The sequence below is a fragment of the Oncorhynchus clarkii genome, chromosome 26, assembly GCF_045791955.1.
Source record: "Oncorhynchus clarkii lewisi isolate Uvic-CL-2024 chromosome 26, UVic_Ocla_1.0, whole genome shotgun sequence".
Lineage (NCBI taxonomy): Eukaryota > Metazoa > Chordata > Actinopteri > Salmoniformes > Salmonidae > Oncorhynchus > Oncorhynchus clarkii.
In genome coordinates this window covers 38,734,445-38,864,509 of record NC_092172.1, presented here as the reverse complement: position 1 = coordinate 38,864,509, position 130,065 = coordinate 38,734,445, and the positions used below count along the sequence as shown (strand labels likewise).

The window sequence follows — 130,065 nt, the reverse complement described above, 5'->3', positions numbered from 1 at the left end:
GCCTACGCCTCCCTTCTAATATAGAAACGCAACGCCTCCCTTCTAATATAGAAACGCAACACCTCCCTTCTAATATAGAAACGCAACGCCTCCCTTCTAATATAGAAACGCAACGCCTCCCTTCTAATATAGAAACGCAACGCCTCCCTTCTAATATAGAAACGCAACGCCTCCCTTCTAATATAGAAACGCAACGCCTCCCTTCTAATATAGAAACGCAACGCCTCCCTTCTAATACAGAAACGCAACGCCTCCCTTCTAATACAGAAACGCAACGCCTCCCTTCTAATACAGAAACGCAACGCCTCCCTTCTAATACAGAAACGCAACGCCTCCCTTCTAATATAGAAACGCAACGCCTCCCTTCTAATATAGAAACGCAACGCCTCCCTTCTAATATAGAAACGCAACGCCTCCCTTCTAATATAGAAACGCAACGCCTCCCTTCTAATATAGAAACGCAACGCCTCCCTTCTAATATAGAAACGCAACGCCTCCCTTCTAATATAGAAACGCAACGCCTCCCTTCTAATATAGAAACGCAACGCCTCCCTTCTAATATAGAAACGCAACGCCTCCCTTCTAATATAGAAACGCAACGCCTCCCTTCTAATATAGAAACGCAACGCCTCCCTTCTAATATAGAAACGCAACGCCTCCCTTCTAATATAGAAACGCAACGCCTCCCTTCTAATATAGAAACGCAACGCCTCCCTTCTAATATAGAAACGCAACGCCTCCCTTCTAATATAGAAACGCAACGCCTCCCTTCTAATATAGAAACGCAACGCCTCCCTTCTAATATAGAAACGCAACGCCTCCCTTCTAATATAGAAACGCAACGCCTCCCTTCTAATATAGAAACGCAACGCCTCCCTTCTAATATAGAAACGCAACGCCTCCCTTCTAATATAGAAACGCAACGCCTCCCTTCTAATATAGAAACACAACGCCTCCCTTCTAATATAGAAACACAACGCCTCCCTTCTAATATAGAAACACAACGCCTCCCTTCTAATATAGAAACACAACGCCTCCCTTCTAATATAGAAACACAACGCCTCCCTTCTAATATAGAAACGCAACGCCTCCCTTCTAATATAGAAACGCAACGCCTCCCTTCTAATATAGAAACGCAACGCCTCCCTTCTAATATAGAAACACAACGCCTCCCTTCTAATATAGAAACACAACTCATAAAGAGGACATGACATCATCACGTCAAAATAAACCACTTATTGTTCCGTGAATTGCATTTATACGCCAAAGAGTTGCCTTTTGAACAAGAAATGTAAACAAATGAGTCCACTTGACATCTCCACTCTGACCAAGTCTGTTGTGGAGGAGTCTCTCAGTGGATGGGGAAAGCTTTGAGTTGGTCCCAGAGTGATTAGGCAGGGTTAAAGTAGGGACAGAGATGAAAGGAGACCCATGTTTAATGCATTATGCTCCAAGGGGCCTTCGCTAAATAACTTTTCCATGGATACCAGGGCGCATCGGGTAGAAACGCTCCTAAAACCTTACGGCTGAGCCCTCGGGTCCCTCTGGCTGTGACGACCTAATTAATGGAGTGATATATTCACCCCTTTATAAGATGCAAAGTTGCAGTTGAGGTGTGAGAGAGTGTGAGTCTCTCCTCGTCTATAGGAAATGGGTGAGAGAATAAGTAAGCTCCCTCCAGCTTCATACAGTACCACAAATGGATTCTGCTCAGCTCCTGACTGACCCATTTTCCGCCCCAGTGAAATGCAGCCCTCCATACCTGTGGTGCAGAACAGTGTTGGGTGAAGGTAGCAGCATTTACTACCCAGCTGGACCCAACAACAGGGTGCAGTTCAGCCATGCAACAAATCTAGAGTGACGCAGCAACAAATAAATCTGCAGGGGATTGACTTTTTCCATATACAACCTGCTACAGTAAATTCCTGTTCCTGAGACGATTGTTTCCGGTCAGTGGCTTATTTTTATCATTCAAAAGAAGTTACAAGGTTTCACATTTTAATGTTGGTCATTTGAATAATTACACCATCGTCAGGAGGTAGTGAGAGCACACCACAAACGTTTATCACTTCAGGCACATGTATATCCCTGCCCCCCCCCCGCTCTGTCTGGCTCCAACAGTCCCCCCCCCCTGCTCTGTCTGGCTCCAACAGTTCCCCCCCCCCCTCTGTCTGGCTCCAACAGTTCCCCCCCAGCTCTGTCTGGCTCCAAAAGTCCCCCCCCTGCTCTGTCTGGCTCCAAAAGTCCCCCCCCTGCTCTGTCTGGCTCCAACAGTCCCCCCCTGCTCTGTCTGGCTCCAACAGTTCCCCCCCCCCTGCTCTGTCTGGCTCCAACAGTCCCCCCCCCTGCTCTGTCTGGCTCCAACAGTCCCTCCCCCACCCCCCTGCTCTGTCTGGCTCCAACAGTCCCCCCCCTGCTCTGTCTGGCTCCAACAGTTCCCCCCCCTGCTCTGTCTGGCTCCAACAGTTCCCCCCCCCCTGCTCTGTCTGGCTCCAACAGTCCCCCCCTGCTCTGTCTGGCTCCAACAGTTCCCCCCTGCTCTGTCTGGCTCCAACAGTCCCCCCCCCTGCTCTGTCTGGCTCCAACAGTCCCCCCCCTGCTCTGTCTGGCTCCAACAGCCCCCCCCCCCTGCTCTGTCTGGCTCCAACAGTCCCCCCCCCTGCTCTGTCTGGCTCCAACAGTCCCCCCCCTGCTCTGTCTGGCTCCAACAGCCCCCCCCCCTGCTCTGTCTGGCTCCAACAGTCCCCCCCCCTGCTCTGTCTGGCTCCAACAGTCCCCCCCCCCTGCTCTGTCTGGCTCCAACAGTCCCCCCCCCACCCCCCTTCTCTGTCTGGCTCCAACAGTCCACCACCCCCCCCCTGCTCTGTCTGGCTCCAACAGTCCCCCCCCCCCCCTGCTCTGTCTGGCTCCAACAGTTCCCCCCCCCCCCTGCTCTGTCTGGCTCCAACAGTTCCCCCCCCTTCTCTGTCTGGCTCCAACAGTCCCCCCCTTGCTCTGTCTGGCTCCAACAGCCCCCCCCCCCCCCTCTGCTCTGTCTGGCTCCAACAGTTCCCCCCCCTGCTCTGTCTGGCTCCAACAGTTCCCCCCCTGCTCTGTCTGGCTCCAACAGTCCCCCCCCTGCTCTGTCTGGCTCCAACAGTCCCCCCCCCTGCTCTGTCTGGCTCCAACAGTCCCCCCCCTGCTCTGTCTGGCTCCAACAGTCCCCCCCCCTGCTCTGTCTGGCTCCAACAGTCCCCCCCCTGCTCTGTCTGGCTCCAACAGTCCCCCCCCCCCTGCTCTGTCTGGCTCCAACAGTCCCCCCCCCCCTGCTCTGTCTGGCTCCAACAGTCCCCCCCCCTGCTCTGTCTGGCTCCAACAGTCCCCCCCCCCCTGCTCTGTCTGGCTCCAACAGTCCCTCCCCCACCCCCCTTCTCTGTCTGGCTCCAACAGTCCACCCCCCCCCCCCCCCCCCTGCTCTGTCTGGCTCCAACAGTCCAGTCCCCCCCCCCTGCTCTGTCTGGCTCCAACAGTCCCCCCCCCCCTGCTCTGTCTGGCTCCAACAGTTCCCCCCCCCTGCCCTGTCTGGCTCCAACAGTCCCCCCCCCCCTGCTCTGTCTGGCTCCAACAGTCCCCCCCCCCCCTGCTCTGTCTGGCTCCAACAGTCCCCCCCCCCTGCTCTGTCTGGCTCCAACAGTCCCCCCCCCCTGCTCTGTCTGGCTCCAACAGTCCCTCCCCCACCCCCCTTCTCTGTCTGGCTCCAACAGTCCACCCCCCCCCCCCCCCCCCCCTGCTCTGTCTGGCTCCAACAGTCCCCCCCCCCCCGCTCTGTCTGGCTCCAACAGTTCCCCCCCCCCTGCTCTGTCTGGCTCCAACAGTTCCCCCCCCCCTGCTCTGTCTGGCTCCAACAGTTCCCCCCCTGCTCTGTCTGGCTCCAACAGTTCCCCCCCTGCTCTGTCTGGCTCCAACAGTCCCCCCCCTGCTCTGTCTGGCTCCAACAGTCCCCCCCCCTGCTCTGTCTGGCTCCAACAGTCCCCCCCCCCGCTCTGTCTGGCTCCAACAGTCCCCCCCCCCCCCTGCTCTGTCTGGCTCCAACACAATCAGTCTTGTTACTGTAGTGTTAAAGCTGCCACATATAACTTTTTGGTCGACCAAATTGACAGAGTCGAGTTATAGATCTGTCATTCTCACTGAAAGTTTAACGAGCGGTAAGTTTCTCCATCGTTTACTTTGGGTTTTGTACACCAGCTTCAAACAGCTGAAAATACTATATTTTTGGTTATTGAAAATATATTTCAAAGTGGATTAGATGGTACAATGATTCCCTACACATTGCTTGTTTAGTCACAGTGATGTGTGCATCACCTTTAAAGCAGGCCTTGTTGCTGTGTTCCAGGCTCCATCACATCCGGCCGTGATTGGGACTCCCATAGGGCGGCGCACAATTGGCCCAGCGTCGTCCGGGTTTGATGGGTAGGCCGTCATTGTAAATAAGAATTTGTTCTTAACTGACTTGCCTGGTTAAATAAGAGGTTCAATTAAATAATTAAGAAAGTACAGACAGGCTACATCTCTGCTGCATTTCCACCAGCACTACGACCACCTCCCTTATGCATTAGGATGCCAGTAAGACCCTACATGTTGACGAGGGGCTGTCAAAAAATAATGAATATCTATTAGACAACTTCCCTCAAGTATACAAGGCCACTTTACCAACTAGCATTGGGAAGGGTCCAGCATGATGATAATGTGGTTTGGAGCCAGAGCTTTCTGAAATGGGCTATTGATTTCTGGGGGCTTTCATTTTAACAAGAGGTGCCTATCAGTAATGACTTTAGTTAAGGCCAGACTCTCATTATAGCAGGATAGCTGGTCCAGTTCTCATTCTCTTAAAGCTAGCATCATTCGTTGTTGATTGCAACGCTAACAAGGCCTCCAAGCTAGAGTTCCAATGCCTTCTTAATTGGCTTTACGAACAAATCAAGTATGATTATGTTTGCAGTAAAAAAATAAAAATGCATTTAGGTGGAGGGGCAGGTGATGCACGTCTTACACGTCTTACGTCTTGCACGTTGGTAAATGGGATCTGTCTTGTTAATCAAGCCTGAAATCACATCAGCACAGAACAAACAAAAAAAAATTATATTTAGCCATCACACACACTGGATTCTCCTGATTTCCCTAAGAAAAGTCAGTTGTTATCAAGCCAAGTTAAAACAATGTGGAAGGGCAAAAAAACTCTGTTTATACCTGATTCATCTCAATGGCTCTTCATCATGATTTTCTGTTCTAGTCAAATCCACCTTCTGTTTCATTCATATTACAGGGTACTAAAATGGTACACTATCCATAGAGCACTAAATAGTATGTAATATGTTATTGTTATGTTATGTAATACATGTATCACTAGCCACTTTAACTATGCCACTTTGTTTACATACTCATCTCATATGTATATACTGTACTCGATACCATCTACTGTATCTGCCTATGCTGCTCTGTACCATCACTCATTCATATATCCTTATGTACATATTCTTTATCCCCTCACACTGTGTACAAGACAGTAGTTTTGGAATTGTTAGTTAGATTACTTGTTGGTTATTACTGCATTGTCGGAACTAGAAGCACAAGCATTTCGCTACACTCGCATTAACATCTGCTAACCATGTGTATGTGACAAATAAAATTTGATTTGATTTGATTTGATAGTACTGGTTAGGCAACAACACATGGCAGCTACCATGCAATGACCATAAATACCATGTAGAATAATATGACTGGTAGCATGACGCCTGCCTGTAATATGCATTTACGGTCAGAATTTGACTAAGCCAAGAAAGTAGAAGTGGCATATAATGAAATGAACACCTAGGGAGAGAGAGAGAGAGGAGAGTGAGAGGCATCAGAAAGGAGAGTAATAACAAGGAGAAATGGAAGGAACATGAGGAGAGATGTTCTCTCCTTCCACACTTAGCAGTATCGCTGTGACTTCCAGTAAGGAGAGAGCGAGAACAAGAGACAGCACAAGAACGAGAGAACGAGAGAGTGAGAGATGCAGAGGAGACGTACTGCTAGATGAGGAGGGGGGGAGAAACTGCTCACGCCATTGTGCTGTAGTCACGGCAGAACAAAAACCCAAGGCCATCCTTGGGGAGAATTTCTTGTTTAAACAGAGAAGATAAATGAAAGTGGACTGGCAGAGCAGTAAGGACAGGGACCAACACAGAGGTAGGGAGATGCTTGGTTACACTCCGGCTCAGTAAGTGGAGCACCGAGGACAAAGGCAGACAATGTGTGTGAGCTTCTGCGAGACTGTGCTCTTTTTAAGTCGTGTGTTATAGCCAACATATTCACACCTACCCACACACCAACACGAAGCATACTTCACAACCCACAAGATAGACAAATAGAACACACAAATCAAAATCAAATGTTATTGGTCACATATACATATTTATCAGATGTTATTAGTCACATACACATATTTATCAGATGTTATTGCGGGTGTAGTGAAAGGCTTGTGTTCCTAGGTACAGCAGTGCATTAATATCTAACAGTTCACAAAAATATACACAGATCTAAAAGTAAAAGAATGGAATTAAGAAATATATAAATATTAGGACGAGAAATGTCAGAGTGTGTGAGACACACACAAACTCAAGCACAAAAAGGAACGTCCCATTTTCAGAACCCTGTCTTTCAAAGATAATTCGTAAAAATAACTTCCCAGATCTTCACGTGTCAGGATTCACCTAGGGGTCATGATTTGGGGCTTTACAAATGTTTGATGTATGTTTGATGTATTAGAATAATTGATTATGCTTATGTTATAATAATAGAAGGGGAGGGTTTACCTTTATAGGGTCCTAGACTACAGATTAACAAAATATATATTCATTATAGATTTAGAATTGTTCCACAGTTGTTTGCTCTTTCTCTCTCTTATAATGTGTGACTGAGACAGAACTCTGCAGGGGAGTGTGGAAGATAAGAGACTACTCAGACATTCCACAATAAATCCACTTTGGGGAGGGGACATTTATTGCCTAGCTTTTAGATAAACACTGAAACTCTGTGTTTGTATAGCTATGGAAGCAGGGTTTTGGTCTCAGGAGTAAAAAGGTAATGATGCAGTCAGTGACATCACTAAGGCGGGACTTCGGTTTAATAAGACAACTTGAGACCTGGTGTTTGACCCAGAACTTACTCAGCAACATTTGTGCTATGTTGCTGTTTTTTAATGCAAATGCAGACAGAAATTGACAAAGGTTTTTGAATTATTTAATTAAAGATAGTCAAAATGCTAATTTCACCAATGATGATTGGAAAGGAACAAATCTAACAATTGTAAAGGGTATAAACACTTATCAATGCTTGTTCAATCAACCACAAATAATTAATAAACATGCACCTGTAGAACGGTCGTTAAGACACTAACAGCTTACTGACGGTAGGCAATTAAGGTAACAGTTATGAAAACTTAGGACACTAAAGAGCCTTTCTACTGACTCTGAAAAACACCAAAAGAAAGATGCCCAGGGTCCCTGCTCATCTGCGTGAACATGCCTTAGGCATGCTACAAGGAGGCATGAGGACTGCAGATGTGGGCAGGGAAATAAATTGCAATGTCCGTACTGTGAGACGCCGCAACAGAGACAGCGCAACAGAGAGACAGGACTGACAGCTGATCGTCCTCGCAGTGGCAGACCACATGCACAATCCCTCCATCAGTGCTCAGACTGTCCGCAATAGGCTGAGAGAGGCTGTACTGAGGGCTTGTAGGCCTATTGTAAGGAAGGTCCTCACCAGACATCACCGGCAACAACGTCGCCTATGGGTACAAACCCACCGTCGCTGGACCAGACAGGACTGGCAAAAAGTGCTCTTCACTGACAAGTCGCTGTTTTGTCTCACCAGGAGCGATGGTCGGATTCGCATTTATCGACAAAGGAATGAGCGTTACACCGAGGCCTGTACTCTGGAGCGGGATCGATTTGGAGGTGGAGGGTCCGTCATGGTCTGGGGCGGTGTGTCACAGCATCATCGGACTGAGTTTGCTGTCATTGCAGGAAATCAACGCTGCGCGTTACAGGGAAGACATCCTTCTTCCTCATGTGGTACCCTTCCTGCAGGCTCATCCTGACATTAACCTCAAGCACGACAATACTGCTCGTTATGTGTGTGATTTCCTGCAAGACAGGAATGTCAGTGTTCAGCCATGGCCAGTTTAGAGCCCGGATCTCAATCCCATTGAGCACGTATGGGACCTGTTGGATCTGCGGGTGAGGTCTAGGGCCATTCCCCCCAGAAATGTCTGGGAACTTGCAAGTGCCTTGGTGGAAGAGTGGGGTAACATCTCACAACAATAACTGGCAAATCTGGTTCAGTCCATGAGGAGGAGATGCACTGCAGTACTTAATGCAGCTGGTGATCACACCAGATACTGAATGTTGATTTTGAACTTAGAAATGTCCTTGTTTTTGAAAGAAAAGTACATTTTTTTGTCCATTAAAATACCACCAAATTGATCAGAAATACAGTGTAGACATTGTGGCATGTTGTGTTAGCTAATCCAACTTGATAATTTTAAAAAGGCTAATTGATAATTAGAAAACCCTTTTGCAATTATGTTAGCACCACTGAAAACTGTTGTGTTGATTAAAGAAGCAATAAAACTGGCCTTCTTCAGACTAGCTGAGAATCTGGAGCATCAGCATTTGTGGGTTCGATTACAGGCTCAAAAATGGCCAGACAAAGATCATTCTTCTGAAACTCGTCAGTCTATTCTTGTTCCAAGAAATGAAGGCTATTCCATGCGAGAAATTGCCAAGAAACTGAAGATCCCATACAACGCTGTGCACTACTCCCTTCACAGAACAGCGCCAACTGGCTCTAACTAGAATAGAAAGAGGAGTGGGAGGACCCGGTGCACAACTGAGCAAGAGTACATTAGTGTCTAGTTTGAGAAACAGACGCCTCACAAGTCCTCAACAAAACACCAGTCTCAACGTCAACAGTGAAGAGGCGACTCCAGGGTGATATATATATACAACAACAGTAGAATAGGATGGTATTGACTAGAATACAGTATAAACATATGAAATAGGGGTAAAACAGTATGTAAACAATATTAAAGTGACCAGTGATTCCATGTCTATGTACATAGGGCAGCAGTCTCTAAGGTGTAGGGTTGAGTAACCGGGTGGTAGCCGGCTAGTGAGTAAGTTCAGGGCAGGGTACTGGGTGGAGGCCGGCTTGTGATGGCTATTTAACAGTCTGATGGCCTTGAGATAGAAGCTGTTTTTCCAGTCTCCCGGTCCAAGCTTTGAGGCACCTGTACTGACATCGCTTTCTGGATGATAGTAGGGTGAATAGGCCGTGGCTCGGGTGGTTGATGTTGATTATCTTTTTGGCCTTCTTGTGACATCGGGTGCTGTAGTTGTCAAACACTCACATAGAAAATAAACAACATCCTCACCACACAGATATCTGATCAGAGATTAAAACCACGGGTACCCACACATGGAGACCCTCACACTCCATTGTCTACCAATAGTCCATCTCCACGTTGTGAAACAGGAGACCCCGGCGTATCGGTACAAGCACAAAATGGTGCTCCATTAAGTTGCCACAATCAGGTTTCGTGATCTGCCCGATCAAATCCCAGTTTCATTTGCTTAATGCAACTCAATTAATGGTGCATTATTCACAAGGGGCCAGGGGTGGATTACTCAAGCCTGGTTTCCTGGAAAATTCTCCTACGGACTGTGCAGCTAAATGGCTCTTAAACTCGTATGGACACTGTCCTTTAAGACGGGTCCGTTCAGACTGCTTGGCACACAACCACTAAGTGCTGGCCCTGACGTGCCATGTATAAACTAGTGTGTTATAGAGCTTTAGTGGTTCCTTTCCTGGTCCCTGTTTATGGAGTTGCAGGGACGGTTTATGTAGTTGAGGACAAAGGCAATGAATGTTGGGTTACTTTGCTTTTTTACATTTGACTATTCACCAAATTTTTCCAATCCTGGTCTTGTGGTGGGACCATTCACAGGGCCCTATAAAATCCACATTGCGGAGAATGAGGATGGAATCACGGAATCCAGATATTAAAAACGGAATTCAACAATATTCAAAAATGTATTGAACTTAGTAGAAAACACATTAATTTTCCCAAGACAAGAACAGAATGCATCAGTGATTCGTATTTTCCTGCAACTTTATGAAGCGGTGAGGAATGCCCGTGTCTGCGTGGCGAGGAATGCCCGTGTCTGCGGAGCGAGGAATGCCCGTGTCTGCGGAGCGAGGAATGCCCGTGTCTGCGGAGCGAGGAATGCCCGTGTCTGCGGAGCGAGGAATGCCCGTGTCTGCGGAGCGAGGAATGCCCGTGTCTGCAGAGCGAGGAATGCCCGTGTCTGCAGAGCGAGGAATGCCCGTGTCTGCGGAGCGAGGAATGCCCGTGTCTGCGGAGCGAGTGTATGCCTGCACATTGTGTAGCCGTTAGCGATGGTGCTAATTATAACCATCTTCTGTTAGATGGAAAGGCTTTCCCAAAAACCTTCCCATTTAAAATGTCTACCAAAGTAGCCTACCTGGCAGAATGAGATCATGACCATTTGCATCAATCCAGTGGCCATTTGCTTTGCAAACTCTCCAACCACAAGAGCGCTACACAAACATTGCTAACCAAACAGTCTCTTGTTGGTTCATACTACAACCCAAAATAAAATAAAAGATCAAATTTTGTTATTCTTCTATTTTTTTAAAAGTTTGGGAATTACAGAAACCTTGAAAAACCAAACGAAGAAAACTACATTTGGGGAAAAACAAATAAGATTTTATAAAGCCATACATTCATGATGGTATTGATCAATAAGTAGTAATTAAGACGATTAAAGGATTGATAGACTAGCTCTGATTTCCTGTGCGTCAGGTGAATCAAAATAACGGTTGTAATGTGGTTGGCTGCAATAAAATGCCTTTTCTCGTGGACAGTGTCACGGATCAATGTTGGCGCCTCAAGGGCTTCGACTCACCTTCCACTCCACTGATGCACTTGACGCGGTCGCGCACCTCCACGTTGTATGCCTCGAAGGACATGAAGACGCCGTCCGGGTGGTAGGGCTCGCGCTGCGCGTACACCTTGGAGTAGCTGTGCTGGAACTCAAAGCGCTCGTAACCGTCGTACTGCACCACCTTGCCGTACACCTCAAAGTACTTCTCCAGCCAGCTGAAAGGGAAGTACACTTCAGCACCGTCCCGACGACCCTTTATCGTGACGTCGTCGTTAATCAGGCAGTCCATCTCTTCGTACTTGATGCCGGCAGCTCCGCCTACTATGGGCGGCGGCTCCGGGGGCTGCGGGGGCTGCTGCTGGCTGCTAATGCTGGCGTCGCCCCCCTTGGCGCTGGGGGGTGGCGGCGGGGCCCGCGGGAGGAAGCGCAGGGCGGTATCGCTGGAGCAGCGGTTCCACAGAAGCATGGTGAGGAGGGTGAAGAGGGCGCAGATGACGATCAGGGTCTTGTAGTTGACCCGGGCCGCCAGGCAACGCATGGTCACAGCACACCTGCACAGGGGAAACAGAGACTTATTAATAGTATCCTTTGACAACATTAAGTATATGACACATACAGTGCCTTCGGAAATAACTTTTTCCACATTGTTACGTTACTGCCTTGTTACATTTTTGCAAATGTTATTACAAATTTTAAAAAACAGAAATATCAGATTTACATAAGTATTGTGGATGGGTCTGAAAACGTTCCGAAGGCACTGTAGATACAGGCAGCCTTCCTACTTCATTTGCCGCAGTGGAAGGAGTTTAATGGCTGTGATAGGAGAATACGGAGGATGGATCAACAAAAAGGAGGAAGTTGGTACAGAATACCAATACTCCAAAATATGCATCCTGTTTGCAACAAGGCACTAAAGTAATACTGCCAAAAAAATAACTTTGTCCGAAAGTGTTACGTTTGTGGAAAATACAACACATTACTGAGCGCCACTCTGCGTATTTTCATCATGTTATGGGTATGCTGTAATTGTTAAGGACAAGGGAGATTTTCAGGATAAAAAAAATATCAAAATGAATGGAGCTAAACAGGCAAAATCCTAGAGGAAAACCTTGTTCAGTCTGCTTTCCACCAGACACTGGGAAATTAATTAACAGTTCCTGAGTTATTGTTGAGACTTAAATTTACTTGGAAAATCCATCGCAAGACCTGAAAAATGGTTGACTAGCAATGATCAACAACCAAATTTGACAGAGCTTGAAGATTATATATATATTTTTTAATAATGGGCAAATGTTGCACAATCCAGGTGTGGAAAGTTCTTAAGAGACTTATCCAGAAAGTCTAATCTCTGCCAAAGGTATGTCATGACATTGGCCTGTAGGTGAGGTTTATACCTTTCCTCTCACTCTACTCTAGAGTGACTCCTGGATCAAGACCCTCGCTGGCTAATATTTGTTTTGTGCAGCAAACTGTGTAGCATTTTGAGTTACTTGTATAGTTCAGTAAGAAACTGTACAAAAATATTCACAACGCGATCATTAGCATTCTCTATGGGATTTTACATGTACTTGTTAGCATTGCTAATCCTCAGATTGCAGAGTATAAGTGGGGTTTGAAATCCACGGCCCTTGGGATCAGTGCCGAAGGTTGAAATGACTATCTGGATACCACACAAGCCAAGAAAGCATTGGCGTCAATATGGTCCAGCATCCATGTGGAACGCTTTCAACACCTTGTAGAGTCCATGCCCTGACAAATTGAAGATGTTCTGAGGGAAGGGGGCGCTCAATATTATGAAGGTGTTCTTAATATTTTGACAGGCTTGGGCTCCACAGCTCCCGGTTCTAAATAGAGCCGACAGGCTTGGGCTCCACAGCTCCCGGTTCTAAATAGAGCCGACAGGTCTGGGCTCCACAGCTCACGGTTCTAAATAGAGCCGAAAGGTCTGGGCTCCACAGCTCACGGTTCTAAATAGAGCCGACAGGTCTGGGCTCCACAGCTCCCGGTTCTAAATAGAGCCGACAGGCTTGGGCTCCACAGCTCCCGGTTCTAAATAGAGCCGACAGGCTTGGGCTCCACAGCTCCCGGTTCTAAATAGAGCCGACAGGCTTGGGCTCCACAGCTCCCGGTTCTAAATAGAGCCGACAGGCTTGGGCTCCACAGCTCCCGGTTCTAAATAGAGCCGACAGGCTTGGGCTCCACAGCTCCCGGTTCTAGACAGAGCCGACAGGCTTGGGCTCCACAGCTCCCGGTTCTAAATAGAGCCGACAGGCTTGGGCTCCACAGCTCCCGGTTCTAAATAGAGCCGACAGGCTTGGGCTCCACAGCTCCCGGTTCTAAATAGAGCCGACAGGCTTGGGCTCCACAGCTCCCGGTTCTAAATAGAGCCGACAGGCTTGGGCTCCACAGCTCCCGGTTCTAAATAGAGCCGACAGGCTTGGGCTCCACAGCTCCCGGTTCTAAATAGAGCCGACAGGCTTGGGCTCCACAGCTCACGGGTGATCAATTAAGGAATACACAAAGTAGACTAAACCGCTTAAGAAGATGCAAGGTGATTGAGGAGCATCTGCAGATGAGTTGATGAGAATCGAATGCAGATTAACTTGAGGAAAGAAACCAGCATGATGGTAAATGTGATGACGAGCAGCATTTGCAATTAGTTGTTTGTGTACGCCTTTTGCCTTTTGCAGCTGCTTCGGCTTGAGGGTTAGGAATGGAAAACATTAAACTACCACTTCAGAGGCTTGCATAGACCAATTCACATAACGCATGTCAGGCATTGGCAGTTTTTCCAAATAGTGGATCACAGACAGTCCCTCTTTGGTTGTGGGTAAACACTTAGTGGATCACAGACAGTCCCGCTTTGGTTGTGGGTAAACACTTAGTGGATCACAGACAGTCCCTCTTTGGTTGTGGGTAAACACTTAGTGGATCACAGACAGTCCCTCTTTGGTTGTGGGTAAACACTTAGTGGATCACAGACAGTCCCTCTTTGGTTGTGGGTAAACACTTAGTGGATCACAGACAGTCCCTCTTTGGTTGTGGGTAAACACTTAGTGGATCACAGACAGTCCCTCTTTGGTTGTGGGTAAACACTTAGTGGATCACAGACAGTCCCTCTTTGGTTGTGGGTAAACACTTAGTGGATCACAGACAGTCCCTCTTTGGTTGTGGGTAAACACTTAGTGGATCACAGACAGTCCCTCTTTGGTTGTGGGTAAACACTTAGTGGATCACAGACAGTCCCTCTTTGGTTGTGGGTAAACACTTAGTGGATCACAGACAGTCCCTCTTTGGTTGTGGGTAAACACTTAGTGGATCACAGACAGTCCCTCTTTGGTTGTGGGTAAACACTTAGTGGATCACAGACAGTCCCTCTTTGGTTGTGGGTAAACACTTAGTGGATCACAGACAGTCCCTCTTTGGTTGTGGGTAAACACTTAGTGGATCACAGACAGTCCCTCTTTGGTTGTGGGTAAACACTTAGTGGATCACAGACAGTCCCTCTTTGGTTGTGGGTAAACACTTAGTGGATCACAGACAGTCCCTCTTTGGTTGTGGGTAAACACTTAGTATGATCTTTGGTTGTGGGTAAACACTTTTGTCTACGAGAACGGTATTAAGAACTTGAGGGTCAAAACTAGATGAAAGGGCTGGAGTCGACGTCTACCAGGCCAACGAGACGTGTCAATTCATTCACCCGATTAACAGTGCCAATCAGCGCGGGTCCGAGACTCACGTCGTCTGCCATGTTGTTTCTGCCATTTCCATCGTCCTGAGAGAAATCAATAGGCAAACATCCCTCACTAATTACAGCTTACGGCGCTAGGAGTTGCAGATGCAGCAACGACAAAGACTCGGCCTTCCCACAATACAGGAGGAGAGAGAGAGGGTAGAAAATCATTACTTCCAACAGCATCTCAATGCTTCAGCTTAATCCAGCCACAGCTAAAGGTCAACACAATGAATGCGCATTAATTCCACAATGGGAGCAATCTATCTGCCCTAGCAACGCTGAGTCAAATTACAACGATAATGGTCTCTGGTCTCCTACAAAGTTAAACACCAAGGACAAGCATGTAGCCAGACAAGGACGCCTGGAGTTAGGAAGTTCCAGTTTTCTCTAATAAGCGTGTAGAGTAAAGGCATGATATGATACAGGATATGAGGCATGATATGATACAGGATATGAGGCATGATATGATACAGGATATGAGGCAGGATAGGCTACTCTCTTAAGAACAGCCTTGAGTGCTGGGTGATTTAAAATGTCAGTCAAATGATCAATAATATAATAATGCTCTTAGCAAAAAATGTTTTATTTTATTTACAATCTGTAGACACTATGAGAATAGAAAGGTTCACAACTTTTGTAAAACATCACAGCTGAAAAATATATACCAAATAGAAACCAAAACTGGATGGTGTTCAGAACTAAATGGGAGGGGTGGAGGGGAGCTGAAAGATGTATAAGCTGGAAGTAGAAGCCTAAGTGCTGTCGATTAGTTTACTCCAATTAGGGGAGGGGCGGTAGGGTTAGGCAGAAATAAAGGAAAACATATACAGAACCAGTCAAAAGTTTGGACACAGGGTTTTTATTTTTTTGTTCCCCCCCCCCCCTACATTGTAGAATAATAGTGAAGATATCAAAACTATGAAATAACACATGTAGTAGCCCCCCCCCCCAAAAAAAAGTGTTATATTGGAGATTCTTCAAAGTAGCCACCCTTTGCCTTGATGACAGCTTTGCACACTTAGCATTCTCAAACAGCTTCATGAGTTAGTCACCTGGAATGCATTTCAATTAACAGGTGTGCCTTGTTCAAAGTTAATTTGTGGAATTTCTTTCCTTCTTAATGCGTTTGAGCCAATCAGTTGTGTTGCGACAAGGTAAGGGGTGGTATACAGAAGATAGCTCTATTTGGTAAAAGACCAAGTCTATACTATGCTTATTTGAACTGTTCTTGGCAAAGGGAAACGACAGTCCATCATTACTTTAAGACATGAAGGTAAGTCAATACGGAACATTAAGAACTTTCTTCTAGTGCAGTCGCAAAAACCATCTGGCCACAGGAAAGAAAGACCCAGAGTTACCTCTGCTGAAGAGGATAAATTCATTAGTTACCAGCTTCAGAAATTGCAGCCCAAATAAATGCTTCAGAGTTCAAGTAACAGACATCTCAACATGACTGTGTGAATCAGGCCTTCATGGTTGAAATGCTGCAAAGAAACCACTACTAAAAGGACACCAATAAGAAGAGACTTTCTTGGGCCAAGAAAATAATATTTTTCCTTCCAAATCGCCATATCTTCATGAGATGTAGGTAAACGGATGATCTCCGTGGTGGTGATGTGATGGTGTGGGGTGCTTTGCTGTGACACTGTCAGTGATTTATTTACAATTCAAGGCACACTTAACCAGCATGGCTACCACAGCATCCTGCAGCGATACGCCATCCCATTTGGTTTGCGCTTAGTGGGACTATCGTTTGTTTTTCAACAGGACCATGACACAAAACACACCTCCAGATTGTGTAAGGGCTATTTGACCAAGAAGAAGATTGATGGAGTGCTGCACCAGATGACCTGGCCTGCAGCCAACAAGTGCTCAGCATGTGGGAGCTCCTTCAAGACTGTTGGAAAAGCATTCCAGGTGAAGCTGGTTGAGAGAATGCCAAGAGTGTGCAAAACTGTCGTCAAGGCAAAGGGTGGCCATCTCAAATATATTTTGATTTGTTGAACACTCTTTTGGTTACTCCATGATTCCATATGTGTTATTTCATAGTTTTGATGTCTTCACTATTATTTCTACAACGTAGAAAATAGTAAAAAATAAAGCAAAACCCTTGAGTAGGTGTGTCCAAACGTTTGACTGGTACTGTATACATTCAGCCTGGTGTTACTAACCCAGCTCACAATATAAACCCTGAAGATCACGTGTTAGTGATCATGTTCTAACAATAGCTGCTGCAAATACATGAGCTGTATGGGGTGGGTTAGAAACACACTTTCCAATAATAGCGAGCACTTCCATTTGGAAATAGGTCTACACATGGTTCTCTCCAAGTATCAACTGCTGGAGGGTAAAAGTGAACTCTGCACTTGCAGTTACCAACTTGAAGTGTCATGTCATGTGAAAAATCTGCTTTGGCAGACCTCTGCATATGTAAAAGATTGCTGTATGAATAAAAGTATCATTGATATTTGGAGAAAAGTCAGCATAGTGGAGAGATGAATGATTGGGCTGCTGGGAGCTCTGACAATGATGAGAACTCTGGGAGGAAGCCTGGGGACTGCACAGTGAAAGATAAGCAGACTGTCTCCATCTTGTCAGGGCCTGACTATAAATAATTGGATCTTATTAGGTGGTGTGCTGCCGGCAGAGCTCAGTCAGTGGCATGGCTACTGGCTATACCACTAGGCTTCACTGAGTCCAGCCAATCACAGCCTGCCTAAACCAGGACAAGACCATAGTGACTAGACAAGTGGGCAAGGATAAATCTAGAACTTATATCGCATTGCTTGTTATTCATTCACGTTCTCTCTCACCACCTTTCATGAATCTACATGTCTTGTAATTCATATGATCAGACTGTTAAAACGGATCTCCTCAAGGTTCTGGAGAAAGAGCCATTTCAATAAAAACCCTGTAGCATCTTTCAATTCACTTGTGGATGTCACCTATTTATTATGTACGACTTACCTACAGTTCAGACAACACAACTAGGCTCTATCTAGTGGACGAGACAGTAGCTGTGTTTTCATGGATCATTTCGGCCCAAATCCACTTAAGTGCATGAGATATGGATGGGCCTCTGTGTAATCCAAGGGCAATCAGCTTGACTACGGATGTGTTGCACAGATGTAATCCCTCTGGTAATATCCACGATTTGAACTACAGACTTAGAGGGGAAGTACTCCAAAACAACTGACACCAACCCGGATAGGGAGTACAAGGCTGTTGAGGATAAAAACCCTCCATCCCTGACAGATTGTGGTAAAGGGGGGGGGGGGGGGGGGGGGGTGGAGCTTTTCAGCTTAAATGCGCCAACGTCCTGCTTCGGAGAATTGAAAGATACGTAAAAATTTGACACTGCGGCATGGGACCTGCGTTTAAAATGAGCGCATCAATCTGTAGCCAGCGCACATGACCAGATGCCCTCTCAGTATGCTTGGAGTTCATCCGTCGCCACGGCGCTCTGGCCAGAGTTCACGCCCACTCCCCGTCCTCATCCTGGTGATGCATGGGTGCATGGGGGAGGGATGAGACACAGGAGGAAATGAAGGACTCCATTGAAATGCTGCTAAACATACTGCTGAGCTTAAAACAGCCTAGCCTTTAGCCTTGATAAATGTATTGGGGGGGGGTTATCCACTGAGCTTAAAACTACCCAGCCTTTAGCCTTGATAAGGGGGGGGGGGGGGGTTCTCAGTAATGTGAGAACATCGACTGCCCTTGGCCTCCACCCCAGCCTTGGCAACCTGGCCTCTGGGAGCATAGGGGCTACATTGTCTTTAGATGCTGTCCCGATAATGGCCATCAGGGGTGGGAGGAGGAAGGCTGGCCCTGGCACTAGGGACTGTGGAGTCTGAAAGGACTGCTTTCAGGTTTAGTGGCCTCTGCTCTGATTGGATGGTTTGGCTCCGGTCACCTTATGGTTGTCAGAACTCTTCCACTCAGAGTTTTTTTATAACACTGACTGGGCATCAACGATGAGACAAAATGAAGAGGGCAGCTGCTGCTGCTAGCATGCTGATGATGTAGGACTACATGTGGTGTTGTGTTGGCTTCCAAGGGGTTGGGACGACATGCCATATTGGGCCCAACCTGCCCATCCAGGTGGGGTTAGACGACTACGGCGAGCTTGACAGAACGGTCATCAGATATACCGTCCAACTTCAGGCCATTTAAGCCCCAGGAATAAATCAGAGGCAGGTGCATGCCAGGCTTGCCAAGACTTGAAAATCATCTCAGTCAAAAAGCTGGTTGAAATACAATGCATTGCTTCTAGGCAACATGAGCTTTGTCAAAACTTACAAACAGTCCTTGACGACCAACAGAGACATAATAGTATGTCTAACCTTGGACGGTTGGAGCAGAGGTCAATCGACATGTTGAAGGGGTCCATGTCTAACCTTGAAAAAGGTTAGACATGGACCTTGAAAAAGGGGCGGCAGCGTAGCCTAGTGGTTAGAGTGTTGGACTGGTTGCAAGTTCAAATCCCCAAGGTACAAATCTGTCGTTCTGCCCCTGAACAAGGCAGTTAACCCGCTGTTCATAGGCCATCATTGAAAATAAGAATTTGTTCTTAACTGACTTGCCTAGTTAAATAAAGGTAAAATAAATACCTCCCTTCTCATGTCTTCTGTGTTTACAGTCCCGAGACCTCGGATCACAAAGGTACTTCTCAACACGTAAACCCCTTCAACATATCGATTGACCTCTGCTCCAACCATCCAAGGTTAGACCCCTTTAACATGTCAATTGACCTCTGCTCCAACCATCCAAGGTTAGACATGGACCCCTTTAACATGTCAATTGACCTCTGCTTCAACCGTCCATGTCTAACCTTGGCTGGTTGGAGCAGAGGTCAATCGATATGTTGAAGGGGTTTACGTGTTGAGAAGTATCTTTGTGATTCGAGGTCTCGGGACTGTAAACACAGAAGACATGAGAAGGGAGGTCTCCGAGTTCCAAATGCTCACAGCTTCTCCGGTCATCTCTGACATCACTCATAGGCCAGCTCCGATGACAGGCGTTTGCTCATTGGGTGAATGCTGGCAGCTTCTCCAGTCATCTCTGACATCACTCATAGGCCAGCTCCGATGACAGGCGTTTTCTCATTGGGTGAATGCTGGCAGCAGCTGCGCTGCATTGTTAACGTGTCAGACATCTCTGGATGCAATAACAGCTGCTTCACAACTACCCAGGATACACCGTGCTCAAGAGTATCTCATTCTGCCTTGGAACGTCAACAGACTGCCAACATACCAGCTGGCCAGTTAGTTTAATGTGCATGTATAATAAGGCGGGGATACTTTAACCCTTCACACAACAGCAAGAAGACAGAAAAGGGTTGGATTGGCTACTTAGTTACAGTACGCCTGCTAAGGCCAATCTCCTACTACAAGTTCTGTTTATAATGACGAGACCGCGGAAAGAGCAAAGTGGGCCTAACATTGTTCTTCAAATGTGAGCAGAGGGTTTGTGTTGTTTTACTGATAACATGGGGAGGGATGAGGAAGCACATCCTGCAGTATTTAAGTTCATTTTCCTGTCATTATCTTTTTCCCGTTTGGGCAAAAGCATTCATGTCCTACAACCTTTGCCTCCATACCAAAACCCCCATCTGCAGTACACAAAGGGTGCTAGTGATGATTATCCAGCACTAAGACTATTGGAACCCCATCTCACAAGCACCTGGAAGTATGTTTTCATTGGTATGCTTAGGCTATATCAAGTGTGTATGAATACCAAGAGGGTGGAAAAACAATAGCACCAGAGCCCTGGGTTGGGCAGACCACTGTAGCAGCAGAGCCCTGGGTTGGGCAGACCACTGTAGCACCAGAGCCCTGGGTTGGGCAGACCACTGTAGCACCAGAGCCCTGGGTTGGGCAGACCACTGTAGCACCAGAGCCCTGGGTTGGGCAGACCACTGTAGCACCAGAGCCCTGGGTTGGGCAGGCTGTTGTTTTTATCCCTCTGCTGTTTTCTGGTGGGGAAAAAAAATGTAAAAGCCATCATTGCGATAACGCCCCATCGCTGGTGAGCTGCCCTTGGGGAGGTATCGGAGCAGAAGTCCCGGTGTTTGTGCAACCAGGTGTTCCTGCCCCAACTACACACTCATGGCATTTTCAGTGGTCTCTGGGTGAATTCAGGCAGGGGCTCAGACTGCTGTAAATAAGCTCTGGCTGACTGGAGCTCAGGGGCCTGTTAACGCCTACTGTGTCGGAGACGAGAAGGGTGTCCGTGTGTGTGTGTGTGTGTGTGTGTGTGTGTGTGTGTGTGTGTGTGTGTGTGTGCGTGTCTGTGTGAGGCAGCTCGTTAGAAAAGACAAACACGCCTCCCATAAAATGTGCTCCACTGTAGGTCGTCTCACTCCTCTTCATCAGTTAATGCATGGCTCACTCAGTTACATTTAGGCGTTGACAGCATCACTACCAAGGTTGAGGCCAAATTCTCCCTTGGTGGTGCCTCAACACAAGGGAAGCGACCGCAGCTCAGCTTGAATAAGTCACACTGATGACAGAGTATTAATATGCACCACAGTGCATGTACCATCCACAACATATTCAAATGTCTGTTCTGTAATCGTGGTAACACCCCTACACATTGCCCTTTCAAGTCTTCAGATGCCTGCTGCTGCCTGGGCGTAAGAAAGCACAGTCACAGCGAGTTGTATCTCAGAGGAGTAGAGAAGGAGAGGGGGACAGTGGGGGAGGGAGCTAGCCCTTCATCACATATTAAAACATCTTCTGTTAGCAATGAGTTCACATTCTGCCCAAAACACCTGCTCCATCACCTGCCAGTCACAGAGGCAGGTGTCTCCCAATCAGACGTTGGCACACGAAAGCAAACCTGGTGCGATCTTCACTAAAGGATGCCAGTCCTCTGGGTGGAAAGGTTGTGTCTGTGCCCTGATAACACAAGACTTAAGCACCAGGTCTTTCTTACCTGGCATTGGCCCTGCATTCCACTGGACTTCTCTCCATTACATTCCGTTTGTTGAATCACCATAGCAAACACACTGAGCTAACAAATTGACTTCGATGTGGCCAACAAAGAAGTAATTTCACATTAGTGCTGCACAATGAAACATGGTTTATATCTCTCAGAGCAGGCAGAGAATGGAGGAAATTGCATTGAAGTGAATGTCTCGGTCCAACCCGTCACTAGTCCAGGGTTTAGGCAGGTTATTACCAAAAAGCATACAATATTAGAGACCTACAGGGGGGATTAAACATGCTCCTAATCAACTGGAGAACAGACAGAAAAATAACCACTCTTCAATGCCATTACTGTGACCTTTGCACATCATTTATAAGCAGTGCACAAAAACATGTAGCCTTGCAGCAGCATAACAGAATATGATTCAGGGACGGAGCAGGACATGGGATCCTTCCACAGTAAGGCTTACATGTAGCCTTGCAGCAGCATAACAGAATATGATTCAGGGATGGAGCAGGACATGGGATCCTTCCACAGTAAGGCTTACATGTAGCCTTGCAGCAGCATAACAGAATATGATTCAGGGACGGAGCAGGACATGGGATCCTTCCACAGTAAGGCTTACATGGTTAAAACCTCATGACATAGCAGGGTTACAGGTATTGGGACCTTGAACATGTGACATATCCCCTCCGGGCGAGTCTTTTGCAGGAAGAGGTGGCATAAAAAAAGCAGCTCGTGGAGCTGTAGGGGACACAGCTTTGATCAGCGTCTGTGAATCTACCCAAGTCCTGTCCTCTCGCTCCATGCAGACTTCCAATTACCAGCCTGATACAGGCTAATGAATCCAGAGCACGTTCAAAGACTTCTCCTTTCCTTTTGCTATCAACTTGATACGGTTTGGGTTTAGGGAAATCCGTCACAGCTCTGCTTACTCAATTAAGATCAGGTCAGATTGGGTCAGCATTAATGCTAGTTCTATGATTCCAAAGTAAGTTACTGTTGAAAAATGACAGGTACAGGGCCTTCAGGAAGTATTTCACACCCCTGGACTTGGTCCACATTTGTGGTAAAGCCTGAATTTAAAATGGATTCAAATTAGACTGTCGCTGGCCGACACACAATACCCTATAAAGTGGAACTATGTTTTTAGAAAGGTTTACAAATTAATACAAAAACGAAAAGCTGAAATGTCTTGAGTCAATAAGTATTCATCCCCTTTGTTATGGCAAGCATGAATCAGTTCAGGAGTAAACACTTGCTTAATAAGTTTAATGACTACCTCATCTCTGTACCCCACACATACAGATAATTGTAAGGTCCCTCAGTCGAGAAGTGAATTTCTAACACAAATTCAACCACAAAGACCAGGGAGGTTTTCCAATGCCTGACCAAGAAGGGCATTGAATATATGCCTTTGAGAATGGAGAAGTTGTTAATTACACTTGGATGGTGTATCAATGTACCCAGTCACTACAAAGATACAGACTCCCTTCCAAACTCAGTTGTCGGAGAGGAAGGAAACCACTCAGGGATTTCACCATGAGGGCAATGGTGACTTTAAAACAGCTACAGATTTTAATGGCTGTGACAGAAGAAAACTGAGGATGGATCAACATTGTAGTTTCTCCACAGTACTAACCTAATTGACAGAGTGAAAAGGAAGCCAGTACAGAATAAAAATATTCCAAAACATGCATCCTGTTTCCAACAAGGCACTAAAGTAAAACTGCTAAAAATGTGGCAAAGAAATGAACTTGCTTTCCTGAATACAAAGCGTTATGTTTGGAGCAAACCCAACACTACACATTACTGAGTACCACTCTTCCTATTTTCAAGCAGGTGGTGCCTGCATCATAGGTATGCTGGTCATTGGCAAGGACTAGGGAGTTTTTTTATTTTAAAAAATTGAATAAAGCTAAGCACATGCAAAATCCTAGAGGAAAACCTTCAGTCTGCTTCCCACCAGACACTGGGAAATGAATTAACCTTTCAGCAGGACAATAACCTCAAATACAAGGCCAAATCTACACTGGGTGTTGGCTGAGTTACAGTTTTGACTTAAATCTGCATGAAAATATACAGTGAGGGAAAAAAGTATTTGATCCCCTGCTGATTTTGTACGTTTGCCCACTGACAAAGAAATTATCAGTCTATAATTTTAATGGTAGGTTTCTTTGAACAGTGAGAGACAGAATAACAACAAAAAAATCCAGAAAAACACATGTCAAAAATGTTATAAATTGATTTGCATTTTAATGAGGGAAATAAATATTTGACCCCCTAGCCAGTCTCCAGATCTTAATTCCATAGAAAATCTGTGGAGGGAGCTGAAGGTTCGAGTTGCCAAACGTCAGCCTCGAAACCTTAATGACTTGGAGAAGATCTACAAAGAGGAGTGGGACAAAATCCCTCCTGAGATGTGTGCAAACCTGGTGGCCAACTACAAGAAACATCTGACCTCTGATTGCCAACAAGGGTTTTGCCACCAAGTACTAAGTCAAGTTTTGCACAGGGGTCATATACTTATTTCCCTCATTAAAATTCAAATCAATTTATAACATTTTTGACATGTGTTTTTCTGGATTTGTTTTGTTGTTATTCTGTCTCTCACTGTTCAAATAAACCTACCATTAAAATTATAGACTGATCATTTCTTTGTCAGTGGGCAAACATACAAAATCAGCAGGGGAAACACTTGTTTCCCTCACTGTATATATCAAGACCTAAAAATGGTTGTCTAGTAATAATGAACAACTTATTTGACAGAACTTAGAGAATTATAAAAAATAGGCAAATGTTGCACAATCCACGTGTGGAAAACTCTTATAGACTTAACCAGAAAGACTCAGAGCTGTAGCTGCTGCCAAAGGGGATTATAACATGTATTGACCCTGGGGTGTGAATACTTATGTAAATGAGCTGTTTCTGTAATTTTCTAAAATCATGTTTGCTCTTTGTCATTATGGGGTAGTGTGTGTAGATGGATGAGGAGAAAAATACATTTTGAAATCAGGCTGTAACAACATGTGGAATAAGTCATGGGGTATGAATACTTTAAGAAGGCACTGTAGGTACTCACCCTAATCCATTCAGCAGAAAACAGCCAACGGATCAGTCATGTCCCCGGCTACGAGTTCCCCTGGATCTAGTTCATCTGGCCGACTCCTCACCACCTGCAACAAAAACATCACATTCCATTACATTGACGAGCAGTGTGAACACTTAAAATTTTCACTTTTAAATGAAATTGGGATTCGTAACATTACGACAAATCCCAGTATGCAGTACGCAAAAAGTAAACAGCATAGTGGGTCAATTTCCACAAGAACTAAGAGCGTTGAAGCGCGAGGCTCATCTTCTTCAAATGCTGATGCTCCAGATTCTCAACTAGTCTAAAGGCCACTTTTATTGCTTCTTTAAATCAGAACAGTTTCACCTGTGCTAACATAATTGCAAAAGGGTTTTCTAATGATCAATTAGCCTTTTAAAATGATACACTTGGATTAGGTAACACAACATGCAATTGGAACACAGGACTGATAGTTGCTGATAATTGGCCTCCGTACACCTATGTAGATATTCCATAGAAAATCTGCCGTTTCCAGCTACAATAGTCATTTACAACATTAACAATGTCCACACTGTATTTCTGATCAATTTAATGCTATTTTAAATGGACAAAAAAAATGATTTTGAAAGAAAAGCACAAGGACATTTCTAAGTGACCCCAAACTTTTGAACGGTAGTGTAGTTGAGAAGGAAATGCTAATTATGTGAGGTGGAATTGAAGTACAGTAATGGTAGTACAAGTATTATTTACAATGAACCTGAAAAGGACCGCACCCGGAGACACAAACCATTCCTGGCAACAGATCAGTGCTTAACCATCTGAAAAGGACCACACCCAGAGACACAAACCATTCCTGGTAACAGAGCAGTGCTTAACCATCTGAAAAGGACCACACCCAGAGACACAAACCATTCCTGGCAACAGCGCAGCTGCATTGTGAATTTTATCACATTTTTATTTAACCTTGATTTAACTAGGCAAGTCAGTAAACAAATTATTATTTACAATGACGGACTACTCCGGCCAAACCCCGACGAAGCTGGGCCAATTGTGCGGTGCCCTATGGAACTCCCAATTACAGCCGGATGTGATACAGCCTGGATTCGAACCAGGTACTATAGTGACGCTTCATGCACTGAGATGCAGTGCCTTAGACCGCTGCGCCACTCGGGAGCTTATAGTTTTAACAGAAAGCAGATGTTTTTTCAACATTAAGAAAATGTTTCAGTTTGTCACATCGCTAACAGTGACTACCTACCGACGAGGATGACTCACTAAATATAGGCCTAAAAACGCCAGGAAAGAAGTTACATATGATCACATTCTAATAAGGTTAACATTTTGGATGAGTTACCAGGCAGACATCTTTGGTTGTTTCAAAAATTGTCCCTAACAACATGAAAGCATGTGAGACAACAACAAGGCCTGTAGGGCAGATAATGTTGTGTGTGTTTGCTGGACGGAGACAAGCTGACTGGGCGGCAGCCATTTTGGATTTAGACCACTGACAGGGAACATCAAGAGTTCCCAGACCAAGACCGGGCTCTATCAGTGTCTGCCATCATCAGGCCTACATCGGGAGATCAGACAACTCCTGGGCAAACATGGTCAGAGAGAAATGTGTCTGTGTGAAGGAAGAGTCTTCTAGTACCCTGCTGATAGGGATGAAAGGCTGTGATGAGTTGTAGAAATGAGCACTTAAAAAGAAACATGCAGGGATTATATCTCTGCAATCAAATTAGGCCAATCAAACGGCCAAGTCTCATCCTCTGGCCTCTCATTGATGTTCATTGGACAAAAAGGCTTAGAAATATATCAGACAGAATCAGATATATTTGGAGAGAACATAAAGGTCACTCCGACATATGTATCCATACCATGAAAGTTCAACATGAAAGGCAGACTCCATGGAGGTGGCATTCACTGGTTAAATATAATGTGGAATATTGAAGCTCCATGTTCTCCTCCATTCAGAGGTCTATTCGTCAAAGGTCAAATGTGCCCCAACTGTGCTGCATCAAATACAAATGATTCATTGTAAATCACTAAACACACCCTCTTTGGCTAATCCTGTACCGTTTGGTGGACAAGATTACAGAGCCAAAATTGGCAGGATGTTGGTTCACTGCAGCAACCAGTGGCACGGATGCAAATTGTATGCAAATTGTGGGTCATAAACATGCTGCGATTAAGACGTTCAGGCTACACAATCTCTGGAATAATAGGCTATGGGTAATCTTAGCGAGATCAGCTTTCACCAGAGCATGAGAATTTAGCTGGATATTTATAACATGATCCTCATGCTGAGGCTATCCTCCTAATCCAATAAGTATTGACGTCCATCTTCCTTCTTACTGAAATCAGTACTATTAACTGTGCCCGGGCATTTAGCCTCTATTAATTGTAATTTCTCAAATCAGACGATAATATCTAATTGTTCACAACAGGGTTTGTTACAAGGTTCAACACCACACTTCAAGATTTACAGGGTGAACGGCGTTAACGTTGGCCCTTTTTTTACAGGAGAATTGATCATGCAGTAATCAGATCACGCTGCACTTTCCCTTTGTTGGAGATTTCAAGACATTCCTTTAACAGGCGTAATGTTTCTGGAAGGAAATTACGATTGATCGCTGTTCCACAGCCTTTTCAGTCACACGTTTTGAGGAAAAGCAAAAACGTAATGCTTTTTGACCAGGGGTAAAATGGTCTTACATCAATAGCCAATGACTTAAGGCTCTGAATGACCCATAAATGATGCTGGAGGAAACAAACACATATTTGTAATTGCAACCATGATGAATTTACAGGCGTCTCAACCACTAGGTCATTAATGTACTGCCAATCCATCATGAGCAATGTGTAGAAAGTGACAGGGATACCTCACCCTGCAATTAACCGCGCCCCTATAACGTTGCTACAGCGGAGGCGGTAAGGGCTGTTAAATAGGAGACGGTGGTAAATCACCGCACAAAGAGAGACGATCAATCTTTTATCAAAACGGGCTTATCGACAAAGCACTCAAATCAGGTATTAGAAAGTTTATAACAGCTGGTAACATTGGGGCGGCAGGGTAGCCTAGTGGTTAGAGCGTTGGACTGGAAGGTTGCAAGTTCAAATCCCCGAGCTGACAAGGTCGTCGACAAATCTGTCGTTCTGCCCCTGAACAGGCAGTTAACCCACTGTTCCTAGGCCGTCATTGAAAATAAGAATTTGTTCTTAACTGACTTGCCTAGTTAAATAAAGGTAAAATAAATACAAGCCCTGTTGTGGGCACGGTGTTACATAGTGGAGCGGATGCTTGAACAACAAAGAGACTATCTTCAGTCGAGGCTAAGATGGGGTGGAGCAGGAAGATGGATGTTTGATTGGGGCCGAGCTGTGTGGGAGGATTTTTCGTAGAATTACCCCAAATTATAATATTTAATTGCAATTGATCTAGCCATTGGACCAGAGTACTGACACGCCAAGGAGGCTATAGAAGACAAAATCACACACAACAAATCTGGGCCAAGAGGATGTTGAAGTCGTGACTGTGATTCTAAATCATATGACTCAGAATTTAGAATTACATCTCCAGCATTTAGTGTTGGTTTAATACAGAAGCTAAATCTGTCTTGGTAATTAAACAGCACAATGCTGTACTATCATGCACGGTCATGTGGTGAAGGCCTGGTTTGACAGGTCTGGGTGGTGAAGGCCTGGTTTGACAGGTCTGGGTGGTGAAGGCCTGGTTTGACAGGTCTGGGTGGTGAAGGCCTGGTTTGACAGGTCTGGGTGGTGAAGGCCTGGTTTGACAGGTCTGGGTGGTGAAGGCCTGGTTTGACAGGTCTGGGTGGTGAAGGCCTGGTTTGACAGGTCTGGGTGGTGAAGGCCTGGTTTGACAGGTCTGGGTGGTGAAGGCCTGGTTTGACAGGTCTGGGTGGTGAAGGCCTGGTTTGACAGGTCATGTGATGAAGGCCTGGTTTGACAGGTCATGTGATGAAGGCCTGGTTTGACAGGTCATGTGATGAAGGCCTGGTTTGACAGGTCTGGATGGTGAAGGCCTGGTTTGACAGGTCATGTGATGAAGGCCTGGTTTGACAGGTCATGTGATGAAGGCCATTTAGAGATGCTACTAATATCAAATACAACACCCCATGACCACCATGAAGGTGACAGGCATGATAAAGCACTATGCATCTTTTATGACCCACATTGCAACAGGGAACCTCAAAACCCTGTTAGACTGAAGAGGACGCACTAGAGGCAGGGTATGAGTGGCCAGCTGAACACTGCCTCAAGATTCTAGTCACCTGAAATGAAGTAGGATAACAGAGCAGTGGTCTTCCAAGTGGCTACGATAAGAAAAATAGCACTTAGGGGGAAAAAAACGATTCTGCATTCAACGAGGGCAATTTAACATTGCTATTCCCTTAAAACCATGTGTAGTCCATTTTATAAATAGGGATAATAGATTAAAATTGTTTTTTAAATCCCTTTGAATTCAGAAAACATGTTGGCAAGCAAGATGGTCAAATCAATATTCCACAGCAATATGGAAATCTCTGCTCCTACAGGGCTAGACAGCTGTAATCGTAGCCAAGAAGCAAGGAGATAAATGAAAATGAGTAAAGTAAACTACACAGCTAGCAGCTCAGTCTTCCGACTCCCTGAGCAGAAAGCAGCTCAGTCTTCCGACTCCCTGAGCAGAAAGCAGCTCAGTCTTCCGACTCCCTGAGCAGAAAGCAGCTCAGTCTTCCGACTCCCTGAGCAGAAAGCAGCTCAGTCTTCCGACTACCTGAGCAGAAAGCGGGTGTTTGTTGTGCGTCCCTCCCCCTCTCTCCAGGCACCAACGTGGCACTCTCCCTCTAGATGTGTCCCTCGTCTTTCCCACAGGAATGAACATCTGGACACAGCCAGGCCCAGCCTCAGCCAGGCCACATACGGCCGGCCTGTTACGGATACCATTATCCTGTGTGTGTGTATCCTGTGTGTGTTTTCTCTCCGTCTCCCCTCACAGGTGAAAATCATCACTCCCCAATCAGTCAACAATCCAATCAACAATCAGAAGACACACCTCCTCCTGTTTCCTACCCTATCACAGTTAATTTCCCTTGGTTTAAAAACCCCATCATTTGTTTGCTCTAGAGCTCAATCTCTTTGTAAATGCCATGTTGGTAGATCTGTTCTTTATAGATTTCAGTAGCTCAATCTATCTGTAAATGCCATGTATGTAGATCTCTCTGTTTCACTCTCTCTTTGCGTCTTAACCTCTTATTTTGTTTGAGCACCTCCAAATCACTTTGTCATCTCCTGTGAGTATTGTTTTTGCTTATGGTGTTTGCTGGTGGGAAAAGGGGGAAACCAAGACAAGTTGCCCATGGGCATACACTACCCGTAGGTGAACTTTGTTAAATACACTAGTTAGAACTGGGCGGACCACCCACTGTATTTTTGGTTAGTTAGTTAGCTGTTGTTAAAGTAGGCTAGTCTAGCTTAGGGGTGATTTTGCATATTTGTTGTTTATTTCCTTGGGTCCAGCTCAGCCCCTTTTCCTGCTCCCCCCATTACCGTGTGTTTATAAATAAACCCTGAGTTTGACGGTATTATTTCAGTTGTCGTGGTTATTTCATTCACACTTACTTTGCCACAACTATAATTTGCATGAGATATGTTACGGGTCTCATTACCATCCCCCCTAGACTGTCGGGCCAAAAGGGATTCGTAACACGGCCACTTCCTCACACGCATACAAAAGGTGAGAAAAAAAGGCATGCCTTCGTAACAAACCATTCTTAAGCCTTGGGATGCGTAATGTTTAAGAAGCAGAATGGTTGTTCAACATGATCCAGGGATCTCAGTTCCTGCAGAGAGGTAGCTTAGCACATCTCTGGACTGTAATCTTTACCGTGACACTTATCATAGCCTTCATCAAGTGTCCTTTCATCTGGCACTTCAAAGCAGGGGGTTGACACCTCGCACACATGCAATGACTCAACCAGGCTCTAACCTACCCTTCACTTTGTACATGGTGTAAACAGAGAGGGGGGGGGGGGGGGGGGGTCTATTACATTAAGGATCCTCACATTAAGTGTTGTTCACATTGGCAGTTTTGAAATGACTCAAATCCCCCAAAAATTGCATCTCTGATTCAAATCGGTTATTTTTCCTGCAGTCTGAACTAGAGGTCGACCGATTATGATTTTTCAACGCCGATAACGATACCGATTATTGGAGGACCAAAAAATCCGATACTGATTAAATCGGCTGATTTAAAAAATAGATATTTGTAATAATGACAATTACAACAATACTGAATGAAAACTTAATATAATACATCAATAAAATCAATTTAGCCTCAAGTAGATAATGAAACATGTTCAATTTGGTTTAAATAATGCAAAAACAAAGTGTTGGAGAAGAAAGTAAAAGTGCAATATGTGCTATGTAAGAAAGCTAACGTTTCAGTTCCTTGCTCAGAACATGAGAACATATGAAAGCTGGTGGTTCCTTTTAACATGAGTCTTCACTATTCCCAGGTAAGAAGTTTTAGGTTGTAGTTATTATAGGAATTATAGGACTATTTCCCTCTATACCATTTGTATTTCATTAACCTTTGACTATTGGATGTTCTTATAGGCACTTTAGTATTGCCAGTGTAACAGTATAGCTTCCGTCTCTCTCCTTGCACCTCCCTGGGCTCGAACCAGCAACACAACAGCCACCATCGAAGCAGCGTTACCCATGCAGAACAAGGGAAACAACCACCAAGGCTCATAGCGAGTGAAGTTTGAAACGCTATTAGCGTGCGCTAACTAGCCAGCCATTTCACTTCGGTTACACCAGCCTCATCTCGGGAGTTTATAGGTTTGAAGTCATAAACAGTGAAATGCTTGACGCACAACAAAGAGCTGCTGGCAAAACGCACGAAAGTGATGTTTGAATGAACGTTTACGCGCCTGCTTCTGCCTACCACCGCTCAGTCAGACACTTAGATACTTGTATGCTCAGTCAGATTATATGCAACGCAGGACATGCTAGATAATATCATCAACCATGTGTAGCTAACTAGTGATTATGATTGATTGTTTGTTATGAGATAAGTTTAATGCTAGCTAGCAACTTACCTTGGCTTGGCTTACTGCATTCGCGTAACAGGCAGTCAGTCTCCTTGTGGAGTGCAACAAGAGAGGCTGGTCATTATTGCGTTGGACTAGTTAACTCTAAGGTTGCAAGATTGAATCCCTCGTGCTGACAAGGTGAAAATCTGTCGTTCTGCCCCTGAACGAGGCAGTTAACCCACCGTTCCTAGGCCGTCATTGAAAATAAGAATGTGTTCTTTAACTGACTTGCCTAGTTAAATTAAAAAAGGTATAAAAATATATATATATTTTTTTTTTATTAATTTAAAAAATATATATTGGCGTCCAAAAATACCGATTTCCGATTGTTATGTAAACTTGAAAATCGGCCCTAATTAAATCGGCCTTTCCAATTAATCGGTCGACCTCTAGTCTGAACCTACAGCCAAAAAGGCACATGGAATCTGATATTTCAAGCCACATTTCAAACCACCTTCATAGCCTGCACCACTGCACACACACCCGGCGTTGCTGTGACAACTAGCTTGGCCATGTCAGCTAATGACTGCTGTCTGAACACATACAAATCCTATTTGGTAACTTCTAACTTCCGCTTTGGACAATCAGTATTCCATAACTAATTTGAGCATTCAAGCCTTGTTCACACTGCAGGTTTAAGTATGATGTTACTGCATTGTAAATTCCGGACACTCGTCCTTCCTTGGCGCTCTGAGCGAGCATCCATCAGGACTTCTACTCAGGGTGTGTGTGGGCCTGTGATGGTCCATCTGCTCTGCAGTCATAACACTCATGGTCTTGATAGCTGGCTAATCATTAACTAATCAAGCCATGGACATTAATAGTGGCAGGCATCATTGGCCATCTGATACCCAGAGCAGTGTCCAGGAAAACAGTCGGTGAAACAAGACCTGAGACCTTACGCGCACACGCATGCACACCAACCAATCACACAGCCAGCTCAGTTCTGATTCAGAACATAGATCCCTGAGTCAACCAGTCACACAGGCAGCTCAGTTCTGATTATGAACATAGATCCGAGTCAACCAGTCAGCTCAGTTCTGATTCAGAACATAGATCCCTGAGTCAACCAGTCAGCTCAGTTCTGATTCAGAACATAGATCCCTGAGTCAACCAGTCAGCTCAGTTCTGATTCAGAACATAGATCCCTGAGTCAACCAGTCACACAGCCAGCTCAGTTCTGATTCAGAACATAGATCCCTGAGTGGGTTGAGCTGAAGATCTAAACAGAAGTTTTAGAGCGTCAGTAGACTCTTCAGTCCATCACATACTCTGAAGGAATGGACACTCCCATCATTGCACACCTTCCCATTTCAAGTGATTTGACTGTCATATTCATAGAAAAACCAACACAAAAAGGAAAACAGCTGAGAAATTACACATCCAGCACGAAGACAGATCTGACATTTACTGTGGAACGTTGAAAGAACGAATCAAAGCAAAGCATTCCAGGGTCTGCTTCCTGTATCATGGAAGAAAAGACTGAGCTAAAACCTTGACGCAATTAAGGTGTCAGCATGTTTAAGTTCGGCTGGCGGCTCGCCGAACGTGTGCTCCCTTAAAAAGACGTTCTCCTGAAAAACAAGAAAAATATCTGAAATGGTACTGTTTGGCCATTCTGAGATGCTGTAGTGAGTACACTTCCTCAAAAGTCAGAATTAATCAAAGATAACAAGAACTCTATAATTGATGTTTTTGACGAGGAAATCTTAGTCACGCAACTTTACATGAAGATGTTTGGTGCAGTATTTCAATTTTAAAAAGTTGCAAGAAAACGAGTCATCTCTCATTGAATGACAAAGACTTTAGTGAAGAATCCCTACTGCTGACCAATCACCAACGAAGGGGCGTAGACTTCAGTGAAGAATCCCTACTGCTGACCAATCACCAACGAAGGGGCGTAGACTTCAGCTACCAACGTCGTCGTCTCCAGAAAAACAATGTGAACAACCAAACACAAACCTTACCGAAGTCGAAAACAAACACGTCCCAAAATGTCCTCATAATCTATAGAAACTCACCCCAACTGTTTTGGCTGGGGGACGCATGCGGACCCCTTTAGAGCTCCTTGATTCATTAGAATAATACAGGGTGGCTGCCTGTATGTTTGTGTAAACAAATACTAGGAAGGCATGAGTCTGTACACCATGTCAGACTCAACACTAATGTATATGAAGATCACAAGCTGCTTCCCTGACAACACTTCAAAAGGCTGAGGCAACAAAGCTGAATTCTAAATGAGCACAGAGAGAGAGAGAGAGAGAGAGCTGGAACACTGAACTACACAATATTTAATCTGGCATCCGATGAAGATGGAAAAGAAAGTGCCTCTTACCAGGCTAATTTCCATTCTGCATAAAATATTGCAGGTTAAATAATAGATGCACACTTGAAAGGGAAATGGAATCTCTCTCATTTCTGATTTATAACAGTCTGTCAGAAATGCTGCTCGTAAAAATCAGGATGGACCAAGAACATCTTCATGCGGACCGGCAAATACAACATCACAAAGCAATATTTAGATTAGAATATGCAAGACTACTACACATGGGTGGGAAACGGAGACATTATTAAGACTCAGGTCTCCAATTTGGTTTGTATAGAGCAACGCAGCTTCTATTTATATCACAGCTGACAGGATTCTCTTCAGCAGTCTCTGGAAGCACACTGGGAGTATCACGCCAACACAATAACCCTGGCTGATGGGGATAATTAGGCCCTAAATCCTGAGATGGCTACTGCAGAACTACACACCCCTAATATCCTGCTCCCCCCCCCCCCCCCCCCCCCCCCCCATTCTCAAATCTCCAAACATGAGCGGAATCTTCACAGTGGATTTAGTAAACAAAGAGGGTTTCAGGGGCCCTGCGTCACACGCTGAGAGATGCGTTGTGGCTGTCACAAGCTCTCAGGGATATAGTCAGTATATTTCAGAGTTTTTACCCAGGCTTTGCATATAATTTGGTGGTCCTCTCTCCCCACGAATGTGGCTCTGCCATGGTCCTCCGTCTCCTCCGTGGATTCCACCCCGATCGAAGCAGTCGTTTTCTACCGCTTCTCTGTCCTTCTCTACTCCTCCATCCCTTTCTCAGCTGGTGTCTTACTGTGAGTAGTACATCCTGTCCCTGTCACAATATCCCGCTGGCAGCATCACAAGTCATTGATCTATTTTAGACAAACCAACAACCCCCCCCCCCGCCATACTGTGAAGACGATGACAGAAGAGTAGGAATCCTTCACTGTTTCCCCATTTACTCACAACATTTCAACCCCGCTAATGTGGGGTTAAAAGACAGATCAGTGAGAAGTGGCAGGCAGAGGCGATAAAACCAAAACAGGCTCTAGGGAGGCAGTGGGAGGCAGGGAGTGAGCGCTGAGCGACAGGGGAGCCCAGACTGCAGCTTCTCTGTAAGTACCTCTCAGGCTCTCTGGCGCCAAACAAACAAGCAGGAGAGAAAGGCAGGAAGGGCAGGCTGCAGCACAGGCAGGCTGAGATGAGAGTAAATAAAAAGACTGGACACAGTTTGACAGAGCTGCATAAACAGCCCTAGAGGGCAGAGCCTCCCAGAGTGTCATCTCTGAAGACTGAGTGTTCATATCCCGGATGAACTCAGAAAACATATCTTGAAATAGAAGATAAACAAGTAGGATAGAGGTCCTAAACTGTCCACACACACACACACACACACACCTGTTTGCAAAAACTCACAGCTCTGAATCCAGACGAAGTGTCAATGGTCGACGGAGTCTCAGCTAAACGTGTCCCTCCTGTCAGACCAGGGGGAACTTGTTGCACTGACACCCCTCCTCCTGTCAGACCAGGGGGAACTTGTTGCACTGACACCCCTCCTCCTGTCAGACCAGGGGGAACTTGTTGCACTGACACCCCTCCTCCTGTCAGACCAGGGGGAACTTGTTGCACTGACACCCCTCCTCCTGTCAGACCAGGGGGAACTTGTTGCACTGACACCCCTCCTCCTGTCAGACCAGGGGAAACTTGTTGCACTGACACCCCTCCTCCTGTCAGACTAGGGGGAACTTGTTGCACTGACACCCCTCCTCCTGCACTAAGAGGGGGTCACTTCTAGGGACACTTATCAAGACAAGAGACTGGAGGACAATGACGCGAGCGTCTGTAGGGCGTGAGGCCGCGGTGCTGTCTGAGGAGAGCGACAGAGCTTTCTAGAAGCAGTGCGACCCCGGTGTCTGAGAGGCTGAGACCAGCTGCCTCCGCATAAAGACAAGGCTCACATCCTCAGCACCTTGTTGGTTTTCTGAAAAGGCCACCAACTAGTTTGGAATATTAAACAGTTAAGCCTGTGGAAATCAAAAGGACTTGAAAAGAGAGTGAGGGCTTGAAAAAGCTTTCGGGTGATATCGCTCCATCTCTTCCAAGGCTTGCTGATATGACAGAGCCAACCAATTAAAAGGCAGGGAAGAAAGGGCTCCCAAAACAGGAGGAGGATCATTCTTTGCCCATCTTATCCTGACACATGATATTATTCCTCAATCAAAGGCTTGGCTTTTCAATATCAACAGTTCTGATTCAGAGAGAGAGAAGTGGTGGGGGAAAGAGTGAAACAGACTGCCAGAGGAAGAGGAAGAGAGTGGGAAGTGGTGGGGGAAAGAGTGAAACAGACTGCCAGAGAGAGAGGAAGAGAGTGGGAAGTGGTGGGAGAAAGAGTGAAACAGACTGCCAGAGGAAGAGGAAGAGAGTGGGAAGTGGTGGGGGAAAGAGTGAAACAGACTGCCAGAGGAAGAGGAAGAGAGTGGGAAGTGGTGGGGGAAAGAGTGAAACAGACTGCCAGAGGAAGAGGAAGAGAGTGGGAAGTGGTGGGGGAAAGAGTGAAACAGACTGCCAGAGAGAGAGGAAGAGAGTGGGAAGTGGTGGGGGAAAGAGTGAAACAGACTGGAAGAGGAAGAGAGTGGGAAGTGGTGGGGGAAAGAGTGAAACAGACTGCCAGAGGAAGAGAGTGGGAAGTGGTGGGAGAAAGAGTGAAACAGACTGCCAGAGGAAGAGGAAGAGAGTGTGAAGTGGTGGGGGAAAGAGTGAAACAGACTGCCAGAGGAAGAGAGTGGGAAGTGGTGGGAGAAAGAGTGAAAGACTGCCAGAGAGAGAGGAAGAGAGTGGGAAGTGGTGGGAGAAAGAGTGAAACAGACTGCCAGAGGAAGAGGAAGAGAGTGGGAAGTGGTGGGGGAAAGAGTGAAACAGACTGCCAGAGGAAGAGAGTGGGAAGTGGTGGGAGAAAGAGTGAAACAGGCTGCCAGAGAGAGAGGAAGAGAGTGGGAAGTGGTGGGGGAAAGAGTGAAAGACTGCCAGAGAGAGAGGAAGAGAGTGGGAAGTGGTGGGGGAAAGAGTGAAACAGACTGCCAGAGAGAGAGGAAGAGAGTGGGAAGTGGTGGGGGAAAGAGTGAAAGACTGCCAGAGAGAGAGGAAGAGAGTGGGAAGTGGTGGGGGAAAGAGTGAAACAGACTGCCAGAGAGAGAGGAAGAGAGTGGGAAGTGGTGGGAGAAAGAGTGAAAGACTGCCAGAGAGAGAGGAAGAGAGTGGGAAGTGGTGGGGGAAAGAGTGAAACAGACTGCCAGAGAGAGAGGAAGAGAGTGGGAAGTGGTGGGAGAAAGAGTGAAAGACTGCCAGAGAGAGAGGAAGAGAGTGGGAAGTGGTGGGGGAAAGAGTGAAACAGGCTGCCAGAGGAAGAGGAAGAGAGTGGGAAGTGGTGGGAGAAAGAGTGAAAGACTGCCAGAGAGAGAGGAAGAGAGTGGGAAGTGGTGGGGGAAAGAGTGAAACAGACTGCCAGAGGAAGAGGAAGAGAGTGGGAAGTGGTGGGGGAAAGAGTGAAACAGACTGCCAGAGGAAGAGAGTGGGAAGTGGTGGGAGAAAGAGTGAAAGACTGCCAGAGAGAGAGGAAGAGAGTGGGAAGTGGTGGGGGAAAGAGTGAAACAGACTGCCAGAGAGAGAGGAAGAGAGTGGGAAGTGGTGGGGGAAAGAGTGAAAGACTGCCAGAGAGAGAGGAAGAGAGTGGGAAGTGGTGGGGGAAAGAGTGAAACAGACTGCCAGAGGAAGAGAGTGGGAAGTAGTGGGGGAAAGAGTGAAAGACTGCCAGAGAGAGAGGAAGAGAGTGGGAAGTGGTGGGGGAAAGAGTGAAACAGACTGCCAGAGGAAGAGGAAGAGAGTGGGAAGTGGTGGGGGAAAGAGTGAAACAGACTGGAAGAGGAAGAGAGTGGGAAGTGGTGGGGGAAAGAGTGAAACAGACTGCCAGAGGAAGAGAGTGGGAAGTGGTGGGAGAAAGAGTGAAACAGACTGCCAGAGGAAGAGGAAGAGAGTGGGAAGTGGTGGGGGAAAGAGTGAAACAGACTGCCAGAGGAAGAGAGTGGGAAGTGGTGGGAGAAAGAGTGAAAGACTGCCAGAGAGAGAGGAAGAGAGTGGGAAGTGGTGGGAGAAAGAGTGAAACAGACTGCCAGAGGAAGAGGAAGAGAGTGGGAAGTGGTGGGGGAAAGAGTGAAACAGACTGCCAGAGGAAGAGAGTGGGAAGTGGTGGGAGAAAGAGTGAAACAGGCTGCCAGAGAGAGAGGAAGAGAGTGGGAAGTGGTGGGGGAAAGAGTGAAAGACTGCCAGAGAGAGAGGAAGAGAGTGGGAAGTGGTGGGGGAAAGAGTGAAACAGACTGCCAGAGAGAGAGGAAGAGAGTGGGAAGTGGTGGGGGAAAGAGTGAAAGACTGCCAGAGAGAGAGGAAGAGAGTGGGAAGTGGTGGGGGAAAGAGTGAAACAGACTGCCAGAGAGAGAGGAAGAGAGTGGGAAGTGGTGGGAGAAAGAGTGAAAGACTGCCAGAGAGAGAGGAAGAGAGTGGGAAGTGGTGGGGGAAAGAGTGAAACAGGCTGCCAGAGGAAGAGGAAGAGAGTGGGAAGTGGTGGGAGAAAGAGTGAAAGACTGCCAGAGAGAGAGGAAGAGAGTGGGAAGTGGTGGGGGAAAGAGTGAAACAGACTGCCAGAGGAAGAGGAAGAGAGTGGGAAGTGGTGGGGGAAAGAGTGAAACAGACTGCCAGAGGAAGAGAGTGGGAAGTGGTGGGAGAAAGAGTGAAAGACTGCCAGAGAGAGAGGAAGAGAGTGGGAAGTGGTGGGGGAAAGAGTGAAACAGACTGCCAGAGAGAGAGGAAGAGAGTGGGAAGTGGTGGGGGAAAGAGTGAAAGACTGCCAGAGAGAGAGGAAGAGAGTGGGAAGTGGTGGGGGAAAGAGTGAAACAGACTGCCAGAGGAAGAGAGTGGGAAGTAGTGGGGGAAAGAGTGAAAGACTGCCAGAGAGAGAGGAAGAGAGTGGGAAGTGGTGGGGGAAAGAGTGAAACAGACTGCCAGAGGAAGAGGAAGAGAGTGGGAAGTGGTGGGGGAAAGAGTGAAAGACTGCCAGAGAGAGAGGAAGAGAGTGGGAAGTGGTGGGAGAAAGAGTGAAACAGACTGCCAGAGAGAGAGTAAGAGAGTGGGAAGTGGTGGGAGAAAGAGTGAAACAGGCTGCCAGAGAGAGGAAGAGAGTGGGAAGTGGTGGGAGAAATAGTGAAACAGAGACTGCCAGAGGAAAAGGAAGAGAGTGGGAAGTGGTGGGGGAAAGAGTGAAACAGACTGCCAGAGAGAGAGTAAGAGAGTGGGAAGTGGTGGGAGAAAGAGTGAAACAGGCTGCCAGAGAGAGGAAGAGAGTGGGAAGTGGTGGGAGAAATAGTGAAACAGAGACTGCCAGAGGAAGAGGAAGAGAGTGGGAAGTGGTGGGGGAAAGAGTGAAACAGACTGCCAGAGAGAGTGGAAGAGAGTGGGAAGTGGTGGGGGAAAGAGTGAAACAGACAGCCAGAGAGAGTGGGAAGTGGGACACCAGGAGGGGATTCAGAACATTGGTCATTCTCCTTCAATAGATCTGAGACACACTGCTTGACACTGATCTCCAGTATGAGGCCAGAATGTAATACTGAAGGCCATCTTCCTGACAGTAACCTCCTAATACAAGTCTTCAACTACAGCGTGGTGTGTTGGGGCCCATATCAGAGTCGACTACTGTAGGCTACACACTACTTCTACCGAGGCACGCCGAATACCACAAATAGCTGTCCTTTTATTGCATTCCTAACCAAGCACTCCACCCTATATTCTAACCTTGAGGACAGAAAGGCGTCGGCCAGAGAGTGGAGGACGGAGATGGAGAGATATTGGCCTGTGAAAGGGAGGAGGAGGGCAGAGGCGTCGGCCAGAGAGAGGAGGACAGACATGCCTCTTCACTCTGGGGGAACTGGAAGGTCAGGGGCCTGATGAAATGATTAGATCAACAATGGTCAAGGCAGCAGAGATGACAGCAGCAGAGCACGGCCCTTTAAACAGAGTTTACAACTGGGACGGGTACCAAGGGTTTCCGTTGGGTGATGGCCTTAGCAAACATGTTGATTCAATAAGACTAACCCACTTGGATAACTAGTAGCACCTCAGATAAATGACTGTATTCGGCGCATGTGACTAATAAAAATGTGATATATAGCCTGTCTGACTTAGTACTTCTCATGTATCCTGTATTAACCTGGAACTTCAGAGAGGTTATCCACAGTTCAAAATAAACTAAGTAGACCTGAGCTCATAAGAAAAGCTAATTCAGAGTTCAATATGCAAGGCCCGTAATCTCACCATGCTTAGGAATTCTACAAAAATGTCAGTATTCACATGGAGGCTTGCCAGTAAAACGGTTCAATGTATCTGTAGATTGAGTGAGCGAGAACAGAACTGCCTTGGGGGGGGAATTTAAAAACCTGAGAGATGTACGTACCCCTTCAAACTTCACCTTGTGTACATAGCCTCAGTCTTAGCTCTCTCACTTCTCAGAACATTGGCATTAAAAGCCAACACCTGCCTTGACACACCGAACCCTTAAGCAACAGGCTGAATTTTTCAGATTTCTAAGCTCTCCGCTGAAAATCCTATTTTCTCATCTCAAAACGAGTGCGGTGGCAAGTAATGGTGTGAAACGAACAAATTATTAAAAAGTAAACCCTATCGTTTGAAAAATGACAAAAGCAGCGTGGTTTCACTTGGTGACAAATGTATTGATTTTTTTACAAACAGGCGCCTACGGGGTTGGACATGATGCTGTGCCAGGTCATTTCCACACCTCCTCCAGACGGGGAGGGGGGGAGAGAGCTGAGGATAGAGTCAAATCTGTCATCACTGACAGGGCTTTGTTTGAACTGGCTGGTTGGCAAGGGAGTAGTACAATGTTACCAGGGCTAGCTAGTCAGAGGGCAATAAGACAGAATGGAGAAGAGGAGAGGCAAAGATGAGGAGAGGCAGAGATGAGAGGAGAATGACCTTGTTGGTGAGGTGAGATGATATTTACTCAGCTGCTCCTCACATTAGGAGCGCTACAGAAAGTCGGGATTCACTGACTTTCTACTGCAGATGCAGACCTACTGCAGATGCACAGACCTACTGCAGATGCACAGACCTACTGCAGATGCAGAGACCTACTGCAGATGCAGAGACCTACTGCAGATGCACAGACCTACTGCAGATGCACAGACCTACTGCAGATGCAGACCTACTGCAGATGCAGACCTACTGCAGATGCACAGACATCAGCAACGTTCATAAAGGAGGAAGATAGACCATAGACGTCACCAAAAAGGTGAGATGCACACATTTACTGTAGCACGTGACCATGACTCAAAATGACTGGCACAGGTTTTCTGAGTGCCACAGATGGGGATTATATAAAGCAGGAGGTACGTTGTTATTAGAGATGACATATGGCAAGTTCTCACATGCCATATACATTGCAGAAATGGTGTGAGTAGAACACTCCCAAATACCTCCACTGGAAAGCAGGCCAGAAATTGCAGGGGTCTGGATTTTCTGGCATATCGGCTCTAAAGCTCAGTAAACTCCAGCAGAATGCTTTTAGGGCGGAGGATTACATGAAATGAATAACTACATATGGACTTCTAAAAACCTCTTTATAAATATTAATGGGGAAGAAGATCAAAAGTAGAAAAGCTGGGAGTCAATAATCACCCCAAAGCTTGTTGTTGTTGCCAAAGCTGCAACGATGCCTAGCCTGCAGAAACATTCTCAGAACTTTACCAGCACACCGCTACGACACCTAGCCTGCAGAAACCCTCTCAGAACTTTACCAGCACACCGCCACGACACCTAGCCTGCAGAAACCCTCTCAGAACTTTACCAGCACACCGCCACGACACCTAGCCTGCAGAAACCCTCTCAGAACTTTACCAGCACACCACTACGACACCTAGCAGAAACACTCTCAGAACTTTACCAGCACACCGCTACGACGCCTAGCCTGCAGAAACACTCTCAGAACTTTACCAGCACACGGCTACGATGCCTAGCCTGCAGAAACACTCTCAGAACTTTACAAACACACTAGCTCTTCAATTACAGAGGATCTCTTTTCAAGCTCAACCTGGCCTGACCTCTACCTGGCACCGACCGCCTCCAACTGAAAACCTCTTAGTGAGGCTTCTGAGCGCCTCTGTGGCCATGTGGTGGTGGGTCCCTATGTTGGAATATTCCACTGAGGCAGAATGAAAGGTGCTGCAGTCTGGCTTTGGTGTGGAGAAGATGAAAGGGAGGTAGAGGATGAAGAGCCCAGCTTTCAGGGGTGACGTCACGTGGGTGGATCAGTCCTCAGTCATGGCGGTGAGGAGCATTAAGATATGGCTGTGCTACAACCTGCCACTGAAAAGCTGGTTGTCATTTGCTACAATAAAAATGGTTGCTTCACCTTTGAAGGCTATTGTCATAACAACCTTGAAGGCTTTCGATCTAAAAGATAAAACGCATGAAATGAACATCTTGGTTCCAGCGAGACGTGTTCAAAGATCTCTCTTGATGTTCTTTGATGTGCAGCCTTGTAATTGAAAGCACATCCAAATATTTTCTCCTCAGTAGCAACAAGGTAACAATCATTAACAAGGTAACAAATGATCAGCTAGTCCTGGTGTTTGTCTTCCTCAAAGGAAGGGAGGGGCTGTATGCTACCGTTAGCCCACCCTGGCCGCTACCGTTAGCCCACCCTGGCCGCTACCGTTAGCCCACCCTGGCCGCTACCGTTAGCCCACCCTGGCCGCTGGCTTCACAACAAGTTACAGCCTATAACTAGCAATACATACAATACAATACAAGCAAGCACTTTCCAGGGTGTGTGCACTCTGAACAGGCGCTCAAAGAAAACCTGCAATGGAGGAGAGATCACTTCCCTTCAGGCTTTTATCTCTGGACTGTCAAGTTTACAAAGACCTACTTGGGGAAAAAGCCAACCAACTACCTTCTGTTTGTTCCAGAATAACACCAATAATGTTTCCCCACTCCATTCTATTCTTTTCCTTGCAATAAACACCAACCATCCTTCCTTTGGAAGTCATTTCTTATCAGAATAGTACAATCTCAGGAGAGAGTTACATCATTTCAAATCAAATTGTGTTGGTCACATACACATGGTTAGCAGAACCTATTGCGAGTGTAGCAAAGTTAATGTGATTCTAGTTCCGACAATGCAGCATAAAAGATTAAAAATAAAATAAATGAAATAGGAAACGTAGCACTGAGGACTAGAAGTGAGGCAGCCCTCTGTCAGTGCCATCTTTAGGTTGGATACATATTCTGAAGAAAACAAAGCTGTTATAGATCATTGGCCCGATTCCTCAGCACATGAGATCTGATAGTGGTGACAGGTCTTACATGGGGCCAATGGAGCTGAAGACATCACAGCATTTTGAGCAGTGTGAAGTGTGTGAAAACATCAAACGTGTGAGGTATGTGGGTGTGTACTGAATGTGCACGGTTTAATAGACAGGTTGGTTGTTTAGCAACAAAACCAGACGGGGTCCGGGGACAACACAGACGGGTAAGGGGGCCAAACCAGACGGGGTCCGGGGACAACACAGACGGGGTAAGGGGGCCAAACCAGACGGGGGTCGAAACAGACGGGGTCCGGGGACAACACAGACGGGGTAAGGGGGCCAAACCAGACGGGGGTCGAAACAGACGGGGTAAGGGGGCCAAACCAGACGGGGTCCGGGGACAACACAGACGGGGTCCGGGGACAACACAGACGGGGTCCGGGGACAACACAGACGGGGTAAGGGGACAACACAGACGGGGTAAGGGGACAACACAGACGGGGTAAGGGGACAACACAGACGGGGTAAGGGGGCTAAACTAGACGGGGTCCGGGGACAACACAGACGGGGTCCGGGGACAACACAGACGGGGTAAGGGGGCCAAACTAGACGGGGTCCGGGGACAACACAGACGGGTAAGGGGGCTAAACCAGACGGGGTCCGGGGACAACACAGACGGGGTCCGGGGACAACACAGACGGGTAAGGGGGCTAAACTAGACGGGGTCCGGGGACAACACAGACGGGGTCCGGGGACAACACAGACGGGGTAAGGGGGCTAAACTAGACGGGGGTCGAAACAGACGGGGTAAGGGGGCCAAACCAGACGGAGTACTGTCATAAACATAAAGCTCCTGGCTACTATCCAATCAAAGCCATGTTCACAATATCCCACCACTGGTTAGCCACCATTGGCTTAAAAAGCCAAACATAACAATACCTGGCAATTAATTTCCAGCAATATTGCCCATCTGGTGCGTGTGTTTGTCCATCCCTCTGTATTTAGCCTGTTAGCGGTGCTAATGATAACAGTCTGGTGGGTAGAGTAGACAAAGACTTTCCCCAAAAACCTTCTCAATGAAAATGTTAACTGCAGAGTAGGCTTACCTGACAGAACTAGAAATCATTATTTGATTAAATTGGGAGTCCATTGTTCTGCAAACTATGACATGTGCTGCAGCAGTATGCCTAAGAGCAGAAACAAAACACTAGACTGACATTTCTCATTCTAGATGGACAACTAAAGGGGAATTAGACAAATAAAAAATGGGTTAAGCATTGAAATGTACTCAGAACATATGGCTGGGAGATATCATTTTTTGTCTATCAAAATGTCTCTGACGGTATTGTATGTTTTTCAATAATAAAAGTTCTAAATATGCTTTTTCAGTAGTTCATAACCTTAGCGTGATAAGACAAATTATGTGATTTCAAAATGGGTCTTTCTCCATGTATACTGTTCAACCCAACAAAAATGATTCAGCATTTTCCGCACTCAATGCCACACTGTGCCATGCAGCATGATATGGGCATAAAATATAGGCCTAGTTAATTGGTGAACTGTTGGAATCATGAAAATATAATGATTATTCTAATGCTATAGTTGGAATATAGTGGGCAGCACCTTGAATACATTGCTGTTTGACAATAAATGAATACACCAGGGAGGAATGATTGACAAGGTAAGAACCAAACGTGTTGGTGGGTTAAATGTGGTATACTGCCCGGACCTATCAGAACATCAATTAATACTGCCCAGACCTATCAGAACATCAATTAGCTGTTTCTCTGGGAATGACTGTAGTAGAGTCAAATAAATAAATACAGAAAACAGATTTTTAGTACAGAAAACAGCATATGGGAAAATACAAGTCACGCCAAATACTGTTTATCAACCATTATTTGACCGGGTATATTCACAGAAAACACATATCGTGTACACCAAGGACCTGAAGACAAGTTGCAGTGTAGAGGAGAAGCTATAAAAAAACAAATAAGTAATACTAACTCGCAACAAAATAAATGAAGTAGCTCTCATGCTAGAAAAAAGGTTTTACAGGCCCGTGGCTTAGATTGTTGACATTTGCACAATGAGCACTTCTCAAATATATTGTTACAGTTGTTGGTTAGCTAGTGGATTTGCCACATTAGCAGACGTGAAATCAATAAAAACACCTCAAAACAAGACCTTGCATCAAGCACAAGATAAAACTAGCTGAAACAAGCCACCTACGATTCCCCACATGCCAGGATGTATTTTCCTCTCCCTCTTCATTGCTGCTAGCCCTCTGCACATCCAGAATCACAACACACTGACTTCTGCCACATTGAAGCGTGCACATCGTTTTCAACTAACCCGTCTATAGCCAGTTGTGGAACACCACTGTTCAGTTAAGTCCCCCCCAAAAAGACAACGTTTCAGGAGGTGCGATCTCCACACCATGTAAAAAGAGGACGAGGAAAGGCGGCCAGCTGATTGGTTCGGTTCTATTCCTCTGTGTGCTCTGCATCAAATCGGATGATAAAACGGTGTCTCACTCAAGACTGCTTCATCAGTCTGGGGGACACCCCTCACCTCAAAGGCTGTTGAGGGAGGGGCCGTTGTGGAGGACGCGATGGAAGAGCTAAAGAAAGTGCTGATGATGGAGGAGCTGGCCTGTCCACGGCCAAACAAAACAGACTCACCAGGTCTCCAAGGCCAAGGTTGCTCTTATCTGTCCAAAGGGGAAAACTTAATTTGCAAGCCCAATCATGTGTGAGTGTGGCTTGAGGCATCCAGGGAGGGAAATCATTTTATCCTGGGAGAGGAGGAAGTCAGACCGCCAGTTTGTATCCAGGCGCTGGCTTGTAAAGGCAGCTATTAGAACTATTTAACGAGGCATCATTTCAGACTCTACGGTAGGAGGAGTGGGTGGTGCTCGTGGCGGTGGAGGGAAAATGGCTGCCCAGGGACATTTTATTATACCGGCTCCATGTGTTATCAAATGGATGAAAAATAATTGCGTCGTTATTCATACTTATGAAGCCCTACCGCTGTCCTTCCCATGACTCTGGTCATATTTGCATAAGCGCTTTCCTCGCTTAAGAGAAACATCAAGGAGTCGCTGCAAATAATGCCAACAGACCCTTCTGATAATGACTATCCTAACACCATTGATATTGAGCAATGGTCTGCATATGTAAATTATTAGTAGTTTAGTGATGAGCTAATATGTCATTAAAACCTACACGTCAAATACAGTTCAACCAATGATATTAAAACAAGAGACACTAAGCAATGTTTACAATCAGTGATGGCTTCTCAGGATGTTTAGCATTCCGTTATAAAGTTTAACCAATGATATTAAAACAAGAGACACTAAGCAATGTTTACAATCAGTGATGGCTTCTCAGGATGTTTAGCATTCCGTTATAAAGTTTAACCAATGATATTAAAACAAGAGACACTAAGCAATGTTTACAATCAGTGATGGCTTCTCAGGATGTTTAGCATTCCGTTATGGATTTAACATAGGCACGAACAGGCTAATAGACCGTGTGTGGAGGATCGCAAGGCTATATCTGCTGAGGAGAGGATGGCCGTCATGTGGTTTAGGCAAAAGCACTCTTCCACGTTGTTTCTGGATGACTGGATGTTTTTAATATATCGCCCCTGACAACCTGCTGCTTGGAGGGTGCTAAAGGTCGAGGCAGGAGTTCCCGGTGGCAGGAAGTGAGCTAAAGGACTGGGGAGGATCTGTCGCTATCACTACCATGCACTAGGGATGTGACAAATGGAAAAACACGAGTTTGTAGTGATGCCTCTAGCAGTGTCTTAGACCGCAGTGCCACTCGGGAGACACAAAATGTGATTTTAAACCTAATCCTAACCTGAATCATCGGCATCGTTAACAGTTGGAAAAATGGCAGAGAGAGGCAAAGTCCTGTATGGCAACACCTTGAGAAGTTAAATGGAAAGGAAAGGCAGCAAACTTTGCCAGGTGGAATTGAGGTACAGTAATGCTTAACAATCTGAAAGGAAGACAGCATAAAAACAGAAATAAATCCCCCTCCGCCACATGGTAGTAATGCTTAACAATCTGAAAGGAAGACACCCTAAAAACAGAAATAAATCCCCCTCCGCCACATCCACAAATACCTTTAAGTATTCAGACCCTTTGCTATGAAACTCAAATTGAGCTCTGGTTCATCCTGTTTACATAGATACAGCAAGTATGATCAACAACTTGATTGGAGTCCACCTGTGGTAAATTCAATTGATTGGACATGATTTGGAAAGGCACACACCTGGAAGGTCGTCCTTCTGGAAGGTTCTCCCATCTCCACAGAGGAACTCTGGAGCTCTGTCAGAGTGACCATCAGGTTCTTGGTCACCTCCCTGACCAAGGCCCTTGTCCCCTGATTGCTCAGTTTGTCCGGACACTAGGAATTGTCTTGGTGGTTCCAAACTTCTTCCTGTCCCTCAACACAATCCTGTCTCAGAGTTCTATGGACAATTCCTTCGACCACATTGGCTTGGTTTTTGCTCTGACATGCACTGTCAACTGTTGGACCTTATATAGACAGGTGCGCGCCTTTCCAAATCATGTCCAATCAATTGAATTTACTACAGGTGGACTCCAATCAAGTTGTAGATACATCAAGGATTATCAATGTAAACAGGATGCACCAGAGCTCAATTTGAGTTTCATAGCAAATGGTCTGAATACTTAAAAGGTATTTGTGTGTCCTATTTCTATTTTTAATACACCAGCAAACCTAGTTTTCACTTTATTATTATGGGGTATTGTACATAGATTGTTTAAATGATATATTTTTCTCACCAATTCCAGAACAGGGCTGTAAACGTAACAAAATGTGGAAAACGTCAAGGGGTCTGAATACTTTCCCAATGCACTGTACTCCTCCCATTGGCTGTTGTCAAAACAGCAACAATACCAAGAACAGGCAAGACAAACATGGTTTTCCACTTAATGCCAACAACCGTTCTACGCTCCAATCCATTCTCCTATCAGTGTTTGAACAACTGAACGACAGAAAATGGAGATCAAAACAGAGTGAAAACAAAGTACAAGGCCCTCAGCCATTTAGTATGACATGAGGGTCATATGGACCTCCGTTGACACTCCGGAACACCCCTCTATACATTCAGCTGAATGGGCTCCATGGACTCCTAAACAGACGGTGCCAGTGCCTGAGAGGACCAAGGCAGCAGTGTGACTCCACCGGCCAACACCACAGTGTGTGTCTGTGTGGGCGTGTGTCCATAGCCACTACTCCTCATGCCAGTGTCTGTCATAGCAGACCACAGGACAACAGGGAGAGCGGCAAGCTTTCCATTGGCTCAGCAGCAGCCAACCAGATATTACCAATCCTCAGAGAGAGCACCCCCACCTTAGTCCCTGTGAGCCTGTCTGGACATTCAGGCACTGGCACCGACCAGGAAGTCTGGCCCCGAAGGTAGCACAAACACATTTTTCTAAAAGCCCCCTCCATTCACTACTGGCCATAATGAGAGTACAGTGAATAATAGGATGGGAATACAGCTCCATCTCTGTTGGTCTTGGTGCCGGGGTGCTGAAGCCAGCTCTTTGTTGATGTGGCTGCTGGGGCTGCCGGGGAAGGGGGGGGGGGGGGGGGCGTCTAAGGATTAGAGCACCCCGGGGTCGGGGAGCATTAGTGCCGTCTGGTTTAGGACTGAACTGGGCCATGGTCAACTGTGCCCTGAGGGGCCCCAGCGAGGGGGTCAATGAGACTACCCCATACAGACAGCAGTGGTAACAGTGACACCACATTTCCAAGAGCCAGTACTCAGTCAGAAAAAAAATGGCATTAGGGATAACAAGTGATGTTCGAAAGAGGAAATAGTCTGTCTCACAAAGTTGTGTAATACGTTGTATTTCACCAACACCCATGATAATAGCAAAATGAGCAATGTCCACATTTAGGCTACTCCATGGTAATATTTAGGAAGACAACATACAGCACAGTTATAAAAAGGAACCATTCAGTACAAAATATATAGAAATTATTGGACAGCTGTTTGAATTAATGAGGCACTCAATGATGCATGGTCACTATCACACTGAATCAGCTGACTATGCGATGTTGCACCATGTCATCATGAGCCCCAGTTAAAATCACCGAGCACTGTTCAAAAATGTTAAACAGCATGAATCACCCATTAAAATCAACATTTAAATGTGATATGAATGCCCATTGACTACTCAGAAAACAGAAGTCTGTGGGTGAAAGTGTCTAGTCTTTCAAGCCCGTATTTTCTCTCAGATGAGACAATAGTGGCCTAGCCCTTCCTGACATCTCTTGGCTTCCAGAAGCTCTGCTGTCATTCCGGGGTGACAAAGTGGCCCTAAAGCAAAAGGGCCTCAACAGAAAGACCATTGTACAATGAAGTGGCGAGATGGGGAGTCATCCACACTTGAAACCAGGACATGGGAGTCTTTTCCACAGTTTGAATGCTTCAGTTAAAAACAGAGCACACTGAAGACATCATGAGCACTTTAAAAACACTTCCCCTCGTCTTTTCTGCATCAGTCATGTATTTATTAACTACTCTTCTACAAGCTATTGGAAACTGGAGCCATGTGTCATGGGGAGGCATCAAATTAACTATCAATAGGGATTGTCACAACCCCACTGTGACTCGACAAATGAACTGACTGGGGAACTCTTACGGAAACCATCCACAGCAAACAGATCTCGCCTCTCGCTAAATTCCAACCCCTCAAAAGTATCCACTCCTCAGGAACAGGGTAAACTTGGCACCGTTAACCCTGTGTTTGTCTGTGTTGCCCTTTTCAAACCAGCAACACAAGCAGCATATTGATTGCGAGGGCACCGTAAAACCTTTGCTGGCTTTCAGGTATTATCGATCTCTCAAAAAAATGTCTCCAATCCATTAGAGCGCTTTATATTCATGGCTCCTTTTGGTTCTGAAGTCCTGAAAACTTGCACGTTTGTTTTACCACAACTGTGTTGAACTTTAATGGCAGGGCTGAATGAAGCACAGTTGGATGATCCATCTTATCGGTCTTGCTGACAGCAATGTTAGTTAGCCAGTAACCCAGCCATCCAAATGACCGGAGTGACTTACCAGAGGGCTGCAGGCTCCAGGAAGTGTCCAGCTAGGAGCCAAAGTAGGGCAGGGCCTTCCAGAACTACACTATTATTAGTCTCAATGGGGCGCCTGGCTTAACGTTCCACTCACGGTACAGAGACTAAACCCCCTCGATGAGCAGACTCAAGTGACTGAAGCATTGGGGCAGATGATCAATCTACCTATTAGTGTCTACTTGACAGTGAGCCTATTAAAAAAAAAAAGGCAGCCGCAGAACAGGCCAGTGACCCAACATTTTAGAGTACAGAGGTCCTGAGGCAAACAAATGAGACCCAGCTAGTTGGCCAGGCCTGCACAGGCCCACAATAGTCTTACCAGGAGACGTATTCCTATTTTTTCAAAATCTCCTTTCAAGATGGCTACGGGTCGTGTTGAAATTGTTCCTGTAGTTAGAAATAAGATTAGTATTCCTGAAACATTATTTGGTCTGAGAAACTAAGCTAATTGATTAAACCCAAATTGGTCCTTTTAATTTATAGGACTCAATAAACAAACATAGTACCTAACATCCAATTTGGACCATAATTATTGTAAGTCATGAGGAATCCAATAACATGATCAAAGCCCCCCCCCCATTATCAGTTCCCCATGTCTAACAAGTAGTATGTAGCAACGGCTTGGAGTATTGTTTCGTCATACTATGTAATGTATTCCCTGTTAATTAACCTGGTGGTTTTTCCCTGTTCCGAGAAATTGGCCATTGAAGTTGCTTGCATTACTTAACAAAAGTGTGAAAATACCCAGTTTTGTCCATTAGATGCCACTGTTCCTGCCACACCCTTTTATAAAATGTCACTGGTCTCATGTTTATTGAACAGATCGCAACATTTTATTTGTAACTTTGGGTAGAGAGCCATTTGCTTGTGCTCATGATGAAAATAAATTGTATGGTCTGAGATGGTGGGTGTCATGGTTTGCTGAAATTACATGGAACAGCTCCTACGGACGCTCATTAAGAGGTGCTGCAGTAAAACAAAAAGACAGCGGAAAAGGCCTCATCTGAAAATCGGTGAAGGCCAAATTACTTCTTCCCATTTCACTTCAGCTTCCTTTGTGCTCGAGACCTGTTCTCAGCCAAACTCCCTATTAAAAATTCCCCTCGCACCTTCCAGTATAATTAGTCCACTGAAATATCATATGCCTCTTAATCAAAGCACTTGGTGGGCCTTGGCAGACTCCCCAAAGCTTTAGCAAAAGTTAATAAAGGAGAACGGGAGGGAAAGTTCTGCATCTTATCAAGGCACTGCAGGTGAGACTCGCGATTATCAAGACATACTGCTAAGTGCTAATTATGTGTGGACGGGGTTGGTTTCATTGGTTGTAAACTGTCGCTCTTGAAAGCAGGGTTGCTGTGTGTGTGTGTGTGTGTGTGTGTGTGTGTGTGTGTGTGTGTGTGTGTGTGTAGGCTATGGGTTGAAACATGGAACTATTGTAACTACCAAGACAGAAGTCACATGAGCCACTGATTACAGCTACAACTCACATTTCCATACAACCTTGACAATAAGAAGAGATTTAGGAATGTTAGTAAAAATGCTGCATCATTATGAGGCTACACTGCTGCTAGTACCAGGCCCGTCATTATGAGGCTACACTGCTGCTAGTACCAGGCCCATCATTATGAAGCTACACTGCTGCTAGTACCAGCCCCATCATTATGAGGCTACACTGCTGCTAGTACCGGGCCCATCATTATGAGGCTACACTGCTGCTAGTACCAGGCCCATCATTATGAGGCTACACTGCTGCTAGTACCAGGCCCATCATTATGAGGCTACACTGCTGCTAGTACCAGGCCCATCTCTCTAATCATTCAAGACTTGCCCTGAAACACAGCCTTGACAGGGGGACTTTTACATTTCCAAGAGATTTGTGTTAATTCAATTCATAAATACATTACTGAGAAAGCTGTTATATTGTTAACATTGGATATTTAATCCACTGCAGCATACTAAATTGTACCATGCTTAAATAATGGTTTGGTTGTTTGCTAGACACACTTGTTACTGATGACAATACCTTGGGGTCGACACCGTGTAGGTAAGCCTTACTGAAAACAAGCCGATGGAACAATTTGTTAAGAGCAAGAGTTAACATGGTCGTGGGTCCTTGAAACACAATTTAGCCAGAAAACAGGAAGGGAGATGTTCAAGCACTGCCACTTCACTGCCACGTCCCAAAAGGACATGACAATTAGAGGTTTTCCTAGTGTGCTCCAGTAGGGTATGAGCAGCACAGAGTGGCCATCTGCCTGTATGCCTGGCCCCAGACACCCCACCTCTGATAACCTCCCAGCAAACCACCACAGGGCAGGACAAAGCCAAACAAGTGCCATAAAGCCACTCAGTCTGCTTTAGGACTCTGCTTTGATGGGCGGCAGGCAAAACCCCCAGAGACAATGGCATCTCCCCAGGGCACAGAAATGTTAACATTCCTTGAATACAAATTTCTTCAGCTGGAATATTTCAAAGCTCATAAAAGCAGCTCATTGTTGAGGGTTGCTTTCCAAAGCTACGGAACAGGAAGTAGGACTACCAAGCCTCATTCAAACAATAAAAAGGGGAAAAAACAGAAGAAATGTGTATATCTGTGGCAGGAAGCTAGACGGTACCGTCTCTCTTTAGGCTAATGCAAAGCAACTGATACAAAAGCCTCACACACACACACACACAATAATTAGCTTACTTTTTGACAGTCTGATAATCAGCCCAACTTATCATTCATTAATTTAGCCAAGATGATAACTGCTCCCAATAGAATGGGGTGGTAAGCTGAGATAACATAAGCTTGTTCAAACCCAGAACTAATTTAGTTCATCATGCAAATGAGACGCCAACATTTCCCTGAACACTGCATTGCCCCACACCATTTAGCCTACAGAACCTAAGTTCCTCAAGCAAGTAGCCTAGTGTTCTGGCTAATGTTGCTTTTCACATCTGTTCACACACTGGGGGCATTAACCACCTATGTGGTCTATTCGAGTTCTCAAGTAGTCTGAATAACATGACTGAAATAACAGCAACGTTTAAAAAAAAAAAAATAATAATAATAATAATTAGACTACAGGCCAGGCCTTTAACACTGGGCCTGATGTAGTCCTAGCAACTAGCTAGCCTCACCTACATGCTTCAAACATGACTTTTCGGTTCACTTTTTTTTTTTACACCTTTATTTAACTAGGCAAGTTAGTAAAGAATAAATTCTTATTTTCAATGACAGCCTAGGAGCAGTGGGTTAAATGCCTTGTTCAGGGGCAGAACAACAGATTTTTACCTTGTCAGCTCGGGGATTTGATCTTGCAAACTTTTCGGTTAATAGTCCAACGATCTAACCACTAGGCTACCTGCCGCCACTAAAGCACATCAAAAGGCGCATGTATTCCCAATGACTATATAAAATAATTTAGCATTTTGCCCTGATGCGACCCAAAGCCGAGCCCCTTGAGGAAAGAGATGGCTCCAGCAGCTGACTGGAGAAGTAGAGTAGAGGCCATTTGTCCACGGTTTGTAAAGTAGCTGGATCTTCTGGCTGCAATCAGCACCTGTCTATCCAACTATAGCACCCTTAATACTGGTCTACTTCACATAGCAGAGAGCCACATAGGAAAAAAGCTTTGTAATTAACTGAACACTTTCCCTAGAACTAAAGATTCCTGTTGAATCAACTTAACACTGATGCATTAATCAAAGCTGTAAATACATTAGTTTCTACATAAATGCAGGAATTACAATTTAGTGTGTGCGCAACATCCAACATATTGAAAGCCCTCACTGAGAGGTGGAGCCAGGTTCAAGAGAATTAGCAAAACAGTCAATTCAGCACCATGCATAAGAGTTGTAAGACTTCTTGTAAGAATACAGAAACAATGTGGTCCAGAGGTTCATTCCACTGAAACAGCAGAGCTTGCAGACAGACGCCTGATAAGGAAAACAGCTGTGGTTGACTATCCAGCTCTTGTCAAGACAGGCAGATCTTTCCAGATTCATGTTTCAGACATGACCTGATTAAGCAATGAAGGGAAAGGCCTACGCATTTCATTCAGGCAAATTCTTTCTAGAGCCATGCCTGACCTGAAGGGAAAGCAGCAAGTCCTGTAAACTGCTGAGGTGAAGTGACTTGATCAGACAACACTGCAAACTAGACAGGGCTGAGGCCAATGTTCCCTCAATTTTTTTCCCAGCACTGAGAAAATGTAAAGTATGCTGAGCGCAAACTTGAACATAGTAAAAATTCAGTGCAACTTCCAGCCCGTTGACTGAACACTGAGGGTGCACCCACTTTAAGTTACAGTTTTAACAGAGGCCAAGGTGACTGAACACTGAGGGTGCACCCACTTTAAGTTACAGTTTTAACAGAGGCCAAGGTGACTGAACACTGAGGATGCACCCACTTTAAGTTACAGTTTTAACAGAGGCCAAGGTGACTGAACACTGAGGGTGCACCCACTTTAAGTTACAGTTTTAACAGAGGCCGAGGTGACTGAACACTGAGGGTGCACCCACTTTAAGTTACAGTTTTAACCTCTTGGATCTCTAGGGGCGCTATTTCATTTTTGGATAAAAAAACGTTCCCGTTTTAAGCGCGATATTTTGTCACGAAAAGATGCTCGATTATGCATATTCTTGACAGTTTTTGAAAGAAAACACTCTGAAGTTTCAGAATCTGCAAAGATATTGTCTGTAAGTGCCCCAGAACTCATTCTACAGGCGAAACCAAGATGATGTGTCAACCAGGAAACTAGCAGAATTTCTGAAGCTCTGTTTTCCATTGTCTCCTTATATGGCTGTGATTGCGCAAGGAATGAGCCTACACTCTCTGTCGTTCCCCCAAGGTCTTAGCAGCATTGTGACGTATTTGTAGGTATATCATTGGAAGATTGACCATAAGAGACTACATTTTCCAAGTGTCCGCCTGGTGTCCTGCGTGGAATTCGGTGCGCAATTGCCAGCTGCTTGTACTTTACCATTTGATTCAGGGGAGAAACCATGCGTCCAAGAACGATATATCAATGAAGAGATATGTGAAAAACACCTTGAGGATTGATTCTAAACAACGTTTGCCATGTTTTCAGTCGATATTATGGAGTTAATTTGGAAAAAAGTTCGCGTTTTGAGGACTGAATTTTCGTTTTTTTTTTGGTAGCCAAATGTGATGTGCAAAACGGAGCTATTTCTAATACACAAAGAATCTTTTTGGGAAAAACTGAGCATCTGCTATCTAACTGAGAGTCTCCTCATTGAAAACATCTGAAGTTCTTCAAAGGTAAATGATTTTATTTGAAGGCTTTTATGTTTTTGTTGAAATGTTGCGTGCTGGATGCTAACGCTAATGCTAACGCTAAATGCTACGCTAGCTAGCTACTTTTACACAAATTATTGTTTTCCTATGGTTGAGAAGCATATTTTGAAAATCTGAGATGACAGTGTTGTTTACAAAAGGCTAAGCTTGAGAGATGGCATATTTATTTCATTTCATTTGCGATTTTCATGAATAGTTAACGTTGCGTTATGGTAATGAGCTTGAGTCTGTATTCCTGATACCGGATCCGGTATGGGGAGATCCAAGAGGTTAACAGAGGCCAAGGTGACTGAACACTGAGGGTGCACCCACTTTAAGTTACAGTTTTAACAGAGGCCAAGGTGACTGAACACTGAGGGTGCACCCACTTTAAGTTACAGTTTTAACAGAGGCCAAGGTGACTGAACACTGAGGGTGCACCCACTTTAAGTTACAGTTTTAACAGAGGCCAAGGTGACTGAACACTGAGGGTGCACCCACTTTAAGTTACAGTTTTAACAGAGGCCAAGGTGACTGAACACTGAGGGTGCACCCACTTTAAGTTACAGTTTTAACAGAGGCCAAGGTGACTGAACACTGAGGGTGCACCCACTTTAAGTTACAGTTTTAACAGAGGCCAAGGTGACTGAACACTGAGGGTGCACCCACTTTAAGTTACAGTTTTAACAGAGGCCAAGGTGACTGAACACTGAGGGTGCACCCACTTTAAGTTACAGTTTTAACAGAGGCCGAGGTGACTGAACACTGAGGGTGCACCCACTTTAAGTTACAGTTTTAACAGAGGCCAAGGTGACTGAACACTGAGGGTGCACCCACTTTAAGTTACAGTTTTAACAGAGGCCGAGGTGACTGAACACTGAGGGTGCACCCACTTTAAGTTACAGTTTTAACAGAGGCCAAGGTGACTGAACACTAAGGGTGCACCCACTTTAAGTTACAGTTTTAACAGAGGCCAAAGTGACTGAACACTGAGGGTGCACCCACTTTAAGTTACAGTTTTAAAAGAGGCCAAGGTGACTGAAAACTGAGGGTGCACCCACTTTAAGTTACAGTTTTAAAAGAGGCCAAGGTGACTGAAAACTGAGGGTGCACCCACTTTAAGTTACAGTTTTAACAGAGGCCAAGGTGACTGAACACTGAGGGTGCACCCACTTTAAGTTACAGTTTTAACAGAGGCCAAGGTGACTGAAAATGTTGTTTGATGCCAGAAACCACTTGCATTATTATTCCCATACCATTACTACAGAGAATCAGACAGTTACCCTGTTGGCTTAGCTTATTTCATGCCTGTCTCAAAATACAGCACTGCCCCTTTAAGACAAAACAAAAAAGCTCTTTACCTGACTCTCTTTTCAAAGATTTATAGAAATGCATGTGTTTTGTGCTCTTGGAGGAAGCAATCACTCCCCATTGCTGACTACAAAAAATTGTGTAACTTGGCTAACTCACTAACTAGCAAAAGATATAAACAAAATGTGTACAAAACAAAAGCATTTACTCATGACTGATCATGCTGTAAACACAGTCCAGCTCAAAGTAAATGGCACACATCCATATATGGCAACAGTCTATTTGCATATAGGCCTACTGCAGCACAGGTATGTGTAGAGTACAGGTTAAGTAGTGCATGTCAATGCAATAGAATCCTACTCCGATGCGTTCTGCCGACAGCAAAAGTATTTTGTTTTGGGTAGTGTTGCATTGAAAGTGACCACCGTTATGTTTGGAGGAAAAAGGGGGATGCTTGCAAGCTGAAGAACACCATCCCAACCGTGAAGCACGGGGGTGGCAGCATCATGTTGTGGGGGTGCTTTGCTGGAGGAGGGACTGGTGCACTTCACAAAATAGATGGCATCATGAGGCAGGAAGATGGTGAATATATTAAAGCAACATCTCAAGACATCAGTGAAAGCTTGGGTCTTCCAAATGGACAATGACCCAAAGCAGACTTCCAAAGTTGGGGCAAAATGACTTAAGGACAACAAAGTCAAAGTATTGGAATGGCCATCACAAAGTCCTGAACTTAATCCTATAGAAAATGTGTGGGGAGAACTGAAAAAGCGTGTGCGAACAAGGAGGCCTACAAATCTGTCTCAGTTACACCATCTCTGTCAAGAGGAATGGGCCAAAATACACACAAATTATTGTGGGAAGCTTGTGGAAGGCTCCCCAAAACATTCGGCCCAAGTTAAACAATGCTACCAAATACTAATTGAGTGTATGTAAACTTCTGACCCACTGGGAATGTGATGAAATAAATAACATTTAAATAAATCACTCTACTATTATTCTGACATTTCACTTTCTTAAAATAAAGTGGTGATCCTAACTGACCTAAAACAGAGAGTTTTTACTAGGATTAAAATGTCAGGAATTGAGAAAAACTGAATTTAAATGTATTTGGCCAAGATGTATGTAAACTTCCGACTTCAAATGTATATGGCCAATATACCACGGCTAAGGGCTGTTCTTACGCACGACGCAACGCAGAGTGCCTGCAGACAGCCCTTAGCCGTGGTATATTGGCCATATACCACAAACCTCTGAGATGCCGTATTGCTAGTATAAACTGGTTACCAATGGAATTAGAGCAGTAAAAATAAATAAGTTCTCATACCCATGGTATATTGTCTGATATACCACGGCTGTCAGCCAATCAGCATTCAGTGTTTGAACCCCGAATTCAGGGTTTGATCACACCAGTAATAGATATGTTGTTGTATTACTTGTTTAAATAATTTGCTGATGGTGCGTGCATCTGATGGTCATTCACAGCGGAGGGCGAGAGCAGCAGACTGAGGGTCCGCCTCTCAACACCCCTCCACTTTCCCTTTCCTACACTGACCAAAATGTTGACATTGCTAAGTAAGAAATGAAACATGAACTCAGTCATAAAAACAGCAGCTCTTTGCTGTACTCATTGAGTCTCTCTCATGGTTTTACACATCTTGAAATCTCACAGTACCAACGTTGCTTCAGCTTTCTATAATGCCTGCTGCGTTACTGCAGACACGATCATCTGGGCCAACTGATTGGACAGCGGTAGGTCTGAGCCAACTGATTGGACAGCGGTAGGTCTGAGCCAACTGATTGGACAGCGGTAGGCCTTTAGTGCACTTGATTTGCTCTCTGGGCCCGCCGGGAAGGGAGAGTTTGTACCTACAGTCACATGAAATGGTTCAAAATGGCAACCTTTCCCCTACCCGGGTGCACCTACCACCAACAGCAGGAGACAAATAAATAAAAAATAGGAACAAGGATTTATCGTTGGGGTTTTTACAGAAATGTTTGAAGGTCGACTAGGAATGCCTTGGAGATTGACCAATCGATCGACCGGTTGGTGACCACTGCTATAGAAAGTTGAGTGAAGTTTAATCTCAAGCTACTCTCTGCAGGCTGATATTTCTGCACTGCAGTCCCAGGGAGCTGCGCGTCTCGGGGCTACTGCGTGTGCGCGCACAGCTTAGAGGGAACATTGGCTGCAGCAGAAATCTCAAATTAAACTCTAAACCCAATGAGCCATTTATGCATCACATTTCTAGAAAAGATGTAGTCCCCGGGTCTTTTCAAAAGTGCTTATGAATGAAAAGGCATTTCCACTGATGAGTCTCTTTTGGAAGTCTGAATAGCAACTGATGCACTGTTCCTTTGAGCATCAGCTAGCTCTGCACTTCAATCACAGAAAGAATAATTCAAGAATGTATGACAAAATGTGCTGATGAAGGACACTCATTGAAGAGAGGGCTTTGAAATGGGTTTGGAAGGACACGTAAACTACAAATCACAGTCGCTGACTGACAAAAGTGCACACTGCCAAGGCCAAACCATGGAGGCTTTCTTGGCATATACAGTGCCTAAAGAACATATTCAGAAATATATATATATATATATAACACAAGTGTTCAACAACCGGAGTTAGAATCACCTTTGGCAGCGATTACAGCTGTGAGTCTTTCTGGGTAAGTCTAAGAGCTTTCCATACCTGGATTGAACAATATTGCCATACTATTATTTATTTTTAATGGTTTAAGCTCTATCAAGTTGATTGTTGATTATTTTTAAGTCTGCCATTTATCCGGAGGCTGCATTCATTGTAGCTGGGGATTTTAACAAGGCTAATCTGAAAACAAGACTCCCTAAATTTTATCAGCATATCGATTGCGCAACCAGGGGTGGAAAGACCTTGGATCATTGTTACTCTAACTTCCGCGACGCATATAAGGCCCTGCCCCGCCCCCCTTTCGGAAAAACTGACCACGACTCCATTTTGTTGATCCCTGCCTACAGACAGAAACTAAAACAAGAGGCTCCCACGCTGAGGACTGTCCAACGCTGGTCCGACCAAGCTGACTCCACACTCCAAGACTGCTTCCATCACGTGGACTGGGACCTGTTTCGTATTGCGTCAGACAACAACATTGACGAATACGCTGATTCGGTGTGCGAGTTCATTAGAACGTGCGTTGAAGATGTCGTTCCTATAGCAACGATTAAAACATTCCCTAATCAGAAACCGTGGATTGATGGCAGCATTCGCGTGAAACTGAAAGCGCGAACCACTGCTTTTAATCAGGGCAAGGTGTCTGGTAACATGACCGAATACAAACAGTGCAGCTATTCCCTCCGCAAGGCTATCAAACAAGCTAAGCGTCAGTATAGAGACAAAGTAGAATCTCAATTCAACGGCTCAGACACAAGAGGCATGTGGCAGGGTCTACAGTCAATCACGGACTACAGGAAGAAGTCCAGCCCAGTCACGGACCAGGATGTCCTGCTCCCAGGCAGACTAAATAACTTTTTTGCCCGCTTTGAGGACAATACAGTGCCACTGACACGGCCTGCAACGAAAACATGCGGTCTCTCTTTCACTGCAGCCGAGGTGAGTAAGACATTTAAACGTGTTAACCCTCGCAAGGCTGCAGGCCCAGACGGCATCCCCAGCCGCGCCCTCAGAGCATGCGCAGACCAGCTGGCCGGTGTGTTTACGGACATATTCAATCAATCCCTATACCAGTCTGCTGTTCCCACATGCTTCAAGAGGGCCACCATTGTTCCTGTTCCCAAGAAAGCTAAGGTAACTGAGCTAAACGACTACCGCCCCGTAGCACTCACTTCCGTCATCATGAAGTGCTTTGAGAGACTAGTCAAGGACCATATCACCTCCACCCTACCTGACACCCTAGACCCACTCCAATTTGCTTACCGCCCAAATAGGTCCACAGACGATGCAATCTCAACCACACTGCACACTGCCCTAACCCATCTGGACAAGAGGAATACCCATGTGAGAATGCTGTTCATCGACTACAGCTCGGCATTCAACACCATAGTACCCTCCAAGCTCGTCATCAAGCTCGAGACCCTGGGTCTCGACCCAGCCCTGTGCAACTGGGTACTGGACTTCCTGACGGGCCGCCCCCAGGTGGTGAGGGTAGGCAACAACATATCCTCCCCGCTGATCCTCAACACTGGGGCCCCACAAGGGTGCGTTCTGAGCCCTCTCCTGTACTCCCTGTTCACCCACGACTGCGTGGCCACGCACGCCTCCAACTCAATCATCAAGTTTGCGGACGACACAACAGTGGTAGGCTTGATTACCAACAGCGACGAGACGGCCTACAGGGAGGAGGTGAGGGCCCTCGGAGTGTGGTGTCAGGAAAATAACCTCACACTCAGCGTCAACAAAACTAAGGAGATGATTGTGGACTTCAGGAAACAGCAGAGGGAACACCCCCCTATCCACATCGATGGAACAGTAGTGGAGAGGGTAACAAGTTTTAAGTTCCTCGGCATACACATCACAGACAAACTGAATTGGTCCACTCACACAGACAGCATTGTGAAGAAGGCGCAGCAGCGCCTCTTCAACCTCAGGAGGCTGAAGAAATTCGGCTTGTCACCAAAAGCACTCACAAACTTCTACAGATGCACAATCGAGAGCATCCTGGCGGGCTGTATCATCACCGCCTGGTACGGCAACTGCTCCGCCCTCAACCGTAAGGCTCTCCAGAGGGTAATGAGGTCTGCACAACGCATCACCGGGGGCAAACTACCTGCCCTCCAGGACACCTACACCACCCGATGTCACAGAAGGCCATAAAGATCATCAAGGACATCAACCACCCGAGCCACTGCCTGTTCACCCCGCTATCATCCAGAAGGCGAGGTCAGTACAGGTGCATCAAAGCTGGGACCGAGAGACTGAAAAACAGCTTCTATCTCAAGGCCATCAGACTGTTAAACAGCCACCACTAACATTGAGTGGCTGCTGCCAACACACTGACACTGACTCAACTCCAGCCACTTTAATAATGGGAATTGATGGGAAATGATGTAAATATATCACTAGCCACTTTAAACAATGCTACCTTATATAATGTTACTTACCCTACATTATTCATCTCATATGCATACGTATATACTGTACTCTATACCATAGACTGTATTCTTATGTAATGCATGTATCACTAGCCACTTTAAACTATGCCACTTTGTTTACATACTCATCTCATATGTATATACTGTACTCGATACCATCTACTGTATCTTGCCTATGCTGCTCTGTACCATCACTCATTCATATATCCTTATGTACATATTCTTTATCCCCTTACACTGTGTACAAGACAGTAGTTTTGGAATTGTTAGTTAGATTACTTGTTGGTTATTACTGCATTGTCGGAACTAGAAGCACAAGCATTTCGCTACACTCTAACATCTGCTAACCATGTGTATGTGACAAATAAAATTTGATTTGATTTGATTTTCATGCAGATGTTAAGTCAAAACTGTAACTAGGCCACTCAGGAACATTTAATGTCATCTTGGAAAGAAACTACAGTGTATATTTGGTCTTGCGTTTTAGGTTATTGTCCTTCTGAAAGGTGAATTTGTCTCCAAGTGTCTGTTGGAAAGCAGACTGAACAAGGTTTTACTCTAGGATTTTGCCTTTGCTTAGCTCTATTCTGTTTCTATTTTTCCTAAAACACATCCCTAGTTCTTGACGATTAATAACATACCCATAACATGATGCAGCCACTACCATGCTTGAAAATATGAAGTGGTACTCAGTGATGTGATGGATTTGCTACAAATATAATGCCTTGTATTGAGGAATGCATGTTTTGGAATATTTATATTCTATACAGTCTTCCTTCTTTTCACTCTGTCATTTAGGTTAGTATTGTGGAGTAACTACAATGTTGATCCATCCTCAGTTCTCCTGTCACAGCCATTAAACTCTGTAACCCCTTTAAAAAGTCACAATTGGCCTCATTGTGCTATCCCTGAGTGGTTTCCTTCCTCTCCGGCAACTGAGTTTGGACGGGGGTCTGGATCGTCGCAGTGACTGACTATATTGATACACCCTCCAAAGCGTAATTATTAACTTCACCATGCTCAAAGGGATATTCAATGTCTGCTTGCTTTTTTTTTTGTATTACCCATCTACCAATAGGTGCCCTTCTTTGTGAGGCATTGGAAAACCTCCCTGGTCTTTGTGGTTGAATCTGTGTTCTGTGTTTGAAATTCACTGCTCGACGGAGAAACCTTACAGATAATTGTATGTGTGGGGTACAGAGATGACGCAGTCATTATAAAATAAATATTAAACACTATTATTACACACAGAGTGAGTCCATGCAAACGTATGTGACTTTTTAATCAAATTTTTACTCCTGAACTTATTTAAGCTTGCCATAAGAAACGGGTTGAATACTTGACTCAAGACATTCCAGCTTTTTATTTTGTGTGTGTGTGTGATATAGATATATATATATTTTTTTTAAATGGGGGGAAAATAATGACACTCAATTTAATACATTTAAAATTCAGGCTGTAACAACAAAAAAAAAGTGTGGAAAAAGTCAAATTGTGTTAACTTTCTGAAGGCATTAGGCTTGCTAGAGCGCACAGAGCAAAGACTGCTTCTCAGAGCAGAGAGATGCAGACACACAACAGCCAAGTGGGCTGAGCCAGTGCTCAGCCAGTGCACACAAAAGCCCCAAAAAGTAACTGTATCCAAGACTGCAGTAACAGTTTGACAGAACAAAGTGAAGCTGGATGAACCTCCGTTAATTGGTGAAGAGGCTGGATAGAATAGAACTGACTGGGGTGTGTGACACTTTTTTATTTCTGAAAAGTAGTGTATTTTTTAAAGATCAGGGGAGCCAAACAAACAGCCCTCAGGGCAAAATAAGTTTGACACCCCTGTTTTAGGTTGTTTTCACACTTGGTCCCTTTCAGACGACTTTGGAGAACTCAATGCAGTTTGCAAAAAGAAAATTGTACAGTGCGAACATTCCAAAGGAACTCCGACCTCTCAAAAGAGCCCCAGACGCGAAGCGAAACCATCTGGAGAGGTGGTCTGAACTCGGTTCCTTCACTTTTTGGGGGTAATGTGAACAAAAATCTCCCCAGGTTTACATGTCGTTATTCCAGCGCCACCGTTTCCCCTGACATAACCCCTCACATTAGTGCCACGAAAGAGAGATGATGTGCAGGTTTGTGGGGGAAAATGTGCCGTTTTGGATATTGATTAGCAATTGTCAAGAATGCACAGAAATGCCCCAAAAAATGGTGGATTTTAGTTCAGATAATTTTTTGCAATATATGATCTATAGGCTAAGAGAGCTTCATAGCCTGTTTATTCGATTGTGGGGGTTGAATAGTGTGAGGAGATAATATACTGTATTTGGTGAGAATCACAAACTAGGGTACAACATTTATTCTAGCTCTCAAAAGGGGCAGTACCCAACATCAGGTTTACAATTTACCATGACAGCATTATTTAATCTGCAGTTATTCTTCTGCCATTTATTATGTTACCATAATATTTACATGTTAATCGTATCTTCTGATTAAAATGATTGTCTCATCTTTTAACTAAATGCAATCTATTAGCTTCCAACAACGTAAGTAGGTATATCTAGCTGTCCAATAACACATTCTGATTGAATGGCTTTCCTGCCATTTGTAAAAACTCCGAGTGCATTGAATGAATTTTTGAAAAATATCTTGGGTCCAGTCTAAACATAGCAATGTGACTCACAAAATAGGTGAACTGGCAAAATAGTTGAGTCCTCATTCAAATGCAAGGGCAGTGTGAACACAAAGACAACTGAGTTATTTAGATTTTTTTTTTTATCCCCAGGGTTCGCTTTAAAAATGACTGAAAACACCCATAGATGAATCAGACTAGGTTTATACTATGCTAGCATAGCAAAACTCTAAAACGGGACTGAGGAGGGTGGAATCTACTTTGATTGTGGTTGGGTTGTACAGACAGGATAACTCAAGTGTTAATGTTGTACCATCTGGTAGTTAGAAATAGTTAACTAGTTTACTCGCCTAAACTCAGAAGTTCAGAGTTGAACGCATGAGAGACTGGCCACGTAGCAGGAGCTTGCTAGAATGTCAAGAGGGCATGAACACTGTTAAGGTACCCAAATGTGGCTTTCCTTCTTTTCTTTATCCCTATACACTGAACAACATACCTAGTTAGTGTTTTTGTGCAACTTGCAAAACATATAGCTAGTTAGCTAGCTAACGTTACCCGCTGTGGCTGTACGAGTGTGTCTACAAGAAGCTAACGTAGCTGCCAGCTGATGTCTTAAAACATTGCTGGCTGGTCCACTACTGTAACGTTAGCTAGCTGGCAGGCTAACGTGTACATGTAACTTCCATGCATCCTATCAAATACAATGATAGCTAGCTACTTAGCTAGCAAACAAGCTAGTACGGCAAAAATAGCAATTTCCGTCGCTATACTGTCTGAACAAGGCACTAAATATGACGGTTGTCCTAACTAGCAGCTGGCTGTGTATGTGGAGAATGGAAAATTATTACAAACAGACGTTAGCATTACATGGGCAATAATAAACATTAGAGAATGCTGAAAGACGTGTGACTTACCTGCGACAAAAGCTCAATAAATGTCCTGTTCAGTTATAGTGCTGAATATCCAGGGATGCTGAAATCAATGACTTAGATAGCTGGCTTCTCTCTGAATGTTCCTTTTCACAAGAGGCTGTATGCCTTACCTTCGCGCAACATTTAATGTGGACACACAATCGCGCATCTGCTTCTCACTGCTAGCACTCTGACACCGCGAGACAGTACGAGAGGGTGGAGATCCGACGGACCAATGAGAGGCCCCGGTGAGAAAGGCAATGGCCAATGAAATCGAAGATTGTCGGTTTTTTTTTTTGTCATTGGCAGATTCAGATATCTGACGTTAGGAGTCGCGGTTGTGCACATACACAGTCATTTTAAATGATCTGTCTGTTATTTTAACGAAATGGGATAAAAGTGTGTTTAATTCAATAAAAAAACAGTTGTAAAAACATAAATTGTGATCATATATGGCTCTTAAAATGATCTGGTAAGGAGGTTTTGATTCATTGTGACTACAGCTATAGGCTACAAGGTATATTGTGGAATGTGGATGGATGCTACATCTCTGTATGAAAATGAGCAGAGGTGGGGTGGCTACCTGCTATCCTGAGACCAAGATCTAGTCTGTTGTATTCATATAACTAACATTGAATTTCTGCAGAATTAGACTAAACTTATGTTGAACCCTCTCAAGTGGCATTGCAATATGAGTTCTGATGTTGTCATATGAGTTCTCATGTTGTGTGATATGAGTTCAGATGTTGTGATATGAGTTCTCATGTTGTGTGATATGAGTTCTCATGTTGTCATATGAGTTTTCATGTTGTGTGATATGAGTTCTCGTGTTGTGATATGAGTTCTGATGTTGTGTGATATGAGTTCTGATGTTGTGATATGAGTTCTCATGTTGTGATATGAGTTCTCATATTGAGTGATATGAGTTCTCATGTTGTGTGATATGAGTTCTCATGTTGTGTGATATGAGTTCTCATGTTGTGATATGAGTTCTGATGTTGTGTGATATGAGTTATCATGTTGTGTGATATGAGTTCTCATGTTGTGATATGAGTTCTCATGTTGTGTGATATGAGTTCTCATGTTGTGTGATATGAGTTCTCATGTTGTGATATGAGTTCTCATGTTGCTCTTTTTTGGCCTGTTTTAATTTGAGAAGAAAAAAAGTCTCAAGTCATCCCTGTTCAACATAGGCTGTGACCTGGCTGAAAACGTACATCACATTTGATTTCATGACAGCAGTACCAGAATCCCATTTTTTTTAAAGGAGCACTAGACCAATGTTTCAGTGTGTCCTTCTACTCTGCTTGTGTACAACCGGGCTGGGAGCTGTACTCATTAATTGTGCTATTTTCAGACATATTTACTCCAGATGAAACATTCACAACGTAAAAGGCGTTAAGCAAATCAATAACACATTTATTTTTGATTACTGCAGATTAGGGGACTTTGTGTGTGTGTGTGTGTCTGTGTGTGTAGACTGCAGGCTACAATTAAGCTAATGAAGCAGGTTCTCATAAGGGCATGTCTTCTTGCATTATAAAACAACAATATTTTTGGATCTGTGGTGGTGCTCAGTCATGGCAAATGCAGGTTACAAATGCTTTGTTAGCGTATCATTACGTGCTCTGCCTAATAGATCGATCAATAGAATTGTAATCATGTGTGGAAAATGTTTATAAACAGTAAACATCATAGACAGGGTTAGGCTGTATCATACACCCACCACCCTTAAAAACACACAGCCATTTGTAATTCCAATATGATTCATTTTATTCACAAAACAACAACCCTTTGAGGCCGTTGTCAAGCCCTTTCTCATGTTCATCAGCTCATACAGTGTCCTTTCATCAGGCTCCCCTACTCACCTCCATGCATTATTCACTATGTCCCCCCCCCCCCCCTCCCAGTGAAAGGGTTCCTGACCTGCGATGAAGAGCTTCACTCCACACTCAGCCTTGCATGCTGGGTAATGAGCTTTGGCCATGTGTATGGCTGGTCATGCTTTTTGGATGTGTCACTGGGGTCGGTGTCCTGGTCCACTCTGCTAAGTGAAGAAAGGAAACAGGCTGCAGGCTACAGGGTGCTGTGGGTGTTATAGGAATAACATGCCAATAGGATGCACCATTTACAAGAGTGGCTTTTTAATGGTCAGCCGAATAATCAAAGATAGTAGCGTTGTGTATTTGTTGTTTGGATCAATGTTATTTTCAGTGTGTGTGTGTGTCATTTTGTGTGTGTGCGTGTGTGTGTGTGTGTGTGTGCGTGTGTGTGTGTGTGTGTGTGTGTGTGTGCTCTCCCACAGGAGTGCCTGCCCATCTCCAACATAGAGGAGGAGACAGTCTCTCAGAAGTAAACAGTCTCTCAGAAGTAAACCGTCTCTCAGAAATAAACAGACTCTCAGAAGTAAACAGTCTCTCAGAAGGAAACAGTCTCTCAGAAGTAAACAGTCTCTCAGAAGTAAACAGTCTCTCGGGATGTGTGTGTGTAAATTCCTATGTGTACATGTGCTACATTTTGGAGGTGTGTTTGAATGTTCCCTGCTTGTTGACAAGGAAGCTCAAATTGTGATGATTGAAATCTGGACCCAAGATGCCAGGGGTGCATTCAGTTCGGTTCAACATTTGCTAATTGCTTGACGGTTTGTACTGAATGACACATTTCCCCAAAACAATGTGCAATATGGTTGTGACCATTTTAAAACACAAAACCTGTGCAGCACATACACAGTCATTCTCTGGGTCACCATATCCACAACATTCTTCAACTGGTCATTCAGCACGCCGTTCTTCAACTGGGTGTTCAGCACACCGTTCTTCAACTGGTCATTCAGCACACTGTTCTTCAACTGTGTGTTCAGCACACCGTTCTTCAACTGGGTGTTCAGCGCACCGTTCTTCAAATGTGTGTTCAGCACACCGTTCTTCAACTGGTCATTCAGCACACCGTTCTTCAACTGGGTGTTCAGCACACCGTTCTTCAACTGGGTGTTCAGCGCACCGTTCTTCAAATGTGTGTTCAGCACACCGTTCTTCAACTGGTCATTCAGCACACCGTTCTTCAACTGGTCATTCAGCACACCGTTCTTCAACTGGGTGTTCAGCACATCGTTCTTCAACTGGGTGTTCAGCACACCGTTCTTCAACTGGGTGTTCAGCACACCGTTCTTCAACTGGGCGTTCAGCACACCGTTCTTCAACTGGTCATTCAGCACACCGTTCTTCAACTGGGTGTTCAGCACACCGTTCTTCAACTGGGCATTCAGCACACCGTTCTTAAACTGGGCGTTCGGTACAGTTTCCTTTGAATTCAACGTTGCACACCGTTCTGTCAAACTGAACGCACCCAGCTGCATAATAATGAGTATGTAACTTTGCACTAATACAGGGGGGGAAAACGACACAAGAAGGAGGGCAGAAGGAATTAAGTAGGTCTATCTTGTTTTGGGAGAGGATGTGAGTGGAAAGTTGTTAAAACCACAGAGGACATTTCGGCACCTAATCACATTTCCTGGCAACCACGTTCTCGATTCCCTCATCCAGGAACATGCAGAATGTTATTGAAATTAATAAGCTTAGTGTTTTTATCCCTGTCCCTATGCACAGAGGCTGATGTCTGGCACTACCCAGGTAGCTACTTCGAATGAAAAATATGCTCAAACACATGGTGGATATTATTCCATAGTAGTGTCAAAAAGCAGCATTCACAACACTGATATGAGCTTTATATACACATCCAGCTTTACAGTACTTATAACTGCACTGCCAAAATTAGGAATTAGCGTCTTATTAAAAAAATAATACGTTTGGATGAAGATACTAGATGTGGACTGAAGAAGTTACATGCATATGCTCATACTACAGGTTTAGGCATAAATATGTTATTATTAGGTTGATCAAGGAAGCGAAGGTAACCTGCCTAAATGAGCACTCTTGTTGGTAGCCATGAAGTGCTTTGAAAGGCTGGTCATGGCTCACATCAACAGCATCCTCCAGGATACACTAGACCCACACCAATTCGCATACCGCCCCAACAGATCCACAGATGGCGCAATCTCAATCGCACTCCATCCTGTCCTTTCCCACCTGTACAAAAGGAACACCTATGTGAGAATGCTGTTCATTGACTACAGCTCAGAGTTCAACACCATAGTGCCCACGAAGCTCATCACTAGGCTAAGGACCCTGGGACTTAACACCTCCCTCTGCAACTGGATCCTGGACTTCTTGACGGGCCGCCCCCAGGTGGAAAGGGTAGGCAACAACACGTCTGCCACGCTGATATTCAACACTGGGGCCCCTCAGGGGTGTGTACTTAGTCCCCTCCTGTACTCCCTGTTCACCCAATACTGCATGGCCAAACACAACTCCAACACCATCAATAAGTTTGCTGACGACACAACAGTGTTGCCTGATCACCAACAACAAGACAGCCAATAAGGAGGAGGTCAGAGAACTGGCAGTGTGGTGCCACCTCTCCCTCAATGTGAGCAAGACAAAGGAGTTGATCGTGGACTACAGGAAAAGGCGGGCTGAACAGGCCACCATTAACATCGACAGGGCTATAGTGAAGCGGGTCAAGAGTTTCAAGTTCCTCTGTGTCCACATCACCAACAAACTATCATGGTCCAAATACACCAAGACAGTCGTGAAGAGGGCACGGCAAAACCTAACCTCTTCCCCCTCAGGAGACTGAAAAGATTTGGCATGGGTCCCCAGATCCTCAAAGAGTTATACAGCTGCACCATTGAGAGCATCCTGACCAGTTGCATCACCGCCTGGTATGGCAACTGCTCTGCATCTGACCGTAAGGCACTTCAGAGGGTAGTGCGTACAGCCCAGTACATCATTGGGGCCAAGCTTCCTGCCATCCAGGACCTTTATAATAGGTGGTGTCAGAGGAAAGCCCATAAAATTGTCAGACTCCAGTCACCCAAATCATAGACGGTTTTCTCTGCTTCCGCACGGCAAGCGGTACCGGAGCGCCAAGTCTAGGACCAAGAGGCACTTTAACAGCTTCTACCCCCAAGCCATAAGACTGCTGAACAATTAATCAAATGGCCACCGGACTATTTACATTGATCCCCCCCCCCCCCATTTATTTTGTACACTGCTGCTACTCTCTGTTTATTATCTATGCATAGTCACTTCACCCTACCTACATGTACAAATTCCCTCAACTAACCTGTACCCCCACCCATTGACTCAGTGCCGGTACCCCCTGTATATAGCCTCTACATTGACTCAGTACCGGTACCCCCTGTATATAGCCTCTACATTGACTCTGTACCGGTACCCCCTGTATATAGCCTCCACATTGACTCAGTACCGGTACCCCCTGTATATAGCCTCTACATTGACTCAGTACCGGTACCCCCTGTATATAGCCTCCACATTGACTCGGTACCGGTAACCCCTGTATATAGCCTCCACATTGACTCGGTACCGGTACCCCCTGTATATAGCCTCCACATTGACTCAGTACCGGTACCCCCTGTATATAGCCTCCACATTGACTCGGTACCGGTAACCCCTGTATATAGCCTCCACATTGACTCGGTACCGGTACCCCCTGTATATACCCTCTACATTGACTCAGTACCGGTACCCCCTGTATATACCCTCTACATTGACTCGGTACCGGTACCCCCTGTATATACCCTTGTTCTTGTTATTTTTATTGTGTTACTTTTTTATTATTTTTAACTTTAGTTTATTTTATAAACATTTTCTTAACTCTTCTTGAACTGCACTGTTGGTTAAGGGCTTGTAAATCAGCATTTCACTGTAAGATCTACACTTGTTGTATTCGGCACATAAAGTTTCATTTGATTTGATCATCTAGAGAATCCCATAGTCAAGAAGTTCTGTTGACCCAGAATCCCATAGTCAAGAAGTTCTGTTGACCCAGAATCCCATAGTCAAGAAGTTCTGTTGACTCAGAATCCCATAGTCAAGAAGTTCTGTTGACCCAGAATCCCATAGTCAAGAAGTTCTGTTGACCCAGAATCCCATAGTCAAGAAGTTCTGTTGACTCAGAATCCCATAGTCAAGAAGTTCTGTTGACTCAGAATCCCATAGTCAAGAAGTTCTGTTGACCCAGAATCCCATAGTCAAGAAGTTCTGTTGACCCAGAATCCCATAGTCAAGAAGTTCTGTTGACCCAGAATCACATAGTCAAGAAGTTCTGTTGACCCAGAATCCCATAGTCAAGAAGTTCTGTTGACCCAGAATCCCATAGTCAAGAAGTTCTGTTGACCCAGAATCCCATAGTCAAGAAGTTCTGTTGACCCAGAATCCCATAGTCAAGAAGTTCTGTTGACTCAGAATCCCATAGTCAAGAAGTTCTGTTGACCCAGAATCCCATAGTCAAGAAGTTCTGTTGACCCAGAATCCCATAGTCAAGAAGTTCTGTTGACCCAGAATCCCATAGTCAAGAAGTTCTGTTGACCCAGTGAGAATGGATAACCTGGATTGATCCATACAGTGATCTAAATCCATGGCAGTCAAGCCCTTTACAATGAGAACATATGATTTACAAGCTTGTACACGATTCAATAATAGAATATATTGTCCACACTTCCAACCCAGCCACATGGTTCTTGGACATGTTGTCTGAACCCAGCCGTGCTTACACAAATGTACTGAGCTAATTGGTCAAATCTGTCTCATTATGAAAACATTTGCCTCCCCACTCCAGTGTTGGTCATTGAAAGCATAATTGTCCAACACCAACTCTCTCTAGGGCGGGGCTGGTGTTTTCACCGCCCTATAGCTGTGTGTGTGTGTGTGTGTGTGTGTGTGTGTGTGTGTGTGTGTGTATGTGTATGTGTATGTGTGTGTGTGTGTCACAACCATGAGGGAAGCTAGGTCTTTGTTGCTGGGGCCTGAATAGGCCGGTGACTGACTGGGTGAGATAAGGCGCTCAACACCACAGTTCATTTGATCTCCCGCCATTTATATTCAGCTGCAGTTTCTCATTTTCACTTTTGGGAAAAGGGGATGAGACGCGCCACTTTCATACGCTGCTCTCCCTCTCTGATATTAACCTTGGAGTAAAAAACTGACAGCACTGCAAAAGGGGAGCGAGGGAGGCCATCACTTTGAATGGAGACATGTAGGCTTGTATAAACTGGGTGGTTCGAGCCCTGAATGCTGATTGGCTGACAGTCATGGTATATCAGACCGTATACCACGGGTATGACAAAACATTTCTTTTTACTGCTATAATTAAGTTGGTAACCTGTTATAATAGCAATAAGGCACCTCTGGGATTTGTGGTATATGGCCAATATACCACGGCTAAGGGCTGTATCCAGGCACTCTGCGTTGCGTCTTGCCTAAGAACAGCCCTTCACCATGGTATATTGGCCGTATACCACACCCCTCGTGCCTTACTGCTTAAATATAAACTTTCATTTGGCTTCTAATTCAACCTGACAACTTCCCCACCATCTTTCTTTCAACTGTGGAACTTTATTTAAACCGAGCAGGGGCTTTCCTTTTCTGTCTGTGGATGGGCTTACTGTTAACACTATATTTCAGTTACTTAAGCTGAGCTAGGGCTTTCCTTTTCTGTGTGTGGATGTGCTTACGGATAACACTATAATTTGCAATTCGAAGCAGAAGTAAGCACAGCATAATATGTCACTGATAATATGTCACTGACTGCATATTGCGGACCTACCATGTAGTCTTCCTGTCTGACAGAAAGTTAGAGTATAGGTTATATATATAGCTTTCCTTCCAGTTCTCTGCTGCCAATGACTAGAACGAATAGCAAAAATCTCTGAAGCTGGAGTCTTATATATCCCGCTCTAACTTTAAGCATCAACTGTCTGAGCAGTTTACCGATCACTGTCCCTGTACACAGCCCATCTGTAAATATCACACCCAACTACCTCATCCCCATATTATTACTTATCCTCTTGCTCTTTTGCACCCTAGTATCTCTACTTGCACATCATCATCTGTACATGTATCACTCCAGTATTAATGCTAAATTGTAATTATTTTCGCCTCTAGGGCCTATTTATTGCCTACCTCCCTACTCTTCTACATTTGCACACGCTGTAAAAACAATATATTTCCTGACTAACAGTATAATCGCTCAGTAACAACAGTATAATCCCTCAGTAACAACAGTATACTATCTAAGTAAAACAGTATAATCCCTCAGTAAGAACAGTATAATCCCTCAGTAAGAACAGTATAATCCCTCAGTAAGAACAGTATAATCCCTGAGTAACAACAGTATAATATTTCAGTAACAACAGTATAATCCCTCAGTAAGAACAGTATACTATCTAAGTAACAACAGTATAATCCCTCAGTAAGAACAGTATACTATCTAAGTAACAACAGTATAATCCCTCTTTAACAACAGTATAATCCCTGAGTAACAGTAGACTCAGTAACAACAGTAGAATTCCTCAGTAACAACAGTATAATCCCTCAGTAAGAACAGTACATCCCTGAGTAACAGTAGAATCACTCAGTACAACAGTACAATCATTCAGTAACAACAGTAAAATCCCTCAGTAACAACACTATAATCCCTCAGTAAGAACAATATAATCCCTCAGTAAGAACAGAATAATTACTCAGTAAGAACAGTATAATCCCTCAGGAACAACAGTATAATCCCTGAGTAACAACAGTATAATCCCTCAGTAACAGCCGTATAATCCCTGAGTAACAACAGTATAATCCCTCAGTAAGAACAGTAGAATCTCTGAGTAACAGTTGACTCACTCAGTAACAACAGTAGAATCCCTCAGTAACAACAGTATAATCCCTCAGTGACAACAGTATATTCACTCAGTAACAACAGTATAATCCCTGAGTAACAGTAGAATCACTCAGTAACAACCGTATAATCCCTCAGTAACAACACTATAATCCCTCAGTGACAACAGTATATTCACTCAGTAACAACAGTATAATCCCTGAGTAACAGTAGAATCACTCAGTAACAACCGTATAATCCCTCAGTAACAACACTATAATCCCTCAGTGAGAACAATATAATCACTCAGTAACAACAGTATAATCCCTGAGTGACAACAGTATAATCCCTCAGTGACAACCGTATAATCCCTCAGTAACAACACTATAATCCCTCAGTGAGAACAATATAATCACTCAGTAACAACAGTATAATCCCTGAGTGACAACAGTATAATCCCTCAGTGACAACAGTATAATCCCTCAGTAACAACAGTATAATCCCTCATTAACAACAGTATATTCACTCAGTAAGAACAGTATAATCCCTCATTAACAACAGTATATTCACTCAGTAAGAACAGTAGAATCCCTGAGTAACAGTATATTCACTCAGTAACAACAGTATAATCCCTGAGTAACAGTAGAATCACTCAGTAACAACCGTATAATCCCTCAGTAACAACACTATAATCCCTCAGTGACAACAGTATATTCACTCAGTAACAACAGTATAATCCCTGAGTAACAGTAGAATCACTCAGTAACAACCGTATAATCCCTCAGTAACAACACTATAATCCCTCAGTGAGAACAATATAATCACTCAGTAACAACAGTATAATCTCTCAGTGACAACAGTATAATCCCTCAGTAACAACAGTATAATCCCTCATTAACAACAGTATATTCACTCAGTAAGAACAGTATAATCAGTCAGTAGTAACAGTATAATCACTCAGTAAGAACAGTATAATCCCTGAGTAACAACAGTATAATCACTTTGTAACAACAGTATAATCTCTCAGTAATGACAGTATAATCACTAAGTAACAACAGTCAAATCCCTCAGTGACAACAGTAAAATCGCTTCTGATTACGCTTATCAGATTAGAAAAATGTGAGATCATCTGAAATCTCAGTGCTGCAAGGGCAGATCAATCTATACAAAAAATAGGCTGGGTGGCAAGAAAATATGAGCATTGATATTTTTATTTCATTTGCAATGCTATGGCTCGGCTCCTTTTTAAATTTTTTTTTGCCTAAAATGACACACCCAAATCTAACTGCCTGTAGCTCAGGCCCTGAAGCAAGGATATGCATTTTCTTGGTACCATTTGAAAGGAAACACTTTGAAGTTTGTGGAAATGTAGGAATGTAGGAGAATATAACACATTAGATCTGGTAAAAGATAATACAAAGACAAAACAAACCTTTTTTGGTATTTTTTTGTACCATCATCTTTGAAATGCAAGAGAAAGGCCATAATGTATTATTCCAGCCCGGGTGGAATTTAGATTTTGGCCACTAGATGGCAGCAGTGTATGTGCAAAGTTTCAGACTAAGCCAATGAAACATTGTATTTCTGTTCAAAATGTTGTGTCAAGGTTGCCCAAATGTGCCTCATTTGTTTATTAATAACTTCTCATGTTCAAAACTGTGCACTCTTCTCAAGCAATAGCATGGTATTCTTTCACTGTAATAACTACTGTAAATTGGACAGTTCAGTTAGATGAACAAGAATTAACCAGAATAAGCTTTCTGCCAATATCAGATATGTCTATGTCCTGGGAAATGTTCTTGTTACTTACAACCTCATCCTAATCGCATAAGCCTACGTTAGCTCAACTGTCCCGCAGGGGACCCACCAATCCTGAAGAAGTTTTAACAGGAAGCCAGAGGCTAGCGCTGGAGTAATATGATCACATTTTTTTGTTCTAGTCAAGATTCTAGCTGTGTTTAGCACTAACTTACATATCTTTTGTGCTTTGTCCGGGTAGCCAGAGAGTAGAGCATTGCAGTAGTCTAATCTAGAAGTGGCAAAAGCACTGATTAGCTTGTCTGCATCATTTTCTGACAAAAAGCTTAGGATTTTTGCAATGTTACGAAGATGGAAAAAAGCTGTCCTTGAAATATTCTTGATATGTTTGTCAAAAGAGAGATCAGGGTCCAGAGTAACGCCGAGGTCCTTCACAGTTTTATTTGAGACAACTGTACAACCATCAACATGAATTGTCAGATCCAACGCAGAACTAGCTTCTCTGTTTTAAAAGATTAAAAGTAAAATATTTGCAGCCATCCACTTCCTTATGTCTGAAACACAGGCTTCCAGGGCTTCTCCATGTTTCATTGAAATATACAGCTGTGTGTCGTCCGCTTAGCAGTGAAAGTTGACTTTGTGTTTCCAAATGACATCACCAAGAGGTAAAATATATAGTGACAAACTGATATCTTTCCGACAGATAAGATCTAAACCAGGCAAAAACGTGTTTCCAATCTCTCCAAAATAATGTGGTGATTGATGGCGTCAAAAGCAGCACTAAGGTATAGGAGCACGAGGACAGATGCAGAGCCATGGTCTTACGCCATTAAAAGGTAATTTACCACCTTCAAGAGTGCAGTCTTCATCACTGCTGAAATGAAAGCCATCCTCTCTTGGGGAACGCTGCTTTTTGGTTAGGTTTGCTACAATATCAAAAAAACATTTTGGATTGTTCTTATTCTCCTAAATCAGGTTAGAAAAATATGATGATCGAGCAGCAGTGATGGCTCTTTGATATTGCATGGTACTGTCTTTCCAAGCTAGTTGGAAGACTTCTGATTTGGTGGAGCGGAGCGTTCTTTCCGTTCCAATTTTCTGGAAGCTTGCTTCAGGGCTCGGGTATTGTTTTGTATACCAGGGAGCAAATTTCTTGTGACAAATGTTTTTTCTTTTTAGGGGTGCAACTACTTCGAGGGTATTACGCAAGGTTCCATTTAGATCCTCAGTTAGGTGGTTAGCCGATGTCCTTGGGTAGGTTGAGGGAGTTTGGAAGGGCATCTAGGAATCTTTGGGTTGTCTGAGAATTTACAGCACCACTTTTGATGATCCTTGGTTGGGGTCTGGGCAGATTCTTTGTAAATTGATTGTAAACACAATAAGATGGTGGTTCGATAGTCAAGGACTATGATGAAAAACATTTAGATCCACAATATTTATTCCATGGGACAAAACTAGATCCAGGGCATGACCGTGGCAATGAATAGGTCCGGAGACATGTTGGACAAAACCTACTTAGTCGATGATGGCTCCAAAAGCCTTTTGGAGTGGGTCTGTGGACTTTTCCATGTGAATATTAAAGTCACCAAGAATTTGAATATTATCTGCCGTGACTACAAGGTCCGATAGGAATTCAGGGAACTCAGTGAGGAACTATGTATAGAGCCCAGGAGGCCTGTAAACAGTAGCTATAAAAAGTAATTGAGTAGGCTGCATAGATTTTTTGACTAGAAGGCCCAAAGACAAAAACGCAGTCTTTTTTCAAAATGTATTTTTATTGAAATTTGCTGTCATAAATGTTAGCAACACCTCCGCCTCTGCAGGATATACGGGGGGATATGGTCACTAGTGTAACCAGGAGGAGAAGCCTCATTTAACACAGTAAATTCATGTTTAAGTCAGGCCAATCACATCAAGATTATGATTAGTGATTAGTTCATTGACTATGACTGCCTTGGAAGTGTTAAGTAGCCCTATTTTGAGATGTGAGATATAACAAATTATTTCAATAATGACAGGAATGGAGGAGGTCTTTATTCCACTGAGATTGCTAAAGCGAAAACCGCCATGTTTAGTTTTGCTCAATCTAGATCGAGGCACAGACACGGTCTCAATGGGGATAGCTGAGCTGACTACACTGACTGTGCTAGTGGCAGAATGTGGGGATAAACTAATCTTTTGGGAGAGGCAGAAAACAGTTTTCAACAAGAGATTGAGTTGTGAGTGTAACGGCTTTCATCGGAAGAAGAGGAATTATCGGACCAAAATGCAGCAGGGTACGTGTTAATCTTTAATAATAGCACTGAACACTGAATAAACAAAACAACAAACAGGAAACCCGAAACAGTCCTGCAAGGTGAATAACACTAAACAGACATTAACTACCCACAAACTAAGATGGCAACACAGGCTACCTAAGTATGATTCTCAATCAGAGACAACGAAAGACAGCTGTCCCTGATTGAGAACCATACCCGGACGAAACATAGAAATACAAAAACCTAGACATACAAACATAGAGTGCCCACCCAAATCACACCCTGACCAAACAAAAATAGAAACATACAAAGCAATCTACGGTCAGGGCATGACAGTGAGACTCTGCTGTAGAGTTCATCGCTCCCCCTAACTGGGAGGGGGCCAGAGACAATTACTCGATGCCGACATCTTTCTAGCTAATTTACACGTAGAAGCCATGTTGCGCTTGCTTGGTGACCTCTGACTGTTTCATCCTGACATCGTTGGTGCTGACATACAGCAGATAACAATATCCCTATACTCTCTATGCTCACCAGTTTTAGCCTTAGCCAGCACCCTCTTCAGATTAGCCTTTACGTTGGTAGCCCTGGTAAACAGTGTATGATCGCTAGATGATTATTTTTAACTCTAATATTGCGGGTAATGGAGTCGCCAATGACTATTTGTCAGAGCTAATGGTGGGAGGCTTCGGCGGCTCAGTCCCCGTAACGGGTGGAGGAGGGACCAGAGAAGGCTCGGCCTCTGACTCGTTGCTTAAATGGGGATAACCGGTTGGAAGTTTCTGTCCAACAGCATTTCTTTCCAGAAGGCTGCGAGGACTGTGTGGTATGATTTATACTACTATCTGTACTTACTTGTGGCACAGATGCGGTTTTATCCTTTCCTACACTTAAATTGCCCTTGCCTAACAATTGCATCTGAAGCTGGGCTTGCAACAAGGCAATCCCCAACATAAGGCAATAGTTCTCCTGTATATTATGAGTACAGTGACTGCAATTAGATGGCATAGTGTTAATGTTACTACTTAGCTTCTTCGGCTGGTGGACGTCTGCAGAACCATGTCCAGATAAAGCGTCATGTTAATGTTACTACTTAGCTTCTTCGGCTGGTGGACGTCTGCAGAACCATGTCCAGATAAAGCATCATGTTAATGTTACTACTTAGCTTCTTCGGCTGGTGGACGTCTGCAGAACCATGTCCAGATAAAGCATCATGTTAATGTTACTACTTAGCTTCTTCGGCTGGTGGACGTCTGCAGAACCATGTCCAGATAAAGCGTCTGGGGAGAAAGAGTTGAACGAGGAAAAAACTAAGACGTTGGTAAATGTATTAAATTTAGATTTTGATTAAACGGTTATTGAATGTAAACATTAAAAATAAAGTTTGGCAGGTAGCCAAGTAGCAACAAGAAGCACGGAGACAATCAAAAACTCAAATATGAAGTACCAGTAAAGAGCAGTCACCTAAATCACAATCATTTGTCCCAAATACAATGCTTTTAGTTTTTTAAATATTTAGTACTAACTTATTCCTTGCCACCCATTCTGAAACTATGATTTGAAAAAGTCACACAAAAAAAAGCATGGCTGTTTCTTGCCTTAAGCTGAGCATCGTTCACAAGTGGTAATATATAATTCACAAGTGATAGCCTAATATTGTCACCCATCACACTATTCTTGATTTAATATTGTCTGTACATATACTAAATAATATAAGTGTGAGATTTGTTTTGATTTAGACCATTATCATGCACCTGTCTCAATGTCATCTATGCGCTGAAATAGCGAATGGAAGATGCTTTTCCAGCGGTTCGTTTTCATGCCAGACAGGTAGGCTAAACTCCTGTTGTAAAGAGAAGCAATGTGCTTAATATGAGGAAAGTTATAAGAAATAGAATCTATAAGTAAAGAAATACATCTATATATATATATAGTAGGCCCCAGCAGCTTCAGAGCTCGGAGAAGCCTAATTACCATGACTACGGTCATGTGGAATTTACTGCCTTGAGAAGGTCACCGTAACAGTCCTACTCGTGACCACCGGTGTGGTGGTAATACGGTCACCGTAACAGTCCTACTGGTGACCACCGGTGTGGCGGTAATACGGTCACCGTAACAGTCCTACTGGTGACCACCGGTGTGGCGGTAATACGGTCACCGTAACAGTCCTACTGGTGACCACCGGTGTGGCGGTAATATGGTCACCGTAACAGTCCTACTGGTGACCACCGGTGTGGCGGTAATACGGTCACCGTAACAGTCCTACTGGTGACCACCGGTGTGGCGGTAATACGGTCACCGTAACAGTCCTACTGGTGACCACCGGTGTGGCGGTAATATGGTCACCGTAACAGTCCTACTCGTGACCACCGGTGTGGCGGTAATACGGTCACCGTAACAGTCCTACTCGTGACCACCGGTGTGGCGGTAATACGGTCATCGTAACAGTCCTACTGGTGGCCACCGGTGTGGCGGTAATACGGTCACCGTAACAGTCCTACTGGTGGCCACCGGTGTGGCGGTAATACGGTCACCGTAACTGTCCTACTGGTGGCCACCGGTGTGGCGGTAATACGGTCACCGTAACAGTCCTACTGGTGGCCACCGGTGTGGCGGTAATACGGTCACCGTAACAGTCCTACTGGTGGCCACCGGTGTGGCGGTAATACGGTCACCGTAACAGTCCTACTGGTGGCCACCGGTGTGGCGGTAATACGGTCATCGTAACAGTCCTACTCGTGACCACCGGTGTGGCGGTAATACGGTCATCGTAACAGTCCTACTCGTGACCACCGGTGTGGCGGTAATACGGTCACCGTAACAGTCCTACTTGTGACCACCGGTGTGGCGGTAATACGGTCACCGTAACAGTCCTACTGGTGGCCACCGGTGTGGCGGTAATACGGTCACCGTAACAGTCCTACTGGTGGCCACCGGTGTGGCGGTAATACGGTCATCGTAACAGTCCTACTGGTGGCCACCGGTGTGGCGGTAATACAGTCACCGTAACAGTCCTACTGGTGGCCACCGGTGTGGCGGTAATACGGTCACCGTAACAGTCCTACTGGTGGCCACCGGTGTGGCGGTAATACGGTCACCGTAACAGTCCTACTGGTGGCCACCGGTGTGGTGGTAATACGGTCACCGTAACAGTCCTACTTGTGACCACCGGTGTGGAGGTAATACAGTCACCGTAACAGTCCTACTGGTGGCCACCGGTGTGGCGGTAATACGTTCACCGTAACAGTCCTACTGGTGGCCACCGGTGTGGCGGTAATACGGTCACCGTAACAGTCCTACTGGTGGCCACCGGTGTGGCGGTAATACGGTCATCGTAACAGTCCTACTCGTGACCACCGGTGTGGCGGTAATACGGTCACCGTAACAGTCCTACTTGTGACCACCGGTGTGGCGGTAATACGGTCACCGTAACAGTCCTACTGGTGGCCACCGGTGTGGCGGTAATACGGTCACCGTAACAGTCCTACTGGTGGCCACCGGTGTGGCGGTAATACGGTCATCGTAACAGTCCTACTCGTGACCACCGGTGTGGCGGTAATACGGTCACCGTTCGGCCAGTCACATTCTGTTAAAGGTCCCCAAAGCACAGACATCCCTGGGTCTCTCCTCTTTTCAGTTCTCTGCAGTTAGCGACTGGAGCGGGCTGCAACAAACACACAAACAAGTTTTATCTCAATCTCTTCATTCAAAGACTCAATCATGGACACTCTTACTGACACTTGTGGCTGCTTCAGGTGCTGTATTGTTGTCTCTACCTTCTTGCCCTTTGTGCTGTTGTCTGTGCCCAATAATATTTGTACCATGTTTTGTGCTGCTACCATGTTGTTGTCATGTTGTGTCGCTACCAAGCTGTGTTGTCATGTGTTGCTGCCTTGCTATGTTGTTGTCTTTGGTCTCTATTTATGTATCGTTGTCTCTCTTGTCGTGATGTGTGTTTTGTCCTATATTTATATTTTATATATCTGTATTTTTTAAATCCCAACCCCTGTCCCCACAGGAGGCTTTTTGCCTTTTGGTAGGCTGTCATTGTAAATAAGACTTTGTTCTTAACTGACTTGCCATTGACTTAAAATGCCTCATAAAACTGACCTCCATAAATCCCCAGCTGGACAGTTATCTCCTCCCTCTCCGACATTCCCTAAATTCAGTCAGATTCAGGTTGTGCCTGCCCCCTAAGCAAGCATCTCATTGCTTTCCAGCAAACACTCCAGTTTGCCTTGACACCAGAGGGTCTTCCTTCCCGTTAGCACCCAAACACACTAACACAGCACCCGGGGGGAGATATAGCTCTAGGAGAGACAAAGTTCAGCTCAGCCCAGCTTGGCTTTCAACACACTGGGGCTGACAGCTGATTGATTCCAGTGTTGCCATGCGCTCACTGCTGCAACCCTCTGTTGTCTTTCATTTTATCTGGCGTCCGAAGGTCATAAAAGATTCATGCACAGTGCTTACAGTGTTTGTTAATGTACTTTAGGCAGAGCATTGCAGGGACAGAGAACAACGGTTTGGAGGCTTTATAAATATTTACAATGCCTCCCTTGTTCCCCTCAGATAGACCTGTTTACCAGGACAGCCCTTATAAACACTGTTGTGGAGACAAGATGGCTGCCAGGTGAGACAACTACAAGTAATTATTTATTTTTTATTTTTTTTCACCTTTATTTAACCAGGTAGGCCAGTTGAGATCACCTTTATTTAACCAGGTAGGCTAGTTGAGAACACCTTTATTTAACCAGGTAGGCTGGTTGAGAACACCTTTATTTAACCAGGTAGGCCAGTTGAGAACACCTTTATTTAACCAGGTAGGCTGGTTGAGAACACCTTTATTTAACCAGGTAGGCCAGTTGAGATCACCTTTATTTAACCAGGTAGGCAAGTTGAGAACAAGTTCTCATTTACAACTGCAACCTGGCCAAGATAAAGCAAAGCAGTTCGACACATACAACAACAGAGAGTTACACATGGAGTAAAACAAACATACAGTCAATAATAATACAGTAGAAAAATAAGTCTATATACAATGTGAGATAAGGGAGGTAAAGGCAAAAAAAAGGCCATGGTGGCGAAGTAAATACAATATAGCAAGTAAAACACTGGAATGGTAGATTTGCAGTGGAAGAATGTGCAAAGTAGAGATAGAAATAATGGGTGCAAAGGAGTAAAATAAATAAATACAGTAGGGGGAGAGGTAATTGTTTGGGCTAAATTATAGATGCGCTATGTACAGGTGCAGTAATCTGAGCTACTCTGACAGCTGGTGCTTAAAGCTAGTGAGGGAGATAAGTGTTTCCAGTTTCAGAGATTTTTGTAGTTCGTTCCAGTCAGTGGCAGCAGAGAACTGGAAGGAGAGGCGGCCAAAGGAAGAATTGGTTTTGGGGGTGACCAGAGAGATATACCTGCTGGAGCGTGTGCTACAGGTGGGTGCTGCTATGGTGACCAGCGAGCTGAGATAAGGGGGGACTTTACCTAGCAGGGTCTTGTAGATGACCTGGAGCCAGTGGGTTTGGCGACGAGTATTAAGCGAGGGCCAGCCAACGAGAGCATACAGGTTGCAGTGGTGGGTAGTATATGGGGCTTTGGTGACAAAACGGATGGCACTGTGATAGACTGCATCCAATTTATTGAGTAGGGTATTGGAGGCTATTTTGTAAATGACATTGCCGAAGTCGAGGATCGGTAGGATGGTCAGTTTTACAAGGGTATGTTTGGCAGCATGAGTGAAGGATGCTTTGTTGCGAAATAGGAAGCCAATTCTAGATTTAACTTTGGATTGGAGATGTTTGATGTGAGTCTGGAAGGAGAGTTTACAGTCTAACCAGACACCCAGGTATTTGTAGTTGTCCACGTATTCTAAGTCAGAGCCGTCCAGAGTAGTGATGTTGGACAGGCGGGCAGGTGCAGGCAGCGATCGGTTGAAGAGCATGCATTTAGTTTTACTTAGCAATTGGAGGCCACGGAAGGAGAGTTGTATGGCATTGAAGCTCGTCTGGAGGGTTGTTAACAGTGTCCAAAGAAGGGAGGGAGGATGCTAAACCAGGGAGAAATATATGCAGTGGTGGAAAAAGTACCCAAATGGCATACTGTAGTAAAAGTAAAGATACCTTAATAGAAAATGACTCAAGTAAAAGTCACCCAGTAAAATACTACTTGAGGTAAAGTCTACAAGTATTTGGTGTTAACCCTCCTGTTCGTTTCATGTTAATTCATTCTGTGTTCCCGGTCCAAAATTACCGCCCCATTATAGCTGATTATAGATCCATAATAATACATATATTATCACCTAATGTTGTGTTAGATATTTTCATCAACATAAGTTCTTGTGAACATTACAAGTTTTGTATTTCTATTTGCTATTTATGGCCTGTAGGCCTCATTGACCTGAGCTCATAAAACTGGGTTTTGAGTTGAAAAAAAACATAATGTATGGATTATTTTGACCATAACAAATACTCAGAATAAACATATTGTGCTATTTATCACAGACTACATTGTGTCAAAGTTTAACAAGGACTCCCTCCTCCTCACTAGTGTCATGATCAAAGATATGATCAAGAGCCTCACATACAGCATATCGTTTGGCCATTGTGCTGCCACAGAATGAATTGTGAGCAAGGCCTCAATAAAGCTTTATATACCAGAGCTGTGTGAAAATGTCTATGTATCATTGAAACAATGTGGCGATTGTTTGTGAGAATGCCAACAGGTGTGGTTCCTGTGGGGGAAAGATTCTATTGAGGAAAGGTTCCCTTGGGGGTTGCCATGGAAGCCAAGAAGGGGAGTGAGTTGTGTGTGTGTGTGTGTGTGCTCAAACACACATGCATGTGGGGGTCTGGGAGAGGAAGTGTGTCCATCTGATGAATGGGTATATGCCTGAACTCAATTTTATACACTAATTGTAGTCTCACCTATTCATTTCTAATGACCGGTCATTTTTGACCAGGAACACCACAGGTGTACAAAAATACCCAAAATGTTGTGAAAATCATCCAAATGTATTTTGTGTGTTCAGATGCCCTGTGTGGACAAAATCATGGAACCTTATGACAATCAGATTAAATTAACTACATAATCTAAATGTCATAAGCAGGAGCAGGAGGGTTAAATAAGCACACAGCAGGAGGGTTAAATAAGCACACAGCAGGAGGGTTAAATAAGCACACAGCAGGAGGGTTAAATAAGCACACAGCAGGAGGGTTAAATAAGCACACAGCAGGAGGGTTAAATAAGCACACAGCAGGAGGGTTAAATAAGCACACAGCAGGAGGGTTAAATATACTTAAGTATCATCAAAAGTTAAAGTATAAATCATTTCAAATTCCTAACATTAAACCAGACGGCATAGTTTTCTTGTTTTTTACGGATATGGCCAGGAGCACACTCCAACACTCAGACATCATTTACAAATGAAACATGTGTGTTTAGCTATATGATGGTTGTTAATGGATATTTCTATTTTGTTTTGGGTTATTTCAGTTTTACTTGGTGTTATCACTTACACACAATAACACAATACACACAAGTCCGCCAGATCAGAGGCAGTAGAGATGACCAGGGATGTTCTCTGTTTAGGGAGGTTCTCTGTTTAGTGAGTCCGCCAGATCAGAGGCAGTAGAGATGACCAGGGATGTTCTCTGTTTAGTGAGTCCGCCAGATCAGAGGCAGTAGAGATGACCAGGGATGTTCTCTTGATAAGTGCGTGTATTGGACCATAATGCTGTCCTGTCTGAGCATTCAAAATGTAATGAGTACTTTTGGGAGCCAGGGAAAATGTATGGAGTTAAAAGTACATTATTTTCTATAGGAATGTATTGAAGTAAAAGTACATTTTGTCAGAAATTTAAATAGTAAAGTAAAGTACAGATACCCCAAAAAACTACTTAAATAATACTTTAAAGTATTTTTACTGAAGTACTTTACACCACTGAATATATGGGTGAATACGTGGGGTACACCTGACTAAGTCAGGGTGTTTGGCATCGCTGAATTCATACAAAGAAGTCTGGAAATGGCAGTATTCAGTTAACTGTTCTCCTGACTCGGAGCATCATAACCTTATTTGTCTCCCAAATGGTGGGCTCCCGAGTGGCGCAGCAGTCTAAGGCACTGCATCTCAGTGCTAGAGGCGTTACTACAGACGCCCTGGTTTGAATCCAGGCTGTATCAAATCAAATCACATTGTTATTTGTCACATACACATGGTTAGCAGATGTTAATACGAGTGTAGTGAAATGCTTGAATCAAGGCTGTGTCACAACCAGCAGTGATTGGGAGTCCCATAGGGCGGCTCACAGTTGGCCCAGCGTTTGGCCGGTGTAGGCCGTCATTGTAAATAAGAATTTGTTCTTAACTGACTTGCCTAGTTAAATAAAGGTTCCATTTAAAAATGACTGGTGTTGTAGTGGGTCGTGGCTTAAGCCAGTATTGTAGCCAATTCAGTGGGAACACCATTTCATTATTCTGGTCACCTAGGGCCTAGTCCTCCTACTCATCTCAGTTTCTTCATTTCAGAATTGCTGAAGCAGCCCTTTGTGAGATATGAACTAAGACCCTGCTTTATCGGACACAATCTCATCTCTAATCTACAGCATCAACCTGACACTCAAAAAGTCTGTGCCTGGGTCTCCTGCTTCCGTTCTGTCCTGTACCAGCTCAGTCCCTGTTGGGCTGCTGGGTTGTTGAAGTGAGTGGGTGTTTAGAATCAGTTCACATCCACTGCATGTTAAACCAGAGAGCTGCCTGCTACACTAGCGTATCCCATTAGTCTCCCTGGGTGACGCCTCTGAGATCCAGGCGTCAGAGGCGTCAGCGTCAGGGGGATTGGCTTCGCAGCCTCACACAGCTCCTCAAAAGCCGTCTGTCCTTCTCCTACTCCTCAGATCAGTCATCCTTTACCCTGCTGGGCCCACCCGCCTAACCCGCCCAGCCTGCCTGCCAGCGGGAGGAGGGCTGGGTCTCTGAGGACCACTGGCGTGTCTGCCTGAGGCTGTCTCCCTGATTCATGTTTATGCAGAGAATGAAAAAAATTAAAAGAAGTGTTCTTCTATCACATTTACCATGCAAATGCTGCTCCTTGGTTTGTCTCCTCTGAGGCAGGCGGTAAACGGGGTGATGAAGTTTGTCTCCTCCGAGGCAGGCGGTAACCGGGGTGATGAAGTTTGTCTCCTCCGAGGCAGGCGGTAACCGGGGTGATGAAGTTTGTCTCCTCCGAGGCAGGCGGTAACCGGGGTGATGAAGTTTGTCTCCTCCGAGGCAGGCGGTAACCGGGGTGGTGAAGTTTGTTTTTCCGAGGCAGGCGGTAACCAGGGTGATGAGGTGGAAGGTGTGTCAAATAGGATTATCACTGCTTGTGTACAGATGATAGAGAGTTATCCATACTGTGTGATCCAGTGGAGGCTGGTGAGGGGAGGACGGCTCATAATATGGACTCATGCAATGGATTCAATAGAATTGTATCAAAGACATCAAAGACGTGGTTTCCAGGTGTTTGATACCATTCCATTGACTCCATTCCAGCCATTAATATGAGTCGTCCTCCCCTCAGCAGCCTCCACTGGTGTGATCTCACTGCTGACGTTCACTGTTCTCAGTAGCTATGCAGACAGGCAGCGGGAGGAGAATTAAAGAATTTAAATAAAACATGGCCTCCAGATCTTTTCAGTCAGCTGACAATGAAAATATGAAATCCCCCTCACGTCTTTCAGATGAGTCCATCTGTGTCTCAGTGCTTCAAGCCTCAAACACAATCCATTCTTCTGCCCATTTTGTTGAATTACAGCAACATGAGTTTTAAAATAGATTCCGAGCCCAGTAGGGAACTAGCCTGGAGGCCCATAAAATAGCTCTCTGATGAATTAGAACTATCTTCTATGGCAATGTTCCAAGTATTGTCGCCAAGAATCCTAACTGCACGTAAACTCAGAAACATCGCTAAAGAAAAATAATAGCACGGTAAGCTTTTCAAAGTCTACTGGATACCACTTAGAAAATGTAACTGTGTTTCTTTGAATAATTAATTCTATAAGTTATTTAGATGTAAAAGGCTTGGTTAGTACTACTGTTAACTGAATCAACCTTACTCCACTGTGATAAATAGTGCATTCAGAAAGTATTCAGACCCCTTCCCTTTTTCCACATTTTGTTACGTTACAGCCTTATTCTAAAATGTCTTTAAAAAATCAATCTCATCAATCTACACACAATACCCCATAAGGATAAAGAAAAAACTGTTTTTGCAGGTAAAAAAAAAAACAGGAATAGCTTATTTACATAAGTATTCAGACCCTTTGCTATGAGACTCAAAATTGAGCTCAGGTGCATCTTGTTTCCATTGATCATCCTTGAGATGTTTCTACAATTTGATTGGAGTCCACCTGTGGTAAATTCAATTTATTGGACATGATTTGGAAAGACACACACCTGTGTATATAAGGTCCCACAGTTGACAGTGCATGTCAGAGCAAAAACCAAGCCATGAGGTCGAAGGAATTGTCCATAGAACTCTCAGACAGGATTGTGTCGCGGAACAGATCTGGGGGGTACCAAAAAATGTCTGCAGCATTGAAGGTCCCAAGAACACAGTGGCCTCCATAATTCTTAAATGGAAGAAATTTGGAACCACCAAGACTCTTCCTAGGGCTGGGCGCCCAACCAAAATGAGCAATTGGGGGGCCTCCCGGGTGGCGCAGTGGTTAAGAGTGCTGCACTGCAGCGCCAGCTGTGCCACCAGAGACTCTGGGTTCGCGCCCAGGCTCTGTTGGAACTGGCCGCGACCGGGAGGTCAATTGGCCTAGCGTTGTCCGGGTTAGGGAGGGTTTGGCCGGTAGGGATATCCTTGCACTGGGCTCGGGAGAGACCAGCAACTCCTGTGGGAGGCCGGGCGCAGTGCACGCTAACCAAGGTCGCCAGGTGCACAATGTTTCCTCCGACACATTGGTGCGGCTGGCTTCCGGGTTGGATGCGCACTGTGTTAATAAGCAGTGCGGCTTGGTTGGGTTGTGTATTGGAGGACGCATGACTTTCGACCTTCGTCTCTCCCGAGCCCGTACGGGAGTTGTAGCGATGAGACAAGATAGTAGCTACTAACAATTGGGGGTAAAAATTCAAAAAAAATTGGGGCAGAAGGGTGACCAGGAAGTCTTACAATCCTTTTAATTTACCCTTTATTAGTTACGGTAAAGTTAAGTTAGTTAAGAACAAATTCTTATTTACAGGGTCTGTAGTGACGCCTCTAGTGCCTTGGATTGCTGCGCCACTCGGGAGGCCTCAATGGTCACTCTGACAGAGCTCCATAGTTCCTCTGTGAAGATGGGGGAACCTTCCAGAAGGACACTTCACCAATCAGGCCTTTATGGTAGAGTGGCCAGGCGGAAGCCACTCCTCAGTAACCCGCTCGGAGTTTACCAAAAAGCACTTAAAGGTGGTGGCACCGTCATGCTGTGGGGGTGTTTTTCAGTGGCAGGGACTGGGAGAATAGTCAGGATCGAGGGAAAGACAAACGGAGCAGAGTACAAAGAGATCCTTGATGAAAACCTGCTACAGAGCACATAGGACCTCAGACTGGGGCGAAGGTTCACCTTCCAACAGAACAATGACCCTAAGCACACAGCCAAAACAATGCAGGAGTGGCTTCGGGACAAGTCTCTGAATGTTCTTGAGTGGCCCAGCTTGAGCCTGGACTTGAACCCGATCGAACATCACTGGAGAGACCTGAAGATAGCTGTGCAGCGACTCTCTCCATCCAACCTGACAGAGCTTGAGAGGAGAAACTCCCCAAATACAGGTGTGCCAAGCCTGTAGTGTCTTACCCAAGATGACTCAAGACTGTAATCGCTGCCAAAGGTGCTTCAACAAAGTACTGAGTAAAGGGTCTGAATACTTACTATATGTAAATATCATATTTCAGATTTTCTTTCCATCAATTTGCAAAAAAATCTTAAAACTTGTTTTTGCTTTGTCATTATGGGGCATTATGTGTAGGTTGATGATGGGGAAAAAACGATTTTATCAATTTTAGAATAAGGCTGTGACGTAACAAAATGTGGAAAAAAGTGAAGCAGTCTGAAAAATTTCATGCACTGTACATTACGCCAACACAGATTGAGAGTGGTACGTCTGTTTTTTTAGAGTGTGGGGGAATTAATTAATGAATTAAAAAGAGAAGGTTATTGTGGTTTGGCAAAGTTCGGCTCCTTTTAATAGAAGATAATTGAAATTATGCAAATTAAGTCTGTCAGTGAAAATATAACACAGGGAGAAGCCATGCAAATCAGGAAAGCCCCTTTAATACCAGAGCATTTTAATGGTGTTTACACGCCTGGCCCTCATTCCTATTATTATATTGATTAAAATATTAAAGGGAAGGTTTGGGGAAATGGTCACACCAAAAGAGGTAAGTAGGCCTCTTTCACACCAAAAGCGTTGAGAGGAGCAGGCCTCTTTCACACCTAAAGCGGTGAGAGGAGCAGGCCTCTTTCACACCAAAAGAGGTGAGAGTAGGCCTCTTTCACACCAAAAGAGGTGAGAGTAGGCCTCTTTCACACCTAAAGCGGTGAGAGGAGCAGGCCTCTTTCACACCAAAAGAGGTGGGAGTAGGCCTCTTTCACACCAAAAGAGGTGAGAGTAGGCCTCTTTCACACCAAAAGCGGTGAGAGGAGCAGGCCTCTTTCACACCAAAAGAGGTGAGAGTAGGCCTCTTTCACACCTAAAGTGGTGAGAGGAGCAGGCCTCTTTCACACCAAAAGAGGTGAGAGGAGCAGGCCTCTTTCACACCAAAAGAGGTGAGAGGAGCAGGCCTCTTTCACACCAAAAGAGGTGAGAGGAGCAGGCCTCTTTCACACCTAAATCGGTGAGAGGAGCAGGCCTCTTTCACACCAAAAGAGGTGAGAGGAGCAGGCCTCTTTCACACCTAAATCGGTGAGAGGAGCAGGCCTCTTTCACACCTAAAGCGGTGAGAGGAGCAGGCCTCTTTCACACCTAAAGCGGTGAGAGGAGCAGGCCTCTTTCACACCAAAAGAGGTGAGAGGAGCAGGCCTCTTTCACACCAAAAGAGGTGAGAGGAGCAGGCCTCTTTCACACCAAAAGAGGTGAGAGGAGCAGGCCTCTTTCACACCAAAAGAGGTGAGAGGAGCAGGCCTCTTTCACACCTCTCCTACAATCACTGTTATCTACCTCTATACACACCTCTCCTACAATCACTGTTATCTACTACCTCTATACACACCTCTCCTACAATCACTGTTATCTACTACCTCTATACACACCTCTCCTACAATCACTGTTATCTACTACCTCTATACACACCTCTCCTACAATCACTGTTATCTACTACCTCTATACACACCTCTCCTACAATCACTGTTACACCTCTCACACCTCTCCTGCAATCACTGTTATCTACTCCCTCTATACACACCTCTCCTACAATCACTGTTATCTACTACCTCTATACACACCTTTCCTACAATCACTGTTATCTACTACCTCTACACACACCTCTCCTACAATCACTGCTATCTACTATCTATAGTTTGATTGAGACTTGGGCTATAGTTTGATTGAGACTTGGGCTATAGTTTGATTGAGACTTGGGCTATAGTTTGATTGAGACTTGGGCTATAGTTTGATTGAGACTTGGGCTATAGTTTGATTGAAACTTGGGCTATAGTTTGATAGAGACTTGGCCTATAGTTTGATAGAGACTTGGCCTATAGTTTGATTGAAACTTGGGCGATAGTTTGATTGAGAATGTGGGTTGTGGTGCCTGTGTGCTACTGGCAGATCTCCAGAGGCTGCTATTTGATTAGGTGAGAATATAACAACACTGGTTACCCAGATAGATGTGGGTGCTGCTGTATTGTAATGTCACCAGCAAATGACAAATGTTGCTCTGGACTTTTCAGTGATATGCCAGCCCACCGGCATCTAGCAAGAGGAGCCACCTTGATGCCAGAGTGATGGGATGTAAAGTATTCATCAAAATAGGCTGAACACACCGATATTCCCCAACATCCATATAACAGATAGAGACGTGGTTCTACAAGGCCTTGTGCCCCCATTCCTGAAAAGTACAGGGGGTATCCATATAATATGTAGACCTTGTGTAACGACACAGGGCGAGACCCAGATGCAGATGGTTAGAGTCTCTGATATTTATTAGAATAGAAGGGGCAGGCAATAGGTAGGTCAAAGACAGGCAGAAGTTCATTAACTAGGTCAGAGTCCGAAAGGTACAGGGGGTTGGGCAGGCTGAATGGTCAGACAGGCGGACTCAGTGTCAGGGCAGCCGGGCAGGGTCAGTGTCAGGGCAGAACAGGGAGGTCTAGAAAACAGAGACCAGAAAAATCAAGAACACAGGGGAAAAACACACCGATAGGCTTGACAAGACAAAATGGCAACAGACTGAGAACACAGGTATAAATACGCTGGGGATAATTGGGAAGATGGGCGACACCTGGAGGGGGTGGAGACCAGCACAAAGATCAGGATGTGACACCTTGGTAACATACAATAGATTATAATCAATTGTTCTGAATAATGATGCTTTCAAAATAATGATTTAGTAAACCTAATTGCAGCTGCTTTGGGTGTCACACCCTGATCTGTTTCACCTGTATTTGTGCTTGTCTCCACCCCCCTCCAGGTGTCACCCATCTTCCCCATTATCCCCAATGTATTTATACCTGTGTTCTGTCTGTCACCAGTTTGTTTTGTTTTGTCAAGCCTACCAGTGAGTTTTCCATGTGTCTGTCTTGTACTAGTTTGTTTTCCAGCTTTCCCAGTTTTTGACCATCCTGCTTGCCGTTCTGTACCTTTCGGACTCTGTTCTGGATTTACTGACCTCTGCCTGCCCTTGGCCTGTCGTTGGCCTGCCCCCGTTTGTGTAATAAACTGTTGTTACTTTGAAACGGTCTGCATTTGGGTCTTCTCCTGAGCCGTGATAGGGAGATGTATAAATTTAAACAAAAACAAGAGAACTGGACAACATTCACTGGGGTAGTGGGTTTATAACCATTGCACTATAAGATGTACATTTCCTTTCACTAGGGTCATGTGTGCCAGTTCGTCGTGTGACTATTAAATGGGCTCTTTAGTATGCATGTCAAAGGAAATTAGTGTGCATTTCTCATCCCTGTCCTCCATGGGTGTTGCATTACAAGGCGCTGTCCTCAAAACTGCCAGAATCAATTAATATGAATAATGAATGTAGAGCAACTTGAGTTACACCGTGAACCGTAGAACCTTCTCCTGGCTCCTACCATTGTTCTCAGATATGCACATCACTTGAATTTAGCAGAAGAGGATCCTCAGCTAATTATTTAGCAAAATAGGGGTCAGAAGATTTGTTGTCTTCAAATAGTTCTAATATAGGCTACCATACATGTGGTGGACAGAGAGAATTTTCCTCTTATAGGAGAACTTTATAAGTCCATTTTGCAACAGAAATATCTATTGTATATCCCCTTCTCCCAGGTGGGCATACACATGCAGTACTGTATATACACATAGAGAAGTAGGGGTCAGAACAAGGGACAGACTGGACCAGTTCTGGGGTTAAAGGTCACAATGGCGGTAGTTAGCTCATGGGATTTTGAAGGACCCTCCAGATTCCCCCATCAGCTTGGGGACTCAAACCGGCAACCGCAGATTATCTTTGTGCCATTTAGTCAAACTCTGGATCCCACGTTGGTATGAGGAACAGTCCACTGATACCCCAAGCCTTAGGTTATAACTATCAAAATATACAAGGAAGTGACATTAGTGTTATGCCTCAAAATTAGCAACTTTATCTTCTGACATAGGATCCAATATTTATAGAATTGATCATCTTACACTATGTCATTCATTTGGACATTTCTAAATGTACTGAATGATAATTTGCAGAACACTTCACTTTCCCTGGTTACCAACATTACATGTTTGATAGTAGACTATACATAGTGTGTGACTTTGTTTCCGTTGGTCAGCTCCTCACAAATGTTTTGGGGTATGTGTTCCCTCTATATGTTTATAAGGACACTTCACCATAATCTTGTTTTCTCATCAACACCCCCCTCTGCTGGTAACATTATTTTACTACAACATTATACTTTGTCAGGTCTCATTATGTTCAAAACTATTCTCTACCCTAAGGTACCATCTAGTGGATAGAAATAATCCTTACATATGGTATAGTGCAGTGGTTCTCAAACAAGGCTACTAGGACCCCTGGGGGTACCTGGTCTATCCACAGGGGGTACTTGAGAAGACTCATGAGACCATAGGCTTACTGGTAAAATGCACATGAAAGGGTACTTCAGGGGTACTCCAGGCAGAGCAGAATTCAGTTGGTGGTACAGTAACTGAAAAGTGTCGGGAACCACTGGTCTAGTGCATAAAAAGGACAACATACTTTCAAAGTGAAAGATTGTTCATTTTTAAACCTTATGTGTGAAATGTCTCTGATTTCTGGATTTAAAAAAAATCCACTTTAGAGTTAAAGTATTTTTTAAGCCAGCAGGTCAACTTTAAAACCTTAGGGTAGAGAATAGTTCTGAACATATTGAGGCCTGACAAAGTATACTGTTGTAGTAAAATAAGTTTTACCAGAAGAGAGGCTCCCGGGTGGCGCAGTGGTCTACGGCACCACTGCATCTCAGTGCTAGAAGCGTCACTACAGACCCTGGTTCAATGGTCTAAGGCACCACTGCATCTCAGTGCTAGAGGCGTCACTACAGACCCTGGTTCAACGATCCATGGCACTGCATCTCAGTGCTAGAGGCGTCACTACAGACCCTGCTTCGATTCCAGGCTGTATCACAACCGGCTGTGATTGGAAGTCCCATAGGGCAGCCCACAATTGGCCCAGCATCGTCCGGGTTTGGCCGTGGTAGGCCGTCATTGTAAATAAGAATTTGTTCTTAACTGACTTGCCTGGTTAAATAAAAACACATGGCTGCATCATCCTCCAATAATTGCTATGTTACCCCCAACAATTTAAAGGTGTGCTCTTGCAGCCATACTGGGCTGGCACATTTCCTTCTGGTGTTTCCAGCTCTTATATAAGAAATATCATACCCTGCTGATATATAATAATTAAGTAATGCTGCCTGTCTGCTACATAGAAATAAAGTAGGCAAGGCACTGTATCCACCACTAGATGGCAATGGTGTGGAGCTGTGACTGAACAGCCTAAGCAAATGCTATCTAGTCAAGCTAGTTGCAACATGACAACTAGGCCTATGTAAAAAACGAAATATCCCAAACTCTTAGCATAGGCCCATAGGCTACAAAACTGTCTTTGTGTAGATCCTGAATCAACTTGAATCAAAACGACCACATCACACTCAGTTATATTACCTGTTAGGTAGGAGGAAGGACTGCAATGCATCTGGGCCTTTGGAATTAAAACATTACATTTGGGAAGTGGCATCTTTTATTCATACACACGTAGTACTCGTAAATGTTTATTTGTTAACTCTAGGCCACCATTCAACCTGTATTCATATTGTGCCAGGGGGCTACTCCTGTAACGTTGTTTCAGTTCAAACCAAAATAGATGAGAGAGTGCCGTTAAAGATAGCATACAGGCTGCATTATGTATGCCTGTGAATGCACTTTACATTTCCTCCAATTGTCGTATACCTGTGTAGTAACAAGGTCATTCCTACAAAGTAGCCTACTGGAGTTATACTGTTAAGTAATTGAAGCCTAGAAATGAGAATGTTTGGGTACAGTTTAGCCTTAGCTACATAAGTGTTAGCTCTATTAAGAAACATATTACTCGTGTAACCAAAACCGGCCACTCCTCTTCATAGGCAAGTAGGCTTTTTGTAATGCATTTACAAAAGTAAGCTACTATGAAACGGCATGATAATAATACGATGTTGCTACAAATGTACACATCATCAGAGCAACCTGACCTGATAGTTACCTGATATTGCTATTTTCCTACAAACGAGCCTGCCTATTCCCCTAGTCTCAAGCGGAAATGTTTGAGTTTGAGCTCGATTCAGAGCAAGGGAGGGAGAGATGGTTGCGGGAAAGGTCGAGCGACGTGGAAAACTGCTCTGCGCACAAGAAACACGCAGTATGCAGTTCTCTTCTCACATTCAAGGCAGAACAAGGGCATATAGTCAGAGGGACACACCCAGCGGAAATATGGTGCTGGCAAATGCGACAAACAGCAATACCCAAAAATGGTTCCAAATGATCCTGCAGGCACGGTGCGGAAACTGGCCAGGAAAGTGGAAGAAGACTGTCGAGAACGAAATTACCTGAAATGTACATGACATGAGCGACAGATTCTCATCAAATGTGTTCTCTCAGCCAGCAAAGTCGGTGCATTTGAGAAAAACAATTAGTAGCGCGCAAAGCTTTACGTTTTCCATGCTTTTTAAAGCAATGTCGGAGCGCCATACAGAACTGACCTCAATGATAGGTAATGTTAATGATTTTTGTTCGTTTTAATCATCAATAAATTACATTTCACTGTATTGCATTTTGCTGGCAAGATGGCGCCGGCGTAGCCAAGTCAGGTGACCTTGTTTTTCTCCATCACCAATGCATGATTGTTGGTTCATAAGAGATGCGGAAGTCAATGTAGCCTATTGTAGCCTACCTACACAATTGCAGTAGTTGGTTGGGATATGTGGTGAGACCATTGTTTCAACCCTGCACATGTAATGGCGGCAATGGGGGTCTCTGATGCGACCACTTTGTAATGTGTGAGTGGTTTCGGCGTGTCAATACATTTTGGTGGCGACAATCCTGCATTCCACACATTCTTGGATATAAAAAAACAGGAGTTTGGCTATGCATAAACCACTACGGCTAGGCTTACAAGTCACCAGATGTTGCCGCAGTTGCATGCTGCTCGTTCTTCATTAGCCTGTGTAGGGAAACGGGGCTTTGAGTTTTCCATGGGTCTAGTGCATAACGGCGTACTTATATAATTATGATGTTGTGGCCAAGGCCCAAAGCCAAAATGATGTTGGCAGCAGACTCGCCGAAACTCACAATGATAAAATGAGGAAGATGTCAAAAACGTCGATTGAAAGGTTTTAAGCACCGCACCTGCGTGCGTAATTAGACCATCATTGAAGGTGTCCATAACCTACTTCAAAATTAAGGCAACATTTTGACAATATCTAAATGAATTGCTAAGGAGGATCCTCACTATTAAGCCACATTTCATCATTTAGCTGTGTGCTAAGTAAATCCTGATGGACAGATTTTTAAATGTTGATGTGTACATACTTTGGATGTCAACTTAAATACTGAACATACAACCAAACATTGTGTAGAAAACCCCACCCAATTTTATAATCGCCTTTTATTGGTGGGTGATCTTTTGTAAATCCTGTCCCCCTTTTTGTTGGCGATTGTAATTGGTCAATGGTGACGACAATCCCAACTCACATTCCCGCCTACCGAGGAGATCAAGTTTGAATGAACAACAGCAGTCTGTTCAAGGAGTAGTAGTTGCAATTTCAGTAAAAAAAAATACTTTTACGTCTGTATACTTTGTTTATAAAATCGGTGGACTGGTTTTCTCAAGATGGATATGAAGAAAAGAATTCATCTAGAATTGCGGAATCGCACGCCATCTGATGTAAGCTAACGTTGAGATCGTATTGTTTGCAATTGTTTTAATGATGGTGTGATATGCAAAGGGTTACAAAGTTTTTTTTCGTGAGTTAGCAATGTTGCCTTCACCGGAGCAGTTTGTGTTACATTGTTGCTGATATTTATCACCGTAATTGCCGCTCTAGACTTCGTAGCCAACTTAAAACGACTAGAAGGAAGCATGTCTGGACGTGCAGTTGGTGATAATGCACCAATACACCTAATTTTCATATCTGTATTTAAAAGGCAAGCGTGAGCCATATTGCCTAATGGTAACTGAACGTCCTGAACGCGCCCTTTTCCTTCCCATCAACAAGGCGCATTCATAGCCTCTTTTCAGCTAATTCATTGTCAGTTCTCATACAATTAACGTTACTATTTTAGCGCATGCATAGGCTACACAATGTCCTTGATTTTTGTACCCTGGCGATTGCTCGCTCACAACTTATTACGCAGCACAGGCTATACCTATTGGAAATGGTTTGGTAACCGATCTGGTCTGCCTACGGATTGTTTATCCAAAGATAGGCTAATTCCTAGACTGTCAAATAGACGTGTGTATCGTTCGTTGGGAAGGCTATATTTACCGTGCATGGTAGGCTAGGCCTACTTTTTGTATTTGTTATAACACCCTAGGTCTTATTGACGTTAAGTACATAGCCTACACAACTAATTTAAACCGCAATGAAAAGGTTTTGTCCGTCCTAGGATTTTAGTGCAGGTTATCACGTGTCAAACATTATCTCGGCTCATATTCTAAACAAGGTGCACATTCAGAGAATATCATGCATTGACAGACTATTGCCGAATAAGAATCCCAAAAGCATGTTACAATGTTTTACATTATAACTCGTTTGGTTGCATAGGCTATTCGCATGCTTGGATTCTCACTTGAAAAACGATGAGTTTGACCCTGGTTTCAGTATCAAACAAGAGAGAATAATTTTCTGTCAAGCTAAGCACATAAAAACCGACAGGCAATTTCGGGCTGCGGTGCTCCAGTTTCAAGATCTAGGACAAGCCGCCATTTTACCGAGAAACAAAGGCAATGGTTTCTATCGAAGATACCGTGTACGTTGCTGTGCGTTCATTTAACACGAACGATAACAACTTTTTCCTGCATACCTTTAAACATATTGCAGTAGGCTACAATCCAAATCGTCAACTCTTTATGAGTAAAGCCATAATGTAACGATTGGTTTTCTTACGCCTGCTGCCAACCCAGCCAACTTCCAATCGGCAGCCCCTCCTACTCGCTTGATGACCCATTGCACGACTCGTAGCAGGTTGTTTTCGCTTTTAGAGCAATGAAAATCGACAAATACACCCACACGTCGATCATTGTGCGTAGTTTACCCCCCATTTAGTCGAATTTGTTACGTGCGTAGTACGTGCATAATTTGCGGATTTGGCTCTCACCAGCAGCACAGATGGTCTCATCCAGGGTATAATATAATGCCAATGGTGTCCACTCAGCATAATGTTAATTTCAACAGAAGTTGTTTTCATGGCAAATTTAATATACCAGAGGTGTCTGTGTTTTGCCTATGGGCTGGTTGGGTTAATTTGTGGGACTATGGCAATGGAATACAAGCAGCGGCACCAATTTTAAAATATGAATATTGGTCATTGTCCTTTTAGGACACTAATGAGAATCCGGGTGAGTCCTGTGCAAAACATTAGTCTGCATTGTGTCCCCAAAATGTGTGAATTGCAGAGGAGTGTACAAGCTGGGTACTATCATATCAATCAGATATGTTTAAAGTGAGTTCAATCTAAATGTGTATTACTACATTATTACATGTACGTTCCTGTGAGAAATCACCTCCATGTATTTACCAAATAGTGATCCGTGGAACAAACAAGTTACCTGAAACTACCACCCAGATGTTTAATAAATGATCAATTCATTTAAGCTCAAGCAACACATACCATCTGTTATGTAACATTTTCTGCACTAGACCAGTGCCAGAGGAGGCTGGTAGGAAGTGCTATAGCAGGACGGGCTCATTGGATTGGAATAAGTGGAGCAGAGTTTGATAGCGTTCCGTTCCGGCCATTCCAATGAGCCCGTCCTCCTATAGCTCCTACCACCAGCCTCCTCTGCTGTCAAATATAGCTTTCTGCAGACTCTGTTGCTTTGGGACCGCCCTCCCTCAAACTACAGACACACTGTAGTTACAGATTTGGAGTAAAGAATCACTTTACATTTCTTATTCCTCTTGTTTTCCAGGTGAAAGAACTGGTGCTTGATAACTGTCGCTCAAACGAAGGCAAAATTGAGGGCCTCACAGATGAATTTGAAGAGTTGGAATTTCTAAGCACAATCAACGTTGGGCTGACGTCGGTCTCCAACTTGCCGAAGCTGAACAAGCTGAAAAAAGTTGGTTTTCTAAAAAAAAAATTTAACAAAAGTATTATTGTTGCCATGCTATTAGCACTTTGTGAAAATCTGTTTTATGGATGTTATGTTATGATTACTCTGCTCATACAGTTGTTGCATCGTTTTCTCCTCAGCTTGAACTCAGCGACAACAGGATCTCAGGTGGGCTGGACGTACTGGCGGAGAAATGTCCAAACCTCACACACCTAAACCTCAGTGGCAACAAAATGAAAGACCTCAGCACGATAGAACCTCTGGTATGCAGCGGGTGTCATGACAACGTAGTAGCTCTGTGTGTATATATACTATACTGAACTCTTGCCTCAAGGTGCTATTGGGTCTGAAAGGGAACCCTAAATGGACATAACGTTGTCCAGAAAATACCTCATTCATCAAATGTACCTCCATAACTTATATGTAAAGCTTTGAGGTAAACAATTAGCAACTAAACCTCCATAGTGTATATTTTAATCTAGTTAGAGTAGTCAGTATTAAAGAAAACAAACTAAGCCTAAATATTCATATTTCATCATCAAGACTTCTCTTCTTTCACAGAAAAAATTAGAGACCCTCAAAAGCTTAGACTTGTTCAACTGCGAGGTGACCAACCTCAACGACTACAGAGACAACGTGTTCAAGCTCCTCCCCCAGTTGACGTACCTCGACGGCTATGACAAAGACGACAAGGAGGCGCCGGATTCGGACACAGAGGCCTATGTGGAGGGACTGGATGATGACGATGACAGTGACGGTACGATTTAAGATCCACACTATTTAAAATGTTGGTAAATAATATTCTGATTGGGCTGTGATTTGACAGATGGATATGAACCCATAGAGCTCTGACATGACCTTTGTGTTTTTCTAATGGTAATTATGTTCATGTTGTTGTTCAACGATTCCTTTTGTAACACGGTATTATACCAAGTGGCTGCAGTGAATGAGTTGCATTATAACTATTGTAACGTTGTAGTGGCCCTTATGCATTTTTTTGATCACCTTAATAGGCTAATTATATTTTCAACTGCAGAGGTAGACGAGGAGGAGGATGAGGATGAGGATGAAGATGCCCCACCAAGAAAAGAGGAGGATGATGACGAGGAGGAAGGTGAAGAAGAGGAAGAGGAGGACCTAAGTGGAGAGGTGAGACTTTAAGGATGGGGCTGCAATGATACTTTTATCTTGATCGACGCCTGCATGATAAGTTCAATGATTTACAATAAAAAAATAAATGAACAAAGGGCCACACAAAATGATCTTATACCTTCCTTAAAGTGATGCAGACTGGGCTGATGTTTACTAACCACAAGGTGCATCTCAACCACTGCACTGTGACATCATTATTTGAATATGACCCAGGGCACATGACAAGGGAGATTCTGATCTGCATTTGTCTCCTCTTAGGAGGAAGAGGAGGAGTTGGACGGCAAGGAGAGTGATGAGGATAACGAAGGTGAGTGTGGTGGAATCTCACTGCTGTCACCAAATGCACAAGGTCACAGTATCGTGTGTAGCTTTGATATTGGGACTGATTTAAAAAATAACACGTCTACTTAACCAAACTGAATGCTTTCCTGTTGTGACCATTGACTTGTTTTCCTAGAAGAGGAGCGAGGTCTGAAGAGGAAAAGGGATCTAGACGAGGAAGCAGAGGAGGAGGAAGATGACTGAAGATGTGCTCACCACCAAGCTATGTTCTGATCAGACTGTTTTAACCCTCTGTATTTGTCAGTTGTCATATATTGCAGTAGGCATGGGTAGTGTCATGGGCCAGCTGGGTAAAGGGTTGGTGGAAGGAAACAAGTTGACATTTGATTATTTTTTTTCTTATAATTTAGTTTTTGTACCTTTTTTGATTCCTTGTATTCTAGTCATATCTGTCCCCTGCAAACCACTGGAAGGGCAGAAGAAAACATTTCCTAAAAGTCCAATATTATTATTAGCTCTAACCTTTGTAAAGGTTTTGTTTTCTCAGTGATATTGATACCTTCTGTGTAAACAGATTTCTGATGATGATTTATGTATTTAAAGAGACAAACTTACCAAAAAACCTTTTAGAAGTGCATGTCTGAAATAGATTTTAAAGTCGACTACTGGATTTCAAGTATGACAGTTTCCTATACCCTTTTCTTATTCGCTGTCTTTTTCTTTCAGTGTACATGAAGCGTTTTGTGGTGTCATCCGTGTATCATTGTATGTGCTGTTTTCATCATGGAAAGGGTGTTTAAACGTTCATAGAATGGCCTGTATACAGGGCATCTTTTTAAGCAGAGTAAAGAATGTCTGCCTTTGTCACAATGCTTCTCCTTAACCCCTAGCTTTGATAGTTTGGAAATGACCTGTTATTTGTAAATACTGATCAAATCTATTTTTTTTTCTATTACTCTTTGATAATGGCAGACATTTACACTTAATTAATTGTAACGATGAACTGTAGTAAGATATAGAATATCTGTGCAGCCGTACCCTAAAATAGGCTAATTGAATCTGGTACACGATTTCCATTTTCACCAAATTATATTCACAGAAATACTCACTGAATCCAAATTTGTTATTGCTGTCCAACTCTTCGAGTCCATCTTCGTTCCCCACCTATATAAGACACCGCTGGGCAATGTGCAAAGAAAACACCTTTTGCATTTTCTTTTCTTAAACCATAGGGCAGTTCATGGTCAGATAGACCTACCTCAGTCATGTTCCCCTTACATGTTTAACCCACTGTCATCAAAGCTAATTCCTTACCATGAGACAAACTTTTGATTTCCTCCCTTTCACTTCAATAAATATTTTTTTTTATACAAGTTGTGGTTTGTGGTCTTTTTTGAATTGCTTACATCGTCATCTAATAGTTGACAGCATTTTTGATCATCCCAGATGGTTGTGCTACCTTGTACCTGCTTCCTAATGTACTGCAGCCTACTACTGACATCATGTGGAGAACCCAGGTAGTTCATGCTGAAAGGGAATCATCTGGTTTATCCACTCATTGTATTAACTTGACAAATTGATATTAGTTGTTGGGACTTGTAGATCAATGAGTTGAAACAGGATGTACTGTAGGCTAACTGACCCAGTACACAGTTCTGTCTTTCTGAGAGAATTGTCATTCTGCACAGTTTCATCAGCACATAGTACAACTAGGCATTTAGATGGTTATCGACCAATATTTACTACACCTACAGGCCATCATCATCATCTCCACCAAATGGTTTGTTATCCTCCCATTCCAACAATACTGCAGCGCTTTTCACTCACCTTGCATACTGCTGTGTGTTCACCAGAGCAACACACTGTGAATCCCCTCCTTTAGGCCACTTGAGACCTCTGTCATTCTCTACGGGCTGACCTGACCTTATCCACCATGTTCACCTTCACTGTTGCCAGTCTAGATGCCCACCGGGTGCTGTGCCTATAGCCTGGTGCTAGCCACCCACACCTGTTAGAGCTTAAGGCAACTTCTCCCATGTCCATATGGCATGACAACGAATGCCTGGGGAGTTGGCTAAAGCAAAATGAAACACCTGGCAACCACGCTACTCTACCTACATTTGTTTCCTAGGTGTCTTCATTGGATAAGGATTGCAGTATAACATTTGAGGGGACGGGGGACGGGGACGGGGGGGTCTTTACAAGGTATATGTTAGGGGTAAAGATGTAAATAATTACCTTGTGTAAGTAATATCGCTGTTTCATTAATTTAGTCAGTCAACCCCTGCAGAGTATGTTACTGATTATGACAATATTATGACAATGGTACATATAATGATTCCTCTCTAGAGGTATAATAACCTGAACTACAGGTATAGGTAACCTGAACTACAGGTATAGGTAACCTGAACTACAGGTATAGGTAACCTGAACTACAGGTATAGGTAACCTGAATTACAGGTATAGTAACCTGAACTACAGGTATAGGTAACCTGAACTACAGGTATAGGTAACCTGAACTACAGGTATAGTAACCTGAACTACAGGTATAGGTAACCTGATCTACAGGTATAGTAACCTGAACTACAGGTATAGGTAACCTGAACTACAGGTATAGTAACCTGAACTACAGGTATAGGTAACCTGAACTACAGGTATAGGTAACCTGAACTACAGGTATAGGTAACCTGAACTACAGGTATAGGTAACCTGAACTACAGGTATAGTAACCTGAACTACAGGTATAGGTAACCTGAACTACAGGTATAGGTAACCTGAACTACAGGTATAGGTAACCTGAACTATAGGTATAGGTAACCTGAACTACAGGTATAGGTAACCTGAACTACAGGAAATATCAGAGAGTCTTAACTTGAGAGGAATGGGTCATGTGGAACACCACAGATTAACAATGTTGGTCACTTTCTGAAATAGAATATTCATAGCTGAAAGGTATAAAGACAAATATTGTATTAATATTTCAGGTTTGATGTACTGTTACGTACAAAACCTAATTTCATGTCGACTAATATTCCAATTGACCAGATTTTAGTATGGTGTCGATTCAAACAAGAGAATACAGGATCTGTTTGAGTATACGGTCTCAGACAAATTGCCACCATTTGGTTGAAAACATAATTCAACCACAAGTGTGTCAGCCATCATTTTCATGACCACGATTTCTCCCAAAGACATGAGATGAATGTTTCTGCATAACGAGTTAGCTAGAAACATCAAATATGACAAATAAATAGTAACAATAATACATTTTCCAACAAAACTTATCCTAAAGAGAATGACTGAGGCGACAGACAAACTGCCCATTAAGACTACATCTGGGTTGCTGTGTGCCAGGCTGAGCCAGAGCTGCAGCTTTTTACAGACAACACATTCTTAGGAGATGAAGAAAAAAAACTGTCTTGAAATACACCTCATTCATGTCCCTGTAAAACTCATCATCCTCATTCATGTCCCTGTAAAACTCATCATCCTCATTCATGTCCCTGTAAAACTCATCATCCTCATTCATGTCCCTGTAAAACTCATCTTCATTCATGTCCCTGTAAAACTCATCATCCTCATTCATGTCCCTGTAAAACTCATCTTCATTCATGTCCCTGTAAAACTAATCTTCATTCATGTTCCTGTAAAACTCATCATCCACAGTAGTTGGAACTAGTAGAAGACTCTTCCACTGGGAGGTTGAGATGTTGCAGCTTTGCTGTGAGTTGGTTTGCAGTGGGTAGACCATGGGGGAGGATTGGTGGAGAAGGGGGAAGTCAATCTCTTTCCCCAGGTTAGTCTCTGGCGATGGCAGGGTGGAGGTTGGAGGATTTGGGGGTGGCATTTCTGGGTGATGACAAAGGCTTTGCCAGGTGGACTCAGAGGGGCATGGCATGACATGGCAGGTGGGGTGTGAGGACCCCTGGGATACACTGATGGTGCTCTGCAATAGTGGGGAGGAGTGTATTGCAAGTGATGATGTAATATCTAATCATAATGAAACCAAACCGGACATCAGGATACATCTATCGAACAGAATTTAAAAAAAATCGTATAACAATAAATTACATTACCAGTTGGTTATTATGTTATCAATTGAGGGATTTAACAGTGATGTCAATATGATGACATTATCGATAACAAAAATTGTTACACAGACGTTATAATCAGTATTTACATTATCAATTGCAATAGGAAGTACAAATGATACACGATGAAAGGGAGGGAGGACGCTGGACGTGGCATGGTGGTGATCAGAGGTCAGACATTGTTTCCAACGGGGCTGACGTTCCTCAGGTTGTTGAGTTCCAGCTCCAGCTGGCGTATTTTAACGTCCTTGGTGTTTAGCTCCTCCTTCAGCTTTCTCAGCTCCTCCTGCTGCCTGAAGAACATCCTCAGTAGCTACAGAACAGAACAGAGGGATTAGCGTCATATAGCGTCCTGTAGAACATCCCCAGGAACTACAGAATAGGGGTCACATAGCGTCCTGTAGAACATCCCCAGGAACTACAGAATAGAGGGGTCAGGGTCACATAGCGTCCTGTAGAACATCCCCAGGAACTACAGAATAGAGGGATCAGGTCCACAAAGATAACAGGCTATAGACCATAGTCTGTAATTGTGCTCAGGAAGTCATTTGAGCATTTGCACCCCATTCCAAGTAGTGTTTAATACACTCACTCACCACCCACCAACCAACCTTCTTCCTTCTCTTTTCATTTATCCATTCACCCACCCATACCTCCATCTACAGTTATCTGATGAACACACCTCATTCTCTGTCCTGGGTGGCACGTTTTCCAGCAGGTCAATGCCGTTGACCACCACACCTTTCTTTTCCTTCACCGGTGCCTTGAACACCAGCTGGTTGGGCTTCTGATAGCCCTTCTTCAGGGACATTAACACTGGGTCTGCACACACACACACACACACGCACGCACGCACACACACACACACACACACACACACACACACACACACACACACACACACACACACACACACACACACACACACACACACACACACACAAACTTCATGAAAATGTGCTATGTACACTACACACACACTATATATTGATGTAAACATTTCCTCTCCCACTACTAGGACTATATCATAAGGTGTACTGAATATTCAGACTACAGATACATGTGGCATGCACTGTACCTCGGTTGATACCACTCAACCAGTCATTGGCTGAGAGGGCAGGCTCGGTCCCTGCCGTCATTGGATAGATGTCCTCCTGGTACGTCTCTGACTGCAACACCAGGAGAGACAGACTGAGAGCATGTTCCAATACTTTAAAATCTCTGTTTATTCCCAAGGGTGCACATGTTTGTTCCGACCCTGCACTGATTCAACATGTAATCTGATTCAACTGCCCTGGATAAGATGAATGAGGTGTGTTAGTGCAGGGCTGTAACAAATATTTGCACACACCCTAAGGTCTTCCAGGAATGGATCGAGAAACACTGCTATATGAAGTGAGAGGGAGAAGGGCATCCCCACTGACACTGACCCTCCTTGGTACTATCATGGAGATGGGCTCGATCAGCCCCTTCAGCGTCACCAGCTTGTAGAAGCGAAACACCTCGCAGGCCGTTACGTCCAGCCCATGCTTAGGCATCACACCTGAGGAGGGAATGGAGGTACCTTAAACATCACCATAGTCCTGCTACTGAATAACATTACCTTAGACATCACCATAGTGATGTTACTGTATAACATTACCTTAGGCATCACACCTGAGGAGGGAATGGAGGTACCTTAGATATCACCATAGTCCTGCTACTGAATAACATTACCTTAGATGTCACTATAGTGATGTTACTGTATAACATTACCTTAGACATCACCATTGTCCTGCTACTGAATAACATTACCTTAGACATCACTATAGTGATATTACTGTATAACATTACCTTACCTTAACATTACCTTAGGCATCACACCTGAGGAGGGAATGGAGGTACCTTAAACATCACCATAGTCCTGCTACTGAATAACATTACCTTAGACATCACCATAGTGATGTTACTGTATAACATTACCTTACCTTAACATTACCTTAGGCATCACACCTGAGGAGGGAATGGAGGTATCTTAGATATCACCATAGTCCTGCTACTGAATAACATTACCTTAGACATCACTATAGTGATGTTACTGTATAACATTACCTTAGACATCACCATAGTGATGTTACTGTATACCATTACCTTACCTTAACATTACCTTAGGCATCACACCTGAGGAGGGAATGGAGGTACCTTAAACATCACCATAGTCCTGCTACTGAATAACATTACCTTAGACATCACCATAGTGATGTTACTGTATAACATTACCTTAGGCATCACACCTGAGGAGGGAATGGAGGTACCTTAAACATCACCATAGTCCTGCTACTGAATAACATTACCTTAGACATCACTATAGTGATGTTACTGTATAACATTACCTTAGACATCACCATAGTCCTGTTACTGTATAACATTACCTTAGACATCACCATAGTGATATTACTGTATAACATTATCTTAGACATCCCCATAGTCCTGCTACTGTATAACATTACCTAAGACATCACCATAGTGATGTTACTGTATAACACTACCTTAGACATCACCATAGTCCTGTTACTGTATAACATTACCTTAGACATCACCACAGTGATGCTACTGTATAACATTACCTTAGACATCCCCATAGTGATATTACTGTATAACATTACCTTAGACATCACCACAGTGATGTTACTGTATAACATTACCTTAGACATCACCATAGTGATATTACTGTATAACATTACCTTAGACATCACCACAGTGGTGTTACTGTTTAACATTACTCTTTTAAACCATTGATGACATTTCCATTGATTTTTTATACATGATTTTTCACAAGAGCAGCAACATTACTGAATAAAAGCTAAGATGTGGCTGAGCAAACAAACCCAAACCCTGGGTCTCTGTCTGTAAGGGTCGGCCCCCGGTGAGTCTGTCACTCACCAAGGCCTTTCTGTGGGGCAGGGGAGCGGAACTCCATGAGATACTGCAGGTATGGCTTCTCCGTGGTGATCTCATAGTAACGGATGTTGCCATCGCCCTGTGAATGGAATGGATGTATTTGTTTACTATCTGACCCAGATGTCTTCCTATACGAAACAGAAAGGGAATACCAGAAAGGGAATACCAGCATTGGATCAGGGAAATACTATTTAAGTATCTTTTTGGTTAACGAGTTAACGGTTTGGATACACTATGGTCTCACATCTACTTAAACCAATCAAATGACGTCTCACATCTACCTAAACCAATCAAATGACGTCTCACATCTACTTAAACCAATCAAATGACGTCTCACATCTACCTAAACCAATCAAATGACGTCTCACATCTACCTAAACCAATCAAATGACGTCTCGCATCTACCTAAACCAATCAAATGACTAATTTGTCTTTGAAAAAAGATCCACTACATGAGTCCACACTCATGTTCACACTGTTCATTGTGTTGTGTAAGGGGCGGTGCTCACCTTTCCTGCCAGGTACAGCATGTGTGTGTCTGCATCATAGAAAGGAAACAGCAGCCCTGAGAGACCGTCTATCTCCTCTTCTACCATGGGCATAGACAGGTCCTCCTGTGGGACAACACACACACACACACACACACGCACGCACGCACACACACACACACACGCACGCACGCACGCACACACACACACACACACACACACACATACACACACACACTTGGATCAGACATTGTTCATGAACACACACACTTGAGGACACACACAATCCTTAATTGAGGATATACACCCAAGTGCAGTTGCACATATACACACTCACACGCACGCACGCACACTCACGCACGCACGCACGCACGCACGCACGCACACACACACACACACACACACACACACACACACACACACACACACACACACACACACACACACACACACACACACACACAGGGGAAACATTCAGCCCCACATCCCAGCAGGGGGTCCCCGGCTGCCTCACCTGATCCCACAGTGCAATCTGTCTGGTGTTCCACCGGGACACACCTGTCGTCAGCAGCCTCTTCATGTTGCCCAGAAACACCACTCTGTTCACCCTGTGGTTCTTACAGCTGGCATGCTGGTGGGGAACAAACACACATAAACTCTACTGTAACGGGGCATTATGTTCACTCTAAATGTGGGGAACAAACACACAGAGACTCTACTCTAATGGGGCATTATATTCACTCTAAATGTGGGGAACAATCACACAGAGACTCTACTGTAATGGGGCATTATATTCACTCTAAATGTGGGGAACAATCACACAGAGACTACTGTAATGGGGCATTATATTCACTCTAAATGTGGGGAACAATCACACAGAGACTCTACTGTAACGGGGCATTATATTCACTCTAAATGTGGGGAACAATCACACAGAGACTCTACTGTAACGGGGCATTATATTCACTCTAAATGTGGGGAACAATCACACAGAGACTCTACTGTAACGGGGCATTATATTCACTCTAAATGTGGGGAACAAACACACAGAGACTACTGTAATGGGGCAGTATATTCACTCTAAATGTGGGGAACAATCACACAGAGACTCTACTGTAACGGGGCATTATATTCACTCTAAATGTGGGGAACAAACACACAGAGACTCTACTGTAATGGGGCATTATATTCACTCTAAATGTGGGGAACAAACACACAGAGACTATACTGTAAAGGGGCATTATATTCACTCTAAATGTGGGGAACAATCACACAGAGACTCTACTGTAACGGGGCATTATATTCACTCTAAATGTGGGAAACAATCACACAGAGACTACTGTAATGGGGCATTATATTCACTCTAAATGTGGGGAACAATCACACAGAGACTCTACTGTAACTGGGCATTATATTCACTCTAAATGTGAGGAACAATCACACAGAGACTCTACTGTAACGGGGCATTATATTCACTCTAAATGTGGGGAACAATCACACAGAGACTCTACTGTAATGGGGCATTATATTCACTCTAAATGTGGTGAACAAACACACAGAGACTACTGTAATGGGGCATTATATTCACTCTAAATGTGGGGAACAATCACACATAGACTACTGTAATGGGGCATTATATTCACTCTAAATGTGGGGAACAATCACACAGAGACTCTACTGTAACGGGGCATTATATTCACTCTAAATGTGGGGAACAAACACACAGAGACTCTACTGTAACGGGGCATTATATTCACTCTAAATGTGGGGAACAATCACACAGAGACTACTGTAATGGGGCATTATATTCACTCTAAATGTGGGAAACAAACACACAGAGACTCTACAGTAATGGGGCATTATATTCACTCTAAATGTGGGGAACAATCACACAGAGACTCTACTGTAATGGGGCATTATATTCACTCTAAATGTGGGGAACAATCTCACAGATACTCTACCTCAATGGGGCATTATATTCACTCATTTATATGTACTCTGTAAAGGACAGTGAAACTTTCTCTGCTCGCTGTAAGACTGACCTGTAAGACTCTCCCGGAGCGTGGCTCGATGACACGCAGCTTCTTGTCTTTACAGCTGGTGGCCAGCAGGCTGCCGTCTGTGTTGAAGGACATACACACGATGACGTCAGAGTGACAGTCGATCATCTTCACCGGCTCACCTATCTCCAGGTTCCAGATCAGGATCTGGATGGGACGGGCAGGGAATCATATCAACTGTCAGTTCTGATCTTATCTTAGATCATATCTGATCTTTGAAGAAAAGGGAGTAAAATGGGGAAAGACTTCCCCTGAACTCCAATAAAAACACATTTTATTTGAGTTTGTACTGTTACAAATAGTTTTGTGACGTTGTGCTATGGTGTGCACTAATGAATATGACCCTGTTGTGTATACCTTACAGTAATAGCCAGTGATCTGTAATGATACCTTGCAGTCGTAGCCAGTATTCTGTAATGATACCTTGCAGTCGTAGCCAGTGATCTGTAATGATACCTTATAGTCGCAGCCAGTGATCTGTAATGATACCTTACAGTAGTAACCAGTGATCTGTAATGATACCGTACAGTAGTAACCAGTGATCTGTAATGATACCTTGCAGTCGTAGCCAGTATTCTGTAATGATACCTTGCAGTCGTAGCCAGTGATCTGTGATGATACCTTACAGTTGTAGCCAGTGATAAGTGATAATACCTTATAGTCATAGCCAGCACTGAAGAGGATTCCACTGCTGGTGGGGTGCCACTCGATGAGGCCCACACGTCTGCTGTGTCCATACAGCTCCATCATGGCCTCTGTCATATTCCGCCTCAGCCCTCCCTCTGGGATCTCCCATACTCGTACCTGGCACACACACACACACACACACACACACACACACACACACACACACACACACACACACACACACACACACACACATGCACATGCAAAGTTAAAGCTTTGTCACAAATGGTTCTTCCAAATGGACAATGACCCCAAGCATACTAACAAAGTTGTGGCAAAATGGCTTAAAGACAACAAAGTCAAGGTATTGGAGTGGCCATCACAAAGCCCTGACCTCAATCCTATAGAAAATGTGTGGGCAGAACTGAAAAAGCGTGTGCGAGCAAGGAGGCCTACAAATCTGACTCAGTTACACCAGCTCTGTCAGGAGGGATGGGCCAAAAGTCCCCCAACTTATTGTGGGAAGCTTGTGGAAGGCTACCTGAAACGTTTGACCCAAGTTAAACAATTTAAAGGCAATGCTACCAAATACAAATTGAGTGTATATAAACCCCTGACCCCCTGGAAATGTGATGAAAGAAATAAAAGCTGAAATAAATCATTCTCTCTACTATTATTCTGACATTTCACATTCTTAAAATAAAGTGGTAATCCTAACTGACCTCAGACAGGGAATTTTTACGTGGATTAAATGTCAGGAATTGTGAAAAACTGAGTTTAAATGTATTTGGCTAAGGTGTACGTTAACTTCCGACTTCAACTGTAGCTTCACAGTCAATGAGTCAGCAGAAACAGCAGTTTACTGTGTGTGTGTGTGTGTGTGTGTGTGTGTGTGTGTGTGTGTGTGTGTGTGCACTTACAGAGGAATCTTCAGAGCAGGAAGCTATGATGTTTTCAAAGAAGGGATTCCATTTGATGTCCAGGACATTGCCTTGGTGGCCACACACTTTGGGGTGGTGGGGGTCGATGCGGCCCGCCTGAAACGGAAGAACAAACATACTGATCATATATTGAGGAAAGAACAGACATCAATGGCTTTCTATCACCATTACTGATATGTACATGACTATGTATTTTCCAAACGATGACATCACACATGTAGGCCATATGTCAAGGTCATTTAAAAAAATATCTTTATTTAACTAGGCAAGTCAGTTCAGAACAAATCCTTATTTACAATGACGGCCTACCCTGGCCAAACCCAGACGACACTGGGCCAATTGTGTACCACCCAATGGGACGCCCAATCACAGCCAGTTGTGATACAGCCAGGAATTGAGCCAGTGTCTGTAGTGATGCCTCTTGCACTGAGATGCAGTGCCTTAGACCGTTGCGCCACTCGGGAGCCCTCAGAGGGCACCACTGAGTAACACTAGCCATGTAAACAGTTAACACTGCCCTACATATGTCAAGGTCAGAGGACACCACTTAGTAACACTAGCCATGTAAACAGTTAACACAACCCTACAAAATGTATTGGATAATTTGATGACCCCAGTCAAATAACGTCTCTTTAAAACGTTCACCCTTACAGAGAAATGTTGACTTAGTGTAACTGAACCCTTGGGGTGCTGATAAAACACGATGAACGTGTACTGATGCTGTAACAATGTGTACTGATGCTGTAACAATGTGTACGTGTACTGATGCTGTAACAATGTGTACTGATGCTGTAACAATGTGTACGTGTACTGATGCTGTAACAATGTGTACTGATGCTGTAACAATGTGTACGTGTACTGATGCTGTAACAATGTGTACTGATGCTGTAACAATGTGTAAGTGTACTGATGCTGTAACAATGTGTACGTGTACTGATGCTGTAACAATGTGTACTGATGCTGTAACAATGTGTCCTGATGCTGTAACAATGTGTAAGTGTACTGATGCTGTAACAATGTGTACTGATGCTGTAACAATGTGTACTGATGCTGTAACAATGTGTACGTGTACTGATGCTGTAACAATGTGTACTGATGCTGTAACAATGTGTCCTGATGCTGTAACAATGTGTAAGTGTACTGATGCTGTAACAATGTGTACTGATGCTGTAACAATGTGTACTGATGCTGTAACAATGTGTACTGATGCTGTAACAATGTGTAAGTGTACTGATGCTTTAACAATGTGTACTGATGCTGTAACAATGTGTACTGATGCTGTAACAATGTGTCCTGATGCTGTAACAATGTGTAAGTGTACTGATGCTGTAACAATGTGTACTGATGCTGTAACAATGTGTAAGTGTACTGATGCTGTAACAATGTGTACGTGTACTGATGCTGTAACAATGTGTACAGATGCTGTAACAATGTGTACGTGTACTGATGCTGTAACAACGTGTACGTGTACTGATGCTGTAACAATGTGTAAGTGTACTGATGCTGTAACAATGTGTAAGTGTACTGATGCTGTAACAATGTGTACGTGTACTGATGCTGTAACAACGTGTACGTGTACTGATGCTGTAACAATGTGTAAGTGTACTGATGCTGTAACAATGTGTACGTGTACTGATGCTGTAACAATGTGTACGTGTACTGATGCTGTAACAATGTGTACGTGTCCTGATGCTGTAACAATGTGTAAGTGTACGGATGCTGTAACAATGTGTACTGATGCTGTAACAATGTGTAAGTGTACTGATGCTGTAACAATGTGTACGTGTACTGATGCTGTAACAATGTGTACTGATGCTGTAACAATGTGTACGTGTACTGATGCTGTAACAATGTGTACGTGTACTGATGCTGTAACAATGTGTACTGATGCTGTAACAATGTGTAAGTGTACTGATGCTGTAACAATGTGTACTGATGCTGTAACAATGTGTATGTGTACCGATGCTGTAACAATGTGTACTGATGCTTTAACAATGTGTATGTGTACTGATGCTGTAACAATGTGTACTGATGCTGTAACAATGTGTACGTGTACTGATGCTGTAACAATGTGTACTGATGCTGTAACAATGTGTAAGTGTACTGATGCTGTAACAATGTGTACGTGTACTGATGCTGTAACAATGTTTCCCAGGTGATCCTTCAATCACCAAACAAACTCAACACTTGACTGTTAAAGTCAATCAACATAAACACTATGCAGCCGAGAAATACACATTGAAGAAATAACATAATTTCCTTTGTTTAAGGACCAGGGACAACCAAAGGATTGTTATTGCAATGTGCCTCCACGTCCACAGGGAGGCGCTGGATTAGCAGACTTGGATGGATCATGGCTGAGACCTCTCCATGTTGGTCATGTCATGAATGTTTGATGTCACTTCAATCCACTGACCTCCTTCTTATGTCCTCAGAGACATATGGCTGAGAGCCTCAGGCCAAGCCTGAGTGGAACTGGCTGTGTGTGTGTGTGTGTGTGTGTGTGTGTGTGTGTGTGTGTGTGTGTGTGTGTGTGTGTGTGTGTGTGTGTATGTGTGACAAACCAACGGCAGCATTCATAACTTGGAGTATCCTTTTCATGGCAGAACAGATTTACAGCTAAAGTCCCTTCCCAGGCTTTTCAGAAAAAGAGTCCAATCTCGACAGCTTCCCAACAGTACAACTTTACCAACTATTCTCAATTAGTGTGTAATTTACTAATGTAGACTTTCTTCCAGAGATTTCTTCTATTAGCTAAACTCATCATCTCCTGTTTGATTTCCCATAGGTCCTCAATACTCAACAGACATGTCAGATGTCAGTTTTAATCAGAAATATTCATTACTCATTAGCTGAGGGAAAGTGGGCAACACATCTGATCAAATATTAAAACAAAGCTTGATATCATCATGTAGAAGCATGTTGGGCCTCAGTGTAAATCTTACAGGATTATGCCATTATTAAGTTGGTTATGGAATTCAAAGTCTTTGAATATTAATAAATAGAGGACAAAGGGAGGGCACCAGGTAGACGCCAGGGTGAATCTGGATCACAATTCTGAGATGGCGTGAATGAGACCTTGGGTTGAACCAGGCCCTCTGGGCATTCAGTACACTGGTTGGTTCCCTTTAAGGGTTAAAGACAAAAGACTTCCAATTACAGACATTCTCATGATGTCATCTGGCAACAGCCACACAACACATTATCACCAGAGACTCTCTAACACAGGACTGTTATACCCTGCTGTGTTCACCAGAGACTCTCTAACACAGGACTGGAGTACCCTGCTGTGTTCACACTTAGACACACAGCAGCTCTACACACTGATAGGGAAACAAATGCACACACACACACACACACACACACACACACACACACACACACACACACACACACACACACACACACACACACACACACACACACACACACACACACACACACACACACACACACTGATTGGTGAGAAACACAAACACACCATTAAGTACATTCTCTTTATACATGTTTACATCATATCTGTAGAACCCATACCTCAGATTCACCTGAAGGTGACATATCTGTAGAACCCATACCTCAGATTCACCTGAAGGTTACATCATATCTGTAGAACCCATACCTCAGATTCACCTGAAGGTGACATCATATCTGTAGAACTAATGCCTCAGATTCACCTGAAGGTTACATCATATCTGTAGAACCAATACCTCAGATTCACCTGAAGGTTACATCATATCTGTAGAACTAATGCCTCAGATTCACCTGAAGGTTACATCATATCTGTAGGTTTAATACCTCAGATTCACCTGAAGGTTACATCATATCTGTAGAACCCATACCTCAGATTCACCTGAAGGTTACATCATATCTGTAGAACTAATGCCTCAGATTCACCTGAAGGTTACATAATATCTGTAGAACCCATACCTCAGATTCACCTGAAGGTTACATCATATCTGTAGAACCAATACCTCAGATTCACCTGAAGGTTACATCATATCTGCAGAACTAATGCCTCAGATTCACCTGAAAGTTACATCATATCTGTAGGTTTAATATCTCAGATTCACCTGAAGGTTACATCATATCTGTAGAACTAATGCCTCAGATTCACCTGAAGGTTACATCATATCTGTAGAACTAATGCCTCAGATTCACCTGAAGGTTACATCATATCTGTAGAACCAATACCTCAGATTCACCTGAAGGTTACATCATATCTGTAGGTTTAATATCTCAGTTTCACCTGAAGGTTACATCATATCTGTAGAACTAATGCCTCAGATTCACCTGAAGGTTACATCATATCTGTAGAACCCATACCTCAGATTCACCTGAAGGTTACATCATATCTGCAGAACTAATGCCTCAGATTCACCTGAAGGTTACATCATATCTGTAGGTTTAATATCTCAGATTCACCTGAAGGTTACATCATATCTGTAGAACTAATGCCTCAGATTCACCTGAAGGTTACATCATATCTGTAGGTTTAATATCTCAGTTTCACCTGAAGGTTACATCATATCTGTAGGTTTAATATCTCAGTTTCACCTGAAGGTTACATCATATCTGTAGGTTTAATATCTCAGATTCACCTGAAGGTTACATCATATCTGTAGAACTAATGCCTCAGATTCACCTGAAGGTTACATCATATCTGTAGGTTTAATATCTCAGTTTCACCTGAAGGGTACATCATATCTGTAGGTTTAATACCTCAGATTCACCTGAAGGTTACATCATATCTGTAGGTTTAATATCTCAAGTTCACCTGAAGGTTACATCATATCTGTAGGTTTAATATCTCAGTTTCACCTGAAGGTTACATCATATCTGTAGGTTTAATATCTCAGTTTCACCTGAAGGTTACATAATAGTTGACAACTCAACCAAATGTAAATCACAAGTAGACGTTGAAATGACATCTGTGCTCAGTGGGACATCTCTCTCCACAACGCCTGAATCTACCCAGCATGGGAGTGGGGGGGTGGATTTTCCGATGGTTAAACTGGGACTGGTGACATCATTTTGCCTACCATACTTCTTCTACTCATGTTTTTTCCCTTCTTCACTGTACAAGAGTCATAGCCTCTGTATGCTATTTCCATTCCACTACTCCAGCCCTACTGACATATTTTATTTGATTTATTTTATTTGACCTTTATTTAACCAGGTAGGCAAGTTGAGAACACCTTTATTTAACCAGGTAGGCAAGTTGAGAACAAGTTCTCATTTACAACTGCGACCTGGCCAAGATAAAGCAAAGCAATTCGACACATACAACAACAGAGAGTTACACATGGAGTAAACAAACGTTCAGTCAATAATACAGTAGAAAAATAAGTCTATGTACAATGTGAGCAAATGAGGTGAGATTATGGAGGTAAAGGCAAAAAAAGGCCATGGTGGCGAAGTAAATACAATATAGCAAGTAAAACACTGGAATGGTAGATTTGCAGTGGAAGAATGTGCAAAGTAGAAAGACTGGATAGTATAGCATTTGTGAATTTGTGTATTTATTTATAATAATGTATAGTATTTCATAAAACAAGGCAGATTTCAGGTGATGCACACAACATTGCTCCTGTGTGTCTGTGTGTAATGCTGTGAACATATTCATAGACTCAAAATCAAAACCAGATTTGTAAAGCCAATGAATAACAGCCAACAAATGCTATTACAACCATAACACTGAATTTTCCGACAGGTGTTGTGGAGGGATTGTGTATCAAACAGGTGGTTGTTTAGTTTTTCTTCTTAGCCAACTTAACCGTTAGATGACATTACCTTCATCAATAACCAGAATGAATGTTGACTGAATTATTTGTTTTCTGCTTTATAACGAAAGACAGGACCTGTTCCAACAGAAAAATACTATTTTAATTCTACATTCTTAACTAACTCTTCTTTGAAAAGATATAGTAGCATTTTGTAAATTCAGATACCCAGATATGTATAAGCGTGGACACGATCAATGAGGGCACCGTCCAAAGTAGGTATGCATTAATCATCAGATACATTTTTACATGATTTGGAAAATAACGTATACTTGTTTTTACCTGCATTAAGTAACCATTTCAGTTCTGCGTTCTGCAGGGCAATAAAGACAGATTAAAGCTCTGATAGAGTCTGGTCAGCTGTGGGGGCAATAGCATGCACCACAGTGTCATCTGCATTCAGGTGACAATATTGTTAATGTAAATAGTGAAAAGAACAGGACCGAGAATCAATCCCTGTGGGACTCTATGTTAAATCCAGAAAACCTGATTTAACACCATCAGTAAACACACACTGTATTCTATCCTTTAACATAGTTTCAAACCAGCCTGGTCATGATCAATTGATGAAAGCCTTTGAACAAGTAATGCGCAATCCACAGTGTTGAAGGCTTTAGACAGGTCAAAAAAAAAGGTCTGCACAATGTGTTTTCTCATCCAAACAATTAAAGACATTTAAAACCAAGAAGTATCAGAGATGGTGCCATGACCTGGTCTGGAACCTGACTGGTGTACATTTAGAATACATTTCATTGTTATAAAATATCTAAACTGAGTATTTACCAAGGATTCTAGAATCTTTGCTGGGCAATAGAGTTTGGAAATGGGACTATAATTATTTAGGTCATACGGGTCAACACTTTTGTGAAGGGGGAGTATATGAGCCGCCTTTCAGACCCTGTGGATGGTACTAGAAATAAATGTAGGGTTAAAAATATGTGTTGGAAATTCTGCAATCAGACGAGCAGAAAGCTGCTTCGAGGAGGGCTGCGAAAGTAGCCCAAGTAGCATGGGAAAGTAGCCCAGGTAGCATGGGAAAGTAGCCCAAGTCTTACACCGAAACACATGAGCCAATTATGAGGCAATCGAACAGATAAAAGCCATGAGCTCAGCCAGATGAATGACAACACAGTAAGCTGAATGACTCTGGATACCCATGACAAAAGAGCCATTGATGCCTGATCCAAGTGAAAGCTGTAGAATGCTTTGGGACCATGACAGGGACAGGGTGGGGCATTCTAGGTAGTGTAGTATAACTTGGCATGAGGTGGAAAGAGAGGGACCATGGCAATAAAGAATGGAAGATCTTGGAGCAGAGCGGTATTGTTCACAGCTTGTCCCATCAAAAGACCATCGTTGATGGAAGTGCCAAAACAACTAACGGCAATGAGAAATCCCTCATAACTGCCAATATGGTATTAATACGGTGTATCTGCAACATTTTAATGGAGTGGCTTTCATATTTCACCATATTTCACTTGGTGAAAATGCAGAAACTGATGTATCTATGCCTTCTTCTCTCCTATTCAATAAATAGCTTTCAAATACTAGAGCAGAAAATTCCCCACAGTGGTTTTCCATTATAGTGTGTGTCCAACCCTTTTCATTCCTATAACTGCTTTTCCTAATTAGAATATTGGTTCTGCAGAGATGTATTTTTACACCCTTTACCAGCTGCAGATCTCCTTCTTGTACCCTGGATTGGACTCTATTCCACTACTTCAAATGAAACAACATTGGCAGGGTATCCTAGTGGTTAGAGCGTTGGGCTAGTAACTGAAAGGTTGCAAGTTCAAATCCTCTGAGCTGACAAGGTACAACTCTGTTGTTCTGCCCCTGAACAAGGCAGTTAACCCACTGTTCCTAGGCCCTCATTGATATTAAGAATTTGTTCTTAACTGACTTGCCTGGTAAAATAAAAAACATCAATGGGGGAAATGTAAAATGTAACTGCTTCAGTTGATTGGAGCATAGTGCTAGCCACACCACACATAGTGCTAGCCACACCACACATAGTGCTAGCCACACCACACATAGTGCTAGCCACACCACACATAGTGCTAGCCACACCACACATAGTGCTTGCCACACCACACATAGTGCTTGCCACACCACACATAGTGCTTGCCACACCACACATAGTGCTAGCCACACCACACATAGTGCTTGCCACACCAAAGCTGGGCTTTAAGTCACTCATGGAACATATACTGTATGTAAACAGAAAGTTGCTTTGGATAACAGCATCTTGCTGAATTACCATATCAAGACCTGAACTCTCTGCCCTCTGGTAACAGTTTGATTTGGCCTGCACTCTGGATAAAAGGCTTTGCAGCCAGAAGCAGTGGAAGTATCTTGGCAATGTCTCTCTTGCGGAGACAGGACTCAGTAAATAGTAGTTGGTCTTTCATATCCCAGGGTGCAGATGGGTTTCATACTAAACAATGAGTGACATCATCTGTATACCCTGACAACAACTGATGCTACTCTAGAAAACATATTTGTCCAATTAGATCAATAAGATTGGTGTTGATGAGTGATTTGGGATTTAGAGCCATTAGGCCTAATAACAGTTTTGATTGGTCTCAAAGAGAGGATGTGATTGAGACCCATCATCTACTTAAATGATGATGCCAGAGAGGTCGGTGTTGGGAGGATATATTGGCACGGGTGTTGTTAGGCCAGAGATGAAGTCGAGGGCCGCCAAACCTTTCAATATATCCCCCAAACTCCTGCTTCAAGGGCATTATCACATTTATACAACGGGTTACCAACATATTCAAAAAATTATTGACATATTATTGACAAATTTATTCATACCATTTCATCCTTCCACGAGATATATCCCCAACACAAATCTAGGGTTGGTTCCCAAGCTGGCTGGTCTTTCATTCTATCGGTTCGGTTGCCAGAGACGCGACCCAGTAGTTAGGTATTTTTGTTCTAAATCTATGGACACGACCCAGTAGTTTGTTCTAAATGTTCTGTTGCCATGATGGCTGGCAACGTTCTTATCCATTGCTTGCTAGCTAGCCAACGTAGGCTAACACAGTCGCATCAAACAGTGTAGCCAGAATAACAACAAAGTAGCTGCATTTGCGTTTGTTTAAGCTGTTTTCTTGTGATTGTTTTTGGGATAACCATAACAATGAGCTAATGATGTGAGATTTCGCCTCACATAGAACATTTGCTCCCTCACCAGGGCACTGTTCACAATCACTTCAAACTGAAGCTGGATTTACAGAACACTAGCTGCATTTCGTGTTTTTCTATTGACATTTGTTCGTATATATCCACATTTTGTCTGATTTCGACTGGCTAAGGAAAGCTGCCAGCCTGTCTGTCTCGTCCCGACTCCTGACACGTTCACTAACATAGGACAGCTGCAGATCAAATTTCTATATTGAAATAATGTTGTAAATGTCAGAGAGACAGACAGCAAGGTTATTACAGATCTCTGCTGTTGAAAACCAAATGCTCATCTAAAAGACATGGGAGATAATGTCTAGATGCTTTTTATAGTGCAGATCAAGTTTTTAACTTCCCTGCCTGGGCTGATGAGACAGTGGATTGGGCTGATGAGACAGTGGATTGGGCTGATGAGACAGTGGATTGGGCTGATGAGACAGTGGATTGGGCTGATGAGACAGTGGATTGGGCTGATGAGACAGTGGATTGGGCTGATGAGGCAGTGGATTGGGCTGATGAGACAGTGGATTGGGCTGATGAGACAGTGGATTGGGCAGATGAGACAGTGGATTGGGCTGATGAGACAGTGGATTGGGCTGATGAGACAGTGGATTGCGCAGTCAGATGGAACAGAGTAAATAGGCATTTTAACGTCATAGATTCAGCCGGTGGTAGTTACTGGAGTAGACACCGGCTGGAATGCGGTTTTAACTGGTCTTTACAGGGTTTGGGTTGGCACTGGTATTTACAGGGTTAGGGTTGGCACTGGTCTTTACAGGGTTGGCACTGGTATTTACAGGGTTAGGGTTGGTACTGGTCTTTACAGGGTTAGGGTTGAAACTGGTCTTTACAGGGTTAGGGTTGGCACTGGTCTTTACAGGGTTAGGGTTGGCACTGGTATTTACAGGGTTAGGGTTGACACTGGTCTTTACAGGGTTAGGGTTGGCACTGGTATTTACAGGGTTAGGGTTGGCACTGGTCTTTACAGGGTTAGGGTTGACACTGGTCTTTACAGGGTTAGGGTTGACACTGGTCTTTACAGGGTTAGGGTTGGCACTGGTATTTACAGGGTTAGGGTTGACACTGGTATTTACAGGGTTAGGGTTGGCACTGGTCTTTACAGGGTTAGGGTTGGCACTGGTCTTTACAGGGTTAGGGTTGGCACTGGTATTTACAGGGTTAGGGTTGGCACTGGTATTTACAGGGTTAGGGTTGGCACTGGTATTTACAGGGTTAGGGTTGACACTGGTCTTTACAGGGTTAGGGTTGGCACTGGTCTTTACAGGGTTAGGGTTGGCACTGGTATTTACAGGGTTAGGGTTGGTACTGGTCTTTACAGGGTTAGGGTTGGCACTGGTCTTTACAGGGTTAGGATTGTCACTGGTCTTTACAGGGTTGGCACTGGTCTTTACAGGGTTAGGGTTGGCACTGCTCTTTACAGGGTTAGGATTGTCACTGGTCTTTACAGGGTTGGCACTGGTCTTTACAGGGTTAGGATTGTCACTGGTCTTTACAGTGTTAGGGTTGACACTGGTCTTTACAGGGTTAGGGTTGGTACTGGTCTTTACAGGGTTGGCACTGGTCTTTACAGGGTTAGGGTTGACACTGGTCTTTACAGGGTTCGGGTTGACACTGGTATTTACAGGGTTAGGGTTGGCACTGGTATTTACAGGGTTAGGGTTGACACTGGTCTTTACAGGGTTAGGGTTGGCACTGGTATTTACAGGGTTAGGGTTGGCACTGGTATTTACAGGGTTAGGGTTGACACTGGTCTTTACAGGGTTAGGGTTGGCACTGGTCTTTACAGGGTTAGGGTTGGCACTGGTATTTACAGGGTTAGGGTTGGTACTGGTCTTTACAGGGTTAGGGTTGGCACTGGTCTTTACAGGGTTAGGATTGTCACTGGTCTTTACAGGGTTGGCACTGGTCTTTACAGGGTTAGGGTTGGCACTGCTCTTTACAGGGTTAGGATTGTCACTGGTCTTTACAGGGTTGGCACTGGTCTTTACAGGGTTAGGGTTGGCACTGGTATTTACAGGGTTAGGGTTGGCACTGGTCTTTACAGGGTTAGGATTGTCACTGGTCTTTACAGGGTTGGCACTGGTCTTTACAGGGTTAGGGTTGACACTGGTCTTTACAGGGTTAGGGTTGACACTGGTCTTTACAGGGTTCGGGTTGACACTGGTATTTACAGGGTTAGGGTTGGCACTGGTATTTACAGGGTTAGGGTTGGCACTGGTCTTTACAGGGTTAGGATTGTCACTGGTCTTTACAGGGTTAGGGTTGGCACTGGTCTTTACAGGGTTAGGGTTGGCACTGGTCTTTACAGGGTTAGGGTTGACACTGGTCTTTACAGGGTTAGGGTTGGCACTGGTCTTTACAGGGTTAGGGTTGGCACTGGTCTTTACAGGGTTAGGGTTGGCACTGGTCTTTACAGGGTTATATTAGGAGTCAATCACACCGCACCACATGTGTGGTGATCGTTGTTACGTAAAATGGCTGCCGTGGCACCTCCCAAATGGGCGCTACACATTGGTGGTGGAAGGGGTGAAACAATGTCATGTGCTTTGACTTTGAGAAAAGGACAACCTAAAGTGCAAAAATATACAAATCATTCTCAGAGTAGATGTTTCAGAGAGATATGCAGCCCAGAGAACGTAATGCCTCACTGTTGGCCTGCTGCCATGGTTACCTGGGAGACAGGGATAACGATAAAGGACCCTCCACCGGCACTCTCCGTGACGATGGCCAGGAACTTGGCATTGACGGCACAGAAGTGGTTGTCATGGACGTTCTTGGTGATGGGAATGCCGTCAAAGCAGTGCTCCCGGTTGGCCACTTTGCCGTAGACGTTTCGAAACTTGGAGCTTCGGTATGTCGGACGCCATGACATCTGATGGAGAAGAGATGGAGAAGAGATGGAGAAGAGATGGAGAAGAGATGGAGAAGAGATGGAGAGATATTAAGGAGGGAGGTTCAGAAAGGAGTTTCTGCAATACCAGCACTGGGATGTATTGAAGGCACCAGTTAGTTGCTGTTTTATCATGTTGAATGTGCTGACATGGTGGTTTTCTGGTTACTGTATATGCTGGTCCATGTGAGCAGAAGGTCAGCTGTTTAGTTGACAGGTTAGTGGGCATTCATGGTTAACAGCTTAGATCAACCGGCTGGTTGAACATAATTGGATTATTTTAGATTTAGGGAAAAAACACAAAATGACCATACCACATTAGAGTATTAAATGATCATACCACATTAGAGTATTAAATGATCATACCACATTAGAGTATTAAATGATCATACCACATTAGAGTATTAAATGATCATACCACATTAGAGTATTAAATGATCATACCACATTAGAGTATTAAATGATCATACCACATTAGAGTATTAAATGATCATACCACATTAGAGTATTAAATGATCATACCACATTAGAGTATTAAATGATCATACCACATTAGAGTATTAAAGGAAAACGCCACCAAAAAGTATATTTTGGTATTTTGGTCCATTGTTAAAATAGTCCCAAAATGTTTTGATGGTCAGCAATCAACTTTCAAAATATAGAAATCATCTCTGTGTGATGCATTTTGTATCATATGACGCAAAACGCATCATCATATGGTGATGATTTCTGTATTTTGAAAGTTATGTATCTTGAAAAATTGATTGCTGACAAGCAAAACATTTTGGGATTATGTCAACAATGGACTAATGAAACAAATACCAAAATATTGTTTTTGGGTGGAGTTCTCCTTTAACTTCGAGATTGCTGTTCCAAAATCCCTAGAGAAACCCCCATTAGTAAAGACAGTAACGAGGAGTGTTGCTGTTCCAAAATCCCTAGAGAAACCCCCATTAGTAAAGACAGTAAAGAGGAGTGTTGCTGTTCCAAAATCCCCAGAGAAACCCCCATTAGTAAAGACAGTAAAGAGGAGTGTTGCTGTTCCAAAATCCCCAGAGAAACCCCCATTAGTAAAGACAGTAAAGAGGAGTGTTGCTGTTCCAAAATCCCCAGAGAAACCCCCATTAGTAAAGACAGTAAAGAGGAGTGTTGCTGTTCCAAAATCCCTAGAGAAACCCCCATTAGTAAAGACAGTAAAGAGGAGTGTTGCTGTTCCAAAATCCCCAGAGAAACCCCCATTAGTAAAGACAGTAAAGAGGAGTGTTGCTGTTCCAAAATCCCCAGAGAAACCCCCATTAGTAAAGACAGTAAAGAGGAGTGTTGCTGTTCCAAAATCCCCAGAGAAACCCCCATTAGTAAAGACAGTAAAGAGGAGTGTTGCTGTTCCAAAATCCCCAGAGAAACCCCCATTAGTAAAGACAGTAAAGAGGAGTGTTGCTGTTCCAAAATCCCTAGAGAAACCCGCACTAGTAAAGACAGTAAAGAGGAATGTTGCTTTCTTCAAAATCACTTCTGTCCACCCCTATAGTTCAGAGGAATTTTGTCAGTGCTGTCATGGCAATTCAAATCCCATGTTAGTCAGAGTGTGAAATGTTCAACGCCACAAGAAAATATTTCACAGAAAATAGCGAGTAAGTAAATAAAGGTAGACAAGAGCAGTCCCTCACAAGAGCAGTCCCTCACAAGAGCAGTCCCTCACAAGAGCAGTCCCTCACAAGAGCAGTCCCTCACAAGAGCAGTCCCTCACAAGAGCAGTCCCTCACAAGTGATTTGAGTCTGACATCAGCAACTACTAACGAGGAGGCGGCTCCATGAAAGGATTCCTTTGTGACACATATGTCCTGAGCTTGGACCCATGAAACCTTGCAAAACAGCAAGCCAGCCACTTCACTTCCCAGCGAGGGGAAGTGGTCGACTCCATCATAAAAACACTCAAACCACTACTTTTGTTTGTCGTTACCCACAAGCATGTACTGACCGAATTGCTGCCTTGCAGCGTGAGATACAACTATCTTCTGGGTCACACTAGACCTAATCACAGGTGTAGAGCTGGATGACCCTTAGACACTGATCCAAGGACAGTTTTGAGGTTTGTCCCACTAACGATCGATGATACATCAGGGAAGGTGAATAGATCCTAGGTGTGGTAAAGGGGAACGTCTGCTTACAGACAGCGGCAGGTAGCCTAGTGGTTAGAGCGTTGGGCCAGTAACTGAAAGATTGCTGGATCGAATCCCCAAGCTGACAAGATAAAAAACAGTTGTTCTGCCCCTGAACAAGGCAGTTAACTCACTGGTAGGCTGTCATTGTAAGTAAGAATTTATTCTTAACTGACTTGTTAAATACATACATAGAAAAAAAACAGACAGGAAGTTCTTCAGGAAAGGAGATTTACGACACTGTCAGATCTGTGACAAGATGACATCACCACAGCCACAATTCAGCATTGTTCTGGGGTGGGAACAGTGCTGTGTGCAAATAGAGATGTCCCTGTTTCCATGCTGCCATGGTCTCTTCCTGTCCTACAGACTGCAGTCTACATCTGGTCTTCAGCCGGTGGAGACCAAGCAGTGCACACAATCCAGTAATCACTCCCATCCCACCCACAGGCAGGCCAGTACTCACTCTCATCCATCCCACCCACAGGCAGACCAGTAATCCCTCTCACCCAACCTACCCATAGGCACACCAGTAATCACTCTCACCCACCCCACCCACAGGCAGACAAGTAATCACTCCCATCCCACCCACAGGCAGGCCAGTAATCACTCTCACCCATCCCACCCACAGGCAGACCAGTAATCCCTCTCACCCACAGGCAGACCAGTACTCACTCTCACCCATCCCACCCACAGGCAGACCAGTAATCACTCTCACCCATCCCACCCATAGGCAGATCAGTAATCACTCTCACCCATCCCACCCACAGGCAGGCCAGTAATCACTCCCATCCCACCCACAGGCAGACCAGTAATCACTCTCACCCATCCCACCCACAGGCAGGCCACTAATCACTCTCACCCATCCCACCCACAGGCAGACCAGTAATCCCTCTCACCCATCCCACCCACAGGCAGACCAGTAATCACTCTCACCCTTGCCACCCACAGGCAGACCAGTAATCACTCTCACCCATCCCACCCACAGGCAGACCAGTAATCACTCCCATCCCACCCACAGGCAGACCAGTAATCACTCCCATCCCACCCACAGACAGACCAGTAATCACTCTCACCCATCCCACGCACAGACAGACCAGTAATCACTCCCATCCCACCCACAGACAAACCAGTAATCACTCTCACCCATCCCACCCACAGGCAGACCAGTAATCACTCTCACCCACCCCACCCACATGCAGACCAGTAATCACACCCATCCCACCCACAGGCAGACCAGTAATCACTCTCACCCATCCCACCCACAGGCAGACCAGTAATCACTCTCACCCATCCCACCCACATGCAGACCAGTAATCACACCCATCCCACCCACAGGCAGACCAGTAATCCCTCTCACCCATCCCACCCACAGGCAGACCAGTAATCCCACCCATCCCACCCACAGGCAGACCAGTAATCGCTCTCACCCATCCCACCCACAGGCAGACCAGTAATCACTCTCACCCATCCCACCCACAGGCAGACCAGTAATCACTCCCATCCCACCCACAGGCAGACCAGTAATCACTCTCACCCATCTCACCCACAGGCAGACCAGTAATCACTCCCATCCCACCCACAGGCAGACCAGTAATCACTCTCACCCATCCCACCCACAGGCAGACCAGTAATCACTCTCTCCCATCCCACCCACAGGCAGACCAGTAATCACTCCCACCCATCCCATCCACAGGCAGACCAGTAATCACTCTCACCCATCTCACCCACAGGCAGACCAGTAATCACTCTGTCGTGGAGGTGAAGGAGTGTGGTGCGGCATTGATATAGCTGGAGCTCGACATGTCCACAGACAGACCAGTAATCACTTTGTCGTGAAGGAGTGTGGTGCGGCATTGATATAGCTGGAGCTCGACATGTCCACAGACAGACCAGTAATCACTCTGTCGTGGAGGTGAAGGAGTGTGGTGAGGCATTGATATAGCTGGAGCTCGACATGTCCACAGACAGACCAGTAATCACTTTGTCGTGAAGGAGTGTGGTGCGGCATTGATATAGCTGGAGCTCGACAAGTCCACAGACAGACCAGTAATCACTCTGTCGTGGAGGTGAAGGAGTGTGGTGCGGCATTGATATAGCTGGAGCTCGACATGTCCACAGACAGCCGCTGTCACAGCACTTTTTGTATTCCCGAGATTCTCACCTCTGAGTGCTGTGGGAGTAATGAAATGGTACTCATTCCACTCACTGCACATCTCAATTCCTTTCCTTCCTCGTTTACCCCCCTCCTTCCTCTCAAAAAGCAGAGTTAAAGAAGCTACCCCTAGAATGACTCTGAGCATAATGCTTAGCTTGTTAAAGTATTGATGTGAAACAGCAGAACAACAGGAAGAGGCCTCAGGGCAGCAGAGAAAGAGCACTGGCATTGAGTTCTCACCACAAGGACACTCATTAATTTGTCACCAGTGGATGGCACGCGGGACTGCGTACGCTGCTCTCTGTCTCTCACTGACAACGCAGTGAGACTAAAGCATGGTGTCTCTCAGCTCCAGTCATGGCAGGGCGTCCCCGTGCTAGCCATAGCCTACACCTAACTCGTCACCATCTAACTGTATATGTGATCCATCCATCTCATAACCCCAGGAGATGGTTATGACAGCCTTGAAAGGACAGGAAATACCCCCCAACTCTCTCTCTCACACACACACACACACACACACACACACACACACACACACACACACACACACACACACACACACACACACACACACACACACACACACACACACACACACACACAGCCATCCATAGTATATCTGAATTCCTCTCCAAAGACAGTCCTCTCAGTGAAAACAATATCTTACCTTAGTGCTGAGTAGAGTAGTGACACTATAGCC

General features: G+C 44.2%; 3 protein-coding genes across 5 annotated transcripts in view; 1 reads left to right on the top strand and 2 right to left on the bottom strand.

The window, feature by feature from the left end:
- Nucleotides 1-10,962: 10,962 nt before the first annotated feature.
- LOC139385139 (D-glucuronyl C5-epimerase B-like) lies at nucleotides 10,963-66,000 on the bottom strand. Its single transcript, XM_071130216.1, has 3 exons — nucleotides 65,845-66,000; nucleotides 24,743-24,836; nucleotides 10,963-11,542 (listed from the first exon to the last, which is right to left on the bottom strand). The coding sequence occupies exon 3, from the start codon at nucleotides 11,527-11,529 to the stop codon at nucleotides 10,981-10,983; it is 549 nt and encodes a 182-aa protein (XP_070986317.1). The 5' UTR covers nucleotides 11,530-11,542; nucleotides 24,743-24,836; nucleotides 65,845-66,000; the 3' UTR covers nucleotides 10,963-10,980.
- Nucleotides 66,001-96,687: 30,687 nt separating this feature from the next.
- LOC139385223 (acidic leucine-rich nuclear phosphoprotein 32 family member A-like) lies at nucleotides 96,688-103,391 on the top strand. Of its 2 annotated transcripts, none has more exons than XM_071130339.1 (7): nucleotides 96,688-98,193; nucleotides 100,441-100,590; nucleotides 100,725-100,847; nucleotides 101,146-101,341; nucleotides 101,621-101,733; nucleotides 101,995-102,043; nucleotides 102,194-103,391. In XM_071130339.1, the coding sequence occupies exons 1-7, from the start codon at nucleotides 98,140-98,142 to the stop codon at nucleotides 102,259-102,261; spliced, it is 753 nt and encodes a 250-aa protein (XP_070986440.1). In that variant the 5' UTR covers nucleotides 96,688-98,139; the 3' UTR covers nucleotides 102,262-103,391. The 2 variants fall into 2 exon arrangements, with proteins under 2 accessions (XP_070986440.1, XP_070986441.1); XM_071130340.1 differs by having other exon boundaries at nucleotides 98,011-98,193; nucleotides 102,197-103,391.
- A 170-nt stretch (nucleotides 103,392-103,561) lies between these two features.
- Nucleotides 103,562-130,065, bottom strand: part of LOC139385222 (coronin-2B) — a 78,873-nt gene continuing 52,369 nt past the window's right edge. Inside the window, exons 1-13 of one of the 2 annotated variants that reach the window (XM_071130338.1) lie at nucleotides 130,033-130,065; nucleotides 124,827-125,027; nucleotides 113,145-113,261; nucleotides 112,252-112,401; nucleotides 111,580-111,744; nucleotides 110,052-110,168; nucleotides 109,559-109,663; nucleotides 109,032-109,128; nucleotides 107,540-107,652; nucleotides 107,188-107,278; nucleotides 106,792-106,931; nucleotides 104,859-106,422; nucleotides 103,562-104,532 (exon numbers count right to left, since the gene is read on the bottom strand). The exon at nucleotides 130,033-130,065 is cut by the window's right edge and continues 320 nt beyond it. In XM_071130338.1, the coding sequence (XP_070986439.1) occupies nucleotides 106,282-106,422; nucleotides 106,792-106,931; nucleotides 107,188-107,278; nucleotides 107,540-107,652; nucleotides 109,032-109,128; nucleotides 109,559-109,663; nucleotides 110,052-110,168; nucleotides 111,580-111,744; nucleotides 112,252-112,401; nucleotides 113,145-113,261; nucleotides 124,827-125,027 (1,437 nt within the window). In that variant the 5' untranslated portion in view covers nucleotides 130,033-130,065 and the 3' untranslated portion in view covers nucleotides 103,562-104,532; nucleotides 104,859-106,281. The remainder of the gene's footprint in view (nucleotides 104,533-104,858; nucleotides 106,423-106,791; nucleotides 106,932-107,187; nucleotides 107,279-107,539; nucleotides 107,653-109,031; nucleotides 109,129-109,558; nucleotides 109,664-110,051; nucleotides 110,169-111,579; nucleotides 111,745-112,251; nucleotides 112,402-113,144; nucleotides 113,262-124,826; nucleotides 125,028-130,032) is intronic. The other variant, XM_071130337.1, reaches the window with a different exon arrangement.

Coding starts and splice junctions, on each gene's coding strand:
- LOC139385139 (XM_071130216.1), bottom strand. CDS start 11,529: ATGCGTTGCCTGGCGGCCCGGGTCAACTACAAGACCCTGATCGTCATC.
- LOC139385223 (XM_071130339.1), top strand. CDS start 98,140: ATGGATATGAAGAAAAGAATTCATCTAGAATTGCGGAATCGCACGCCA. Junction 101,342..101,620: donor TGATGACGATGACAGTGACG/GTACGATTTAAG, acceptor TTTCAACTGCAG/AGGTAGACGAGGAGGAGGAT. Junction 101,734..101,994: donor AGGAGGACCTAAGTGGAGAG/GTGAGACTTTAA, acceptor GTCTCCTCTTAG/GAGGAAGAGGAGGAGTTGGA.